Source organism: Manduca sexta, chromosome 9 (genome assembly GCF_014839805.1).
Source record: "Manduca sexta isolate Smith_Timp_Sample1 chromosome 9, JHU_Msex_v1.0, whole genome shotgun sequence".
Taxonomy (NCBI): domain Eukaryota; kingdom Metazoa; phylum Arthropoda; class Insecta; order Lepidoptera; family Sphingidae; genus Manduca; species Manduca sexta.
The window spans coordinates 5,653,230-5,778,721 of record NC_051123.1 but is presented as its reverse complement, the minus strand read 5'-3'; the positions used below and the strand labels follow the sequence as shown (position 1 = coordinate 5,778,721).

Here is a 125,492-nt window from a genome sequence, read left to right as displayed (position 1 = left end):
GATAAATTGAATCAAAGAAAAATGAAAACCCTACCTCTCGTTTGGATAGTGAAATGGAAAATATACTGAATAGTAAGATGGATGATCGAAAAAAAGTGTAAATTGTACTTACAAGTTTACAAAGATATCTTCATTTCATGGAAGAAGATCGTCGACCGATTGAACTTCCTATAATTACTTCAATGTTGATAGCAACGATCCCACCGAAAGTTGGAAAAAATTTAATATAACTAATGATATCAAGAATAAAGATCTAGTTGCCAGTCAGACATTGAGTGAAGAAGAGAAGCGACAAAGTTCTGCAATTGAAAAAAAATCTTCTTTCACACAAAAACATATTCTTAGTTTGATACAAAAACTTATGTAAAAGGGTGAGTTGTTATTGAATTCGGTGTCACTGCATAAAAACAAAATATTTTGGAATGACGATGGCACAGTCATTGTAGATAATGAAATAATTCCTGGTAGTAATATTATCGATTTAGTAAGCGACATACTGAGGCCATTAAAAACAACGACAATTGGTTGGAAAAATTTGCTGAAGCGTTAAAGGATTTAAAAATACCGTTAACTTATATAGGAAATCGAAAAGACGTGACTATATAACTCAACTTCAGAAGGACATCGAAGAACAGTTTCCAACGAAGCCAGAGGAATATTTTACACCAAAAAGTGAAGATAAACACACAAATAAAATTAAGAAAAAGATAGACTGGGAAAAATGGACCCCTTATTAAAATTAAATCAAATTTATTATGATGTATCACATCCAGCTGGATACAGTTGTATTGACAAATTATCAAGAGCCATGAAAGGTAAAATGAAAAGGACGACGTTAAAATTGGTTGCGAACCCAAGAAACATATACTCTCCACAAGCCTGTACATAGAAAATTCCCACGAAATAAATACATTTTATCTAACCTAAATGAACTATGGCAAGCTGACTTAAGTGATATGCGAACTTATTCTAAAGAAAATAAAGGTTATAACTACATTCTTTGTGTTATTGACGTTTTCAGCAAATATGCATATGCTAGGCCCTTGAAAATGAAAAATTCAGATACAATCAAAAAGTGTTTCGAAAGTATATTTGAAGAAGCTGACACAACACCTACTCACATACAATCTGACAAAGGCACTGAATTTGTTTCAAAAGATGTACAAAGATACTTCAAAACAAAAAATATTAATTATTATACAACAAACAATCCCGATATCAAAGCAAGTATTGTAGAAAGATTTCAAAGAACGCTTAAAATGAAGATGTGGCGTTATTTCACACATAAGAATACTCATAAATATATTGACATTTTGCAGGATTTGATACACTCCTACAATTACAGTTTTCATTCTAGTATCAAAATGTGTCCTTCAGATGTTAATTCTAATAATATAATGACAGTTTGGACTAATTTGTATGAAAAATCTGAAAAACCTGCTAAAATTATGTTACCTACGTTCAATGTGGGGGATCATGTAGAATAACGAAATATAAACATATATTTCAAAAGGTTATGAATCTAATTGGAGTGATGAAATATTTGTGATTTCTTCTATAATAGAACGAACTCCGTGGCCAGTTTATACTATTAAAGATTTAGATGGAGAAGAAATAGTAGGAACTTTTTATGACCGAGAATTACAAAAAGTTATTTATGACCCCACCATCGAACATAAGATAGATAAAATAATTCGCTCTCGCTATTCTGGCAACAGACAACAAGTGTTAGTTAAGTGGAAAGGTTATCCGAACAAATTTAATAGTTGGATTTTAGCGTCTAGTTTGAAACAAATATGAATAAAGATTTTTATTTAACTTTACTTAGCAATAGTTCCATGGAATATTTTCCTGAAAACAAAACATCAATTTTTTCAACAAAATTACCCAAACCTATAATATTGGAAGGAGAGTGGTGTGTAGGAATCGTTGAATTTCAATATCCGTGTACAATGTTTACTGTTCAAGACCATGAGAATATTGTTTACATTACCAAAGTAATGACAATGCCTAATGAAGACAAACCATCCACAGTATATTATAAAACTCACATACCTGCCACAAATTATGATAATATTAACCATATTTTATCAGCATTAAATAATATAAGAGAAAAAATCAAATTCCGCTATGATAATATTTCCAAATTTGTGTCTGTTACTGTATTAGATGAAATGATAAAGTCCGTAACATTATCTCCTAAATTGGGTTTACAGCTGGGATTTGAACCAAACAGAAACCTTGTTGAAAAGAATTTTGCTAAATGTCCAGCTAATTTACATTTAGGCTTACCATCTCAACTTTTCGTTTATTGTGATATAGTTGAACCTCAAATTGTGGGTGACGTAATGACTCCTCTTCTAAGAATCATACCATTAGATCCTTCAAAATACATCTATGGAGCCAATAAAATGCATGTATTTTCACCTCCGCATTATTTACCCGTCATGCGAAGGGAATTCGATACCATTGAAATAGATATAAGGTCAAGCACTGGACAAAAGATACCATTCAATTTGGAACAGTGTGTGTTAAACTACACTTCAAAAATTATAATGCATTCTGAATTCCACAATATGACATGCCCATATGAACGCTATTACTCTCATCAAGCTGGGTCAGGTATAGGAGTGGTATACAAAGGAGCATCATATCAAAAGGGACATGGAATCGGAAGTTTCCTTGGGGGTTTATTTAGGTCAGTTTTACCATTACTATCCAGTGGGGTTCGTGCTGTTGGTAAAGAGGCATTGAGTGCTGGTGTTGGCCTATTGACAGATATGGTTAGTGCGCGACCTATGGAGGATTCAATAAAAACACGTCTTAAAGAAGCTGGTTCAAACTTGAAACGAAAAGCAGACGAAAAATTGATAGAATTAATATGTCCGGATCGGGCTATATAACAAAACGAAAACGTCTACCAGGAGTCATTCCATCGTTGACTGCGAAAGTGAAAGCTCTAAAAAAATCGAAAATTACTTCAAAACAGATCAAAGATATATTTTCTAACAATTAATCATAATGTCTTTTTACACAGTCATTCCTGTGAATGCATTAAGTCTGAATTAGATTTGTTTGCATTACCATCTACACAAACTAGCATTGAAAGTGGGATTTGGATTCATTATAAGCCAATTTCGTCACTAGCGGACGATGGTCCAATAGAATTTCAAGTTCCCGGAGCAGGCGATGACTACATAGATCTTTCTCATACGTTAATTCACTTAAAAGCTAAAATATTGAATCAAGATAACACTAAACTAGTGACGTCTACAGTTGTTGCTCCTGTGAATAATTGGTTACACTCACTCTTCAGTCAACTTGATGTATACTTGAATCAAAACTTGTGTCGCCACCCAATAACACCTATGCTTATCGCGCTTATATAGAAAACTTGTTGAATTATGCTCCTGCGGCTAAAACTCTCACCTCACCTGTGGTTTATGGTACGAAGATACAGCTGGCAACATGGATTCCACGACTGATGGTAATAAAGGATTTATCAAAAGACAAGAGTTAGCCGGTGAAAGTAAAGAAATTGAAATGATTGGTCATTTACATGGTGATTTATTCAATCAAGAAAAATTTTTGATTAACGGTGTTGATATGTGTGTTAAGTTAGTTCGTTCTAGAGAAAATTTCAATCTTATGGCCTCTTCAGTTGACCTTAAATTGAAGGTATCCATTACGGATGCAACTTTAATTATTCGTAGAGCACGAATCAATCCAAGCGTGTTACTTGCACACCAGAAGGTTTTGGCATCTACCACAGCTAAATACCCTATCACTCGAGCTGAAGTTAAAGTTTTAACAATACCATCAGGTGTTCAAGGAAAAACTCTTGATAATATTTTCTTAGGACAAGTACCTAAAAGGTGTATAGTTGGATTTGTGAATAACGCTGCTTTTAATGGAAATCTCACTAAAACCCATTCAACTTTGAAAATTATGATATTAATACTTTTTGTTTATATATAGATGGTCAACAAATACCATCAAAAGCTTTACAACCCTCATTCGACAGCAATATTTATACTTCGGTATATCATACGTTGTTTTCCGGTACAGGTATACATTTTCTTAATGAAGGTAATGGAATATCTCGAGAACAATATGCCAAAGGGTATTGTATGTTAGCGTTTGATTTGACACCTGATTTATCAGCAAACTCTTCCAGTCACTGGAATCTTATAAAACATGGTAGTGTAAGATTGGAAGTTCGTTTTGAAACAGCTTTGACGCAAACTATTAACTGTATTGTTTATGCAGAGTTTGATAATGTTATTGAAATAGATAAAACCGTAATATTTCAGTAGATTATAGCAGTTAAGAAAATAAAAATTGTTTATAGATTAAGTATTTTAAATTGCTCAATAAAATGATTACATCATATAATATTTTATTTTTTGTAATTTAATCCTTGCAACCCCACAAAAAATATCTGTCTTTCAATAAAGAGAACCATAACAGGTTATTGTTAACCATATTGATGATATTACCACTTTGTCGTTCAACCTGATAAGATTGTGCAACAATTTAGTAAATAAAATGAATACAATAGAAATACAGAATTACTTGAAAAAAATTGATCCATGCATTGAATATAATGTGTATGCAGCCAATCGTTTACCGATATATGTTGTAACTCCTGCATACATAGTAAGTAACTTAGATCCTGATAATAAACCAGGTTCTCATTGGGTTGCCATACACATAGATAAGAATGGATTTGGACAATATTTTGACTCATATGGTCGACCACCTCAAGGATACCACCGAATGTTTTTAGCGAGAAATTCTAGAATGTGGAATTACAATACAGATCGAATTCAAAATGATTTTACTATTGTGTGTGGAGAGTACTGTATAATGTATTTGTATTATAAATACTATGGTAGGAGTCTCAAAGATTTTCAACAATTATTCGGTGCCAATACTATATATAATGATGTGTTATTAAATGGTTTATTTAATAATGTTTTAAATTAAATAAATAATATTGAAGACACAATGTTTTGTTATTTTTATTTATTCTATACTAATAAACTAATACAAAAATATAATTAGTTCCAAACATGTTTTAACGGTTCCCAATTACCTTACAATCGTAAGCTTGACTTGACTTGACAAATATTAAAAGAATCATAAGTATTTACAATAATTATACTTAGCACTAGCACAAAGAGTTCAAAATGCAAATAGATGAGTAACTTAAAACACTGTTTTTTACAATACAATCTAAATTATTAAAATATTTAAGTCTAGCAATCGCAAAAATACAATGATAGGTTTCTTAGAACAAAGTATAATATCTAAATGAAATCAATTATTTTTTTCACACGAAGAACATTTCAAAGTTATTAAGTTATAAAAAAGTTTATGCACTGGCACTACACACTGACACTTTTTCATTTGTCTGTATCTATTGTATATTTAACACAATCGTCCTTACTAGCCAACTGTTTAGTAATATTGTATATGGTGTCCTTTACGGTTTGCAGGTTCTTATCACAGTCACTTTCTGCGTAATATTTAAGTCGCACTTCAGCGTGTTTCCACTGTTCCATCGTTGCAATATTTTTTATTTTATTAACGTCGTAAATTTCAATTTTAATCAGGTGTGATGCATGTGTGCCGTCGTCGCTGTTAGATTTGATGTACGAAATGCCACCACCACTCGTCGATCGACCAACACTGGATGACTTTTTCGTATTCGTCTTTTTCTTCTTTGGTTTTCGAAAAAGTCATCGATGTTGTTAAATTCGTTCGATCTTTTATTGGCTATGATCGCCTTTTTGACTTTGGCTGCGAGGGTCCCTTCTTCGTCACTAGGTTCGTCGTTTTCATCAGCGTAATAATAACTCTTGAAAGTATTTTCAGAAAACTGTAATAAAAATTAATAAAAATGTTTTAGTTATCAGTTAAGTAAGTAGTATGTGATAAATACGTATAGGTATGCTAAGTATAAATGTACAAGTTAATAACAATGATAAATTAATAAGAGATCGAAGACAGCTAAAATGTATTAACCTCGTGGACAACACATATAATAAACAATTAATTAAACATCTAGTTGGTTATAACAACGTTAGGTCAAAGTATAAAAGGTACTTACATTCATTTTTATAACAGTTTCACTATTTTAACACTTCACTATTACACTTAACTGGAGATCTCGCTTGGAACAGAGCACAGAGTGGAATACGATACCATGTGATTTTGAGTCGGTCTTTTATATGGAGAGCGAGTATTGTTTCCTTACAGACAAGACTAAACATGTTTCCAACTTTCACCATAAATTTTATATTGAATAGGTATTATTCGGAAATGGGAATAATAGAGACGAGACCTATTGTTAAAAATAATAGAGAAGTAGTAAATCATTGATAAAATATAGTTACCACCCGTGGCAACAATGAGAGGATGCAAAGGTTTTGTACCTAGAATTTGGGTAATGTATTATGTATGACAAACAATTGATTGATTTATCTTTCACAAACAATGGCCATAATGTGTAAAGGGTCAGTATTGAGTAATTGTAAACGGTTATTAAGTAGAAATACGATACAAAGACCTTAGCGTTTTTCAATAAAAAGGATCGCTGATAGAAAGTAGAAAGACAAAAGCATAAGGAAACAAAGGGAACAGGTCCAAGCTTGAAAATGAGCCGTAGAGCATGAGTAAAGTTAATGCATCACTCCATTCGCGGGTGATATAAATGCAATCCGCGTACGTTGGTAATGAAATCCACGGTAAACTTCGACGTAACATGCGGGCGGTACAAGAGTAATCCGCGGACGGTATCATTGAAAGTCGCGGCCGATAACAATTATAATTCGCGGGCGGTATAATTTTAATTCGCGGGCGGTATAATTTTAATTCGCGGGCGCTATCATTTTAATTCGCGGTCGGTATTATTTTAATTCGCGGTTGATATCATTTTAATTCGCGGTCGGTATTATTTTAATTCGCGGTCGGTATTATTTTAATTCGCGGTTGATATCAATTTAATTCGCGGTTGATATCAATTTAATTCGCGGATAGTATGGTGGCCCGGCCCTGGAGCAGGCCGCGGACCCCCCGTGGCTGGGGGCGCGGGGTGGCTTCGCAGGTGCTCGGGTATCGGTGAATCCCTTACTACTATGGAATTTTTATATCAAGAACGGTAATTATTCCGGGCGGATCTGACAGTAAGCTAGTTAAGACTAAATTTGATAGTCAAAAGTAGGTAAATATTGCAAATATTAGAAGTTACTAAAACAGTTCGTCTAGTGCAAATATAAAGGAGGTAACAGATATTTTTAAAATGAAATTTAACATCATTGGGATTCAAGCAAAAGGGCCCACCTCCGGTTTCATCTTCAGAGAGCTTTTGACATTTCAAATGTACAGCCAACCACAAAAGTTTTGAAACAAAATCAAAATTTCAACAAGTATTCTATCGAAATATTATATTTCATCGAAAATAAAGTACACCCTTTGAAGTTTATTTTAGTGAAAAAAAATCAATTTTTGATAACAAAGTTGAAAAGTGATTTGTTATTAATTTCTTCATCTACGTTTGAGGCTGTACGTGCATACAAGAGTAATCAAGACTGGATGTAATAATTTATTGATCAATCAGTCACGCTATGCTGTCATTGATCAGTGCATAGCTTTTGGATTAGAGCCGAGTCAAAATGCCTTTCTACAAACGTTAATGCAAACATCAAGTTTAGGAATAACATATCCTAGCGATAGATTTATCGTTAGCATATGTCATTCTGATATATTTGGTATATTTTATATTAGCGTTAACGATCGTAAAGGCATTTTGGCTATGGCCTGTGATATTTTAACGAATATGAGTAATGGTTCTTTGTTCTTTGAATAAAAACATCTAAATAAATAAATACCCGAAGTTCGTTACATAATTTCGCACTTTTCTTTGTTTTGGAAGTTTTTAATTTTTATATACAAAAACATAACTACATATATAAAAAAAATCTGATAACGAGGTTGAAGACCTAAGCTATCAATATGGCTGTAGGTTGGCTCCTCTATTACGGCACGGAAAAATAATATCAGACATGTATTATATACTGCCCCAATGCTGGACAGGCCTGCTTTACTAAGAGGAATTAAGCCACCACGCTAGTCTTATGCGGATTGGATCGATACGGAATGCACTTGGCGAAATCTGGGTGCCCTGATTGCACCTCTGCCGAGGATAAAGGCTTGGTAGAAACTAAGAAGTACAATATTCAAAATACATAATATTAAACATTATCAATATTAAATAAATAATAAATTATAAATAATACGAACGAACACAAAATATCTTGGTTATGAAAAATGGAAACCGTAATTGTACCGTAACCGTACCCGAATTGGCCGCGATGTCCATCATAAAGTTTTTTCATTTAAAATTTTTGGCCGCGCAGCTTGTTCAACGGATATTATGCGCAAATTGGTGCTCTTTAGTTGATTATGTAGGTAACTCGAAGTAATACAAACCGAAGTTTGACCTAATTAATTTGGCAAATGAACGTCAATTTTTATTTAATAATAATATAATAATATCAGCCCTGTATTATATACTTGCCCACTGCTGAGCACGGGTCTCCTCTACTAATGAGAGGGATTAGGCCTTAGTCCACCACGCTGGCCTAGTGCGGACTGGTAGACTTCACACACCTTTGAAATTCCTATAGAGAACTTCTCAAATGTGCAGGTTTCCTCACGATGTTTTCCTTCGTCGTTAAAGCGAACGATAAATTCACAAAGAATACACACTTGATTTTTAGGAAGTCAGAGGTGTGTGCCCTTGGGATTAGAACCTGCGGACATTCATCTCGGCAGTCCGTTCCGCACCCACTAGGCTATCGCCGCTTTATTTATCCGAATTTTGATTTACATTTCTATAATTTACTATTAAAATGTCGGTTCGATCGCGTACTAACGTCCTATTCAAAAAAATTACAACGATTAATATAAATTTAGATTTTTTTAAATAATCCATTTATTCCAAAGAAAGCTTAAATACTTCCAGTACCAGTACAACTATTTCTAAACGTCTCTAAATATAAAGTTAAGTTAGATTCTCACTACAAAATAAACTGGTTGGTATTATTAAATCTTTTCCAAGATGTTGACTGGCTTCCGAAGCGGGGCTTACGAGACCTTATAAATTAAATGTCCGTTTTATTAAATTCGTATTGTACACTTGTGGGGCTACTAAAATTCAATCTTTGAGATATGCCTTGATTTTTAACACCTTTGTCGCGTTGTTGTGTTACGGTACGACTGCAGTGCTGAGGTCTTGGGTTCGACCCCGGGTCCAGTAAAGCGATATTGGGTTATTCTATTCACTATCAGCTCGCAGTTTGGAATTTGTAACCTATATTGCGTAGACTCCGCCCCATGTCACATCATGGGACGGAATACAAGCCACGGAAAGTGGTTGCACCAGTTGCGCCCCGTCCTTTGGGAGTAAAAGCCGTGAATGTGTATGTGAGAGAGATTTGAGTGAATATCGTGCTCTTTTGGCATGATTTTTCTATGTACCATTAAACCTCACTGTAAGGGTCAACGCACTAATACAAAAATAATTAGGCTTAGTTTCACAACTGGCCGTTACCTTGACTTCAATTTCTCAGGAAATTCCTCTTTTTTCAACATTAAATTATCTATCATCAGTATCATTATTAATTTCTTTAGTACATTTTCATGATATAAGTCAGTCAAAATATTTTTTCAGATCTTATATAATATTTTGCATAATTTCTTTATTCGCAAGGACATAATAAAATAAAATAATGGAAAGTTTTCAATTGGAATCCAACGGAAAGAATAAAATAAAACCAATTGCCAACCATTTATGAGATAGACAGAACACAATAGCGAAATTCCCCATCGGGGAATGTCTAAATGAAGCATTGGAATCTGTACAAGTGGATGTAAGCGAAAACATACGAGAACATATTTCGAAAACCGGGATTTGTTTTTTATATTTAAAGTTGAGTTTAATATAAAAATTACTATTGAATGATGATGATGATTTCTTCTTTCGACATGTTATTCAATATGTATCGTATGATTTTCTTATTTTATTGAGTAAAAATAAACAGTTGTACATTAAATATAATTAAATAAGCACATACATACATTTTTTATAAACATACAACCTACAACGTACTGACATAATATTTACTTTAGATTTTAGATTTCCAACTTGAAACATTGTATTCTTCAGTAATTCCTATTAGCTAGTTTGTTTTACATAGACATAATTCGAACTTGTTAGAATTAGTACCGAAGGACAAAAACGGAGTTACTACTACTACTTCTACTACTCAGAAGCCTACTCTACTCTCAGAAGCCCCCGCGCACCGAAGGACGCTGTCGGCGTCAACGGCAGCATGAGGTCTGCCTTCCACGCTGCCGTCCATCCCGGGTGACCCCCGAATGTGCAAAAGCGCACGATGTACGCTAAGGGCGGACAGCCCCCTGGTGCCCGCCGACGACCCCCCGATGGCCCCTATTAGTCGTCTCTTACGTCAGGCAGGGGATACCATGGTGGAATTCTCCAAACGCCCCCAATCGACAGGGCGGTCGCTCAAACCCTCATGAATTGCGTTATGTTCATTAGGTCTTAATATATCATAAGCATTATCCTAAAGTAAGTCTATTTGTTTATATATTAACAACTGCAGCGTCAACGCCTCAACTATCAGCCCGTATATGCTTCGAATCTATAGGATATCGTTAAAATATTTACGAAGTGAAGTGGGGCCGTGATGAATTCGTGAATTGATCGTGGATAGAGAGCCGTTTGCAAATCCTGTCTCGCTATACAAAATAGTATAGATGACAGACACTCAAACTTTGTATACTAACATGCTGGAAATAAATATGCGTCGAATGATAGGTATTGTCATCATAAATAATTTGTAAACAATGGCGTCAGAGTAATGGTAAATAAAGTTATATTTTTTGTTGTTATTTATATTGGAATGAGGATAATAATGATAAATCTATGAACTAGCTCTAAGAGTGAAGTATCATTGTGCCGATTTATTGAAGCCATTAGCTATTACCTTAAAGTTTTTTGACAATTGGCTAATAAGATTTTTCCCTTCTCTTCATTTTCTTCCTCTGTAGTTAAACGAGGCGTCAAGGTTAGACCAATCCTCCATTAATCAATCATTCATACTATCGCTGTCCTCTGCTGAATGTAGGCCTCTAAGTGCGCCAACCAAATATCCCATAAAGACAAAATTATGAACCACTAAAATAGATCATCGATGCCAACAAAAGGTAGTAAAAAACCAGTTACAAAATTATAGATTTTAGCAAAAGTTTCTTCATGGAACCTATCGATTGGGTGATTATTAATTCCAATAGCTCTCAAGTCTTCAGAATAAGTTGGCTGCAGCAATAAGGAAAGTTATTTAATTAGCCATTGGCTCCAAACGGTACCTTTGGGTGTTGCGTATTCATGGGCTGATAGGCAGGTGTTTGGAATTAAAATATTTATTACCAAAGGTCGGCGAGATTTTTATTACAAAATTTTAATTTGATTTTTGGCTTTTCCTTTCATTTATATCTTCTATAAATATAATAATGAATCCCTATTTCCCTTGGTGGCGCCATCACGTGTGAACGGCTGGACCGATTTCACTATTTTTTTTGTTGTGTTTGTTATTATCAGGAGAAGGATCTTATGAAAGAAAAAATTCAAAAAATTGCGCAGGAAATTAGAAAATTTAAGAAAACTTAACGACAATATTAATTTTACATAACTGTCAGTGGTTTGAAATAACTGTAAGCGATCGACAGAATGCGCGCGTGCATACATAGTTAAGATAGGACAACGTCTGTCGGGTCAGCTAGTATTATTATAATATGGCTCCTCCTAATTATACGAGCTTTTGCTCCAGGTTTCGTTCGCGTGGAAAGATTTTCTGGTTCCAAAGTCCTGGTATATTTTTTCTGGGATAAAAACAAAATATAACTTCTTCTTATTATACAAGCTTTTGCTCCAGCCTTTGTAGGACAAAAGTCCCGCTATATCATATTTTTCCGGCATAAAATGTAGGCTATGTCTGTTCCAAGGTCTTAAACTATCTCTATACCAAATATCATCGAAATCCGTTTGGTAGTCTTTATGTTTATCGCGTTCAAACAGACGCGGCGAGGGACAGAGTTTTATAATATCCAATGTAATTACAAATAGTACTTTAGATATTATGAGATTTAACAGATCTAAGTAATGTTTCAGTTGATGAAAGTAACATTTTGTAGGGAATCCTTATTATATAAATTAATTAAAAAAAATAATATAAGTTATTAAAAGTTCTTAGTGGACAGTACTTAACTCATACGTTTTTTTTTTACGAGCACTGCGTCAACGCACTGCTCCTGATGGTAAGTGGAGTGGGGTCCAATAGAATGTCGACTGACGAGAAATGATTATCCTCGACGGTCGACACAATTATGCCGGCTTGTTTGAACCGGATATACACAGGCTGATCCCGGAACGCAACACACTTACGTGGGCCACTATGGCGAGTTTTAACACTTTGTATACTGTGGCCGAATATAAAATAAATCCTACCACCTGCAAATTCTATTACTCGACGGGTAGTTGCCACTTACCACCAATATATCTATAGTTCGTACACAGCATAGTAGCAGCTAGTATTATAATGAAGATTTGAAAAAGAAGTACATTTAAAATTACCTGCTATATATAAAATTCCATGTTATTTAACTGACATCATTTACCGCGGCTTTAATTAAATTTTTGTGCAGGAAACATTATGGAATATCGCGCGCCCTTTAGCAATGATCATATATCAAGCCAGTTATGGTTTTTTCAAGGGAAATCTTAATAGGTTTCATAGTCACGACATTCGAAGAAGTTTTTCACACACGTAAAATATGGATGACATTTTAATATTCATATTCTAGTAAGAAAAGAAATTTATGAAATGAAACGTGTCAAGATTTTGAGTTTTGTGTTTCTAATATCGATAAAAATAATTAATTTTGTTTCCTGTAGCAAAATAAAGTCCTATATTTTTCTACTGACCGTACACAAGTTATTTTATCACTAGACGGTAAATTACTACCGCCCACAAACATCCTTACCTAATGTCAGACGAAGAGAGAAAAGAAATGGGAATTTTATTTGTTGGATCTCTGGTTGGTATTGACGGTAAGATAAATAAATAATTCTTTATTATTTCATCATCATCTAAAATGCTACTACTAAAGTATAAACATATATTAAAGAGAATAGCGCCTGATGTAGCCAAGGCTAGTGTTTCACGTCACCAAGTTTTCACATTTTGAAGTTACAAAAACATTAAACATTTGCACAAATTTTTGCATATAGTTTCATAACTTCTGTAATACTACTCGCCACAAAAATGTATAAGCCGACTTAATACATAGGTCACACCCTATACTCCCGAATTAAAATTTTATTTTAATAATTGAAATGTATCCGGATGTGATATTCTGAACTCGGCTGGATAATTTAGTCTAGTGCAAACGTCATCCTTACTCAGTGACTCGCCCAGGCATGCAAGTAAACCTGTTAAGTTCCGAAGTTACCAGTGCATGTTAAATGAGATCGGCCTTATGTAAATTGTGATACTTAACTTGGATTTTTTCGTTGCTTGAGATTTTATTTAAACTACACTGTAGTGTTAGATCCAGTATGTAATTTTATGGTACCATGACAAAAATCCCAAGTGAAAAAATATTCAACCGTTACGTGATAATTAAACATTATATTAGGCATCAGTTCACCCCATCAGCCAGGATAAAGAGTCGTATCATACTTCTTTTGTTCCTACTTCCTAACCCGTCAATCCTCAAATGACACATTCAGAGACATCAATACAATATACAAAACTGAAGGAAGATTGAACGTGTTTACTTTAACATAGAAGATAATATGAGTCGGTGTAAACATTGCACGAACACAGAAGTAAGCGCTGTAATAGTCGATCAGAAAATAGTAGAGTAGCTAAGTGGTGCTATAACAGTTTTATAGAGATTTCGCTTCGGCCCTCGAGGCTCGACCTAATTTCCCAATAAGACCAAAGCCTATTGTTTGGCGCAAGACTGTTGGATTTACAGGAGTGTTTGGGTTTTTAGTGTCATAAAACTTTAGTATAACTATTATGAGACTACCCTGCTTGCACTTCTGTAAACCAAGATCAACAGTAATTTTCATAATTCTCATTCATAATTCATTCATAATTCAGAAATATTAAAAATAAAAAGTTGGACTTTTTTTGGATAAAATGTAATTTTAATTTGATGCAATTAGAAAGAAGGGAACTTTTGAATACACTTAGACTCAAATCATTAGCAAGAAGATAATGGTGTAGGTATGTTTAGTCAAATAATTAATGGTATGTAGTAAATTTTTATATACCTTAAATTACATAAACCTTCATGGTCTTCTGCCTCTGTTCTAATGTAAATATGGGACATTTTTTTATGTCTTTTTGTCTTCAATTTTTTATTTACTGCAGCATGACATAGTAACTGCGCTGCACCTGATGGAAAGCACAATACTGTCCAGATAAAGTATCGAATGGCAAAAGACTGTTATTTGAAGTTAATGGCATGCATTTGACACAATCATGCAATCTTAATTAAGTGTTTCTTCACGCTACACCGGAATAACCAAGTATTAAAGAAAGAAGACAACAAGAGAAGTTTTAACAACTGTCTGCATAATTGACATTAATTTGATCTACATAGTATTGACAATTAATTAATAACTACGGCCTTCAAACTATCATGATAAGACAAATCGCTTCAGTCTATAACATGCGTTGGTACATCATAACTGAAGCCTGAAGGCAGGAGCCGTTATTGCCAATATCGGGTAGGTCATATCTGCAGATTATCTAGCTCGTGTACATCGTCTTAGAAAACAATGACGCAGGTGAATAGATATATTATGCTATGCATAATGGATGACTAGATACTATCGTCTAGCTAATTAATAGACATGGTTTCACAAGTTATCTATTAAACTGCTAATGTACAAAGTCTTCTTCTTGACCGTATTCTTCTTTACTGAAGATCGTGTCCGTCTTGAAAAGACTTGACGGAGTTGATGACGAGCTGTTTCTTTATCCTTCTGTCTTCGGCTTTCCTCAGGACAGTCCTGTTATACTTTTTATTTACTCAGACCAGCGGGTAGGTTATCCCACGTGGTCTTCTACCGTGCATTTTCCCTACAACCAGCAGTTTGTCGAAATTATCCAGCTGTCTTCGGGCGATGTGGCCTGAATAACGTAGGACTCGTTGGTAACATATTGTAGAGAGCCTAGATGTAATGTGTGTAATGTAGATAGTCCTTATTACCATTTATTCGGGAGCATAGGATGCGACTTTTGTATTTGGTCGGCTTATACAATTTTGTGGCGAGTAATATTACAGAAGTTATGAAACTATATGCAAAAATTTGTGCAAATGTTTAATACTTTTGTTAAAAATTAACATAAAACTCCAAATTGGATTAGAAAAATTTGTACACAAATGGTCGATTTTCTTCATTAATATAGTATACTTTATTTTTTATCGTGAAAAAGCATTCAAGTGGCCGGAATCGCGTGCAATTTTTAGTATATTATAACACCTACGAAATATTACACTCCTGAAAATAAATAAATACCGTTCCGTTTTATTTTAAAATTAATAGGCTTCAACGTACATCAATGACGCTGTATTTCATTAACAGAAATAAATTTCCAAATATTAATTTCGTTCTTCCATAATGACCTATTTTAATATTAATTATGCCTGCTGAATCCAGCTTATTTTTTAGCTTAATAATATTAACGAACAAACGGGAAATTAAAGTTAATTTTCATAGTCCAAGAGCCAGTTCATTTCGTATAGAAGGCTAAAGCATTCATTAAGCATTAAAAAATCTTAGAGCTTGTTAAGAATTCGTTTTGTGTCAGATATAAAACCTTAGTCATATTCTCACTTGAGATTTGAGCTAATTCCGTGACAAATTTCATCAAAATCAGTTCAGCGGTTTCGATTTGCGTAATAGAACCAGCAATGCAAGTTTAATTAGCCGTCCACAACCAGGGCCCTTATTCTGTATGATAGTGTAAACGCGTTACGCGGCCGTGTCATGTTATCTTCGAGAAATGTGCGTGGAATGGTATTCTGTAAGCCAAATTTCTATAGTCCTAAACATGACGCGTTGTGTTACGAGCTTGTTAGGCACTGTTAAAATAACGTGCGGGATAGAGAATAAGGCCCCAGGGCAACTAGATGAATTTGCGCCAAAGTTGTTTTTATACGTTGATAAATACGTTCGATTTTTGAATGACGTGATAATCAAAAATGACGAACGCGTCACTACGTTACCATAATCAACAGATTTTACGAGTTTACCTACAGTTTATCTGTGTTTAGACGCTGACCGTTAAACGGTTCTAAAGTTAAGTATTAAGCAAACATGGGTGTATGCCAACCAATCATTCAACTTTTTATTACGACAGATCAATATTAACATCTTAACTTCGTCCCTTAACATTGTGATGTCAATGCCAACGCATTTTAAATCTTAGTGTCATCGCACAGGATTAGAATTTCTTTACGGATCAAAGTATTTCGACCGAACAAATAAAAGTTACAAGCCTCGAGTTATGGACCATCGTCGAGAATGTCTTTGCTACTTCAAATAAGTTTTTGAGTTATGAAATGTTACGTTGTCAAAGGATGAAGGACAAAAATATTTTTTATTGCCAACTTCTTTTATGGCCCAAAACTTTTATTGGGTTGATGAAATTGTACTTTTAAGTAAGATTATATTATAAAAAAAATAGATTTATAGTTGTATGTAGTCTAAACCGAGCAAGCACTACTTAGAAGTTTTATTACAAATGCTTTAGCTCAAACTAGCTGTGTATAAAAATATTTTGAATGCAACTAAACCCGCTAAATGATGTACACTAGACCAGCAATAATTTATAATGTATTAGCATTGTATTAAAAACTGCGCATTGCTGAGTACGGGCCTCCTCTGCTAGGGTTTAGGCCTTAGTCCACCTCGCTTAGTAACTCTCTCAGTAGTTGAGAAGCCCCGTGCTAGTAACTACACGATAGCCCAGTTGGTAATGCAATTGGCGAGATGAAGCAATAACTTATTCATACTAAAATAATGATACTAAATAAAAATTTCTTCAAACCTTTCTTGTATTCTTCGGGACGCTGTTTTGCCAGGTTCAACTTTAAAGGAAAACGTGGACTAACAAACTTGCCATTTAAATTACAAATGCCTTGTTTCATTAAAACGTCCTCACGGAACACTTGCTCGTTAATTATTCAGTTTTTATTTATATCTTTTATGACATTTATTCATTGTTTTTAGGTTTTTTACACGTCCTTTCCAAATTTATCAGTTATTGTAATTGCGTATTTAATTATATGATATCTTTACACAACATTTCAGATAAGTTTTGAGTAATATTTTAAAAGTTGTAGTTAAAAATTTTTGTAGTAACATTTTTATATTTGTACGTTTGTTATCAATCGAACTGCTTTAAAAAATAGTGTGAATATATTTTTCAATAAACGAATTTGCTTCGATAATCAATTTTGTTTCGTTTCCAAGATCAAAGCCCTGAAGAATAAATTTGCATGCATAGTAAATCAGGGATACCTTTTGGGACTTGCCATGTTCAAATTCAATCAGAGTGTTTAGAAATAGATACATGATATTACGGTCGGCACAAAGGAATTTTATGTATAGACTTTTGTATTTTGTAATAATAGTGGAAAAATAAACATTACTTTTCTTGTTGTGTTTGTACCAAGGTTCAGGTTGTAGTTTATTCTTGTTCTTTTAATTCCTTATTCTAGTTGCTATTATTAACATTATGAATTGTTTATAAAATGTATTTACGGCCAATGATATATATATATATATATATTTAAGAATTAAGAATTATGATATATATATATATATATTCAATTAAGAATTACGTATGCTATTAGAACACGCAATCTAAAGACTCCAAATCGTCCTAATTGAGACGCTTTTAAATATTACTAGTAAATACAAATACTAGCTGTCTTTTTTGTTCGTTCTGCTTTTAATGATCAACGATTTCATTTGACTGGTCAATTCATACATATTGTGTGCGCACGGAACACTTCTTTCATTTGTTTTGTATGAATATGAGATCTGAACTTAATGCTTACAGTAGAACAACATAATGGACGAAAATAAAATTGATTCTTCAAATAAAGATATTTTAAGTCTATTTAAAAGTAAACAATTACAATTAATTACCCTGCGTTCGCGACCCTGCGAAGTAGCAAATATTATAACACTTAAATTCCTGATGAGATATAAAACCGCTCATAAAGATCGGCGTTAAGGGAATATTTCCTTTGGATACATCATAGATTAATAATTTTATAAAGAAGATATAAAGCTCCTGAACATGTCTCCGCTCGGGTAGATAATACTTTCACTCTAGATACTAGTCATTAATTCAAAATAAAATTGGGTTACTATAATCAAGTCTCGAATAATTTATAATCTAGTTTTTTTTGAGTCCTACGTTCAGAGGTAGAAGATGATAAATTGATTGATTAATTGAATTTTATAGGTTTTTCTTACAGAAAGCAATTTTTGCAATCAGTTCAATACTTTCAAAGATGACTACAAATACTCACAAATCCAATTTTAATTTTATTATCACTATTCTATCAACTATTACTATCTAGCGGCGATAGCCTAGTTCGGTGTGGAACAGACTGCCTAGATGAATGTCCGCAGGTTCAAATCTCAGGGGTACACCGCTGACTTTTCAAAAATTATGAGTGTATTCTCTATGAATGAATGAATGCCTTTAACGGTGAACGTAAATATCATGAAGAAATCTACATCGATACCTGAAAAGTTCTCTTTAGTAATATAGAGGGCGTGTTAAGTCTAACTATCCGCACTTAGCGTGATCGACTAAAGCCAAATCTCTCAGTAAAACAGGAGACCTGTGGCCAGCAGTGGAACAGTATATAATACAAAGCTGATATTATATATCACTATTAATTTAAACTCCAAAACCACATTCCATCTCTTCATAATTATATAATAGATGCCATCAATATCCTCTTAGAAGAGCCATTTGATGCAAAGCCGTTGCTAACCGTTCGGTTTCAATCCAATTAGAGCGCATCCACTCTAAAGCTAGGTGAGCTTGTTCCAAAATGCCTCGGAATCCGATGTCTGCCACAACGCTTTCAATTTCGACTAGTCATCTTGCTAGATGGACTTTGATCAAGCCTTTAGTTTAGAACTGATCGATAGAAACATCTCAATAGTTTACTAGAGATAGTTAATTGAAATCGATCTCAAAAGAAGTATTGCTAACGAGGTATTTAGTAACCTAATGTTTGTGAAAATAGAGGAGGGAGGTGATCATAATTCAACGATTCAGATTCAGATATTTTGTAGAAAAATCAAATTGATATTTGGATAGAACATAAAATGTTCGTGTTATTAAAAAATATTTTATTTTACGTTGAACGAAAATTTTGTACGGAATCGAGCATATCTGAAAATATCTCCAAGAATTTTGAGGTTATGTGAAGTCTGCCAATCCGCATTAGGCCAACGTGGAGAACTAAGACCTAACCTAAGCCTAGTCTATAGTAGGGAAGCCCATGCACAGCAGTGGGACTGTATATAATATAGGGCTGATATTATTATTTTATATTATAAAGTTACGTAAGGTTTATAAATGTTGTAGCTTTGGAAATGTTATTCAAAAGACTGTTCGGAAAAACAGCCAATTTCTTTGAAGGTGATGAAACAACTTTATAAAAATGTATCTACGCTGCAAATTCACTGTTTCAAAAACATGAAAATGTATAAATCATAACCAAGGTTAGTAAGACGAAGCCAATTACATAATCTCTAGTGAGGACCAAACTTTCACTTTGACAAGTGTTCAAGGCTGTCCAAGGTTTATAAATTATGTAAGCTGTCATAAATCTTTCTGTCAGTTATTCAAATTGACAAAAAAATATCGTGGATTATAATGAATGAAAGATACCGTATTCAAGGAGGAAAAGATAAAATAAAACCTTTATTATCTTCTCTTTAGTAATGTTGAATAAAATGATATTGATTGCGTTGTAAACATCAGACATTATTGTAAAACAGTCATAAATTTCCAAATACAATAGCCTAGTTGGGAGTATTCTTTGTGAATTATCGCTTGCTTTAACGGCGAAGGAAAATATCATGAGGAAACCTGAGATGTTCTTAATGAGAATTTAGAGGGTATGTAAATAGTGTAGTCTGCCAATAAAAACCAGACCAGCCTGGTGGACTAAGGGTTAATCTCGCAGTAGTAAAGGAGGCCCATGTCCAGTAGTGGGACACTGTCTAATGGATGGTTTGGGATCTACACAAGTACGAAAAAATATTTCAACGATGCGAGCTAAGCCTATGTTAGCTTATTTTTTGGTCCGCAACCCGTATTAAGTAAGTGCAAATAAAAGGGATGATATAAATCTCGATTCTACAGAGAAGTAATTCTTGTTCTGCCGAGTCCAGTATAAATTAGACCAGTAGCAATTTATTACTATCAGGAAATTCATATTACCTCATAACTTTGCAGAACCTAATAGATGGTGGATTTGGATCTAGTCCAATAACAGAAGTAATGACTCAATTCTGACTCGTCATAATTCTTGCTCATAACGGAACTTGGGAACAGCTCGGCATTTGTTAGGACTAGTGCTATTTCAATTTATTTATTGCTGTAGTCGAAGATTTCCATTTTAAATTTTGAAACGTACTAAAACCCTATTCCATTTTGATTTGTTTAGACTAAAAAACCAGGACGTTTTGAAGAAAGAGGAAAGAAATTTTGCTTTGGAGCTTCACAGAATACATTGGCTTTAACAAAAATAATAAAATTAAGCTTGGATTGCCGCCATTTTGAGTGGTCTGGTGCAACATATTTATAATGTTCGCGTGACGTTTAAATAGTTGAATAATCATCTATAGGAGGTTATTTATTATTATTAAAAAGAGATAAAGTCGGTAAATACGTTTGTAGGTGGTTAATTTGGAAACTAATGAATCCTTAATTTAACTTTTACAAATATTAACTACATTGCTCTTGAAAAAGGCTTGGCTATTTTTTTGAATTCTATATTATTATTCATCTTAGTCTTAAATGTATTAAAGACAGCGAAGGCGGTGGTAGTTAGTAATAGTCGCAGTGTTTTATCCTCAACCGGCTAAAATTACCCATTATTTATCAATAGCTTATGCCTGCGACTCCGCGTGAAAAAGTTTTTCAGAGATAAACAGTAGCACTCAGGAGTAATATAGCTTCCTATCAGTAAAAAACCGGTTCAATAGTTCCTGAGATTAGCGTGTTCAAACAAACTCTCCAGTTTTATTTATTAGTATACATTTTCAAAACACAAGAATACTGCCAACATCTCAAGTAAACTATCCAGAATTTGCAACCACCCAATCGCTAAACATTAATAATGAAAGCGCTCCCTTTCGTCTCGAGGGATGCATTAGTCTCGCCCACGTCTGACCATTGTTGGAGCTATTGTGAACGTGGCTTTACAAATGTTTGCGGAGTGGCCTGCACTGACTGGGACAAAGCGCTTCAAACACGTTCATTTGGTTAGGCATGTTTGTATTGTTCTTTTCTTTATTTTTATACAATGGGACAAATGTTTGTATTATCCATTTTGGGGTTTGTGGATATAGAACAATAGCATTTACATATCCCATGTGAGTTAGTTGTTCAGATAAACTACGGTGGAAGGTTGGTCTCTATTCAACTCTTGCAAAACAGGTAGTTATTAATTAATTCACTATTATGGTATTATATGTAAATAATCTATATATATAAAAAAGAATCCCTATTTTCCTTGGTCACGCCATCACGCGTGAACGGCTGGACCGATTTCACTTTTTTTTTTGTTGTGTTTGTTATTGTCAGGAGAAGGTTCTTATGAAAGAAAAAACGAAAACTTGCGCGGAAAATTAGAAAATTTAAGAAAACTTAACGAAAATATTAATTTTATACAACTGTGAATTGTTTGAAATAACTGTCAGCGATTGACAGAATGCGTGCTGCAAAATAGTTAAAACGGGACAACGTCTGTCGGGTCAACTAGTAAATAAATAAAATTGCTTTATTAATTTTTTAAACAATTCTGAATCTACATTAAGGGCCGTATATATAAATCAATTATTGCACCGTTGTGTAAAATTTCAAGTAGACATTAATAAATGTATGAATCCTGTTTATATTATTAAAACCCGTCATAGGGGCCCACGTAAGTGTGTCGCGTTTCGGTATCAGCCTGTGTATATCCGATTCCAACAGGCCGGCATAATTGTGTCGACTGCCGAGGTCGGTAAATAATATATATCATTAACACGATGAAAAATACACAATTTGTAGTGAGTAATGTGTTGTAAGCTATTTAAAGTATATTACCACTATGGACGCAGCATTCTGCGTGTCGCCCATTATGGCAGCTAGCCCTAACACTCTCAGCGTGCACCATCCAGGTACAATTGGTATATTTTATAGACGCTTCTTATGTTTGGTTTTTGTGCAAATAATTTATTTTTTATAATATTAGATGTATTAGCCAATCGATTAAGTTCCCAGATATCAGGCGTGATAATTTTTGTGAAACTAATGACGCGCGTGGCGTGAAAAATAAAATTTTTCCTGTCATGAATCAGCACTGTCGTTTGTCATTATAGTTAATGTTAGTGGACATTCTGTATGAACCCAACTTCGTTAACCATCAGGTACAGTGAGGTCACTTTGTCGTGCCCTAAAAAATAATGCGCTAGGTGCATCTCTCCTCACCTCTAAGATAAAGGCAAAAACGTGAAGTGAATAAATCACTTTCAGTAATACAGTCTGTAAAATAAAAGTAAAAACCTTTATCGCTACAAGGAACCACAGTCCCCCGCAGTTGTTAAGAGAATATAATAGTGTTAACAAACCAATTCCAAGTATAAATGAAGGCGTCTGAGACGGCGGGCGGTAACCGGATATTGCGTTGTTCTGCACAGGAAGTAAAGCCTCCTTTCATTGTGACTAGGAAACTTGTGCTGCGCAATGGCGTGACGGGATAAATTGTTTAGGAGAGTGTAGGCTGTTCTAGGACGTGATCAAAATTGATTGTTGTTTGCATTGGTGAAGTTTGTATGATGCGGTTATATTTAAATATGATTTGCATAGTTTTATATGGTTGGGGTTATAATCATACAATAAATAAATAATAAATAAGTTCGAGGGTTGGTTGGTTTGTTATAAGTTAAAGAATAAATCACTCAATTTATAGTGAATTTGGCATCTAAATATATCAATTCTATAACACAACAATAAAAAACATACACTTAAATTTTTACGTAGGCGGACCCACGTACAAAAGTTAATTATAAAAATCACAGTTAAAAGATTGCTGTTAATATAAATAAACACTTTTAGGGTCCTTCAATCGGAGCGTGAAGAAGCAATCTATATATCTTATAATATTGGTTATACAATAGAATAACACATAGGCTACAATTTATAATGATTTTGTGTAATTTGGTCATAATATAACGATACATAACAAGTAATTCGTAAAAAAAAAATTCCCGGAAAACTCCTTCACGCGGACGAAGCTGCGAGCAAAGCTAGTAATTAATAAATATTTAGATCTATTTATAAAAATAGAGAACAGAATAAAACAATAGCTCTATTTGAAAAAGGAACTCAAAATATGGCTTCTAAATTTCAATAGTGGACGCGCCAGTCATGGCTTCACTGGGAGTTACATAATGTTTGCAGAATTTTATTATTTCCTATGTGTAATTTATGAGAAAGAAGCTTGGTACACGCACCACTCCAGGCTTTTTATTTTCTCTGTGAAATGCTATTGTCTGCGCTGTGAAAAAGAGTTGGTTAAGTCAACTTTTCGCATATTTGAGTAGTTTTTGTTACGTATGAATGAAAAATGGTAAAACGGTGGGGTAAAATTATTTAACCGTTTCAAATACAATCCTGGCATGCAATTAATGTTAAATGCGGCTACAAATGTATTAACATTGTATGTTTAATAAAATTGGTAAATAAATTAGCAGAATTATGAAAAAAAATTCGGTGTATAAAAATGTGTAAATAAAACATATTGTTTGTATAAAATCGTTAACCGTAACCACAATCTTAGTTTTTATAATTACTTATATAAAAATAAGTTATTACATATTTCTTCCTATATAACACAAAGACAAATGCAAAAATATCTCTTAAAAGGATAATTGCTATTTTTAGACTTACCCATTTCAGGCAAGTGGCTTCTTTACATCAATAATTATTTGTGTCCGAAGGTTCGAAGGCGAGAGATCGTGGCCAATTTACGGGAATCTTACACAAAGGCTTTATGTTACATAAAATGGGATGAATTGGATGCATTATGAACGGAAATAATGTAGAGGTCGGAAAGTAGGAAAAAAGGGGAATAAAAGCTTCCTTTGTCTATGCTTAATGGAACGGTAAAGTCATTTGTAAAGAGCCATTAAAAACTATGTATGACCAGGCTCTATTGCAGCCTTTTAGAATGTAGCATTAAGTTGTTGAACAATGGAATCGCAGATAGTTGATGTTCATAACTTTAGTTTTACATTATAATAAATAAAAATAATAATAATAATAATAATATCAGCCCTGTATACACTATCCCACTGCAGAGCACGGACCTTCTCTACTACTGAGAGGCATTAGGCTTCAGTCAGTCACGCCAGCCTATTGCGGATTGAAAGACTTCACACTACTTCAAAATTCGTATAGAGAACTTCTCAGATTAGCAAGTTACCTCACGATATTTTTCCTTTACCGTTAAAGCAAGCGGTAATTCCTTCAGAATAGACATACAATTTTAGAAATATCAAAGGTATGTGCCCTTGGGATTTGAACCTACGGACATTCGTCTTGACAGTCCGTTCCACTACCAACTAAGCTATCACCGCTTTAAATAAATAATATATAAATATATCATGCAGAACTTTTTATTTTGCGCGCACACCCACGAATCTTTGTTTATTAAACACCATCTAAAATCTGGAATTACAAAGTATTGTTCGGTATTCCACTGCGCTCGCCATCCTGAGACATGAGATGTTAAGTCTTATTATGTCCAGTAGTTAAACTGGCTACGATGTCCTTCAAACCGGAACACAACTGTGACTACACACTGAGGCTTAGCGGCAGAAATAGACATTGCGGTGGTACCTGCCTACGCGGACTCTCACATATGAGAGACCTACCTACCTACCACCAGAATCTAACTACCATTTTATTTAAATAAAGAGCAATTCGGCAGTTCTTTGTCTCTGGGTATGTTTCTACATAGGATTGTTATAAAAGGTCGTTTTTAGGATAGCAAAACTGTCCTGAGTTATTTGAATTTTAAATAGATACAATGTGTGTATTTTTGTTTCAATTAAAGGGGTACGCTACCAGTACCAGTTGCGATTAATTCAGTGTTTATTTTAATTGTGCGAATGGTTGCGAACCTGAGACCTTTAGTAATTACAGATGAGAAACCTTAATTGTCTTCGACTACACTTACTTAGCTTAAAATATGTTTTTCTTTTCTCAGTTCTGCGTATAATTTAGAGCAATGTTCCACCGACTATCCTGGTTTAAGAGGATAAAGACTTACACTTAAGTAACTTCTTTCGCCTTCATCCCACTTCAATGTGGAGAAAAACAGTTTTCCAAGCAATGCAGAAACGATTTTTCTAAGTTTTATGACTAGCCGACTGCCAGACGTCGCTTGTCTATGTGATTGAAACCCAAATACACTTGTGATAAAAACAGTCAGGCAGGCAACCAAACCAAGAACATTGGCAATCAAGAGAAGAGCGTTAAATTTAGCAAAAGTAAAATCTTAAAGTTTAATCCAAAGTGATGGGTATAACCTACCGCGGGTTTTGGTTGAAAAAGCGAAAATATTATGTAGATAATTCCAATAATTTAGCTGAAGTAAGTACATATAAGAATATGTATTTATGTTGGATTACAATTTTGGATAAAAATCTTAAATTTTAATCCAAAAAGGTGGGGATGGGTGGTTATGGTTGTAAAAGCGAAAATATTATATAGATAATTCTAATAATTTAGCTGAAGTAAGTACATACAAGAATATGTATGAATGAAGTTCACCTCCTTTAGCCCATATCGTCACTGCTACTGGTCAAAGAGGTAACAATGTAAACATTGTTTACTGTTTTGAACAAACAAAAACAGTAAATATTGAATTCAAAAGCAGTCATATAATTATGCAAGCGTTATTGTTCTAATTCACAACGAACAACCATGCATAAACAAGGAAAACAAACTACATGAACTTGTCTGTTATTGTTCTGAAATTAATGCACATAATATTAATTACTGCTACGTGATATGCTCGTTATACCATAATTATATTACATTCGATAACCTCGGTGGCATAGTTGTAATTGTATACGGTACGTGTACGACTACCGCGTTGTGGTCCTGGGTTCGAATCCCGGGTTGGGCCAAAATAATGGTGATTGGGTTTTTCCATCTGAAAAAAACGACTCAGTCGCAGCTCGAAGTCAGGAATTTGGCGGTGTTATACGCCCATACTTCAGAAAATATGTAACCCAAAATCATTATGCCTCATTTAGACAATTGTCGAATATCTTGTCAAATAAATATGACTATTAAGTATAAGTAACGTATACACCCGAATAAGCTGTTTATTCACTCGTTTTCGCGACTTGTCCTCTGTATTCGGCTAGTATTTAAATCAAGAGTTACAAATTATAAAACCAACCCCCCCCCCCCCCCCTGTCCGTCTGTCCGAACGCAATAAACTCAAAAGTCCTTAACAGATTGATGGAATTAAATGTGGAGATAGTTTAAGTTCCTGGGAAGGACATAAGCGGCTTTTTTTGATATAGGGATTTTAGGCCCGGAAAAACTCGTCCACACAGACGAAACCGCGAGCAAAAACTTGTAAGATTATAAAAAAGAGCCCGAAGGTGGCAATAGTGTTATGATACTGTTACTTTGATTAAAATAAAAAGAAATATCACTGACTACAGAAACGCTTCCACAAATATTTCACCACCCAACCGTCAACGACCAATTACCTCGGTCTTTCAACGCTTAGTGTTCTTATAGAAAAAAGGTGTCACAAATACCCTCATAAAAATATTTTTATGCTAACAATAGTAGAAACTCGTCTCTCTATTCTGACTTTTCTACAATCATGTGTGTATTCTTTGTGAATTTATCGTTCGCTTTAACGGTGGAGGAAAACATCGTGAGGAAACCTGTACATTGCACATCTGAGAAGTTCTCTATAGGAATTTCGAAGGTGTGTGAAGTCTACCAATCCCCACTAGGCCAGCGTGATGGACTAAGGCCTAATCCCTCTCAGTAGTAGAGGAGGCCCGTGCTCAGCCGTGGGCAAGTATATAATACAGGGCTGATATTATTATTATTTATTATTATTAACAATAGTAGCGATCTCATCAGGAAAACCATAAACAGTTAGATTCAACGTTTACTTCCTTACAGATAAAATATTTAGAAATAACAAGACAGGAATATTCGTCACAACTTTTTATTGCACCGTGTAACATTTGTATAATCGTAAGTTAACTAGGTTTCAACCACGAAATGCAAACATTTGGCCACAATTTTGTATATCAAAATCTAGACACGTCAACACTCGATTTACAATTTGGTGTTCTAGAAAACGGAGGATTAACCGTAAATACAATAATAAATTAGTCATTCCTACGTTTTAACTAAAGACATTAAACAGTAAACTGACTTATAGACTGGACATTAGTACCAAAATATGCTCTAAAAGTTACCAATTGGTAATAAGTCGTCTTATTTGAAATATGTGACAAGATTTCACAGCGTTCTTATTAATACGAAAATAGCACATTTACAGAAAATATGCTTATAAGCGCATTAAAAACGTGCAAATCACCATAGACTAAACATGAAGTATTTTACATTGGTGTTTTGATATTAGACGGTAGAATGAGTAACCGTCGCATGAGCGCAAAATTTTTGTATGACAATCTTTCGAATGTCCGGTCTACATAATCTTAGAACTGGTTTTAACTCAAGTATAAAATAACTTCGCGCAACAAAGACGTTCTACGAAACAATAATCCAACAGAAAAATTCTATAAATAAATCAACTGGGAACCCCATTCTTATTTATATTCTAATACAAATGCAATTTCACGTATCGATAATCAAAGGATAGATACGGGCTCCAAGACGAACCCTGAAATGAATTGCTTAGCGAAAAATGGGGTTAAATTGTTAGGGATGCTGTCGATCATGTAAATAAAGCAGAAATGTAATGATGTATTGGATGTTTTGGCTGAAACAGATGATTAGAAATGTGTATTGTTCTATGTTTGGGAAAATTAGATTTTTTTTTCTGAAGAGTAAGACAGATCAAATGCGAATCCACAGTATTAAGGATGTACTGCGTCATTTAATTTGTCCAGTTTTTATATTCAGTAAATACAAATGTAATTTTAATAATTCTGTATGTGTGATAATAGAAAATAATGGACCATTAGGTATTTTATGTATTAAGCTTTCATATATATTAAACCAATGTCCTTCCAATGACTTAAATACCGATGTATAATTTAATAATTTTGTGGTAATTACGAAAGTTATTTTAATAAAAAAAAACATAATGATGTTAAAATAAGAAGTCGATAATTACAATAAAATTATTTTCACTACATTTGAACATTTATAGCATAAATAGAAAGTGGTGTAACTCTAAAGATATGACAATAAAAGGTAATAAGACATTGTTATTGCTTAATATTACATTTCCAATCAAAAACAATTCCAATAAACAGCACTATTTGTATTGGAGACAATTCAAACATCACATTATTTACATTTATACAAAGTTCATTATCCTACAAGGTGTTTCACATTATTGCAACAAAGTTTAACAATTAAGACAACAATAACATGCAAATTGTTCATAATGAAGGGTCATTCAAAATCATAATAAATTATAGTTAATTTATGCCAGTAATCCGTGCTGCAGATTAAAAATAAACCTGGCATGCCAAAGACACGATCGTTCAAATTAGATCTCTCACTTACTGTCTCGGATATTGGAAATTATGTTTTTTTAAAGATTCTTAGTTTTATGGAAGGCATCTCAATTTTCAGAATTAAAATAGTCTTTAATTTCTTACAATAAGTCAACATAGTATAATACATTATAATAAAGATGTCTCCCATACCGTTTTCGACTGCGGCGACTTAGGTTTTCTTCATAAATAAAAAGTACATAATCATAAAATTCTCTTCGATTTTGAGGAGTTCGTCCCTGTAAATTCGAAATCTAAAGTCTTATACCAATGATACTAAAACGGGATTATTTGCAAGCTATAATAAATCCACGCGAAGAGATTCATTTAAATGGTACCACGAGGTAAAAAATGATTGTCAAGCAATCATTAAAAAAATACAAGGAACAGATAACTTCTCTCCACCAGGTAAATGACAAGGTGAACTAGATATCACCAGATTTCTTAACACTATAATGAGAACATTTTTCATCCATCATTACGAACAATTTGGATAGGGTTACATCTAAATACTAGAAACAACATTGGAGGAAGCACACAGGTCAGAAAAGCACAACACAGAGTGGGTATCACAACACCGCTAATCGAAGAAGCTCATAGCATGAGGAAAATCCTCGGAGATCTAAATACCAGAGGTAAGCGTATACAAGGATCTACGGTCTATCTTAGCTTTACTACTTAAAAAACATATTTACATCTTAATTACCAGAAATTTCTATATTACCGGTTCACTAATTGTAAGTCTTAATTAATATATCGTCGGTTGAAAGGCTAATTGACTTATTAAAATCAGCACTTTTTTCTATATTTTTTTAACCAAGTAAATTTTTTTCGAAAACAAATGTCGCTTAGCCAATTAGCGTCTCAACCGTCCATATGTTGTTAGCTAAAATTGAATGAACTTGGATTATAAAACTTTCTATTGATTTACTCATTATTGATTTCTGTGTAAATTGGAATAAGTTTTATTTTTCTTTGACATTAAGTAGAGGTCATCATTTCAACACGCAAACACACATTATTTACAAATCTAATTTAAGAGAATAGAAAAGTGTAAAATTACCCTGGAAGAATTCCAAATGTAGAAAATTTATAGGGGAATTCAACAATGGATAAAATTTAAATCAATATTTGGACTATGTACTCGGAATTACATTTTATTATTTGACAATAAACCTTTGAGAAGTGGGACATCTCAATAACAAATGCAAAAGGTCATTAAAGCAATGACGTTAGTAGCGGAATAACAAAACTTTAACTGGTTTGTTTTTGACAATCAAATGCTGAAATGTGTCGTGAGTCTAGACTATAACAATAAAGTGAGTAATTTTGGCGTTTGGTGATAAAATATACTAGAACAGTCCTATAGTTATTTACTCCTTAAATATTTAACATAACAACAATAAGGTCAATTTATTCTTAATTATGATACGAAAACTACAACCTCTTGAAACACCTACATTTTACGCTAGTAAGTCGCTTACACACAGTTTAATTGCAAGAGTACACAAATACCCTACATTATCATGTACAGTTAGCCACAAAAATAGCTAAATAAATTCAAAACTTCAAATCGATTCTGCATATTACCTTCAATCGAATTATCTAAAATAAAGATTATTTTGGTAAAGACTAACCCCCTTATTCATAGACGTTATTTATCTAAAGACAAGAAGGCAATGCCGTCAGCACGAAGAAACAGACTTGTTATCACAGCAATACTCCGTCCTTAGATAAATAACTTCCATGAATAAGGGGGTAAAATGATTGTTCATAAGGAATAAAATAATTTCTTCTGCAATTTTGTGGCTGAATGTACCTACTACTTACTAGGCGACCGAAGCATGAACAAGCAATTCACTTTCCTTTTGCCTTATACATTATGCGTACACCGATACTCAAGTTAACTAGATTAAGTCTGTTTCAGCGTGTTACGCATCGTCATCCTACTGTGTCACTTTACAGATGTATGGCAGTAGATGTAAAAATAAAATATATAACATCAAAGCAAGGTCATTAGAGGTTTATACATGATTTGCAGTATACTTGCATTTTATCACTGTGTATAACCGCCTTTATTTCAAACATGGTAAAGACTTAGCTATTTTTAAAGGGTACATTTTAAAAACACACTTTTAATTTAAGTCAGTTCTTCTTTGTAGTTATCATGACGCTAAACACTGAAGTGCATGATAAGGTCTTTTAATTTTTCAGTCGCTATCACTTAAATTCATACTAGAGCGTCCAGAATTATCGCTTATATGTTCAAAATCCTCAATTATTTTAGAGTCCAAATATTGCTCAATTCCATCGGATTCTTTTCTGCGATTAAATTTATAGAACCAATGAACCAAATCTGCCCATAATTTGGACATCGTCTCTTTGATATTTTCAAAAAGACAAAGAAATCTACTGAGTCAGCAGTGCTAAGCAATTACACAACGCGTCTCATGCGAGCCGCCTCCGGCTCCCGTCGAGGAGTCTGGAGGCGGCTCCGCGCTCCTGCCCCCTCCACTCCACTCGAGAGCATCTATCATCTCCATCAATTCCTTGAACACTGCTATAACTCTCCAGTTATACTTGGCTGAACATTCGACGTAGCCGCATTTCCAGTGCTTTCTCACAAGGTTTACGATATTCCTTCGTTTCTCACGAGAGTCACCACAAGCGCTTTCAGCGATCGCTAGCTGTTGTAATCCGCTTGCAGCTGAAGGTGTGTTACTGCAGAGCAAATCTTGCTTATTACCAACCACTAATACTGGTACGTTTCTCATGTCACGACTTTCTACCATCTGATCTCTTAGAGTCCTGATGTATTGGAATGTTTCTACGTTAGATAAATCGAATACTAAGATGTATGCTGTAGCATTTCTGAGCCCGTAGAATCTGTAATGCGCCCACTCGTAGTAAGAGTTTATTGGGAAATAAGGTATTACTGGCACGTCAGTGATCTTCACTTCGTACAAATGTTCGTTGATGATCACCGACGGGTAGAACGTGTGTTTGCGGTCGGTGGGCACGTATTCTTCTGAAAAGTCGCTCCAGACGAATTGCTGTGAACAAAAAATCAGTTTAGTAAAGAATATTTAAATGCCATTTTTGGTAACTTTGCTGGCGTATTATTAACCGACTTCTAAAAAGAGGGAGGTTTAATTCGACGTGCATTTTTTACGTTTGTTACCTCAGAACTCAGTCATTTGTTGACCAATTTGGAAAATTCTTTTTTTGTTTTTAAAATACAAATGTCAATAAGTTTCAGCATCTCTGGCACTAAAAGTGTATTCGTTTCTATCAATTGCTAAACAGCATCAAAATAGACATGGGAATTACAAAAAAGATATATTATAAACCATTATGACTATATTGTGCATCAATTTTCTGAATAATAATGATAAGAAGCTTAATGTAAATAATGCACTTAAGTACATAAATAGTTTCAACACAACAACTAACTTCTGTCTAGAACCTTTTGATATAAATTATTTGTAGTATAAAATAATTTAATGTGCTGAAATGAAACTTAGAATTGGCAACGAGGGAGATAAACCTAGCCGCTCAGACGCGATGGAATTTAAATAACTAATTCAACATTTAGGAGGCTTATTCAATGAATCGCGGCCAAGAATTCTCCGATGTCTGAAGGTTACGCTTTGTTAGTTTATAATTAAATATTTGAAACAATTTAGTGCTGATTACTAATTTAATGGAATTCGAGACTATTCAGTTTTAGATTGTTGATGAACAGTAGAAAATTATAATAGTGGTTACAGGTTTGACATTTATTTGTTCTTTATGATATTAACTAACTTTTGCTCGCGGCTTCACCCGCGTGAACAAGTTTTCCGGGATAAGTTTTTTTGACTTACTTGATATGTTTCGGTATATTATGAATAAATTACACAAAATCATTATAAATTGTTGTCTATGTGTTATTCTGATGTATAACTTATATTACTGTAAAGTTTCATTCAAATCAGTTAAGTAGTTTTTTTCGTGAAAGAGGAACAAACATACATACATACATCCATCCATCCTCACAAACTTTCGCATTGATAATATTATTAGTATTGTTGATTATTATAACAGAAAGGTATAAAAAATTATAGTAGGGCCTGGTAGTCACTGGTTGCACATTTATGATTATGTTAAATTGTTGATTATAATTATAACAGAACGGTATACAAAAGATGGTAATTGTTAGACACTTCTTTGATCTTTATGGTTATACAAAATTTAAAGAAGAAAGAAAAATTAATTGAGAAATTTTAATTCCTGCTCTTTGGATCTATTGAAATTTCCAACGGTGCTAATCAGACTTTTTAGAGATCGTTTACGATGTAGCATATTTTTATACTATTCATAAATCTATAGAAAAGAATTTCTTCTTTTTAAGCAAATATACATCTCGAAGGACGTTTGCCGAATAACCATCTCAATAAAATTTGCACTCATGTTTTATGAACACAATATACTTTTGTAACGGTTCATAATATATTCTATGAATAATTTAGGTACACGATAAACGCGTCGCGTTTCGTACACCACATTACATTTGCCTTTAATTCTACTTCACTAGTCGCCTTGTCACGTGCCGGGGATGTTAAATTTATTGCGGTGCCAAACTCAGAGATTTACATGTCTACGTATTCCCGAATCTTGATTTAAGTGAATGGGGAAATTGCTTTTTTTATATTTACAAGTATTCATTTCTTGCATATTTTTTTTTTATTCAAGAACGCAAATCATTGGAAAAAAAATTATTATTCTGTAATGTATTGTATGTAAAACTAAGACAGAGATACTCTTTTTAGGTTTTTTAACAAGTTTTAATCAAGATTATTATTTAAGTAAGTTCATTGGATGGGTATATCTTTAAATTATCTGATGAGATAAATATCTAGATTTTGTTTTTTTTTTGAGATACCGCTTTTGCTCTTAGCACGGCAGTATAGGCATCGTAAACATGCCGTCTATTTTAAAACTATTGCAAAATGATCGACGCAACGCAAATGATTAAAGTGATTATAAAATTCGCAGACGACCTCCATTCGTATCTCTTGAAGTTCGCAGACCTATCCCATTACCTGAACCGGGACACAGCTGCGTCCACTTAAGTGATGAAATTGAACCTTCGTCTCATTATACGGATATTTTGTCTCATGAGGTTATAATATTCGTGAAAGAAATGTTGGGAGCGAATGTATTGCTATGGGGTAGGATATTAAAACCATAGAAAAAAAGCTATAAGAGAAATGAAGATATAAATCTAATAAGAAAACCATGGGGTGGAATATGAAAGATGTAGAAAAGGAAACGATACAACAAATATTATGGTTTAATAAGAAGAAAAGGGGTGGAAAACGGAATATAAAAAGGAAATGACGAAACAAATAATATTATGGTTTAAAAAGAAGACACGGCGCATTAAATTAATAAATTTAATTTAGACAAAATGTCATGCGCTGTGATCGAATGAATATAAATCACGTATTTTCATCATATCAACCTGAAATAAACCTAACTAAACTACTGGAAAGTACCAGGGACCCATAAATTAAATACAGCACTATCAATAAAATCTCGAGCGCCGTAGGTAGATAGTTGGTATAAGCTGTCGCGCGTTATGTGATCCGTGTAATACGCCGGTCCATTACGTGTGCACACCTGCGTTGGATTTACCGTACGCGATGGAAATTAATTTTTAATGCCATACGCATATATGTTCAGGACAATGATATTTTGGTATTAATATACACTTAATTCTAAACTGCCCTTTATAGATAGTTAAAGTACACTTTTGCTTGCGTCTATTTTAATGGGTATTCGCTGATTTTTATTAATAAAAGAAATCAATAAAAATGAAATTAAATATGTAAATCCGTACAATTTTCTATTAGTTAAAGAAGGCTTAACAATATGGTTTCATTGTTTAATGATTATAGTTGTTTATAACGTAGATACATTTAAGATATTACGATAACAACTTTAGCAAGATTCGTGACATCAAAATCATTGAATGTACGATACAAAATAACGAAGAAAAATTCAAATATGTTAAAATAAATGAAGCATATGTATATAAATTTAATAAAATAAATAAGAAAGAACTCACAAAGAAAAATTAAATGAATTACTTAAGATAATCTTCGTAACATAATTTTATTCAACGTTGGCTGTAAGTGAGATACCTTAGCCAGTAAAAAAAACAACATCGATACATCTTTCCAAGCAGGTTTTGCTAACATTTTACAGGAACGTGCAGCTTAAATACCTATATTTTTAAAGTTATTATAATCAAGATACTAGCTAAAACACGAAGGATCTGCTATAACCGAGGTAGGAAATTTATGGCTGATTAAATTTTCTAACGGAGCCCGTTCAGTAATCGTTGTGTCTTCCTAAAACCCAAGTTGAGGCCCTGTGTAATGATAATGGAGTATTGAAGTAGATATTGTAGTATCTTCATAATTTTAGGTTATATTATTGACAGTGTAGACCCTTTCTCCTTAATCTTATTAGGCCACAAATTAAGAGATAACAATTGAATATTCCATTATCCTCCGTTAGGTTAATGTTATTACATCATATTATATAAAAACTCGTTCAAATAAATACAAATATGTTAAAACAATACACAGGAAACAAGACTGTATACGTATTGATGTATTTTCCTTTTTTATGCTGGCCAGGCTAAGGGTGATGGGTGCATGCACGTATAAATAAAATTAACAAAATCATAACACAAAACTCCATTAAGGTTTATTTTAATTTAGGTTTAGGTATATTAATCGAACCTATTATGTTACAAATTTTCTAAATTAAATTTATTAAACACTTAACCCTTTATTCATATAGGTACGTTTTTTATCTAAGAACGGAGCATTGCTGTGATAACAAGTCTGTTTCTCAATGCTGACGGCATGGCAGCCTTCGCAGTGCGTAGACATAGGGCCGTTGTGAATGGCTAATATTAAGATACAACTTGAATCTAGTTGGCTGTCTGATAAACAAAGCTAAACAAACAACAAGCCGTCAGATAAACAAAGCTGAGAAACAGACTTGTTATCACAGTAATGCTCAATCCTTAGATAAATAACGTCTATGAATAAGAGGAAAATTATGTACATGAAATTTATTCCAGGTGCTACCTAAGCACGAGGGCTGTAATATAGGGGCCTGGCAGAATGGCAGATTAAATTTGCCAAGAGTCTCCTTCCACTAATAGTACTGCCCTAAACCCCTCAGTTGACGAGCCATGTAATGACAATGAGAGCGGGGTTATGAAATTAACTTGTTAAGTATATATTATATGCGAATATCTTCCAAGTGTGCTGGACAGCTGATTACTATCTACTATATCTACTGCAGAAAATTGAATGTATATAAGTAATTGTTTCCATTTTAAAATCACGAATTATTACTTACATGAATACTATTTTTATATCCTTTTCTGTCTGTTTCTTTAATGCGACCAACGTTGTTTGATCTATTCATTACTCTAAAGATTGACTATTAAATTAATAGGGAATGTGTAAAGCGTTGAGTTCGACCATTCTACTTTTATTGTATTAGAAAAATATGAAAAATTTAGTTTCTTCTTTGGTTCTGAAATATTAAGGCGATTATAATAATAAGGCATAACTCTAATAAATGTCTAACAACAATGAGAATTAACGTCAAAACGCAAAACTATTCCATAACTTATAGATGAAATCGATTTTTGTAAGTAAGCAGTAAACAAGAAGTCATTTGATTGCACGTTGCTCTATATTTAATAAAAGCTACAAAACCATAACCAACGGCATTAGAGCGAAATTTATTGTGTCTTTGATCTACAGCACCAAAAGAACTTCTACAGATTTTCATAGCATTTTTGTACAAAGAAATCCTTTTACCCCGCATTCTACGAACAAGCACTCCGATCCAAGTATAAAACCGCACGTAAAAAGGTGGGTAAACTTTTCCAAAAACTGTTTTGTGCTAAAATTGAAGCTAAGTGCGCTCAGCTGGAAGTGCGGGGTGAATGGCTGTGAATAAAATCTATTTAGGGTTTGCCCTTCCAAACTGGATTAGTTTAATATTAGAATGCGTTCCAATAAACACGTTTATGTACAAAGAAACCCATGTTTTTATATTTTCTCCCATAAAAATCGATTTAAAGTTTTTGCACTTAATGTAGCCACTCCATTTAGTACAAATTTCCAAAAGAATTTAAACTATTCCATTTCTCATTTACTGGTACATATTATACAATGCTACTTGTTCATTGAGATACTAAATGAAACGAATCTTTTTACCTCTGCTAATATAGTGCTAAAAATCATCCATGAATAACAAATATTTTCTGACATATCTTTATATACATATTTATTTTGTTAGAAACTTACTTATTGATTTTACATTTGTGGTTACAAAAACTTATGGTAAAGTAATGTTATCAAGAATACAAGTATATGGTTTTATTTTAGTAATGCTATGTCAAAAGCCATGTTCGCATCGATATATATGTACTACTATGTATGCCAATAAATCAAGTGTCATTTTCATGGCTGTTGTGATTATACTTAATAACAGTTATACCATTCGATTTACACAAAATACCAAATCATTGCCTACATTTGTAATAAAATACAAATAATGCAATTTCAATATCAATAATATTGTTGGGATAAAAACATGCTTGTGAGGATATTTGTACTTTTGCTATAAAAACACTGAGCGTTTGACAGACCGAAGCAGTTGGTCATGATAAATCGGTTGGTTTGTGAAATATTAATGAATCTATAGTAATAGTATAATGAAAGTATATCATTATATGCGACTAGACAAGCCACAAATCCTTGCCAAAGAACACGGATTTCTGCGTAGGATGATTAGCGAGGCTATTGAAATTAAAAAACATTCGAATTTCAATAGGGAAGATGGTTGGGAGCTTGCACAAGCCTGGGATCCAGTCCTACATTTAATTAAATCAGAATCCAAAAGACCGGCTGCCAGACTTTAAAACACTGTGAGCTCATTCTACGCAGATCGGACCACCAACAGCAAAAAATTTAAAAAGTTGTATAATTGTAATCCAGGTAGATATTGTAACTTTGACTTTGCGGGTGACCAACATCTCAGTCCCCCCATAACCACGAACGCTGCAGTCTTCGAAACATCGGGAGAAAATTAAAATATAAAAACCGCGATTAAATCCGAAAAATAGTTTAATTTTAATGTCTAACAATCGCGTAAACATAAGAAATCATTTTTAGTGAAAGTATTTCTGTAGTCCGTGATAATTCTTTTATTTTAATCAAAATCGCTACAGTTCCTAACAATATAGACACACCATGTTTGCAATGCAGTCTCTATCGATATCATAATCCTCATGCGGACGTATTTGCTGATTAAAACCGCATGCGGCAACCTGCCATCTATATTATAAATGAAATGTGGTAATGATATTACGTAACCATCACGCCATTTTTCCTTTTCCAGGACAGGTAGAGGAATATCACGCCCAATTCACTTATTGCTTTTGACTTGTTTAATCTCATATAAGATTTAAGCTTTGGTTAGTCAGTTAATCACATCCATATAGGTTTCTGTTTGAAATAATTATTTGTCAAACATGTCTTTTATCCCCAAAGGGGTACGCAGAGGCGTAATTGATGCAATCATTTTTAACCGCGTGTTTTTCGTTCCATGACGTGATACGGGGCGAGCCTATCGCCATATCGAGCTCAAATTCCAGTCGCCAGACGAACATTAAGCAGAAAACTCGATATCACATTGATCGCCCGGGTTTTGAACCGAAAACCTTAGCGCGATAATCGTACTGCGGAGGCAATACGCTACGTAATAATATTAACCAACTCATTTGCAGTGTACGTGTATTAAGTGTATTGTTATTATCATATATAACATTTATGACGTCTGGTTTACCTTTTTTGCATTACGTAGATTATTCAGGGTTGTAGCTTGAACGCGCCATTTTTACACACCTTTTATTATGAAAATGGAGGTGTGTTAGCATTTTTATTAACATGAGACGCAGTATACCGTGAGTAAAGGTCGTAGTAGGTAAGATTAATCTTAAGTAGACTTAGTGAGATGTTCATTTTCTTTGTAACAACTAGATGCCGAGAATGCAAACTGTTAAATTCTACATTTTTTATCTTAGGACCGTATTAAAGAGGCGACTCAGTTACGCTCTCAAGCGCGATATCAGTTGAGACGCTGGCAAATTAAGATCGCCAGCTTAAACCCCTTTAACAAACCCATATTAAGATCAGCTCAAATTATTATAAAGATTTAACAGCTGAGATTTGTTTATGTAAGCGCCGGCTGAACTAAGCACACGCTCTCAAATGACAGTTTGAGTTAATCTTTATTTATGAAGGAATTTAATACATTAAATATCTACTTGAGATCCTACTCAAAAGTAAGATTGATTTATAAATGCAGTCCTAAGTGTCCAATTTCAAATATTATTTGCCCACACCTAAGTATATGCTTGTAAATAAATTTTAACGTTCATTCATCATCATCACAGTCACATCACGATCATTTTTTCCACCGACGGCAACAACCAAACTTAGGATAAATTAAAAAAAAATTATGACGTTTGTGTTGTGTGCCAGCTCTTCTGGCTTTGACTTAACACAGTTTATTATTTTCCAATTCTTACCCTATACACTTTCTAATACTTTAACAGTGCATAAAGAAACTGCCTCTAAAATAAATTACAGTAAAAAATTCATAAACCACAAACATATTACAAAAGAGACCAATCCAACTTGGCAGTAGTTCATCAGTTTGACCACAGTAAACTTTCCTCCCTGGCACATGCATTCGCTCATAAAGTTTAAAGATTCACGGCGCAATTACCCGCTAACCGATTCAACATTACCGCCAGACAACTGAGACAAAATTTCGCTTTGTTACTTGCCTCTTCGAATTGATTACTTTATCTGTTGGTAATTATTTTGTCATATTATTAACGTTTTCGAGCATTTTCATATTGATTCTAGCTTTTGCTCGCAGCTCCGCCTGCGTGATAAAGTTTTTCCGGGATAAAAGTCCCGTTTTATATTTTTCCTGGATTAAAAGTAAGTAAGCTATTTCCGGAACTACTGAAAAGAGTTTGTAGAGGTTTGCACTAATAGGAAGCTACATTACTCCTGAATGCTATAGGCTACTTTTTATCCCGGGGAAATAATCCCGGAAAAGTATTTCAAGCGGACGCAGCCCGACAGCAAATTATTTGCATAGAAAATAAGAATTGTATAAAGTAGAAAAAATAATTGAATACTACAATATCAATTTATCAATTCAAACATAAACCTTTATGGATAAGATATACTGACTAACAGAAGCTAACAACCGATATGCATTTAATCATATGAAATACAAATACGTTGCCCTACTTAGATTGAGATCAGTAATTATTAGCCTACATCTTTCAGTAGCCTAGATTCGATGATTGCCAATACGTGTCTAGAAATAAATACTTGCTCTCCAACCTGATATCCCGCAGATTTATTATAGGATTACCAGTATAATATATAACAGTATAATATTATATAATAAGAAGCGGCTATAGCCTATTTGGGTGTCGAACGGTCTGCTGAGACGAATGTCCGCAGGTTCAAAACCCAAGGGCACGCACCTCTGACTTTTCTCAAGTGAGTATAATAATATTAATAATATCAGCTCTGTATTATATACTGTTCCATAGCTGGGCACGGTCCTGCTCTACTACTAAAAGAAATTAGGCCCTATTCCACCACGCTGGCCTAGTGCGTTGGTTGACTTCACACACCCTCAAAATTTCTATAGTGAATTTCTCAGGTATGCAGGTTTCCTCGCGATGTTTTCCATCACCGTTAAAGCAAGCGATAATTCACAAGGAATGCACAATTAATTGTTAGAAAAGTTAGATGTGTGTGCCTTTGGGATTCGAACCTGCGGACATCCGTCTCGGCAGTCCAGTCCACACCCAACTAGGCTATCGCCGCTATACTGTTAAGTGTGTATGCTTTGTGAATTATCGCTTTCTTTAACGGTGAATGAAAACATCAATTCTCTAAGAATTTTGAGGGTGTATGAAAGTTTGCCGACCGTCACCAAGCCAGCGTCGCCACGTTATTGAGAGGGTCTAGGTCTTAGTCCGCCAACTAGATAGAAGGACGTAGATTAGAAATCTGTTTCACTATATCAATCAAATTTAATTTTGTTTGTATTAAACAGGGTATGTGGATAGTATAAATTTTATTACCATTTATTTGGTGGCAAAGCTGATTAGAACCTAACTTTTGTATTATATTTTATTGGCTTATACATTTATGTGAGTATGTTCATTTTATCTCATTAAGATATTATTACGATTATCGATATATACATGTACTTCGTACTAGATTTGGCGTTTCGAACATTCACTGTGTTCAAACTGAATTGAACTGTAATCCATTCAAACTGATTTTAGTATGATGTCAATATTGATGCTTGTGGTTGTGCACGCAGTGGCGCTCATAATATAAAAACGCGAGTCTAAGTGCAAACCTGGATGTGAATAAAAAAGATTAGTCAAATAAGTAAAATAATTTGTTTTACAAGTGAATAAATAGGTTATAGCAGTGACGTTTTGGTTGCCATTTTAGTTCAGATTTTGAACAAATAGTTTATATAGACGCTTGTGTCTATAGAATATACGTAAAAGATTACGATTTTATCTATTTAAGCTCAGCTTGCATTTACTTTAATAGTTTATACCTGTATAATACTGGTCTTGCCCACAGCTGGGGCTCCCAGTAGCACCACTTTGACGAGGTCCAGGCTGTCCGGACTTGGCTCCACGCTGGGAGCCCCGCCCACTGTCAGAGTCCCACCACCTCCGCGTTCCAGGTAGTCCAGGTCCAATTCTGGAAGAAGGGTTTCAGTTATGAAAAATGCAATCAATTAAAATGTTGTCAAAAAACATCATTAATATCCCGACCATCAAAGAACGTTATATCTTCGTAGGTAGAAATTATTCTATTTCAATTACACTATATTTATAATTTATAATGTTCCTTCTGATGTAGTACAGTCATTTCGCCGTAACAAAAATAAACAATATTTTAAATATTATTGAAAATTATAGGATACCGTAAACCTAACTCAATATATGAATATTCCATTAGACTTTGTTTCTTTAAAATATACCATTCAAAAGCAATTACCATATCCACATTTAACTATATCAATTTATTCGTAAAAATAACAGCACTAAACTCATAATTCTTATAAAATCAATAATTATTGCGATGGCAAACACAAATAATCGTAAAACAGTGAATACGTCAATAAAACAGGAGAGCTTATATTGCTGAACGGTAAACTGCCGTATATTACGAGGTTATGACAACAGTAAAGTCGGCAATCCATGAAAAATAGCTTTCAGTGCTGTAGACGTTATGTCTTACTGTATTGAAGCTATGCGACGTTAAGAGATGCGATTTAATAATATTCTGAGTACATTTTTATTGTTATGGTTTTAAATGGATTAATTTTATATTAAAAATCCTTAATGTTATTTAATATCTCGAGAAAAAATGTTATGTGTAAATACGTATTGTTGTTATTCATATAGATATGAATCTCAAATTATATTTAAGCCTATTGGTTCAAAAATATTTTGAGATTATACTTGTAGAGGAACACTGTCACCCATAATACAGGTAAACCTTTTTTGAATTCCAGAAGACCAAAACCTTGTTATATAAAAATATTTTTTGGGAAATAAAAAAATGAATAAAAGTAGGCCACGTTCCAATAAGTTGAACAACTTTACAAAATATTATTAGACATATAAAAGCTTGTCTACTGCAATAACTTCCTTCGCCTTTAGGCATTTTTTAAACCTTAAAACTTATCCTAACGAATATAGATGCAACAAAAAATAATGGTTCGAAATGCATTCTTATTTTAAAATTACATCTCACCAGAGTGTGTTCCAAAATCAAAAAGATGTATATTTGAATTGATTTACCAGGGGCCTTATTCTCTATCCCGCACGTTATTTTGACAGTGTGTAACAAGCACGTAATACAACGCATCATGTTTAGGACTATAGAAATTTGGCTTACAGAATACCATTCCACGCACATTTCTCGAAGATAACATAATAATCATAATCATGTAAGATTATGATTATTATGTTATCTTCGAGAAATGTGCGTGGAATGGTATTCTGTAAGCCAATCAAATAAGAATAATCATGGATATTTCTGCCTTTAAAATTTCGTCATATTAAATTTTAAAGGCCGAAATATCCATGATTACTAATTATTTTTACGTTTTTCTTTCAACTGCGAGAACTAATCACTAACTAGACGTGAATTTAAATTCTTTACTTGCCAATACTTGTTTAGTTACCCAGATTAAAGCCGAAACAAAATGTATGAAAATGGACCTTGAGCTACCACCTTAACAACTTTTCTTTCCAGGATCTAATACAAACATTCCTCTAAGACACTGAATTTAGCTGGAAGTTTGAAGCTCGTCTGATCGCCACTTTAATAACTAGTCTTACTGACTTCTTCGAATTCCAATTCCAAGAAAGATATTTCCACACTTTTATTAGTATTATAATATCTTGAAGTATTGTAAGTTATTTTTCCTTAACAACGTTTCGTGGAAAAAATACATGAAGGAATATATTCTGTGAAGAATTTCTTGCTAAATTATAAATTAAATAGACATAAACTGCTCAGTATTAGCCCGGAGTCTGGAATGTGTGCCCTATATGGCGATAGGCTCGCTCCCTATCACATCAGGGGACGCAACGTACTTGGCGAAAAGTGGGTGCCCTGGTTGCGCCTCTGCATACCCCTTCGGGGATAAATGCGTGAAGTTGTGTGTGTGTGTGTGTGGAAGTGAAAGAATTTTCGTCATGGATATCAATAAAACTAAAGAGAGTTAGAGGAACTTTTTCAAACATAGTGTTCTATTTTTAATGTCCTAGTACAATAAAACATAGAATTCATCGCAGTCCATTATTCATCTAGCAGCATCAAAGAAGGAGAAAAAATTAAACGGATGGAAGAATTCCATTATGTTATCTGCCCTAGTTAATTTCTGACAGATGAAACACAAAGGACACTACGAACACTCTTTTTGTACTAAAAGCGGCCAATAAAGTAATGCAAATTTGAATCGCGAAGAGCCTTTGTTAAAGAGTTCAATTTCATTTTCATTTTAAATTATTTACATGATAACTTTTTTATTCTTTTATTGTGACATCTTTCACCGCATTGAGACCGATACGGTATTTTGTTATACGGATATAGGAAAGAGACTCCACTGTATGTGATGGTAAGTGAAGTGCGATCCAAGAAAATCTCGACGGCATTTTCATACGGCTATTGCTAAGTAACTACACTGCAATTCATGCTAAGTGAAGTGGGATCCAATAGATTGTCGACTGACGAGATATGATTACCCCTCGACAGTCGACAATTATAGCGGCTGTTGGAACCAGATATACACACGCTGATCCCGGAACGCGACACAATTACGTGGGCAACTATGGCGGATTTTAAACCTTGTGTACGGTCAACAGTGGTCGCATAGCGGGCGGATATAAAATATATTCTACCACCAGGTATTGATTGCGATCTCCAATAATTTTCAGAGTTAAATATTTACGACGGAGATGATATTGATTATATAATATTTTACCCATAGGTTTGTTCATAGAATCGAGATATTTGCTTCCTTTGAAAATACTTTCGTATGTCAATAAAGTTAAAGTACAAAATCGAAGAGATTTAATATTGCCACCATATAGCTAGCAAGTAATTATCAATGGATCCTACAGTCAAATCACTCGATTATTCAAAATCAAAACCATCACAAGCGATTCCAATCCCCAATCACTTAGGGCGATTAATGTAATCAATTTGGTCGATGTAATTAATTAGTATTCGTACAAACAGTCCAACTAATGCGTTACTAGTTAGCCATATAATAAAATACCTGACGAATATCATATTCGTGTTGTAATATAAATTGTTAAATAAAAGTTTATTATCAAATAAATTATTAACTGACTGAAAAAAGATGCCAAATAATTTAGCTATACGACTGCAATTTCTATTTTCCTTACTAATGATTAAAGCGTGAAATTTCAACAACAAAAAGATTACACATTTCTTAGTGAAAAAACACTTTAAAATTCCTACGTACTAATACATTCAACATGTTTATAACACGAGAATGTTTACATAAAAGGATTCCTAGTGGCCTACACCTTGCCTTAAATTTTTTTCAAATACACACATCACGCCTTTATCTCTAAAAGGGTAGGTTAGACTTTTTTTTCTCAAATACAGACCCCGCAGCACAACCGGGGCAAACAAGCAACGGTACACTACAAATCCCCCGGCTTAACAGCTGCAGGGCCCTGGAGGAAGAGAGGAAGAGGAGAAATAGGGGGGGAAGCGAAGGCGCAAAGGAAGGAAGGTGAAAATAATAGGATGGGCGAAGTGAAGTGGGAGAGGAAATGTTCATGGTCCGTTATAGGCCTCAATGTGTTATCCAACCAAGAGATATACACACTGCACTGTGTACCTAGGACCGCGACAAGTGTCCCCCCATGGATGGGCGTGCATTTGGTGTGAGAACCAAGCGCACAAGGTAGGTTGGAGTTGCAACAAGTGTATAGTCAGGGGGCATTATTCTGTCTCCGGGGGGGAAGCCCTTTTTGCAAATACGGCTGTTCTTATCGAAGGATAACTATATTAACCATATAGATAAATAGAGAATTTTTTGACTATATTACTTATACGGCTATCAAAGTTGTACTTTGTTTAGACCGCTCGTAATTGCAAAAAGAAGGATATGCTTTCGTAGACGGAATAGAGCTTCTTGACTGTACCCATTTTTCGCCATGTGCTTTCCGTCCTATGATATGATAGGGGCGAATGTATTATCATGTCCCTATTAACCGAGATAAGTCAAATAAGTACATAAGTACTACAGAATCCTATGCAATATTGAAAAATATATCAGCTTCCTTGTTCGTTTTTCACTCTGGTCCACAGACTATTTTGCGATACTTGCAATGCTTGGCTGAGCAGCGCCATACAATCAGAAATATTTACGACGTCCATCATGAAAAATTTTAGTGCTATACTAATGACAGTTAGGTGTTTTGATTCAATTTATAGGTCGTATAAAATCGTTGACATATATTCGATAGACACGAACGTCCACATAAACTATTTGTTCAAAATCTGAACTAAGATGGCAACTAAACTTTATAACCACACGCTGTCAATGTTGAAATCATATTAAAGACAAATGTACGGGTTGCAGTACAGTCGAATTAAACACAATGAGTGTACGGAACGCCAGATCTAAAATGTAGTACATATATATCGATGTATGAAATATTGCTGTCGCGTTGATTTTACGAGTTTTGATCATTTATTTTTTTAACTCCCGACGAAAAAACAAGGGTCAGAGGGAGGATACCTTTAAAGTATTTTCATACATATAAGTATTCTCTGGTCCGAGGTCCGGCCCCTCGACTCGACGACCCTTGGACTAAAATATTACTAAGTAATAATAAAGTTAAACAACATAAGAACACATTTACTTTTCTACTTATTAGGGGTTTTATGTTTAATAATATTTGACCGATCCACTGTTTTATTTCTACTATCTGTGTTAAAAAATATAGTAGAATAGTCCTTATTCCTTTTAATTTCGTCATATTTCGATATTTATTTTCGCTTCACAACATTTGTCTATCTAATTGCCTTCGATGTACGGTGAGCCCCAAAACAATGTAAACAGGAAGACGTTCTAAATGACTTTGTAATTCATATATTTGCTCTTTATCTGGTTATACATTCTGAAGCAGAGTGTACTAACTTATGCCAATTTGAGTACGGACTAGAATTTAAGCTCTTGAACGTGATCATTCTCTTTCTGATATTCCGACATTTAGTTCCTTTAATTAAAAACAAAAATCATTAAGATTTCCTTATGTTTACGCGCATATTAGAATTTTAAATTAATTTTTTTTTCCGATTTTGTCGCGGTTTCAATATTTTAGTTTTCTCCCGACGTTTCGAAGACTTTGCAGCCTTCATGGTCACGGGGGGGACTAACTTAAATATTAAAACCGTGACAAAATCCGAAATATAGTTTAATTTTAAAAATCATTAAATTATGTTTATTTTCGCCACTATAGCTTACGATGAGGTTCCCTATAAGCTTTGCAATATACTATAGAGTCACACTTTTGAAACTAGCCTTATTTATTAAGATAGAATTTAGAACTTAAGTTTAATTATATTAATTTAGTGAGACATATTTATATTATAGATAAAGGTAAAGAATGTTTTTTTCTCTTCATAAAATATTGTCAACATATACCGTATTTCAAGAAACAAATAGTAAGAAGAAGAGGAAAAAATTATGTTTGATCGGATCGGGAGTGTAAAACGCAACAGCAAAGATTTCATTTTCTGCGACACAGTAGTATCAAATACACTGGTATACTAATGTCAGTGTATTTGACACAGTAATACTATAGTCAAAACTGTCGTTATCTTGTGTTTCAACTTTATTTTTAATGCTTTGAACGACCAGACGAGTTTTCCGTTCGCCTAATGGTAAGCGATACGAACCATAAACAGTAAAAACACCATCCAACACTTGAATTACTAAGTATTGTTTGGTATTCCACTGCGCTCGCCATCCTGAGACATGAGATGCTAAGTCTTATTATGTCCAGTAGTTACACTGGTTACAATACTACAAGGCTAACTGCAACAGTAGTTATCATCCATCTACTTAGCATTTCTAACATATTTCATAACACATTCTCGCTTGACAACAAACATTCTGCCGACAAAGCAAAGTGCCCTCAATCCGGCAGTGCAATTCACAGAAGTTCATTCAATTAAATAGACTCTGTAGACAATTGTTAGGAAACATTATGGATAAATATCTTATTTTAGCTAATTTTACAATGCGATTCATGGCTTTACATAGACCCACACATTCGGATATCACGCCTTTATACTTGAAGGGATAGGTAGACGTGCAACTAGGCACCAGCCTTTTCCGGCTATGATGTGTTAGGGGGCGAGCCTATTGCCATATCACAAATTCTAGCCTCTGGGCTGATATTAAGTTTGCAAAACGACTACATCATCGAGTCAATCATTCTACTTAGGCCAATATTAGGAAATGTGTTGTTTGTCCGGGTTTTATTTTAGTGGAAGATAAGTTACAACAATAAATATCACGTATTGGTAAGTTGATACCGTTGCCCTGAACATCAGTACTAAGGAATTGGGGGTAAATTCCCAATCTTTAAGAGAAAGAAATGGTTTCAATTGATTAATGAAGAAACTAGCAAGACGCTTTATTGGTGGTAAGCGATATTAATGGTCTTTACCAGTAGGTTAGGCTTCTGACAATAATACTAGCCGTATCAAATGCATTGCTAAATCCGCCACTTCACCACATTTTCTACGATAATAGTACAGCGTCAGTGAAACAGTAAGTCATGCTGCAAACGAAAATACCGCGTACCCACCACATTAGCTGACATAGTTATGTAGACTGGCGGGCAATAATCATTTCTAGTCAGACACTCTATCCGACTTCTGGACTCCACTCCATTTACCATCAGATGCAACGGGGCTCATATGCTGTGACCGTACATTTAAAAAAAAAATCATAGTACGTCTTTGCGAAAACAGTAAAATTCATGTTGCATACAAAACTACCTCGTATAATGATTTCTTATGTTTACGCGAATGTTAGAAGAATATAAAAACGTTTTTATAAATATTCACACTCTAATTTAAATCTATATACTATTATATAAAGCTGAAGAGTTCGTTTGTTTGTTTGAACGCGCTAATCTCAGGAACTACCGGTCCAAACTGAAAAATTCTTTTTGCGTTGGATAGCCCTTTGTTCGTGGAGTGCTATAGGCTATATATCATCACTCTATACCTAATAGGAGCGGAGCAGTAATGGGTAATCTCAGGAATTAGCGGTCCAAACTGAAAAATTCTTTTTGCGCTGGATAGCCCTTTATTCGTGGAGTGCTATAGGCTATATATCATCACGCTATACCCAATAGGAGCAGAGCAGTAATGGCTAATCTCAGGAACTACCGGTCCAAACTGATTTTTTTTTTGGCGTTGGATAGCCCTTTGTTCGTGGAGTGCTATAGGCTATATATCATCACGCTATACCCAATGGGAGCGGAGCAGTAATGGCTAATCTCAGGAACTACCGATTCGAACTGAAAAAATATTTCTGTGTTGAATAGTCCTTTGTTTGTAGAGTGCTTCAAAGTTATATATCATCACGCTATGACCAATAGGAGCGGAGCAGTAATGGCTAATCTCAGGAACTACCGGTTTGAACTGAAAAAAATGTTTTGTGTTGGATAGCCCTTTATTTGTGGAGCACTATAGGCTATATATCATCACGCTATGACTAATAGGAGCGGAGCAGTAACGAAACATGTTTCAAAAACGGGGGAAAATTATTAGTTTTCAGAGCTTCCGTTGCGTGCGCTGCGTAAACGGTTAAAGTTATGCAACAATGACGTATGACGGGATTGTTCCTCTTAAAAAGTTCTAAAAAATATATTACAAAACAAAGTCCCCCGCTGCATCTGTCTGCCTGAACGAGTTAAACTCAAAAACTACCCAACGTATTAAGATGAAATTTGGTATGGAGACAGTTTGAGACCCTGGGAAGAACATAGGCTCCTGGGAAACTACTACTTTTATAACGGAAAACTTTAGCCTGAAAAACTTTATAACGCGGGCGGAGCCGCGGGCAAAAGCTAGTTATAATATAAAAACCACGATAAAATCCGTAAAATAAATTTATTTTAAAACTAGCTCTAGTTCAAGACGACTCACCAAGTATTTTGTTTTGCTTCGTACAGTTCCCTTTTTCGTTGTCATCGTCGTCTTTGTCTCGTTTCGAAGTATTGTCCAGTCTGTTCATTTCAGTGGAACTACCGCGCACGCTAACACATCATTATCGTTACGCATTATTTTTGGTTTTGTGTCTATTATTTGAAATTGTTTCCGAACGGAATATTTAATGTATACCGTGTTTATGTTTATTACATTATGCTAAGAAGTATACAGATTAATGTTTTGCTATAATCTATTAAATTGTACTAAACTTTACGTTTATGTTGAGAAAATATTTAGGATAAATTCTCAATCAATAATTTTTATTATTTTCCAATATTTTTTACTACACAAGCACTCAATATTACACCTTTTTGCTGTAATCATACAGAGCGTGTATTCCAAATTCGAAAGTTTCTTTTTATTATTTAAACTTAAATCTCCACGTTTAAAACACCAGTTTCCACAAATTCTTTTTTCAAAAATGTCCAACGGAATGTCGTCGTTCCGCAAAGTTTTGGCGGGTAAATTCGCAAAATGGCGACGCGTCTACCCGTCGGTTATGCCGGCAATTGACTGACGCGCTTGCCGACCCCCGTGAGGTTCGTAATCCGACAGATCTCGGTTATCTGCCCTTTGCTCTTAAAAATATCTTTTGTTGGAAGATATATTTTGCTGCGTTACGTTTATACTTAAAAGATGTAGTTATTTAAGTAAATTCTTAGTTCAATTTTACGAGATAGTATACCTACTTGTGTATTCTATTGTAATTTATAACAAAAGTACAATGACACCCAATATTGCGCCCAAGGACCTGAGTAGTAAGGCAGAAAATTCCAGACTTCTAATACCCACAATTCACAATTTCCCCATTGTGATAATATATTTCGTCCTCTAGAGACAAAAGCTAATCAGAAGCAGAATGCAGGTGTTCGATAAGAAATGATTTATATTATTACTAGCTTTTGCTCATGACTTCTCCCGCATGAAGGAGTTTTCCGGGATGAAAGCCCCACTTTATATTATTTTCCCGGGATGGAATGAAGCCTAAAACCTTCCCAGTGTTAATTATCTCCATACGAAAATACTTACTTAAAAATCCGTTCAGTCGATTTTGAGAAAATCATTATTTTGATCATAGTGGCTTCCAGATAAAAGGTAGGTATATACTGTCACGGACTTTTATTTAGAACTATTTAAAACAAAGTATCTTACGGTACGTCATCTTCAGTAGTTTTTTGTGAAAGAGGAACAAACGTACATACATACATACAAACATATATCTATCTATACATCCATACATCCATCCTCACAGACTTTCGCATTTATAATATTAGTAGGATTAAAATGCAACTCCTTGATAATAACTTTAGGCATGGTTTTCGTATCTATTATTAAATTGAGAATCTTCGCGCCCATTCATAACCGACTTAATTAAGATCTGTATCTTTCAGGGAAACTTGGTTAATTGAGTTCTGCATTTAAATGAATAGTAGGATCGGAATTTCTATCGATTTTATATCGATTATTTGGCAAAATGATGTCTATAAACACAATAAAGCTTTTATTCGACCACTTGACATATAAAGAAATTAATGTCGTAAAGAAATAGTAAGTTATAATAATAATTTATATTAAGACACCTCTAACCTTACGATAACTACAAGTAAATAAAATCAAAACGTCTTTTTCATTAACACGCGGAAATCTTTTAGAGTTATATTTTACACAAATAAATACTTATTCGGAAGTAAATCTAGTCCATAATACATTTGATAGGTATTTGCATAGTTTCTACGCAATGGGTTCATTATTCATGCATACCTAGTTAGGGAATTGCATCAGCTGTGTTCTGTACAAGATTTACAGTAATTGCGAACCGTAGGGCATTAGAGCGAATCAATAATAAATAGGGGATCATTGTCAATTTGTACTAACAAATCTTTTGGTGGGTCTCTAATGTGGTAGCAGTTCTTAAGCTGAAGTGATTTGGGTTCGAAATTTAAATATCCTGGTTAGGTCAGGCCCTATTCCGTCTACGGGAGCGAATCCCTCTTTTTGCAATTAAATTATCAAGTCACTGCTACAAACATTATTTATAAGTAGTCCGTGGATAGCGTTGTGGGTAGTACATTTAGCTATCACTCTATATATGTAAAAAACTGTAAAAGAATATAATGTACTATTGCTTATTATCCTTATAATTGAAAAAAAAAAAACTATGTTATAGACGAAGGATATATTTGATAGTAACGTAGCTTAATAGAGAAGATTTTGACACTTTAACTACACGATATCAAAGTTGTTATCTTATTAGAATGCTCGTAATAGCAAAAACACGGATATGCCCTCGTTGATGGAATAGGCTACCTGATTATATGTTACATTCTGTACAAAACTATCCCGAACTCCAACGTAACTCTTATAAGTCGAGATGATCAATAACAAAACGCATTTCAACACCGGGCAGCAAAGTTCACAGATATTTCGGGTACATGGTATATTTAAACCATTAAAGAAAAATACGGTTGGAAATACAAATTAATATTATTTTTTCATTCAGTGTTAATAGACGCAAGTCAAATCAGGAATGCTATTTCTTAACAATAATCCGTTATCAAATTTAGCATACCGCACGCATAATTACTTACAAGTTATTGTACTCTAATAGAGGTTGAACGCTTGCACGAATAATTGAAACATCTAAAACAGCAACGAAACGAGTTGTTACATTTCTGCTTCAGATTTACGATAATACACTTTATGGTCGAAAAAATAGTGCGTATTCTGCCTTACTACTAAACCCTGCAATCCTAACCCCACATTCTCTTCCTCGATTAAGTTCTGCAAACGAAGCATGAATAGTAACCACTGACTAAACCTTATCGCTGATCGTCAATTAGTTTGCGCTACACGGAATTTTATAAAAGCGTTGTAATCTATTTGATCTTGCGTCACTGCCTTTCCTTCAGGGTTGGGTGTGGGGTGCATATAGAATATTATTAAGGATGTCTTTTGACCTTTAAAAATGTGTTTTACGAACTGTAATATGTTTGGCATCCCCAAGAAAAGCAGAAACCTGGCCGCCCTAAGTAGACCTGGCGGCGGACCGTCATCGCAGAGGCAAAGAACATCGGGAAGACCTGGAGCGAAATAAAACGCGAAGCTCAAGACTGAGCGGGATGGCGGTGCACTTTGGATTCCCTCTGCCCCAAGTCAAGTCAATATGGTTGGATACGTCGAGTCGTAATAAAAGTATTGTATGGAACCTCTAGTAAGTTAGTTTTGTATGTGGTTTTTGACATTAAAGCCACTTACCGTTGACCTCTTTTCCATTTTCCCATAGCTCGTAAAACCGAAATCCACGGGTCGGCCCTAGAGTGCCATCGAGGCACGGATCCAATACCAAGCAAGCTCTCATAATATATGCAACAACACGCTGACTTCGCAAACAAAATTTTTAGAAGCTTATAGTAGCAGAATTTTATACATTGTAGAAATGGAAAATAGCTATTCACTTGTAATGTTGTGTGTTTTAAATAATGAGTTATGACGAGTCCAAAATATTTTTTACTAATCAGCCTGAAAGAGGCATCTGCAGAATTTTTAGGTAACGTACAGTTACTTTATAAACTGTTACAATAAAAGTTATAGTGAATGTATAGGCTATAAAAAATGTTACAACACAAACTTTGCTAAAGTCAAAACCACAAGAGTTTCCACAATACAAAATAGTTTTTTCATTGACTATTCATTTAAAATAGACCTACTTTTTGCCGACGATATTTCTAATTGTCCTTTTTAGATGTTGAAAACTTTATTAGTATTATGCATTAAGTTATTTGTATTATTTATGTATGTATTAAATACTGTTTGTTTCCTGTACTATGATAAAATAATATAAAACAAAAAGAATACGCGAACAATGTCTTCTCCTTAAGAGAGAAAGTAATAAATAACTGGACATATTTTTGTCAGTCTCATTAGAAGTTTAGGTTCAAAATAACATATTAGTCTTAAGGGTAGATTGTTATTAAAATTAATATTGCGTACAGTCGGTAAATTATAAAAAAAATGAAGTAGAAATAACAGCTAATAACCATGATGCAATACAAACATCATAATTTAGGTAAAAGAAATAACCGAGAACAAAGCAACGAAATAAACCACGAAAATGTCACAAGTTTCAAGCAAAGTACTGTCATTACTAATATTTTAAAGAAAATCATAAACACTAAACCACGAACGCCTCCAAAACGGCTCAAACGATTTACCGGAGTGTGGCCCAAAGTTATGGCCAACATTTACGGAATTTTATAGAGATTTTACGTCGTACCCGCGCCCGATACACTGAGGTCCAAAGATTTTTTACGACCCTACGCGCTAAGACTTTTAAGAATGCTTAGACCGTTTTATAGTTCGGTGAAACATAGCTTATAAGGCTGAGGAATTGTGAATTTGGAATAAAAGCGGTTGGATGTTGGCCATTGTATTGTATAACATCGCATGTTCTTTCTACATTAAATATCTATACATATTGTAAAATAAAGTCCCGTTTTCTATCTGTCTGTATGTTATCGATTTTCTCAACATCTACTTAACGTTTTTTTATGAAATTTACATTTGCATTTGATTGCGACAAAGAAATGGAACAACGATAATTTAATAAGAAGTAATACGATAACTAAGAAATTCTGATCTCAACAAAACAGTGTTATAATTAAAGTGAGGTCATCACCTTGTGGTACAGTCAGCCGAAATTTTTTTAGGGCTCGGTTTAGTGACCCACTGCATTGATGGTAAGTGGATTACGGTCCAGATTATCTAATAAGAAATGTTTCACCCCTCGAAATTCGACACAATTATGTGGGCCTTCTGTAAAATAAACAAACTAAAATTATCTTTACACGTTAATAATGGAAACAATTATTTTAGTCCAAAATGGAGATAACTCTTTATGATTCTTATTGGGAAAAAAATGCTTTGGACCCCAAATAATAAAGCTTTGAAGTTTTGACCCGTAACCATGAAGACTACAAAACCGTCGAAACGTCGGTAATTAAACAAAAAATATCGAAAAAATACAAGATTGTTTTATTTCGGTCTTCAATTCCTTCAGCTACTTTTGTTGCTGACTGTACAAGGGAAACCATTCCCGAAGAACAACATTCAAACACTATTTGGCAAAGTTCCAGTTTGCGGAGCGAAACGCAGATTTCTGTTAGGTAATGTCTATTGTATGTTGCCGTCATTTGTTATTTTAGCAATACATTTTATGTGACCGAACAATATAGAAAATATATAACAGCAGAATAATAACAACACTACCCTGTATTATATACTGGTCATTGCTGGGCACGGTCATCTTCTACTACTGAAAGGGTTTTGGCCTTAGTTCACCACGCTTGACTAGTGAAGATACCCAAGAAATTCTTATGAAAAATTTTCAGGTATGTAGGTTATATCAAATCAATCAGCTCAACGTCGGATATGGTAAGGCATGGTGACCCCAACATAACCGCCCAGTCGCCCCCCACGAAGGCTGGGCGGTAGTCATAAAGCACTTTCCCCATGAAACCAAAAAAACACTTTTTTCTTTCACCGTTAAAGCGAACGATAATTATTAATAAACAATATACTTGTATATTTGACAAGTTAGAGAAGGTGAAACAGGTTTTTGGTATAAATATTTTCCCGGGATAACGAGTACCCTCAATAACCTCTGTCCACACCTATGGGATATGAGCGTGATATGTAACTGGTTTACTTTAAGATTTTCTACCAAACTAATTTCTAAAAGGTACTGAACTGACTTCATCATTTGTCACTGAACTGTATAAATATAAAAAAAGAAAGTGAAAAACCAGAAATATCGATACCTCAAACATTCATTGATCTTTGTTAATAAATTTTCATACTACTTAATTAAAGGATTTTTATATAAAACCTTATGCCCACTTCAATAATCAATGTGCAGTTGGATATTTGGCTTTGATAGATTCATGACGATTCAAGAGTTTGTTAAAGACTATTTGAATAAAGATAATTATGAGTTTGAGTTGAGTTTTTCTATCAAAGAAAACTGTCGTATTCAGTTATAACAGAATGTGAAACGAGTTTTACATCTTATCTTTGTGGTCACTATACAGATATGAAAATCATAGTACCAGCATATTACATTCATGCCGATTTAAACTTGATTGCGTTTAGACAGAGTTTGCATAAAGCGGATTAAAATAGACAAAATCGTAGGTTGCACACGCGAAAGAACATTAAAATCTAACAAGTGTGATATTATTATAATTGCTGTAATAGGGTAATTGACTCATTTTTTCTTTAAGTGTATATATATTTACCTCATATAAATTCTAACACAGAAAGTTTGATTAAAATCCGGTGAAAAATCAACAGTTATAATGTATTTAGGGTAGAACGGAAAAGTGTAGTGTGGTGTGTGTGTGTGTGTGAGAGAAAAGATACGAAATACGCGCACGTGACGTCATCGGGAATTTAATGCGTGCCAAAGAATGAGATGGAGCGATATCCCCACTACTACACATTACAATATTTTAAATATTAATGGATCCCTCGGTACTTTACCTATTTCAATACAGTTTTTAAACAAGGGCTTATTTTAATACTATTTGCTATTACATAAGTATAGGATTATGTACAAAATCAGGCTTAGGCACCCTTACATACGAACTGAGAACAGCTTTACGTCCAAACTAAGTTATTAATTGTTTCCAGGGTTACCTTTGAAGATAAATTCGATCTGTCTTACGTAGTATGAACACGCCGAGAACTAATTTTAATAGTTTAGGCACCTAAGAAATACTAATCACTAACTGAGTGTATGTCATGCGAATTGGTCTAAGTTGGATCCAAACTTTCACTAGCTTATCAAAAAGAAGTCAAAAATACAAAAAAAAAAAACATTATGTAATGTCGAGAAAGTCATTGAGGATTAGCAACTGTTAAAAAATTAACTACTCAAATAACTAGTCACTAAACATATATAATATTGACCAACAAGAAATAGTTCATCTCACGAGGGTATATGTTATATTTAAATATAGTAATAAAGCCTTTATTCAATGACCAAGTATAATACAATTTAATCTATGATATTTAAATCAAATTAGACAAGAAATAATTCATTCAAAAATATTTAAATTTACATAGACATTACTTGAAACCGGAATATCTAAGATTACATGCAGTAGTACGATTTACCAATTGTAAACATTCCGCAATAAATCGCAAATTCTATAATTAAGTACGTCAATTACTTCGTACCGTGCGAGCAATCAAGCGCGTCTGACCGGTGACAATTTAAATATTGCATTTTCCAACTGAATTACTGAACCGTAATAATAAAGGAACATGGAGCAGTGTAACGTGTTAATTAAAGAGTAAAAGTTTAATTTTTGCACGCGACTCGTTAAAATTGGCTACATTAATTACAGCTTACTCTAAAGTTTAAACGTACTGAGATGTGACATGAGATGGAAATGTTAATATTTCGTGTAACTTTAGTCTTTATTTCAGAAAACTTCCTTTTATCGTGGCAGTAAGTTTAATCCCTTACATATATGCAACATATATAATAATAATAATATCAGCACTGTATTATACTTGCCCACTGCTGAGCACGGGCCTCCTCTACTACTGAGAGGGATTAGGCCTTAGTCCACCACCCTGGCCTAGTGCGGATTGGTAGACTTCACACACCTTCGAAATTCCTATAGAGAACTTCTCAGATGTGCAGGTTTCCTCACGATGTTTTCCTTCACCGTTAAAGCGAACGATAAATTCACAAAAAATACACATATGATTTTTTAGAAAAGTCAAAGGTGTGTGCCCTTGGGATTTGAACCTGCGGACATTCGACTCGCAGTCCGTTCCACTCCCAACTAGGCTATCGCCGCTTATATACTACATAATAAGGTTATTTTTCCGTGACACGCGTAATGTCTTGTAACTGTCATGTAGCTGTCATGTTTGCCAGCAAACATTCCGCTAGTAAATGGGTTAAACAAAAAGATCAACAATCGCAAATACGACTAGTTAATAATAGCTTTCATACAAACAGACGTTTCCGTGTAGTAAAGCTAGACCGAAGGCGTACCCCCAATGGCTCTTGAATTTTTAATCATGCTACAAATTAAATCTTACGCTGCACCAATTCCACTATGTGGAGTTGCGTATTATTTATTGCGCATATTCGTGTTTAATGCGGTGCTAGAATAATGAGTTACCATTCTTGTTGTTCATCACAGGCCCTGTATGTTCTCACTTGTATAGCAAACTCGAAGCAAAGCACAGCAGCAAACACCTAGCGTGTTAAAAAAAAGTGCAATGAATCTCCGGCTACACGGAACTTTGCGTAATTATGTATTTTTCGCACGGCCAAATAAATTATTTTAACACGTAAGGTGTATGCTTACACATGCCAATTTTTATAATATGCCTTTTTCGCGTGGTATTTAAAGCGTAACATATACTACGGGGAGAGATAGATTAAAGACCACGTATAATGTATTATGAAGTTGCGTGATCAGCTAGTTTTTATTAAATATAATATTTAAACTGTGAGTATTTCAGATTCTCTGCAATACCTAGTATAGCTCGTAAATATTAAATTGAAATAAGTCACGTTTTCCCAAACGAAATTGCTTCAATTATTTTGTACCGTGCAAGCAATGAAGAACATCTGACCGACAACAATTTAAATATTGCATTATCCAGAGTCTCTGAACCGAGAAAATGAATTAACGTAAACTAGTGTAACGTGTTAATTAAAGAGTTAAAGTTTCATTCCTGCAAGCGACTCGTTCAAATTGGCCACATTAATTACATCTTACTTTAAATCTATTGGAATGTGTCATGAATTGAAAATGTTACAAATTTTTGTAATTTTATTATTATTATAATTATTTTTCACACTGCGAGTCAGGGATGCACGACTGCCCGAGATGAAACATTCTTTCATGGGGACATATAGATATTCTACGCGGGTCGAGTTGCGGTAACTACTAATGGATGTACAAAATATTGTTATCTACGAGGAAAATTGAACTATTGGTTTAATCGGGTCATTTGAGAGCGTTCAATCAGGGTAAATTAATTGGGTCCTCTACACGATCGGCCACGATAAAAATGCAGTATCGGCCAAGGTTGCCACCATTTTGGTTCTTTGTAGGTAGTGTGGCGGTACAATTAGCGCATACATCGCCATCTTGTCAACATACCGGAACTGCAAGATAATGATACTTGATACACCGCTGTCTCTTCACTATTGTGTTTTCCATGCGATCGGTGATTTTACATTTATTACTTGACGACAAATCGGAGATGGACATCGAAATGGGTTCTAGCCGCTGCCGATATTTATTCCATTTATTATTCCTTTAGTACATCATAACTCAACTTCAACTCTAGCATTGTAGTTACGTAAAAAATATGTTATAAAACAACACACACCCTCACTATTCCGATTAACACATGGAAAACCATGTGCGCACGCGCAGAATCATGGCTGAACTTGTGCTGGATGTTTGTCCGTAACACCGAACGGTAGTCACGCTGTATTTTCACCAAATCAGGGGAAATACAGACTATTTTGTCCTCCATACTGCCTCGTGGCGTAGTTCCATTATGTTACAATTGCAGTGCTGGGGCCGTAGTCTAAATGCCTTGTTACAATCTTTAACGCTAATGTTTCGTATGTGAATAACAAATTCTAGCGATAGACTTATCGACAGGATATGTTATTCTTGTCCATTTTTTCAGTTTCATATTAACGTTAACGGTCCAGCATTACCGATTACTGTATAGAGGTTATGTTAATTAGGTCTGTTGATAACATTCACTGATTGAATTAATTATTATTCATTATAATATATAAAAAGCACAGTTCTAATATCATAATCATTAGTAAAAATGGCTGTTAATGTAGTGCTAATTGTTGTTTTCGCGGGATTAATAACCATCGCCCTCGGTCTGGGTAAGAGCATTAAAATTTATTTATTGAGAAAAGCGCTTAACACTTTTTAATATTGTTGTTGGAATTATAAATTACTCATCATAAATACTATAATATAAAATATTTTATGTAATATGTATTGATATTTTGTTGATAAAGGACCGGTTTACTATAAACTACAATATGAATAAGTTATGATAAACACTTATTTAAATGTATACATATTATAAAATAAAATCCCCGAAAGCTGTCTGTATGTGATCGATCTTCTCAAAATCTACTGAACGGATTATTGTACGGCTTATACTAAAAGATAGTGCTAAGTCCCTAAAAACTATCTGTTTGTATGTGATCAATTTTCGCAAAATCTACTGAACGGATTGTTGTACGATTTTTACTAAAAGATAGTGCTATTCTAGAGAAAGATTTAGGTAAATACGGTTTTATGTAAATTGACTGAAATATAAAGATTAATGTTGAAAAGGTCACATGGTTGTAAAAAATCTCATTGGTCGTGATTTACGCGGGAAAAACTTTGTGACGCTCTGATTTCAACTCGACTGAAACAGCGAGCACACCTAGTAATACTATAAAAACAAAATAAATATCGAAAGCATTATTTGGGTAATTCATAATATTTTATTGGAACAGATGCAGCCTCCGTTAATAATGTAGGAATCTATGGAGGCCATGATATCTCCATTGAACAAGCTCCGTTCATGGCCTCGCTGCGGCTTAATGGAACTGATCACTACTGCGGGGCCTCAGTCATTCATGAGAGATTTATATTAACAGCCGCTCATTGCATTCTACCGTGAGTACCTTACTTTCAACACATACACGCGTGTTACAGTTGTATACAATAGTTGTTGTCACTAGGGGAGGGTAGGTAAAAATGAGTAAAGACATTTTTCCATTTCAGGGCTCGACAGTAAAATTTATTGTACCCACATAATGTGCTATATAATATACTTATTGTATAATAGGCAGTAAATATTATGTATTTTTATATAGTAATTTTAAAAGAATCTAATATTTCTAATTTTAATGACCTCATTAGAAAAACGATGAAGTATCAATTGCTTCTGTTTACAAGTTTTGTGGGCCTGAGGTTTTAGATGCACTGTTTTAATGTCCTATTACAGGATTCCCTTTATGTTGAAGTAAATTAGGTTTAAACGGCAAAAAATACAAATCAGACGACTTTGTACCCTATTGGAAGGAAAAAATGAATTATGACAATACAGTTATATTTCCAGTGATAGAAAATATACGGTGCAAGTTGGCACAACCTATGCGAATGACGGAGGACAGGTCTACGACGTGGAGAAGATAATGAAACACGAAATGTACAACTACACGACTCACGACTACGACATCTGCCTGATAAAACTAAAAACCAATTTGACATTCTCAGCTAAAGTGAATAAGATTGATTTGGCGGACCGTAGTGTTAGGTTGAAACAGAACATCCAGGTCGAAGTCACTGGATGGGGTGCTACTTCAGTAAGTTAATTGGCTAAAGTCAAATCAGAAATATAGATAATTTCATTCAAGAGGAGGCGCCCTACTACCTTCCTTAAACGATTACAGTGTGCATGAGCAGCATAAGGGTACACGCACACTATGATGGATAGCGTCGGTGAAAGTGCTCGAATCAGTCCCCTTACCCCACGACATTTTACACCACCTTCAGTCAAAAGATGGTGAGGCGCGTCTTCGTGGATGATATGACTTATATGTTACCAATGACATCTTATGTTTATACGAATGACATCGATATAAAACAAGTTTTCGGATTTTGAATCTTCATGGTCTCTGAACAGATCGTTGATGAGGCTGCAAGTCTTCAAAATGTTGGGAGAAAAAAAAATACAAAACCTCGATAAAATCTGATAATTTTTCCAATTTGCCTAATGCTGCTTTCTAACTTCGTAGCATTTCGCAGAACCGAACCTTAATCATGGCGTAATCGTAGAGACAACGGTTACGGGTGTAACGTGTTTAAAACAAAAACTGAAATAATTTAACGTGTAGGTCAAACTCTAAACTTCTATGCAGACAATAAATTAAATTTTTAAAACGACAAAACGAGCGAAACGATATATTTCATGTCTCTTTCTTATTTACTTCAATAGTAAATAACACCGATTTCAGTAAACTTGTTCTTTACAAAGAGATAATAAATCAAAACACGCACACTCATGTCGTTCCGTGTGATAATAGCGAGTATATCACTATATCAAGCACACGGTCCCAGAATCTAGACCGATACTTAGATGAAAAATACAATATAATTTTGCCAGACCCGGAATTAACATCCAAGACCACAGCAGTATAACAACGCCACCGAGACAAACAACTTTAACTGGTTTAAACGGTTTTAGGCAGACGGAGACATTTCCAATAATCTTCAGCAAGTGACCATACCGATAATATCGACATTCAGTTGTTGTTTAAAATACCTCAAAGTACGACATGCCATTACCAGCAGAATGTTTTGCGCTGGAGAACAAGGAAAAGACAGTTGCCAGGTACGATATTTTATTAGTTTTTTTTTTGTTATTGCCTTAGTAGGCAAGTGAGCGAGCGGTCCGTCTGATGTTAAGCAGCATCCACCGCCCTTGGACTAAAGCAATGCCAGAGGCACAGCCAAGCCGTTGCCTACCGGGCATTTTATAGAATTTAATGAAGAGACAAAGCATTCATGAGATGTTAAGTCCTGAATCCTGTGGTGAGTGATACAACTGCTCAAAAATTGAAGTGTCAACTTTCAACCTTTCACAAAGGTTTTTAATTCTTCTGGCTAGACACGAATACTAATTAGAATTAGTATTCGTATCCAGAATAATACTCCATATGGTATTATACATAAAGCTTAAACTGTTTCATCTTCTTTAATAATTGCTTCACTGTTTTATCATTGATTCAGTAGATGTTAAAAGTTATTAAGTATTAGTTCTAAACTAAACGTTTCTAAACCTTCGCAGGGCGACAGTGGGGGGCCTCTTACTCTGAACAATGTTCAAGTGGGTGTAACGTCATTCGGCTCAGGTTGTGGAAAATTGCCGGGAGTTTACACCAAAATATCTGCAATGCTGCCTTGGATTAACGATAATATTAAGAAGAACCTATAAACCCGCTGAATACTCAACATAACTTGACTAACTACCGTTGGTAGTGCTGAGGCCACCAACAACTTCATTTTATAGAACTATAGGTAATTTGTGTAGAAATCGAAGAAATGTGGAAATAATATTCTGAGTTTGTTCACTTGAATCCATTTATTTACAAACTGACATCTCACTAAAAAACAAAACATTACCTAAAGAAAAACTTACCAGCCAGTACTACTACGATTTGCTTATGGTTAAACTCGCATAAAACTATTTTTTTTAATTACTTAAATTAACTAAAAAACATTTTTTTTTTGTGTTTAAAATGTAATATTACTAAACTAATTACTTTATTTTGTGAACCATGCAAATAAATTATATACAAAAGAATCATGGCTGCTCTTGCGAGCTGCCATTAAGGTAAAGGAATAAGGGTTTAAAGGGAAGGAGTGCTTTTATGCTTCTCATGACCTTAACATACGAGAGCGAGCTGACTCATAACGGCACTCCCCCGAGGCAACTTTTGTGCGCTCGTACACCACACCGAATGCACGTCCATGCACAGGGGTACATTTGTCGCGGACCAAGCACGTAATTAAGTATGTGTACCTCATGGTTGCCAAATTCACATTGAGGCCTATGAGGGCTCGCGAACATTTCCTGGCCTTTCGTCCCATCCTAAGAGGGTTCCTTCTCTTTCTCCCATACTTCCTTCCTCAGATATCCCTTCCCGACTTTCCTTCAGAGCCAGTGGCGGTTCTAAACGACGCGACGCCCCAGGCGAAAGCAAAAAGAAACAGACGCGAGGCTCCGGGCAGAGTAAAAACGTTCCCCTGTTTTAACAGTTTCGTCGATAAGAACGTAAAAAAGGTCCTGCGAGGCACCGCGCGAGGCCTCTGTAAACGCGAGGCCCCGGGCGGTTGCTCGCTTCGCCTCACCCAAAGGCCGCCTCTGTCCAGATGCTCGCAGTCTCTAAGCCGGATTCCAGTATCGCATTCGCAGGTTACCCAGGGGTTGAATGCGGGGCCACCAACTAAAAAAAGAACTCATAACGTATGTAAGTCTTCTATTATCTCCACCGTGGTTACCTTGTTCAAGGCGGCTACTCATGGTGTAAAAATATACGTGGCTCCACAGTTTTAAAATGTTGGTAATATCAGGAGCATAATGTATTCAATATAAATTTTGGTTGTAATTTCGTCGTAAGAGCCAAGACGGGATAAAATCCAGAGGGAAATTTGATTAAATTTTGCTCCATACAAAGTGGGACATAAAGTAACTTTTAACATAAACGATAAATTATCTTTGAGTTTTCTTTGTATCAGTTCTTCGACCTTTGTTGTCGCTTTCAGCCAGTGGAATTAGTGCACATAATGAGATAATTAATAATAATAGCTGGTGGTTGTCGAGTGGTCAATTTTGACTATCGAATCTATACCTATGTATAAGCTGAAGAGTTTGTTTGAATTCGCTAATCTCAGAAATTTCTTAAACGATTTTGAGTTATTTTTCACTAAAAGGAAGCTACATTTCTCCTAAGTGCTATAAGCTACTTTTTATCACTGATATATTTATCACGGAAAATTTATTTCATGGAGGCGCAACCGCAGGAAATAGCTAGTTTAAAATAAGTGTGACATTCTTCTTTTGGAAAGTTTCTCTTATTATTCCATTACTGCTATAGATTATTTTTATTCCGGACCGTAGTGGAGCTATAAATAGAACCCAAAATCAAATAATTGCAGTCACTCTTGGTGGTATCAAAATAACATCAATTTCCTAATAAGATGATTATTTGCTTGGTACCTGTGCCCTAATTTACCTAGAATTTTTTATATTTTTTTTTATTTTTTATATTTTTTTTCCAATAATCGCCAATGACGGTGAATCGTCTATAATGGGACTTTCAATCTAACTGGCATTATAGATAATTTGAGTATAACTTTTCATTCCGAGAATAATTGGGAAAACAAATAATATTTTTTGACTATAATAATAAAAATACAACATTTAACTAAGAATTAAAAAGGAAGCATCCAAAACGTTAATTTAAGCTAGCAAAGTAATGCCAACTCGTAACAAATGCCTACTATTTATTACCCTTTTTAACGCATGCTGTTTTTGGTATCGTCAAAATTTATGGCGAACGAGATATACTGGACGGCCAGCTTTACTCTCTTTTCTACAAAAATATATAACATCACGCCTTTTCCACTTTCAGGGGTAGGCAGAGGTGCAACCAATATATTTTGCTACCTATGTAATATCCCGTATAAAAGGGCATCAGTATATTGTCATTTTCCGGACACAATTCCGGACTCCAAGTTAATATTGTGTTAAAAAAAATATAATTATTCGATTTCAGATTTCAGTATCAAACAACAGTACAAAACTTCAGCATGGCAGGTGTACCGCAGTACCTACACCTATGCCACCAAGGCAAACAAAAAGAGAGAAAACACTTCCAAAGTTGTTGTTGTTTTTCCTATAAAATTGTTTATGTTTATCAACAAAAGACACATCCCATTTATATTACATAAACAGTCAGTTTTTACGGTCAAAGTTTGTTCTACTGAACAGGTTTTTGCCTTAGGCTCCAATTTAAACGATGACCCACATTAAAGCACCGCGCAGACGTCTAGGGATACATACAAAGTTTTCGTAAGGACACAGAAACTTACAACAACTGTGCCTGATAGAAAATGTAGTAACTTCCAGTTACAGTATCGATTGCCGAAAAATAATTATCCCTCGTTTATCCATAAAATTTTACCGGCCTGTTCAAAGTATAGACTATATTGCTTGTGTTTTTTGCTTCTGGCTTTTCGGTAAGTTGGTCGAATTTTACCTGGATTTTACTCTCTTTAATTTGGTGAAGAAACCTTTTAAAAACATCAGTCGTAGGGAAATCAGTTTGTACACCAAATATTTTATACTCAGAACCTAATAATCAAACTTTATACATAAAGTTGTTTAGTAAACACGGTTCACCTAATCCCAACTTTTCTATAGAAGCCAAGGAAAATCACGCTCCATTCGCCGAAAAAATTCGCTCGCTCACATAAAAACAATTTCGGACCCCAAAGTTTCGGGCCTCGGTAAGCAAAATATGACAAAAAAAGAAATTTGTCGTGGGTCTAACGAGAAATAACTTTTTTGCAATAAATCTACAAGAAACAAATTGGCAGTCTGTTACACGCCCCTATTCTCGTGTTTCTCTAGAAATTCATGATTACGTGAAATTTGCTAGAATATGAGGCGCATTACATGATTAGGCAATCATTTTATTAACCCAATCAATCTTTATATAATGATATTAGTAAGGGAATTGGTTTTCGATTTGACGATAAAGATTATGAAGTAACTAGGTGATGTTTGCAGCTCTGCCCGCGTAAACCTTTCTGGAATAAAACAAACAAAGAGTGTCCTATATATTAAATCGATTATACGGCCTATCAGTGAGCTAAATTTTATCAAAATTCATTCAGCGGCTGCTGCGTTTACTTCGAACAAACATCCTTACATTCTACATAAATAGCATTACAAATATATTATATACCTATAATATATTTTTTATACGGTACGGCTAAATGAAACCACAGTACCTGATGGTAAATAGAGTAGGATCCTATAGAATGTCGATGGACGAGAGAGGATTAGGCAGGCTAGCATAATCATGTCTACTGTCAAGGGACATTAGACATGATTATGCTAGCCTGTTGGAACTAGATATACATAGCCTGAATCCTGATCCCGGAACACGAAATACTTACATGGGCCACTATGGATGGTTTTAACAATTTGTGTACGGTGTTCGCTATCCGTCCGGATAAAAAATAAATTAACATTTTTTATTTATTATTTATTTATTTTATAGCTTTATTGTACACCATATATAAAAAAAAACACTGCTTATATTAAAACAAGAAAAGTGAAAGGAGGTACAATTGGCGGTCTTATCGCTCGAGGCAATCTCTTACAGACAACCATTGGATGGAATAAGAAAGAAAGATGAAAAGGGGTAGTCTAGGGCTAAGATAAGTTACAGACAAGCATCGATATTCAAATACGAAATTTTTCAATATAGTGACTTTCGAATCCTACCCTTCTCGTCGTTGGGTAAAAAAATAAAAAGGAAGCGACTTCAGTAGCGACGTCATTCTGTCGCCCTTAATGTCTTTTATTTTTCGAAGTCAACTTGAATACATTGCCATCTTAGCCGTGAAAACTTCGGGGGAGGTTTTCTTAATTTAGATAATAAACCCGATGTGGGAAGGAGAGATTTATCTTTGGCATTTATAAGGAAAATGCTCTTAATGTCTCTTGTATATACGAGTATAATTTATATGTTTGCTTGACTACATAATTTGTAGCTTTAGTGTAATTAACGACTTATTTAGATCAGACCATTATGTACCATATGGAAATAATGCCAACTCTGTATTATATACTGCTCACTGCAAAGCACGGGAATTCTTTCCTGCTGATATGCCTTAAGGATTAAATTGAGATTTAGGCCTTAAGATCTTCGCTAGGGCAAATAGCCTTGAGTATTCGTTCCATACATTTACGGCGCACGAGTCAGGGATGGCAACAGGCACAGATGTAGCATCTGAAGTCAGTTAAAAATCATAATGTTTTAGTATCTATATATCTAGCCTTATCCTTTAACTATAAAACATTTATTTTTACATACTGTACATAATTGTATTGGTGTGAATACTATCGTAGTACGTACACCAACCGCTTTAGTTAATTGACTTTTTGTAGGATAACTCTACCTGAGTAGACAATCGTTAATAATCATCCTGTCTTCTCTATTCCTCGGAATAAAAGACGGTATTTAAGTAGCTTCATGTCTAGGTGATGGACAAAAAAGTGACTAGAGAAAGGAGATGGATAGCTATAATTTATTTCACGCAGTCAAATAATACCGCCCCTTCACGCTTACAATGCTGCCTGTTGCTATCGCGTGACAGTTCGTAAGTAACGCTCTTTGTGTTTGTGTAGCACTTTATTCAATAAAAGAGGTCGGCGCAGTCGTGGCTCGTGGCTCACAAAAAGTCTACGTGACCAGCGTGCTAATGACGGTGGCGTGACATCCGGAACTTTTAGGCAATTTCAGCGTGTTACGCTTTATTATTTTTCTAATTGTCCCAGGTAGCTTTATTATGTCTAATCTTAATATAAATGAATTTTGAATTTTTGCAGATTTTGATTATCTGAGCTGAGAAATCAAAGGCAACACTGAGGCAAATATAGATTTAAATGTTTAGTAAAGTCAAAACACACCAATATTACACACAATAATTATGATTATTTTTTATTTCTCGATAATGAACAAGTTTAATAATGAACAAAACGCCAAAAATTAAGCTCTACAGAATCACCAATAATATTTAAAACATTTTAGTATTCTTCACCAACAATACAGCCTCGAAAATCTCACAACACAAACGTGACAACGCAAACTCCTAAACACGTTTTATTTCAAACACGCTCACAGCCGTGAAGTAATGTTTTTCAATTAATTGCCAACAGTATCAAATGGTAATGAAAGCGATTGCCGATGTAATAGTTCGCAAAGAGCGTACGTGCCCCGCCTGCTGATTCTGACGTGACATCTGGTGCGGGTGACATTTTTTTTCAAAGCACTTTTGCGTGACGATCGTGATATTTTTTCTATTTGCCATACAATTTTCCGGGTGAGTTTATGTATTATATCATAGATATTGTACTTTGCTACATAGTATTACGTCATTTTATTTACCAGCATTTAAAACAGTTGTAAGATTTCTAGTATAGATTTAATTAATATTAAATCAAAGCTGGAAGGCAAATGTTAGTCTATTTATGTCTCTAAATTGACGAAATAAGCGATAATATTGTGATCAAATTATTCATTTCGTTCACAATATTTAAAGGAGTAGGTTAAGTATTTATTCTTTGGTGCACTAAAGAATAATTAAATCTTTATTATAATATAGACCAACATAACTTCTTTTTAAAAAGATTTAAAGCATAAAATTATTTCAAATATATATTCTTTTTTAATACAAAATTATTAATTAAAATTCGTTCGTCACTTCTAAAAAAAGTTAATCAGTTTTTAATATATTTGTGTAAAATTATTTATAAACATTCGACATTTTTAAGATAATTTAATCAGTAAAAATGGCGGTTCAAAATTCTCACGACGCTCACGCGTTTTAAAAATCGTAACATACTAACGTCACTATTAAACACTTTAAAAAAAATGCTAATATTTTGCGCATTTGAACAAGTGGATTGAAACCTGTGCTTCTTTTGACTTCGATTTAACGCATGCTTCCATTTGGCAGCAGCTGCACTAGTGCTTTTGAAGCCACAGACCAAGAGTTAATCCACTGAATGGGGTCGTTTTCTGTCTGAAGTTTGAATCCTTGTCAATGATCGCCTTTTTGTTCACATATTTCTAATTAAATGAGAATATATTCTATTACAAGTATGCGGTTTGACGAAATAATATAATTATGACATCCTTGTATTATCTTCATGCTGGGCGCGGGCCTTCCCTATTACTCGAACGTTTAGGTCTTAATCCACCGTATTGACCTAGAGAGGGTTGGCAGACTTTAACCTACGTAATATCTTTGTAATTCTTATGGTGATTTCTTAAATATTGTTAACAAAATATTATAAAAAAAAGTGAATAATCCTCGTGAATCACGTCGCCCAATTCAAAACAATATTTCTGTTTTTAAATGAACAAATGAAATAGCGATATCTATCTTTATAATATTTTGACTAGGTTTAACTTTATCGAATTATTGATGTTAACTTTATGCTCTTTCACAGCCTGAAGCCGCAGCTCAGGTTGAAAAGACTACGAATGAATGAACAAACTGACGAATGAAACGAAAACTATTTTTATTTGATTTACACACGCGTTAGTGTAAAATTTGCATCGCGAATAAAATTCGGAAGTAACTAACATGTATTTGCTATGGAAGCCCTGATAAATATTTTAATGCGAGTGAATGAGTAGACGAGTTAGTCACTCGCATTTGCTATGGAAGCGTCTATAAAGATTTTAATGCGAGTGAAAGACTAGACGAGCTAATTACTCGCCTATTAGTATGCGCAACTTTCCGCTTCGAGGTATTAGACGTTAAGTAGTACTCAATAAATTAAACCAACAATATCATTCCAACCGGGAATCGCGGCAAAAAAAAATACTCTTAAAATATGTTCTCTCAAGTTGAAACTTCTTGAATTTGTAATAATTGTAAGAATGTGGGTATTTGTAAATATTTTAGATTTACCAAAATCTGATATAACGATCAGAATGGTTAAAATTTACATTTCTCTCAGGCTGGATCATGATTGATATATTAAAATTATATCATAAACTTTTCATCTACTGTCACGTATACATTGTTATCAGCATCGTTTTTAAATTATATTATATTAGCTTACGGGAGTGACATTGGCAAATATGACAAAACTCCCTTTAACTCATAGAGAGAAAAAAAGACTCAACTGTAATAAAATGCTACAACTAAAATTTAAGGCAGTCGTTACTTCCTGTCTAAACGATTTTATGATTCAACGTATGACAGTAAAATTATTCCAAGAACAGCTATTTGTGAATGAATAGTTAGTTTGAACCTATATACTTTATGTACTATATTATATATAAATAAATAAAGCTGCTGATTGGTTATTCGTTGTTTAACGATGTAAGAATGTTGTTGGAATTCGGACGTATGAAGTCGATAACATGTGTACCAATTAACAATAAAAATATACAGAAGAGGTTCACTATTTTGCAATATAAACATTCCACGTGTAGGTATACAAAGTTAGAAAATCGTTGAGACAAAAAACAGCTAAAACAAAACATGCCAAAAATGTTTAACACACCCGAATGCAAGCCAAAACGACCGTTTCGAAATTCATTAAACTAAAAGCAAACTTGTTTCATTTAATTAAGAGGAAACACACGAAAATGTTCCATGAGGCTTTCGTACACAATCCTATTACTATATCAAGAGATACAGAGACTGTTCTCGTTTAACAAAACAAATTGTTAGGATCTAGGATTTCACCACAATGTTCATAGAATACTTCAGTCCTTTGGAAATATCTTTTCAGAAATTCATCGTGAACAATTAAACTAAAACTAACAAATAGTATCTCATCTGAAAAAATATATTATATTTGTTTAATAGAAACTTGTTAAATTTAATCAATCAATTTATCGAAAACGACAACCACGCAACTATTCAAGTTGAACTGCTAAATCATGCTTCATGCTCATAAATACTAATCCATATAATCTTATCTAGAAACGGGGGGAAAGGAGGCGTTATCACCCAGTCACGTATTATGACCCCCACGTCAGCGTCTAATTAATGAGACTATTACGCCGTGGGAGCGATACCCCCCGGGGCTCTGAGGAAATCTTTGAGAAACACTGGATAGATTGTGATTACTCTCACGTACCACGATACGTGAAAAAGAAATGTAATATTTTATTCTGAGAGATACGGATTTTGGGTAAATGTACAAAGGGTCCTGTTTGTGAGAAGCTGACCACTCGTGCCCTTGGCAAATATGCGGCTTTTATTAAATTTTGGATAAATATATTGCTAAGTTATTTTATGGGTACAATAGAAGAGTACTATTTCTATGGGTGAATATCTTAAGAACATAGGTACATAATTTATCTATACACATTATAAAACGAAGTCCCATTTCTGTCTGTCTGTATGTTATCGATTTTTTCAAAATCTACTGTACGGATCTTTATGAAATTTGGTATGGAGATAGTTTAAGATTCTGGGAAGGTTATAGGCTTTCTATCTCGAAAAAAATTAAAGCGGGACTTTTATCCCGGAAAACTCCACCACGCGGGCGAAGCCGCGAGCAAAAGCTAGTTAGTCATAAAATCATCTCGTTCTGGTGTAGACTTATTTATATATTATGAATAAAAACTAGTGTCAAATAAATAGTGTATCACGACAAATCAATAATTTCTCTAAAGAGTTTGATATTCGCTTAATAAAGGACTAGAACTCCCTGATTTAGAGAAATATTCCTCTTACATTAATATCGATTAGTGAGGAATCATAGTATTAATATTAGTACTGTATAGTTGAGAAGATGATAAGATAAACTTGTCTAGAACTTTCATCAGTTGTCCACAAAATCTGCAGGAAAGAAAAAATATGTGTAAGAAGGTCAAATATAAACAATGCATATACCTCAATCCTCAAAGGAAATACGCAAAGAATTTACCTATCGTCCTCTGCGGCACAAGATTAGAAACTGCTATTGTGCTTTCTTCATCACTGATGACGATACATATAATGGAACAAATATTAATTTTCTATACTGGTGATCAAACCAAAGATCTTACACGTTTTACAATCCAACTAGTATGCTGTTACTTGAATCTCTTTTTACAGCGAATAGTTTTCACACCTTTTTAAAATCTTTACTCAAATCATTTTAAATCATTGCCAGTCCACAAAGGAAAGTACGCAATATTTTTAAACGTAAAAGCTTTACAGAATGTTGAAAATGTACAATAAAAATGCTGAGCCAACATAATTACACCACAGCTGCCTCTGAGAGACAATTAAATGTTCATCTTGCATGCCTGGAGCGTGCACGGACAAAATATAAATATGTAGCCACTTTGTAGTGCTTTCATTAAAATGTTGGGAACCGCTGGGCCGCGCGGGCTTATATGAAAACCATTTATGAAATAAGTTATTGTTTCGGAGAGCAGATAATGTAGTCTCGACAATGCACGCGCATGTCATGTCACCAGCAGTGTGAGACATTATTCACGTGAATAAACCTGTTTAACAAATAAATAACGAATTCATTTACGTCTTTAGCTTACGTGACGAAGTACACGTTTGACAAAATTTGTGTTGATAGCATTACTAGTGTTAGGTCTCTCATATGTGAGAGTCCGCCTGGGTAGTTACCACCGTAATGTCCATTTCTGCCGCCAAGCAGTGTGTCACTGTTGTGTTCCAATTTGAAAAACATTGTAGCCACTAGCCAGTGTAACTACTGAACATGTTTAATGGTGCTTCTATTGCTTACGGGCAGTCGTATCGCTTACCATCAGGCGAACGGCAAGCTCGTCTCGTTATTTGAAGCAAAAAAATATTGCGTCAACGGTTTTTCTCTAAAGATGGTCACTTCTACGATATTATGATGTCGTAATGAAGCTATGAACCGTAAAGTTATGGGTTTGTTTTCCAAATAGGGCAATAAAAAATGGGTCTTTCTTAAATCCCTATATAATTTTCGCAATATAAGATAAGAATCTGTGCCCCTTATGGCGATACCTTACACGCACATACCTCTTTGGTGAAACAAAACCTCAATGAGCAACTCGAAAAATTGGCCTAGCAAAATTTATTGAACTTTACAGAAGCTAATTAAACAATTACTCCAAAGTTAACATTCAGAGGTTTGTTACCTCAAACATAAATTACAATTGTTAATTTGTTTGTAATGCTTTATAGCGTTGATTTAATGTTTGAAATATTTTGTTCTTGCCATCGCAATTAGACCCTTAGTAACTTAGTGAAATGAAAAGTGAGTTTTCAGCGAAATATGATAAAATAGGTGTTACCAGCCGTGGTGTACTAAGGCATAATCCCTCTCAGTAGTACAAAAGCCCAACAGTGAGACAGTATATAATACATACTGATATTATTGTTTTTACTAATATTATAAATGCGAAAGTTAGTGAACATATTTGGATATTTGTAAGAAGTACCTAAACAGCTACTTTTAATCCCGGGAAAATGTATAGTGGGACTTTTATCCCGGAAAACTTCCACAAGGAGCCGCGAGTATAGAGTAGTATAGTATAGCGATAATTTGCCACCCCGGGAACCACATCCGACAAACGCAATTTTGTATCCGACAGAAAAATAATTTAAACATATATTTTGCTACGAAGCGAAGCCGGGACGTGTTGCTAGTTTATTATAATTGTATGTTCTTCATATAGAATCCAATTTTCATAAGTATGGAATTGTTATCTAAAAAGTTACATTTAATCTTGCAATTCGTATTACTTACAATATTTCCTTTCCATATTGGATATTCCAAACGTTACCATATTCTCGTATAGAGTTAGGTAGAAAGTTCCCGTGAGACGAGATAAGGCTATATCTTAAGTACCTTCTATCGACACCTAAATCTTTGTTCTAGTCTTTATTACCTTCTGAGTTGAACTTGGGTTTTGCGATAAGAGAAAAGATCAGGCATATTTAAAGCACTTTCTACGCGAAACCAAAAAAATATATATTTCAACATGCAACTATGTTATATAAAAAAAAATTACACTAATAGATTATTCCTATGGATTTGTGGACTGAATTATATTTTTATATTCATCTTCCCCTTGCTGTCTTACTTTTATATTTTTTTGCGGGGAAATGTTTCCTTTCAATAGACGAATGGATAGAGAATGGCCATTTTATACTTTTTGCCGGAATGCTTCCTTCAACACACGAAGGGGGGAGAATGGCCGGTGATTATAAGTATCGGATTCCTCTAACTAACTAACTAACTCTAAAAATTCTTAATAAGTGTAGCAAATCATCGCTTATTTATAGAATCCCAGCTTCATTTATACTTACTTATTTTTTCAAATAATTCTTTACATACATACATACAAAATATAGATATATCGTTGATGTAGCTTCGAATATTAGGTGCCAAGACAAACTCTTTTAGGTTTACTGGTAGCGGTGAAATGAAATCCATTTGTGATTTATACTGTAAGTGATTTAATAAATAAAAAAAAATCTGAAATTATGCCCGTTTTTCTCACAACTTTAAATTAAATAATAAATATTACACATCTCATGTTCTTCAGATAACAAAAATTTTGCGCCAAATATTATAAATTACTTTACGGTACATCAAAATAAAGAACAATTCATAAATTGACCCCAGTTTCGTCTGCGTTATTTTTTAGTAAACTTCTAAGAAACGGCCGGGAACAAAAGATATCTGGTATTTTTTAAATGAATTCTTTATGCAAAGTACTCCAGGGAAACTCATCAGAAGTTTAGTCAATTCATCAAAGTCTTTGATAAAATATTTTACGTACTATATTTTTACTGCTAAACAAAATGTAAATTAAATTTAAGAAGAGAATACAGTACTAGCATCTTGTAAAAACTGAGTTATAGCTATTTTATGCAGACACGCCAATATGACCCTTTTGTACCTGATGGTGAGCGGAGTGCGATCTACATAGAGATGACTGTCGAGAGATGATCCCTCGTCAGTCAACCCTGGTGGTAGGTCTTTCGTATCTATAGTCTGGTAAATACTATCTCAATGTCTATTACATCAATGTGATTGCGCTGTTGGGTTCCGATTTGAAGGATATTATAGCCAAAGTAAGGGCATGATGAGGCTTAACATCTTATGTGTATCATTTGCTGGTGGTAGGATATATTTTATATTCGCCAGGATAGCTACCACCGTACACAAGATGTTAAAACCCGTCATAGTGGCTAAGTAAGTGTGTCGCTCTCCGGGATCAGTCTGTATATATCCGGTCCCAACAGACCGGCATAATTGTGTCGACTGCCGAGGGGTAATCATCTTTTGTCAGTCGACATTCTACCCCACTCCATTTACCATCAGATGTAGTGGGGTCATTGTGCCGAGGAGGTAAAAAGAAAACAATTCATTATTTTACTATAATAATAAACACAAATATACCGGCCTGTTTAAAACCGGATATCCAAAGGTTGATCTACCTGAATGCGACCAATTTACGTGAGCCATCCTTACGTACGGTGGTCGTTATCCGGGCAGATATTAATATCTTATCACAAACACTATTAGCTACTAGACTTTGAGATTGTACATTTAATGACTTAGAATGATAAAAGAGGATCGGCGCAACACTGAGCATTGTGGTTGCGATGCTTACCATCATGGAAGCCTTTCTAGTCTTATGCTTCAGTTATATTACTTAGTGTTATTATGTTATCTAACTCTAAAGAACATTATAAATACAAAAGTTTGTTAATTTGTTTAGATGTTTGTATATTTGTTAGTGTTATATTTGTATTATGCGGGTGGTTGCATCCAAATAAACTTGGTACGATTTCAGCAATCTGTCGTTTCACTTTAGTCCTTGCACGTATACATATGAGTTAGTAAACTCAGATCCAACTGAACAGATTTGGATGAAATTTAGCAAAATTTACTTGAAAGCTTTGGTTAGAATTTTTCTACACGAACAGAGATCTATACGAGTGGAGTAGCGGGAAGAAAAACTAATTTATTAAATAAATAGGATACAATATTCCTAACCGATGCAAAGCTTTCAAGTCATATAATAAGAATTTAACTATATATAAAGGCTTCCATCTTTTAAAGTATATTAAGTATTTAATTATTTATTAAAATATTATTCCATTTTAAAGAGTAAGTATTCATTTAAATGCGTCTGCTTTAAATGTTTTGAACAAGAGAACATAAATACAGTGTCCACGGCATCTAATTAGTCCGGACATTGTTATAACAGGAATAAACTCTCCAGTTTTACTACATTTTAATTCGTTTATAGTTTTAATTACTCAGCAGCGAGACAGCGACGTGAAAGTAGTGTTAATTTATTAAAATAACTTAATATTAAGATTTTTCGAAACAGATATACTTATAGATCAATTTCTCTGTTAAGTATAAATTAATTTAATGTAGATATTCTTAGGTATTAAATTAATAAAAAAATCATTTATTCAATTTCCTGAACAACCCTTCATTGTTCATTTATCTCTTTTTTTTAATTTATAGCTGGTAGAGCATCTATCCTTGTATTCTTTGTTTTTATACTCCATGACAAAATTACCACATAAACAGATTTGTATATCGAATACTAAGAACGCCTTTCATTGCTCCGTGAAAACGAGTTAAAAACTGTCGCCAGCCCAACTCCGCCTCACTTCTAAGTTCCGAACACCGAGGTCTTGGCAAGAAATTTCAATTTGTTGCGTCGGAAAGTTGGGTTGGGATTGCGCTCTCGATGCAATGGTCTACGTTTTGGGGTTCTGCAAATATGCTAAAGAGTAAAGATTTTGCCTACCTAAACATTCTACTAGAAATAACAAATTATATGCACTAACATTTACTATTTAATTTGTGGAGTTTAGGAACCTGAGGATGCTAATAAACCTATTAATTGCTTTTTTTATACAGGTACAGGAGTTACCCCACCAATAATAATAATAATGCGCTGCATTAAACACTTTATACGCGATTAGTATTATATTTCGGTTTTCCGTTAGTTTTTAATAATAATATTAGTATTTTTATTCACTTTTTTTCATTCATTTACATGAACAGATTTAATCTCTATGGAACTACCAAAGTTATGATGACGTGTACATCAATAGCATATTTAAAATTCTAAGTACTCTCAACTACGTTTATGGCCTTGATATGTACCTAAAAACGAGGCCTATTCTTTAACTACCCACACTTTTACTACTTTCTGTCTGAACTTCCATCTCTCGTAAAATAAATTGGTCTATTTTCTTTCAATTTTGCTAATGGATTTTATTCATAACCATTACTAACCAATTTCTACGCAAAAAATACAAATACAATTTACATTATGTACAAATTACGCCTAATACAGTGCGCACGCATCACTCCGATTTTTCGATGTTGTGTGTGTATACTTTATGAATTGTCGTTTACTTTAACTGTAAATAAAAACATTGTGAGGAAACCTACATACTAAAATTATCCAAAAAGTTTTTTTATATAAAGTCTCTCGCACTAGGCCAAAAAAGTGGACTAATAATAATAAAACTTTATTTCAGATATAACATTTATACATTACAAGAACAGAAATATAATAAGCAATATAACTACCCCCCCCCCCCCCAGGCAATTCTTGTGCGCTCGGTCTTCACACCGAATGCACGCCCATGCACGGGAGAACATTATGCCGCGACTTTAGGCACATAGTGTAATTTGTATACCTTTTGGTTGCCAAATACACATTGAGGCCTATAAGGGTTCGCGAACATCTCCCCTCCCTCTCCCTTCCAATCATCCTAACAAAGCTCCTCCTCCTTCCTCTTCTCTTCCTACCTTCTATCCCCTCCCTTCTTCCTCCCGGGCTCTGTGAGCGAATAGCTGCGGGTTGCCAGCGTACCGTCCGCTGGCACCCTCAGTGATAGCGGTAGGACCCATCAAATCTTCATTGGGATTGCCATGGTTGCTAATCCGAGGATCGCTTGTACACCGTTAGCAGGGTACCCCCGGTGATAACCGCAGCAGTTCCCAAAAAAAATATATAACTAACCTACTTACATAAAATGCCTTAAAGTAAAAAGAAACTATATGAAAAACAGACTGAATAATACAAATAATAATCTAAAGCAGTAACACTATTGCAGGTATATGAATGCCGGAACCGTCACAGTAGTAAAACAGGCCAGTGCTCAATGGGCAGTATATAATACGGGACTCCTATTATTATTCTATTAATATCTAAAATATTTCCCAATATTTCACGTTACCTAGATCAGTTTTGTTATAATAACGTGCAAATTGGACGGAACCGTCTATTCATACTTAATTGAACCAGCTTGCGGTATACTAACGAAATATTTCATAAAATTCTTTCAACGTTAAAGTTGTTCAGTTTTAGAGATCTTTAGTCAAATTAGAACCTTTATTTTTTATCCTTTGTTGTAAAAACTAGTTTCTTAGCAATAAATTACAATTTAGTCTATAAGACTAATGAACAATATTATTCTAACGTCATTTTCTAGGTTTTAAATTTACTATCACAAAGAATAATGTTCTAATATTCTAGGCACTTTCTTAGGGTCCGATAACATAGAAAGACTTTATTCTTATGTTATACATAAACTTATATAATATGATAAAGCGGAACAGTTTTACGATATTTTGTTTGAATTCTATTATATTTTATTATTGACAAAACGGTCTAGAATTGCATGAGATAATACCTCCAAAAACTCTTATTTTCTCCTTTGTATAATTAAGTTTAAACCTACTATATTTTAAAGTACTAATTAAAATAACTCTGTCAATTCCATCGTACATATACAGAGCCCTAATTACAACGACAAAACGCACTTGACCATTTCCAACCATTTCCCAATCGAGGTAAATTGGAAAGAGAGGAATCGACGTGTTTTTTTCCCAACGTTATAAATTGTACAGAAAATGTACATCGTATTTTAACCAGAGAGACGGGCGTACGGCCCGTACGCAGCGTTTCATTTCACACGTATTTACGTTCTGACGTTTTTTACCTTTTTTATTCGTACGTGTCCTCTGTTGATCGTAATGTATTAGTTTGTCGAACGCATGAATGTTATACCGCCGCAGTCAAAGACTAATGATCTTAAGTAATATTAGCTTTAGGAATGAGTTTTCCGGGATAAAAGACCCGCTATATATTTTCCCGAGATATAAAGGAGCCTATACCCTTTTCAGGGTCTTAAACTATCTCCGTACCAAATTTCATAAAAATCCGTTAAGTAGATTTTGAGGAAATCGGTCACATATAGACAGACAGAAAAGGGGACTTTATTTATAATATGTGTAGACACATTTTCTAATCCGGTTATTTTCACATCTAGAGCGAATAAACGCGTGTAATAAGGGTCTTATTGATAAATAAATATCACTTTTGAGTAAAATCTCAAGTAGACATTTTGTATTCATCTATTTAGTTAACCAATTTTAAGCTGTAACTTAAGAGCTTGTTCTCCGGTGAATCGGGGCTCTTAAATAAATGAAACTCAGCTGTTAAAATCCGACATATAGCAACACCTAAACCTTTACTCCTTATTCATAGACGTTAAGTATTTATCTAAGCCCTAACTTTGCTGTGATAACAAGTCTGTTTCTCAGTGCTGACGGCATGGCAGCCTTCGCAGTACGTAGACATAGGGCTGTTGTGATTGGCTAATATTGAGATGCAACTTAAATCTAGTTGGCTGTTAGATAAACAAACCTGAACAAACAGCAAGCTCTCAGATAAACAAAGCCGAGAAACAGACTTGTTATCACAGCAATGGTCCGTCCTCAGATAAATAACGGCTATGAATAAGGGGGTTAGATATTGCAATTTTGGTAATTACACGAAAATCGATGTTGCATTCGATAGCTTATCACTTTTCAAATGTTGTGGATTAAAGTTAATTTAACGGTTTTTTGAACTTGTGTCATTATAATTCTTAAGGTGCGACATACTGTGACTTAATATATCATTGAACTGATGTTATATAGATTTTGTATGTAGCGACTATCTTAAGATACAGACCTTAATTTTAGAGCGTCTCATGTAATATCGCACTTAAAAGTGAAACTGAGTTATATCTATTTAAACGGCCCGTGCTAACTAAAGAAAAAAATAATTAGAAAGATGGTTAATAATTTCTTATGTTTGCACGAATGTTAAACATTAAAATAAAAGTAGTTTGCGGATTCCCTTCTTAGTTCGCCCTATGACTAATAAGGCAACAAAGTCTTCGAAACGTCGGGAAAAAAATAAAATACAAATACCGCAATAAAATCCGAAAACAATTTTATTTCGAAGGCTTTTGAAAAAAAATTATTACATTAAAATAAAATATGGTTAACGATTATTCAAATTTAGTGAAGTCTCTACAGCTGGAATACCTTTGTTTTATCTAGACGTAATGTTGAAATTAAAATAGGTTTTTTATTGTATAATCTATTATAAATAGATCTTATTATATTTAATTAAATATTATGTAACGAGAATTAGTGGGTGTTATAAGGTTCTAACTTCAAATAGACTTGATAATGTAGTATAACTAATACCATATATACTTTTTTAGTTTAATTGCATTTCCTTTGATATTTGTCTGAAATATTTTTAATGTGCATTAAATATTCATAAAATAAAGTATAGACTCATGAGAGCATGATAAGGGATTTCAAAAGTGCGAAAAATATCCAACCAAGCTTCACACAAGGTAAACATTAACAATAAACATTCTCGATTAAACACTACTTTTATCGAAACCCATACAATACTCAAGAGAAGGAAACACAAATACGCTATATTGGAATAACTCCAAAATATTATTCAAATAGTGCGATATTTTTGATACAGCCCCAAAATATTATTTCGGCTGAATATTCTTACGTTCCTTTCCTTTTATGTAAAAGAAACAATGTTCAACTCACCGTACAAAACCTTTTACCGCCAATACGATTCTATACAAAACTATTTACATACTTGTTCCTAAAGTGTTTAGGAAAAACGAAAGCTATTTATCGTTCCCATGTTTTCACTAAGAAAGTATTTTTTTAATACAATTGGGATAGGGGCCGTTCAAGTATTACGTAACGCCATTTTTCTTGTAAAAAGTTACGATACGTTACAAGGGCGGAAGGGGGAATTCGTACAAAGCGTTATTCAACATTGGTTTTTTATTTTAAAACAATAACAAAGGTATTTTAGATATTTTTCGATATTTTGCGTAAAATAATTGTGAATATTAGAAAAAAAATTAACTTTAGAGTTACATAACTTTTGGAGGGGCGGGGGCGTACAGGAAAACATTACGGCGTGTTACATAGAGCAGTGGGGGGGTCAAAAATCTTCAAAATTTGCGTTATGTAATACTTGAACGGCCCCATAGATGATTTAAGTATAGAATATCTACTTAAACTTCGGGATAATGGTGTTTGCTACGACTACGCGCATCCACAATCGTTAATGTTTCAACCTCTCCCTGTGGCCGTCCTGAGCCGAGGTTCGTAACCCGTTAGTGGGATGTCCTTAGCATGGTCGCTTAATTTTCAAGGGTTGCGCCTAAAGCGCTCACCCAAAATTCTGGTGTGTTTGTATAAGCTGGCCCTTGTCAGGCTAACAGACCTATGGTCATGTAAAAATAAAATTAGATCCCACTCAAAGTTGAGAGTTTTTTTAATACGGCCCTGTACAACTAGGACTTTATTGTACAAAAAGTGGGGTAAATTGGGAAAATACTGGATCACGACCAAATTCTATTTTTTTAAAATGACTGCTAAACCAAATTACATTTCCTACTACGAACAACCTATACTTAAATACCATTTTATTATCAACTATAATATTAATTCAATCTGTATTACTTTTAGTTACAGTTTATGAGTAATCTGACCCCAACTCACCCTACAGATGGATAGGCTAGCCTTAAAAATGACGTCCACTCGCGTCAAACTAACAAAACAAAAACTATCAGGCACCGACTCCAAAATTGGTAACCAGTATAAGGTTAAATTATTTTTTTGGTTTTTAGAGTTTTGTGAGGGAGGTATAATTATTTTATTTTTTGTGTTAGTAAAAATCAGTATACATTGACGACGCCATAGCTGATGATATCATTTAAACAGTTTTTCGATGTATCTTCTAAGTCCCGGATCCAACAAAAAGAAAGTACCCGCTTTGAAATAAAAAAAGAATCATCATAATCAGTTCACCCAGTCAAAAGTTCTAAGGTAACAAACATAAAAAAATACAGTCGAATTGAGAAACTCCTCCTTTTTTTGAGGTCGGTTAAAGAGACCAAAACATTAGACCCAACAAAGAAACTCATTAAACAAGTCTATATATACGCCTCTAATTAAAACTTATCCGGTGACGCAATAACTAACATTTGTTTTGCGTGACGGTACAGTTAAACACGCTGAGTTGAGATAACTTTCTTGAACGGGCGTGCGTGACGCGTGATTTGAGTACGCAAGTAGGCTGGAGCGACTGTCTAACAAGGCGTGTTGTGTTTAGAATAATATATATTTCAGTATGTTGTAAAGTAATCTAATATTGTTATTATTAGTGGCAGGTCTCTCGTATGCAAAGGCCGTCTTGATACCACCGTAATATCTATTTCTATCGTAAAGCACCAATGTGCATGCACTATTAAGTTCCGGTTTAAAGGACACTGTAGCCAGCATAATTACTGGGCATTATGAGACTTAGCATCTTATGTCTAGTTACGAACGTAGGGGACTCCCACGGAGAATTTAGTAATTTAAAGTTCTGTGTGGTGCTATTGCTGTTTGTGGGCAGCCGTATCACTTACAATCAGACGAGCGGCATGCTCGTCTCGTCAATCAATAAATAAATATTAGTCCTATAAATCCTATTAGTCTTACTAATATTATAAACGATTAAATTTGCGACGTTTGTTGATAATCTATGTAATTATTGCTGTGCTAATATGGGCGTATTTTTATCTTGAAAAAGTAGAAATAATAATCGACGAGTGCCGTTCGCTCGGGTGAAGTCGCGACCAAGAACTATCTTAACATATAGCAATAAACAAAATACAATCCTAGTGATAATATACCGCGCTACAAATTAAGCAATCGTTGATCTATTTAAAAAAAAAAATATATTCTAGAAGACCAAATTATTCCAAGTTCGGCCAACGTATCAATAGTGTGGCCTTGTCCTTTGCCGGCTAAAAATACATAACATTCAACATTATAAACACAAAATTCTAAGGTGACTCTCATAACTCACACCACAATAAAACACAGGAGAAATAAATACTATTCTGAGTTCGAAAATTACCAAAATGATTTCTTGCGAATGTAAGACATTGGAATAAAACTATTTTTTTCAAATTTTACAAATATGTAGGCAGATATTGTAACTTTGACTTTTCAGTTCACCTTAGTCCCTCCCGTGACTATGAAGGCTGCAAAACTTCGAAAAGTCAGGTCAAAATTATAATATAAAAACCGCGATAGAATCTGAAAAAATAGGTTTATTTCAATGAAAACAACCAAATTAAAAATTCAAATTATTAAGTTTATTCCAGTATTCTTGATACATAAACCCGTCACGAAAACTTTATTAAGTTCCGTCGGTGACAAACTTGGATAATTGGGAGTGAAAGTGAATGGAACAAAGGCAATGGTGCCAAGTCTTATAGCAATTTTCCATTGTTACATTCATAGAATGAGATGGGTAAAATTGGTTGAAGTTTGAATTTTCTTTAATAACTATATTAAGATAAGGTTATGGACACTGGTTTGATTTAGGAAATAGTATATACACGAGACGTTACAGTTTTGCGATTTTATACTCATTGTATTTTATTTTGTTTAGATGAAAAATTTTAAATTTCTAATCGCCTTTAAACTTTTGGCTTCGTATCAACATAGTACGTTTATTCTCCATGAACATAAACTTCAAACGGTTAGCTTTATTAAAGATAAATTAAAATAATATTTCGACTGACATTAATATGATTAACCGTTTTTAACCGACTTCAAAAAAAGGAGGAGGTTATCAATTCGACGTGATTTTTTTTTTTATTATTTTTTTTAAGTTTTAAATTTGTTCAGCTACTTTTGCGGCTGACTGCAACATCAAACTCTGTGACAATGAGTTTAAATTTCTTTCTTTCTAACTATAATACTCAAATAAAAGAACCAGCCAATAACCTCAAACAAACAACTAAATATACAAAAACTTCCCTTTAACATAAAAATAAAACCTAACAATAGAATCCGGTGCCATTGTCCGCAAAAAAGGCTGGCGTAAATACAAAGGACCAAACTTGAACGGATCTGGGGAAAGTTGGAGTTCGGTCCATGAATGTTGCCGAGGCGTTTCAAGAAAGCAAACTTGTGTAAGTTTGAGAGAGTGCAAAATAAAATACGAAACTCCGTCTGCCGAACTTTGTTATGATAGCTTGTGGCATTGATTCGTTTGACAAGTTTGCTATTGTTTTAGCCAAAGAGTTTCGCTCAATGATTGCGACTCGTCCAAGTGTGAAGCTAATGTCATATTCTTGATTCCGTTGTATATTCTGCGAAAATTGGGACCTTGCTGCATGTTTTTGCAAGAACACATGCATAGATTGCAAAGTAGGCTCATTTTCTCAGCGCCTATTTGATCGATGAATACTTACTCGAACCGTAAATGTAAAATAATAAAGTTCGAGTTCCGAACAAATTAAATATCCATGAAAAGTAATTTGTTGTGCAAGCCTTAATACCACTACTATTCTTGTAAGAAAATTCGTCGCAGCGGTAATATCTCACTTTCGGTCAGATATATACTCACGCACACGCTATATTTACACTAAACTTCAAAATAATCAAACAATCACAAATTGAATACCGGGAATATTCGTTATTCAGGCATATTTTTATGTAAGAGGTAACAGAGAAGTTTATTAAGTAATGCAATGTCGAGATTATCCTGTATAGAATAAACCTTAAGTGACGTCACGTTTTGTAAAGCTTATCTCTTGCTTTATCAAAGTTAACAAGAATTTGTAGATCATTTGATAGCGAGCAATTTTCGTCGCTACTTCTATGAAATGACGTCGATCTCATCCGGGATTTAGAAGATCCCCGATCGCGATAAAATACCATGGCCTTTGTGCTTTAGTTAACGTGTGGCTGTCATTTAATTTGCATTTAATGCGTAGGGTTATGCTATAGTCCTGTAGACATATATATCTACATTATAGTATATAATATCAGCCCTGTATTACACATTGTCCCGCTGCTGAGCACGTGAGACAAGCACGCCTCTACTTCTGAGAGGGTTTAGGCCTTAATCCACCACGCTGGCCAAGTGCGAATTGGCAGACTTCATATACCCTTCGAATTCTTACATAGAACTTCTTAAGTATGCAGATTACTTCATGATGTTTTCCTTTACATCATCATCATCATCATGTTGGCATATTGAAGTCAGTTGCAAACACTCAAAACCTTTAATACCCAAAGAGGTAAGCAGAGGCATAAATGGCGTATCCACTTTCCGCGGTGAGTGTTCCGTCCCACTATATGGAAGAGGGCGCGCCTATCGCCATATCGGGCACAAATTCCAGACTCCGAGCTGATACTGAATAAAAAAAATATGATTCCTCCCTTTTCAAGGCTAATCTTCTTCGTGAATTATCGCTTGTTTTAACGGCAAAGGAATATATCTTGACAAAACCTGCATACCTGACAAGTTCTCTATAAGAATATTGAGGGTGTGTGAAGTCTACTAATCGGCACTAGGCCAGCGTGATGGACTAAGTCCTAATCCCTCTCAGCAGTAGAGAAGGCCTATACCCTGAAGTGTGACAGTATATAAATACAGGGCTAATATTATTATAAGTCTAATCTTATAACTCAACTAAACTTACAACGCCTTACAGACCTACCTAATCATTCCCAGATTAGTGAGTAACCTGCCCGCATTATCAACAATCTAAAACCCATTACCGGTTGAAAGAGGTTTTATTTGCTGTTAAATTGCTCGCATTTTAATGGCAAGTCGCCAGTATTCCAGTGGAAGGAAACTTGAGGAAATTGTTAGTGATGAAAAAATTATTATCACTTACTCATATAATTCAGTCTTTAGCTTTAACACAATAAAATGAATTAGTAATTGCAGACATACGTATAATCACATTTTTTCCCTTTTGTGTAACATACACACATTTCGCAAGCTTTTAATTCTTACTCAATAAGTGGTAGGCCTATTGCCTATTACAATTCCAGGCTCCAATAGGAAGACAGAGATAGAGGGGAGATCGTAAAGGTTGGACCTCCACCGGGCCTTTAGTGAGAATTTAGGGGCGGGTGAAAAGGGCAACCACACAGGGCCTCGGGCTTCGAGGGGCCTCGCGCTTCCAATAGGCGTATATGAAGAAACATTATTATCCTTTGGCAATAGGGTAGAAGGCCTTGCCAAGATCTGCCGCCCAGACGTGCCCGGTATTCGTTAAGGCTTGCTTATATAACACAATAGTAATATCAGCCCTGTATTTTATACTGTCACATTGCTGGGCACGGACCTCCTCTTCTACTGAGAGATTATCCCTTAGTCAACCACCTAGTGCGGATTGGCAGGTTTCACATACCCATAAAATTTCTATGAGCTTTTATCTGGTTTCTTCACAATGGTTTCCTTCACCGTTAAAGCGAGCGATAATTCACAAAGAATACACACATAACTTTAGAAAAGTCAGACGTGCGTGCCCTTGTGTTTTGAACCTGCAGACATTTGTCTCGGCTGTCGATTCCACCCACCAACAAGGCTATCACCACATATTACCATTAAAAAGTTTAGTAAATAGCCAATTTCAATTATAAAATGAATATTCATTTCGGAAACAAAATATTTTTATTGAACTCCATAATAAAACATTTCATTTCACTTCATAATTGATGAAACTGCATTCGATGCCTCCAAAAGCCGCGATTGCAAATTAAATGGTATTCAATAATTAAAGCGCGGAGTTCATTTTTAATTTAAAATATATCGCTCAGTTATTAAACTTGTATTGTTATGATAATAATGACTGGGAAATTACAGTCATGTATTTATTCATAGACACAATAGGAGTATTTGGTATTGTATTTTTAAAAATTGATTTATTGAAAAAATAAATCCGTGTTTATAACCTGTATATTATACTAGCTTTTGCCTGCGACTCCGCCCCTGTAGCTTCCTATCAATGAAAGGATTTTAAAAATCGATTTAGTAGTTCCTGAGACTAGGAGACGTCGGTCAAACAAACAAATACTTCAGCTTTATAATAGTATAGATTATGTATTAATATAATATTAATGAATAATTTAAAAAATAAAGAGATATTTTGTATTTTAGTTATTTTTATGAGCTCTGAATAGGTAAATCCATAAGTTATCAGTGGTTATAATCAAGAGATCTTCCTTTTTAGGGTTCCATACCTCAAAAGGAAAAACGGAACCCTTATAGGATCACTACGTTGTCCGTCCGTTTGTCCGTCCATTCGCCCGTCCGTCCGTCAAAACCCTTTTTCTCAGGAACGCGTGGAGGTATTAAGCTGAAATTTATATCAAATACTCAGGTCGACTGTCCCTTGGAGCTGTGAAAAAATCAAACTGCTAAGCCAACGCAATCAAAAGATACGACCGTTTATGCCGCAAATTTTCGAAACTCGCAAGGGAATCAAAACCAACAAGGTACTTCCCGTGAACTCAGAATCTTGAAATTTGGTACGAAGCAACGTCGTATAGTATAGATAAAGAAAAACTTGCGAAAACTGTAAATTTTTTGTTACATCATATAATAAAAATATTTTTAATAATTTTAAAGTTACCACCCTTTTCCTCATGAACGCCTATTAAATTAAAATTCATATCAAATACTCGGGTCAAACAAAATCAAACCTCTATGTCAACGCAATCAAAAGAAACAGCAATTTAAGCCGCATATTTTCGAACTCGCAACTACTCGCAAGGAAATCAAAACCTATAGGGTACTTCCAGTCGACCTAGAATCTTGAAATTTGGCATGAAGCTACGTCTTATAGCACGTATAAAGGAAAAAAATCCGAAAACCTTGCATTTTTAGACCTTTGTCTTTTATTTATGCTCCTCCAGCTTTCTATATTGTAGTGTTATGGATTTCATTTTGCAACAAAAATACCATAACTATGACTCGATTGTCACGCTGAGTGAACTTTTACTTATCTACAGGTTTGTACGGAACCCTCGGTGCGCGAGTCCGACTCGCACTTGGCCGGTTTTTTTACATATGTTACGTTTGTTAGCCTGCCAATAGCCGCCTAATACAAACACACTGGATTTTGGGTGGTCGCGTTATGCGCTCGCAACCCTTGAAAATTAAGCGACCATGAAGGCAATCCACTAACGGGCTACGAACCTCGGCTCAGGACGGCCACTGGGAGAGGACGAGATACCAACGATTAGGAAGAGATCTTCCGTTTGGTATTTTTTATGGCCATTCGAAAACCATAAATAATAATAATATCAGCCCTGTATTATATACTGTCCCACTGTTGGGCACGGGCCTCCTCTACTACTGAGAGGGATAGGGCATTAGTACACCATGCTGGCCTAGTGCGGATTGGTAGACTTCACACACCCTCGAAAATTCCTATACAGAATTTCTCAGGTATGCAGGTTTCCTCATATTTTCCTTCGCCGTTATCGAAAACCATATAGCCTATATACAATTAAATAACACACACTTTGTACGCAAAGACAATTAAGGACGCCAAAATAAAAAAAACAATTTCATTGTATGTGTCCATCCAATAACAAACGTTTAATCAATGCTTTGGTAGGTGAAAATATTGTGTTTTTTTTTTCAATGTTCAACTTTGTGAACGGCTAAATGAAAAAAAATGTTTTATGTAGAAATGTAAATACTTTCAATTTCGATAACAATATAAATTAAACTAATCTTTATTTTAAACACAAAGAATAATTTAGACTTCTCTATGTTTATAGGAGTGAATACTTCAATAATGAGCTATGCTTCGGTGACGTAGATGTATGTGGTCGTGCAAAATAATATATGGTTTTTCTACATAGTATCTGCCTGGGGTCTGGAATTTGTTCCCAATATGGCGATAGGCTCGTCCCATGTCATATCATGGGACAGATTAAGGTGGTAGCTCAAGGTCCATTTTCATACATTTTGTTTAAAATTTAATATGACGAAATTTTAAAGGCAGAAATATCCATGATTATTAATTATTTTTACATTTTTCTTTCAACTGCGAGAACTAATCACTAACTAGACGTGAATTTAAATTCTTTACTTGCCAATACTTGTTTAGTTACCCAGATTAAAGCCGAAACAAAATGTATGAAAATGGACCTTGAGCTACCACCTTAACACAAAGCAGAAAGTGATTGCAACAGTGCGCTTCTGCTATGCCTTCGGAGATAAAAGACGTCAGTGTGGGAGTTTGTGTATCAATGAATAACATTTATAACTGAACAGACATCTTAAACTTATATAATAACTTCACCTGAAATTGAAACAGAAACATTATTCCCCCACAATTAAGGCTTATCTGTAAAAGCGCCTACTTATACGATCTTTAACAACATTGCTAGTACTATACCTCCAGGCGCCACACTGACTGGAACGTTCTGGCGGTCTTCCAATAACCGTATTATGTAGAAATACCCTCAATTACCGTATACGGACGATTTGCCGAAAATGAATTCGTGAATGTGGCTGTTAAACTCAAATGGGTGCTTAATAACGGCTGTGCAAAACGCATTGTGGCAAAGTAGTGCCCATTTGGCGTATCGATAAATTATTACTTATCTCATTTAATAGCACGGAAAACGGGTTGGGATAAGAAATATTTTATGTTATAAAATGAAGTTTTGGAAAGAAAAATGCTGTAGGTAAACAAGTTTCTTTCTATAATAATAATAAAGCTGTTGTACTTAACCTATTAAACAAAATTTTTAAACTGCAAGGGCGCTTAGTGTTTATAATATAATAATAGGCATCTGTCAAAAATCTTGAATATATTGGTATTCTGAGTTGATACTAGGTATCAACTCAGGTAACTTGTTCCACGCTTCAACCACCCTAATACTTAGAAAGTGTGTACCAAAAAAATGTTTTAGTATTTCCATTGTTAGCGTACAAAGAATATTAAAGAGCATTCACCTTTGAAAATAGCGTGCACAAAGAGAGGATAAAGTCGTGACAACCGTTTATTGTAAGTATATTTTAAAATGACGTGCTAATTTCTATTATGACGTATAAATACGTCAATATTTGCGGATAAATCATTATAATCGTTGGTCAATACTTTCGACTTTCGGAGTAATAAACTGCAAACAACGAGTGAAACCTAAAAGTAAAAATAAAAAAATTTAAGAATGTAGAATTGTAAAAATATGTTGTTAGATATTGTAATTTTGATTTTTCGAATGATCAACACCTCAGTCCGTCCCGTGACCAGAAAGACCTGTAAAGTATTCGAAACGTCTGGAGAAAATTAGTAGTTACATGGTGTTTGTATTGTCTATGGGCGGTCGTATCGTTTACCATCAGGCGAACGGCAAGCGCATCTCATCATTCAAAGCAAAGAAAAAAAAAACAAAAATATAAAAAAAATACTTTTCATTCAGATTTAGGTTTAGGTTGATTCATAAATTTCTGCAACAATTCAAAACCTACACAACTAAACCGCGATACCACTGCAGTTCACATAATAGAAGCCCGCAGACCACACAAGGTGTTGTGAAGTTGAGATAAGTACTGAAATGGTTGCGGCTGACATTCGCCAAGTCGTTTGGACTGTGTCCAGGGAAGCAGGAATCAAGAACTGTGGCTATAAAGCTGCGAGACATAACTGTAAATAATTATTCCACTCTACACAAAAAGGTTTTATAATAAAAAAGAAGACAAATTGGAACAGTTATTCAAAGATCAAAAAAGTACAGTCAGTGAAGGAAAAATATATCTTTAATAAAACTGTAGCAACACATGTATTGATAATTGAATAGTTGCATTTTATATGCATGTTTGTTTAGCGCTGTTAAGAAGTCCAATTACGCCCGGCATAATGTACAGTCGTTTGGTAATAAATGCTGTATTATTGATGGTTTAATTTAATGTAAATAAATAATAAATAAATAAATAAAATGCTTTATTCGTCACGTAGGCGAACATAGTTGCACTTATGATAAGTCAAGGTACATGAGAATATTTAATTATTACTTAATTAAATTAGGTTATATAAACAAAGACAATAATGTAATACTAATGGGAGATATTCTATGAACACTATACATAAGTGTCAGTAGATATAAGTATATATGTATAACAACTCCAAAAAAAACAGACAGAACTACGTCTTTCTTAGTCAAAAGTTAGACGAACAATCAAGGCACCCACTTTTCACCTGTGTTTTCCGTCTCATAATGTGACAGAGTAGATTCTATAGCCATATCAGGCAAAAATTCCAAATTCCAGGCTATATATAGCTCAGAAAAAACCCAATGTGACGTCGCTCGACCCAATACTCGAAGGTAGTCTTGCAAATAAAAGGGAATTATTAGAGACTTTCCTTTTGCATCTTCATGCCCCATCCCACTCTAATGGGATTGGCGCGACACACATTTACAAGCAGGTTGTGTAAACAATTTAAATTACTTTTTACGACCGCCCGTTTTTCGAACATTAATTTCTTCTAAGTTCTTATGAATCCCTCCCAGTGGAAATTGTATTATATAGTTACCGATCTAAATATTGAACCTAAGACCTCCCGGTAGCTTCAAAAATAAAAAATTATATTTATTGTAATTGCCAGACAACTTGTGAATTTTTAAAATACGTCCAACTGTTATAAATCTATAATAATATCAGCCCTGTATTATATACTTGCCCACTGCTGAGCACGGGCCTCCTCCACTACTGAGAGGGATTAGGCCTTAGTCCACCACGCTGGCCTAGTGCGGATTGGTAGACTTCACACACCTTCGAAATTCCTATAGAGAACTTCTCAGATGTGCAGGTTTCCTCACGATGTTTTCCTTCACCGTTAAAGCGAACGATAAATTCACAAAGAATACACACATGATTTTTTAGAAAAGTCAGAGGTGTGTGCCCTTTGGATTTGAACCTGCTGACATTCGTCTCGGCAGACCGTTCCATACCCAACTAGGTTATCGTCGCTGTTATAAATCTGAATCTATTAAAACTCCAATATATAATACTAGGTCGTGTTCGTGGCTATATCCGCTTGGAAAAATTTTCCCGCTACGAGAGACCCTAAATCGCTATAGCAATCCTAGCACCATATGTACTATGCCAATAATATTTATTTCAGAAAATTGGTTAAGAATTTCATCATTTTTCTATGGTAATAAATAGACGGGATAAAAGTAGGCTAGTAGCTGTACAGTGTACTTAGAGCTAAACAAATTCGAAATTTTGATACGCTTCTAATTTTAGGCAACAAAACAAAATTTTAGGCAATTTTAATTTTTTTATTTCTTCTATCTACTTTGTAGATTGGACTGTACATATTATATGCTTTATCATATTATTCTAGTTGAAGCGTATTAAAGCCGACGAAAGGCTTACATAAATCCAAATTAAATTAATCACTAATAGTAATATAGTAAATAGTTTCAGTACGTTGATACTCAAATGGATATTCGATTTTCTCGTTTGATGTGGTTACTACGTGCGCAAAGTTGTATTCACCACATTAAACCAGCCATTTAACCAGTGGGTTAGAGCCAAAATGCATAGTTGATTTTTTTATTTAGGTACGGCGAAGTAATTCCATTACACTTGATGGTAAGTGATATCTAGATAGCGTCGAGTCAGAGTGTCTTGCCAGTCGCGCAATAATAATGCCTCTTTGAACCGAGGAGGTGATTTAAGTGGGTCACTATGACGGGTTCCAACCTTAACGTAGGTCTGCTTGTTTGCCGAAAAAACACTGGCACACACTTTACTGGTGGTAGGTCTTTCATATGTGAGAGTTCACGTGGGTTGATACCACCACGATGTCTATTTCTGCCGCCAAGCGGAAGTGTGTAGTCACTGTTGTGTTCCCGTTTGAAGGACATTGTAGCCAGTGTAACGACTGGATATAATGAGATTAAACATCAGGCGAACAGCAAGCTCGTCTCGTCATTCAAAGCAATAAAAAACAAACTTACTGAGTACAGAATCAGGGACGTAACTCGGTAGCTATAAGCCGTACCTATGATACGAAGCCCTTGAGCTTTAGGAGCTCCTCTTAGACCATAAATCCGTTAAAACTAAAGCGAGCACTCAAAAGTGCACACAAATCTCTAACCTGAAGGGCCCCTAAAAAATTTTGATACCTATAAGGCACCTCTGCGGCAAGCTACGCCCCTATACATAATATAATATTATTTGAAGTGAAACTTCTTTAGAATCGTTTTCATTTGAAACTCGATGAAACGAAAATGCGTCACAATATTTGAAAAAGGAACAGCGTTCAACCAGCCTGCATGCTACCTTTTTCTTTCATTTACAATCTTACTTATAAAAATTTCACAAAGCTATGCTTAGTTAAGGCGATACCTCAAGGTCCATTTTCATACATTTTGTTTCACCTTTAATCTGGGTAACTAAACAAGTATTGGCAAGTAAAGAATTTAAATTCACGTCTAGTTAGTGATTAGTTCTCGCAGTTGAAAGAAAAACGTAAAAATAATTGATAATCATGGATATTTCGGCCTTTAAAATTTAATATGACGAAATTATTTTTACGTTTTTCTTTCAACTGCGAGAACTAATCACTAACTAGACGTGAATTTAAATTCTTTACTTGCCAATACTTGTTTAGTTACCCAGATTAAAGGTGAAACAAAATGTATGAAAATGGACTTTGAGGTATCGCCTTAAAACACAAATTTACTCAATCAGCTGTAAGTCACAACCCGCCATCTTGCCTCTTAGTAAAACTAGGAAACCGGTGATTTTTGACAGCTATTTAAACAATTATTAACCACCTCTTAACTCTAAAACATGTTTATAAGTAAGACTGTATATCTTTTGCTATTATGAGTTTAAAACATGTGTTTTTGCGCCTGCATATTACAAAGCTCTAGTACAATGTCAGCGTTTTGTATTATTTGTGTATTTACGTGAATATTTTAATCTCACTAATAAATTAATTTTGCAAGTACGTTTTATTTTTTAATCAGTTTGTTTCAATTTTCATTCAATCTTAATTAGTAAAACAATATCTATAGGCGCAATATTAATCCGAATAGAAAGCTGTTCAATGCAACGTGTCAATTAATTTGAATGGTATCGAATATTACCATTTTGGGTTTACATGATCGACGCACATTCAATTCACTCTTACAATACAATTTTGTTTTAGATTCAATTATTTCTGTTCGTTTGCGCTTTTGTTGTAGCTTATGATATATTTTATAAAAATAATGACATCAGCTCTGTGTTATATACTGTCCCACTGCTGGGCACGGGCATCCTCTACTACTGAGAAAGATTAGGAGTTAGTCCACCACGTTGGTATAGTGCGGGTAGGCAGATATCAAATACTATCAAAATCTTATAGAGCACCTCTCAAGTATGCTGGTTTCCACGCGATCTTTTCCTTCACCGTTAAAGCAAGTAATAATTCTCTCACAACCTTAGAAAAGTTAGAGGTATATATCCTTGGGTTATGAATATGCATTTGTCTCGGCTGTTAGTACATAAAATATATACCATCAAAACCACTGCAACGATGAAAAGATGGTGTTTCACTGGAAATTTATTATTACTTAAAAATCTTAACAATATAACTGTGGCGTCCATACAATCAGACTCCTATCGGCTTCCCTTTTAGGTTCATTAACGATTGTCGTAGTTTTTTTTTTTCTGTTAAATTAGCCCTCATATGTTAACTAAGGCATTTTTTTGCCTCGGGTTATTTATCAAAAAATTCTCCTTCGCCACTATAATATAAACTACATTGCAATTTATATTTCTCGTGTCGTAAACTATGGAGTTTATGGACTTATTAACTATGGACTTATGGAAGTGTGTAAGCACCTTAACAATATCAACCGTCGTTCATACATTCTCTTTAAATGTAGAAGGGGAGAAATCTCGCGTGTACAAGCGTTTGTGCACAATGTAATGTTTCGAAATGGGACCGAGTGTACGTAACACGTGATACGTTTTTATCACGCTATGAAACTATATTGAGTATGTTTGCAACATTGAATTAAGCATTAATGTCTTTGTAGCTTGTGTGACTAGATTTAATGTTTAGAGCCTTGTTCGGACTATATATCCAAAAACAAACACGCCACAACTTTGTCCACGAAAGGGTAGGCAGAGTTGCCTAGGTCACACACTTTTTGGAAGTATGTTCCGACCCATACTGTAATAGGGGGCAGACTTCAAATTCATTCTAAAAATTAATAAATTTGTAGTATGTCAACCCGCACTAGCCCAGCCTGGGGGGCTAAGGACTAAACTCTCATTTGTAGAGAATGATCATGCCCAGCAGTGGGACAGTTTATAATGCACGGCTGGCCAATATTATTATTAAATAAAACAACCTCTAAAGATGATAATTGGTTAAACAATACCTACAGTAATAAACTGATGCATCAAAATAAAAATCATATCAACGATCACATTCCAAAAACCTATATTATAAACTCCAAAATAGTATACCTCCTCACATTTTTACCTCAAAGGCAAAGATAAAATAAGGTAAAGATGAGCTTACAGACTTGAAAGAAAAAGGTACAAAGTACTCACGGATTGTATATTTCTTATCTGAGTGTCGAGTGGTCCTCGTGGCCTGCGATGTTCGCCTCTTGTAGCGCATTATGAATTCTGTAACAGAAAAGATGTTTACAACATCTGCATTGTTGCATCAGATATTTTCTGTTTGGCAAAGTCTCAAGATTTTAGATAATATATCATGCTAGGTAGCAGTATAGAATAAAAACTTTTTGCCATCAAAACTATACTACGACAAAATTTTAAATATAAAAGTCGCAGTAACGTTAACTGTAGCACCACAATTTATTAGTTCTAACCTCTCAAAAAATCTTAAAAATTCCTTTCTTTAAACTACATATTATAAAGCGTGCCATAATAATACATATACTTAAACTCGAAAAACATTCACAATCTAATATAAATTCAGGTAAAAAGTGAGTAAGAAACGACTGCCTCGATGGGGTTATTATGTTACAGTACGATGACACTGCTGAGGTCTTAGGTTCAATTCCCGGATCGTGCCAGTGATTTTTTTTCTTACTTAATATCAGCCCGTTTCTAAAATTTGTGCCCGATATATCATTAATGCTTGACGAAAGGCTCGCGCTTTATCACATCATAGGACGGAATACGCACGGCGACACATGATACACTAGCTGGGCCTCTGTTTATCCCTCCTAGAATAAAAGGTGTGAGGGTGTATGTAAAAAGTAAGTTTAAATTAAAACCTTATTGAAGCTAAGAAAACTGGTGAACAAAGAGAACATAAAAAGAGTGTAAACAAATATACGTATTTCATTGCCGCTTCTGTATACATCCAAAACAATTTCACTCAAAATCGAGAAACTGCGAGCAATGCACTCAACTTTTTATTTACCCTTGCAGAATATTGCAAATATTCGTTTATTTGTTTCATAAACGTCAGCGTGTAAGTGTATTGAATTTGCGTCTTTGAAATATTGGATAGCATGAGATATTTATGCATGCTGCTTTCTATATTGGTCCTGCGAGCCGGATTTTTTTACAAAACTAAAAATATCATAAATTCAATTTTAAATTCTTATATCTACGAAAGCTTATCTTTTCATAATATGTAATAACTAAGAAAAGCACACTTTGTTTATGATTTCAATATGAGCATATTGATATATTCTACTGCAGCATCGTCTGGATAAAATTCTTAGAATATTCAATAGCTTTTCTATGAGAGTTCATTTTCTATAAAAATTCACAGTCACTTCTAACACTCCTGAAGCGGATGTTTTAATAAATTGTCGTTCCAAGTCTTCATCTCCAAATATCATTACGAGATTCCAGGACGGTTTGTTTTTGTTACGGGCAAAATGCACGCAAACAAATTATAAGATAATACGCAAAGATTTAGTGTTGTCGCACCTATCGTCTCCACTGTCAAAACTACCTTCATTTTAATATTGTACCACCTTTTCCCCTCTCCACGTGAACTGTCAAACAACATTATAAAAGAGGCAGCATTGGACGAAGAGAAAAAGTTGTTCTTTAACCGTCGTAGAGTGCGGATGTCTCAGTAAAATAGTGAATTAGTGTGATAAGTGTCTGATTATATTAAATCATATATACTACTGTGTTGGCGTATTACTACACTTCACTCATATCAGAAGTGGGATACGCAATGCCACGCTCACCGAATAGTTCGTCTATATCGCGTAGTCGCAAAAGAAGATTAAGAACAGTATCTTCAACTAGCTCGAGCTCGTCTTCTTCCAACTCGAGTAGTAGCTGTGACCAACAGCGACGAAAAAGTAAGCGCCGCCGACGCAAGGGTTCACAAACCGTGAGTCAAAACGTTTTGTTAGCGTCAGTTATTCCCGAATTTGACCCGCTTGTAGATAATATAGATATGTGGCTCAATGTAGTAGAAGCCAATTCTCGCGCATTCGGGTGGTCTGACAATATGACCAAATACCAAGCCCTTCAAAAATTGCGTAACACTGCGAAAACTTGGCTAGATTCTTTGCAAAAAAATGAAACTAAATGGACCACTTGGAAATGGAGGCACTGGCGAGGTGTATTGTCCGATACTTTTCAAGTAAAACGTAATATGTTTAGAGCACTCAAAGAACTAATTGATGCAAAACCATTGGCTAATCAGTCGTTGTACGAATTCTTTTTCAACAAAAATCAAGAATAGATCGTTTACAGTTAAAATTCCGGGAACAAGACATTGTATCTGTAATAGTTGGAACAATTGGCGATACTAATATAGGTATGGCCTCAGAAGCTGGTAATTTTAAGTATTGCGATGATTTAGCGTCTTTTTTACACGGGAAAAACTACTCGCTTCCTGAAAAGGAACCTACTCAAAAGAACTCAATTCTTTTCAAAGGTTATCGATTGCCTCAAACCGGGCCTCAGAATCCGATAGCTAGTAAATCTGAGAGTAAATCCGAACCATCTCCTTCCACTAGTGGTCTTCCTCATACAAGCAGTATATGTTATCGCTGTGGAGAAGTGGGTCATAGGAGAAACAACTGTACAGTTAAAGATACTGTCAGATGTTCATCATGCAAAAAAATAGGTCACCTAGAAGAAGCTTGTAAGTCAAAAGCAAAACTAAAACGGAAAAGGGTTTAGAAGTTAAAATGATATCAGAGATCAAATCCAAGCAAAAGTTTTACAAATCTGTCTTATTAAATGATGTTTTATGTAATGCCTTCTTTGACATGGGTAGCGATTGTTCGTTAATAACGAGCATATTAGCAACTCAGCTTAACTTGCAACCCTTTAATTTAAATAAATCTGTTAGTTTAGTAGGGTTCACAAAGGATTTATCTGCTCAAGTAACAAAAGCAGTCGCAGCGACTCTTAAAGTCGATTCTGTTGAATCAGTCATTATTTTATACGTTTTCGATATGCTATCTGATTGCGATATTTTGATTGGCCGGAATTTTACGGAAGACAGCAGTATAATGTATGTTCGTGTAGGCAATACTTTAACCTTTAAACCGGTGCCAACTATGAATGTTTGTACCCTTAACGTAGAAAGAAATGTGTTTCGTGAGCATGAAGTAACATTGAGAAAAATTCTTGCAAAATACCCTCAATGTTTTTCTGACGATTTATCTTGTCTAGGCAAAACCTCGTGTGTAGAATTAGAAATACAATTGACATCCAGTAAACCCATTTGTCAGGGCCCATATAGAATGTCTGAGTCAGAAAGAGCAATCATGCGGGGAATAGTAGATGATCTTTTGAAGAATGGAATTATACAGAACAGTAACTCGCCTTACGCAAGCCCCGCTTTATTAGTAAATAAAGCTTGTGGTACCAAAAGATTATGTGTTGACTACAGGCAATTAAATAAAATCACGGTAAAAGAGAAATATCCTATGCCTATAATAGAAGATCTTATTGATAGATTACAGGGCTGTCGATTTTATACCTCTTTAGACCTCAAAAGTGGATACCACCAGAATTTGCATCAAAAGCCGAAGATGTGCACAAAACTGCGTTCATAACAAATGATGGTCATTTTGAATATTTGAGAATGCCATTTGGAGTATGTAATGGCCCGGCAGTATTCCAAAGATTAATGAACACGGTTTTGGGTAATCTTCGCTTTGGAAGAGTAATATGCTATATGGACGATTTACTTATAGCCACCAAGAGCATTGAGGAAAATATAGCTTGCTTGGAAACGGTATTAGATATATTTGTGAAAAATGGGCTTACTATAAATTTAGACAAATGTTTCTTTTTCAAAATCGAGTAACGTTTTTAGGCTATGATATTTCCGAACAAGGCGTTCGTCCAAATTCTCGTAAGCTCGACGCTATTTCTCACTACCCAAGTCCAAAAACGGTCCACCAATTAAGACAATTTTTAGGTTTAATTAACTATTTTAGAAAATTTATAAAAAACTGCGCTCTGCTTTGTAAACCATTAACTAGTCTGCTAAAAAAGGGAGCAATGTGGCAGTGGGGCTCTCAACAGGACCAGGCTGTCATTGATCTTAAGAATGCGTTAATTAACAGCACTGTGCTGAATGTCTTTGACCCAAAATTACCCATCAACTTATATACTGATGCAAGTCGTGATGGTATAGGATGCATTTTAATCCAATCAGTAGATGGTGTGGAAAAGCCAGTACATTTTTACAGTCGTCAAACCAACACTGACGAAAAAATATCACTCCTTCGAGCTAGAGCTTTTAGCGATCGTTGCAGGATTAGAAAAATTTCGACATTATTTAATAGGCACGAATTTTAAAATTATTACTGACTGCAATGCTGTACGGCACGCACTAAGCAAAAAAGAAATTATTCCACGAATTAGTAGGTGGGTATTATATACGCAAGACTTTACATTTGAAATAGTCCACAGAGCCGGGTCACAAATGCAGCATGTCGATGCGTTAAGTAGAAACCCCGTCGTTTTTGATGACGCTCCGATAACAGAAAACGTTAACACTATAACGGAAGGCGATTGGTTATTATCAGTCCAGTTACAAGACCCTGATATCTGTAGTATCAGGGACATATTACAATCAGGTGAGGCCGAGGCAAATAAACAAATATTCAATGAGTATGAATTGTTAGGAAACAAAGTTTATCGAAGAACTGAGTTTGGGCGACGTTGGCTAGTACCCAAGCAATGTATCTGGTTCGTGATTCGAGCCAATCATGACGAGGTAGGACATTTTGCTGTTGACAAAACTGTCGAAAGAATTAAGGCAAAGTATTGGTTTCCCCGTTTAAAAAAGACTGTATCTAAATATATAAGAAATTGTCTCAATTGTATTTATTACAAGAATATTCATGGGAGAAAGCCAGGAAAACTATATCCAATTCCAAAATATGCCAGACCTTTCCATACACTCCATATTGATCATCTTGGTCCATTCGTTACAACTACTCGTCAAAATAAATATTTGTTAGTATTAGTCGATTCGTTTACGAAATTCGTTTTTATTTCGGCCGTAAAAAACACCAAAAGTAAAATTGTAATCAATGAGTTGAATAAAATATTTAAAGTATTCGGAAATCCAAAGCGTTTAATATGTGACGCTGGTAGTGCCTTCACGTCCAGATTGTTTACTGGTTATTGCAAAGATCGAGAATATAAGAGCCCACGTAATCGCTACGGCGATACCGCGGTCAAACGGACAAGTGGAGCGTTACAACCAAACAATCTTAGAAGCATTACGCAGTATGGGTGCTGACAACGAAAACAATAAATGGGACCAACTTATTACGAATATTCAGCAAGGAATAAACAGCACTATTAATAAAACCACGTCTGCCGTACCAAGCGAGGTGTTCTTCGGATATAGGATTCGAATGGATAACGATGCGCTAATTGAAGATGACAACATGGAATGTCCTGTAAACGTCACCGAATTGAGGAATGCAGTAGACACGAATATAAAGAAAAGCGCTGAAAGACAGAAGACAACTTTCGATGTTAAAAGAAAAGATGCTCCCAGTTATAAGATCGGAGACTTGATCGTGCTTAAGATTCCGAGCCACTCAAATGATGGTGAAAGCACTAAACTGATGCCCCTCTATAAAGGTCCATTCCAAGTAACGGAAGTCTTGGGCCACGATAGATATCGAGTAGTGGACATGAGAGGTGCAGAAAGATCTTCCAAAAGGTATGATGGAATTACATGCGTAGAGAATATGAAGCCATGGATCCATATTGCCTAAAACCGGATGTTGTCGAAAGGTAATCAATTTTAATCGTTATGAATTCAGTGTAACCCTTTTAAATATTTAGACTGTTACAGTACAACAAACCTATGATTAAAAGGTTTAATATATCCGCTTCAAACATAATGAGGCCATGTATAGTTGTTTGGTTAGACACCCTGCAACAGGCATCCGTTGTGAACGCTGTTGTAGTACAGGCGGTGATATACAACTAGAACGATCCTGAATGAACATCGTCTAGTTAAAACCGCAGGTGATGAGTGTGTTGGCCGACGATGGGATAACACACTTTACTAACCTCAAGCACACTACATGTGGCACGATATAACTGTTTAAATAATATATAATATTATATAGATAACTAATTCATGCATCATTACGTTTTCAGCTTCTATATTACACCAAAACGCTGTTCGGGGACGAACGCGTAAGCAGGACGGCCGGATGTTGTCGCACCTATCGTCTCCACTGTCAAAACTACCTTCATTTTAATATTGTACCACCTTTTCCCTCTCCACGTGAACTGTCAAACAACATTATAAAAGAGGCAGCATTGGACGAAGAGAAAAGTTGTTCTTTAACCGTCGTAGAGTGCGGATGTCTCAGTAAAATAGTGAATTAGTGTGATAAGTGTCTGATTATATTAAATCATATATACTACTGTGTTGGCGTATTACTACACTTCACTCATATTAGGCACAAAAACATAATTACGGTGTAGAAGAGAAGGCAATTAATCATAAGTTTTTGTAGAAACATGTCTAGGCTAATATATGGTATTATAGTTATAATATCGCTCACTATTATCACTATTACCACCTTATTCTGTGGTATAATTTTTGCACAAACTGTATTATATATGTATATTATCGAATAAATTCTACGTCAGAAAATTCAATAACCTGAAAGATAAAAAAGTGGGAACCATGACTTATTGTCTTTTCTAATTTTTATTAAGTAATATAATAATTTAAAATCTAATAGTTGGAATATAAGTAAAAATTAACGTAGAACCTTGTCATAGTGAGCGATATATCTGATAGTTAAAATTATTATTTATCAGGGTACTTGCTTTGTCGTTTCTATAGAAAAATATTAGTGAAACCTCTCGTCTGTATAGACGTCTGTATAGTATAATATACCTTATTGTATTATGTGCGCGGTAAAACTACCGCTCTTCGGTCCTAGGTTCTAATGATTCTGGGTCGGGTGTTATTGGGTTTTTCTTCTCAATAGCACTCGGAGTTTGGAATTTGTGCCCGATATGTCGATAGGCTCACCCTTTATCACACCATGGGAGCACATAGCAAAAAATATGGCCCTAGTTGCAACTCTGCCTAGCCTTTTGGAGATTAGGGTGTGATGTGTGTGGAGAAAAGTCTCGTCCCTATGGAAGCTTTGATAAAAAATTTAATACTTTGTAATCAATATACACTCTGAAGATATCCATTCACCTTTTACTTTCGACGATAAATATGGTTTATTCAAAATTTATGCACATTAATTCCTTTTGAAACTATATTATAAAAACAGTCTAGCGAAATGTATTTATAACCAATAAATTGTTGCAAGTAAGAAATCAAGTTAAGATATTTATCAAATTATCATAATATTCCTTAAATGGTAGAAATAGGATGTAGTCTATAAGATGAAACATGCTTCTAAATATGATGAAGGAATGACGTGGGTAGCAAGGCGTGGTAATATGTGGGTATTATTATCAATTGTCGTTGGTATTGTCTATCAACCTACTGCTCCGAACAAAATGCCACGAGATCACGCTTTGCGAATACCAATAACTTTTGCAACCTGCTTTAGTATGCTTTACATCTGAACGTTTGTATTTATAGCTAGTTTTGATAATTTTATAGCAGGATTTAGATATTGATTAATATAAGAATGATTACATATGTTTTCGCGAATGTTAGATATCGAAATAAATCTGGTTTTCTCAGGCAGTCCGCCCTTTGACCATAAAATCTTCGAAACATCGGGAGAAAATTAAATAATAAAAATCCGCGTTAAAATCCAAAAACTAATTTTATTTTGATAATTATATAACTAGCTTTTGCTCACGGCTTCGCCCACGTGAAACAATTTTTCCGAGATTAAAGTCTCGCCATATATTTTCCCGGGATAAAATGTAGCCTATATTCTTTTCAAAGTCTCAAACTATATTCTTTTCAAATTTCATCGAAATCCGTTCGGTAGTTTTTGAGTTTATCGCGTTCAGACAGATAAGACGCTGTAGGGGACTTTTCTTTAATACATAAAAAAAGATAGGCTGGATCAACCCAAAAAGATTCGAAGGAAGTAAATTTTGTCCTAATTCGTGCTTACATGTATATTAAAACGAAGCTGTCAGTAGCTGCACTTACGAATCGATTTACAAGTATTGATAAATCGTACAGAATATTAATTATTCTAGCGCCGTAAGTGTAATTAATACTAATAACTATCATTGAAGTATCCTAAGATGCAATTTTCCTTATTAAACTGTATGACAATGTCAACTTTATTCTAAACAAACATAAAAGGAGGGGAATGATGGCGCTTTTAAGTTTAATAATAAACAAGCATTTCCTAGGCTTTGTTTTCTCGAAGACTTAGAAATAAAGGTTTAAAAGAGACGAGATTTTTCCTACATATTATTTTTAGCCTACGTCCGATGCAAGAAACCATATAGATGTATTGCAGATGAAATCAAATAAACTAACTAAAAAACTCAGTTTCTGATTTATAATACATAATTTGTACAACAGTCTTAAGGTGTAACAGCTAAAAATTATTACCAAATTGGACTATTTTCAAGAAATTTCGTAAGACAAAAAATTTTTGGAATGTTAACAAGGCGTAACGGGGCTGATGTTGTCACTACGAGAAACTTTGGTAATTAGAGAGTTACCGAGATTTATACATCTTAACATTTGTAGGTTTGAACAAAGAGTTCTATGATTATAAAGAGCGAGCATTGGAAAGATTGTCATACAAAAATTTTGTGCTTATGTGATGGCTACTCAATCTACCGCGAAATAGCAAAACATCAATGTAAAATATTTCATATTTTTTCCATATGATTTGCATGTTTTATTGCGAATTAGCATATTTTCTGAAAATATATTATTTTTGTATTCATATTTAAGGACGCTGTGACATCTTATCATACGGATATTTCAAATAAGACGGCAACTTATGAATTACTAATAACTTTTGGAGCAAAATTTGGTTCTGATGTCCGGTCTATAACTAAATATACGTTTAATGTCTTTGGGCTTGAAACATAAAATCCTATACAACTTACAGAAGGTTTTACAGTTATACTTAGTTAATTTATTAGGAAAGTCTTTATAGTATGCAACAGTAAAGCATCTACGGCGACCGGTATAATACAGAAGACTAACATAATTCAATTATTATTAATTCATAGGTCTTTTGGTTTTTTTTACTCATTTTATATTTCATTAATCCTCATGACTGACTCTGTTAGTTGCTCAGAATTTAAACATCAAACCGAGGTATATTCTAAGCTATACTATCATTTTGCTACAGGGTAGTTTTATCTACAGGCATAAGTAAAATTATAATTTCAGTTGTGGCAACTCTTTTGTCTTTTACTTTAGCGGCGTTTCTGTTGTGGTAACTTTTATGGCTTTTGTCTTAGTGACGTATGTTGTGTCAACTCTTACGGCTTTCACTTTAGCTATTACTTTAACAGTCATGAATCAGATGACTGTAAGAGTAAAACTAATAATTTCTCAAAAAAAAAAAATACAATACAAAAAACTGTCAGACCAACTTTGTTTTATTTTGATTGATATAAATGACTGAAGTGATAATTGGTAACCTCAACTAGATGGCTGTAACTTCAGAGTGGTGTCGAAAGACACAATGTAACAATAAAAAAAAATGCTAGTAGCCTCATTAGTTTAGTGATTACAAGGTTATGGCCTGAAATGTCTTGACTTCAAACACGAGATCGAAAATATAATAGCGAGTTATTAAATAGCCTTCACAGAGGCCCATGTAAGTGTGTGGTGTTCCGGGATCAGCCTGTATATATCCGGTTCGACAGGCCGGCATAATTGTGTCGACTGTCGAGGGGTAATCATCTCTTGTCAGTCGATATTCTATTTGACCCCACTTCATTTACCATCAGATGCAGTAGGCTCGCTTTCACTTGCCCGTATTAAAACATCAGACACATAAGTTGCTTATGCTTAAAATCTATGCGCGGACAAATTGCTTCTCTTGGAATAAGTTTCCGCGCCAACGTTATTAATTTGTTGCACCAGACATATAACATAAAATAAAATGGCGGCAACGAACGTCTTTATTTTGGCTTCATCGTTGCAAAACTGAGAGTTGCTTTTACAAAATTTACTACTGTAACAAATGCTGTGAAATATCTTCTATCGTACATTCCATTGAAATGTCTCGAAGATTCCGACGGTTTCAATATTGTTGTGACATAGCGAGTAGTTTGATGCTATTTTGTTCAAAAAAAGCCATGTGAAGACCAAGTGATTGTAACTTACTTTTCATACAGTTTAATTTGATGAAATAGAAAAAGCTAAAAAGGAAAATTTCGATTTGCTACAAAATTTTGTTATAATTTAACAACGTTGTTTTTATGCTCCGATATTGACCCTTTATGGTAAAAGTTTCCATTAATTTATTATGAATAAATGATTATACAAATTATACCGCCCACAAGTAATTGTACTTAACAACAAATTCTTAATTCCTTCCCATAGCAACGATGGAAAATCATTCTTATGGCTTTATGATAAAAACCCTTAACTTCTTTCTATGTATATCGAATCTCTAGTGTGGATGTCGACGCTGATCACTTACCATCTTCCTCACGTAAAATAAAAAAATACAGGTCAATTGAGCCACGGTTTAATTTGACGTATCCAAATGTAGGTCACAGCTTGGATGATTCTCTGATTGCAACGATCGATTTATTGTTTTCTAACTGTCTCGATAATTGTTATATTAGGTATGTTAGAGGCTATATTACCACACAGTACACACATATATTCACGCCTTTTACGCCCGAAGGGGTAGGCAGAGGCGCAACTAGTATAGCTTTTCGCCATGTGTATTGAGTATTCCATGATGTGATAGAGCTTAGCTTCTCGGGATATCGGGCACAAATTTTAGACTCCAGTCCGACACAGAGACTAAATGATGTTATATATATACCTAAGTACTAAGTTATGCCTATATAGTACATATTTTTGGTAACCGGAATTCGACTAAAGCCTAAGTCTTTAAAATCTATACAACATATAGAATGATTGGAATAAACAGTATACGAATCTATTGTATAACTATTGAGAGTACGATAAAGTAATGCAAAATAATATTGATATCAGAAGTGCAATAACACTAACATAATATTCACTAAATAATGAAACAGACAGACTCTACATAATATAGTTATAGAAATTATTTATAAAATGGGTCAGAATGGTTTAGCAAGCAAGAAGTTTTTAATAAGGGCGTAAAGTATCTACATAACTACGAATGTAACCTTACCTTTCACAGCTAATGTTATTTCTTCTATGATAAACACAACCTTATCACAACTCACACAAACTAGATATGTAAACGGAAGACCAAACACCATTAATACTAAATATCAACAAAAGTCATATAACCAACACTTACATGTCTAATGTTTTAATCTGCACCCCGATTTTTACGAAATATTATCGAAACTGTCCAATATTCTTTATAACATTGTTTTTAATTAATTAAACACACGTTTTCATTCATAATTATTTGATTTTATTTGTTGAATTTATCGTAAATTTCGCTCCACATTTCTCAGTTTTGACGTTAGTTATTATGTTGCCATATTAGGATTTTTATTCCCGGAATTTAATGGATAAAGAATATCATATTTTATGATCGAAGTAGAGTATTAAAGATAAACGTAATGTAGCTATTAATCAGATGGGAATCAATTTAAATAATCGTCAAGACATATTATGTTTAGATTACTAAAATTATAGATAGCAATAATCAAACCAAAATATGATTGAATAACATATGTGTGCATTTAATCTATTATTGCAAAAGGACTCATTACAGCACACATTACACTGAAACAGATATAAACAATATATATATAAGAATCAAGGAACACATATAATTTTAAAAACAATTTAAAATAAGAGAAGAATTTACTTCAATACATTTATTTGTGCAAAACATGTCAAAACAGACTTAACTGCGATTTCCCAGAAAGAATTGCAAAGAAAACGTTATTTCTATGGCAACACTGATAACGCATGCGCAATGGGCACTCTCCCTTCGCACCAGATGTTAGGCTGAGTTTTGGCAGTTTTATTGATCTGCCGTGCCGGTAATGTGAGATTCATTACCTATGATAGATGCTCTCTAGACCTAGCCTTTATTTATATCGGGTCAACGACCTGCGGCCAAGACAATGAGAAGTACTTTACATATATTGTGAATTAACAGATTTTTTATTTTTAGCGTTAATTCGGTTTAAACAAAGAATTTAATAACAGGTTCATTTTGAGATTGCGTTTATAAATGAAACCATAATATAGTTGTCCTTTTGAAGGCAACACTTAACCATTAGTAATGGTAACCATAGATAAATAAAAAAGTTTAAATTTCAGCTAAATAAATATTAATACAAAGACACAATTTTTACATGCCCTAAGGCCACTAATATTACACAAAGAAGAAATTGGAGCGGCATCATATTTTCAAAAAATCTCTTACACACTATATTCGGACAAAACTGCAAAATGATTGAAAAATCAGAAAAATAAATCCTAGATTTTTGGCCAAAATATTTGTTGTTTGTAGACACGCTATGAAAAAATTACCCTGTAAAGAATAAATTATAAAAATAATTATCATCACCATCATCTCAGCCACAGAAAGTCCACTGCTGAACATAGGCCTCCCCCAAGGATCTCCACGTCGACCTGTTGGAAGCGGTCTGCATCCAGCAACTTCCTAGGACCTTAGCCAGGTCGTCCGTCCACCTTGTAGGCAAAAATAATTAACTTACAAATTAAACCATACTAAAACCTTCAAATAGGGTCTAATACAAATAATTCACCCTTAACAGATTTCTAGTTTGAGAATTTCTAAGTTCAAATCATCTTTTTTTCATACGAACACAGCAACGCGACCCCACTGCACCTGATGGTGATGTCGATTGACGAGAGATGATAATCCCTCGACAGTCGTCACAATATTGCCGGCCTGTTGGAACAGAATATACACAAGCTGATCCCGGAACGCGACACACTTACGTGGACCACTATAGCGGGTTTTAACACCTTGTGTACGGTGGACGCTATCCAGGCCTATCCAAAATATACCAGCAGACCTTGAAAATAACCTTTGAATAATATTAGTCACTACACGTCTCATAATTATTAATTGAATTAGTAATTAATCATATTTTCAGTTCTTTAAATGCATAATTCAGTTCAAACTAGACGTCTTTCTTTATTTAAAATTATGCCTAGTCATGATCGAGGCCGTAATGAGTTTCTTGACATCTCAACGGATCATTAGACACAGACTTTAATGAATCAGCTATAAAACCCATATTAATATCTGCGTTTATCTCTATGTCAAATTTAATACCCTTTATATAATTAATAAAATATATAATAATAATATCTTCTCTGTAAATAATAAAAAATTATAACATAACTATTGGGCATGCCTCCTCTACTACTGAGAGGGATTAGGCCTTAGTCCACCACGCTGGCGTAGTGCGGATTGGACTTCACACAGCCTCACATGTGGGTTTCCTCATGATATTTTCCTTCACCGTTAAAGCAAGCGATAATTCACAAGGAATTCACACATCATTTTAAAAAAGTCAGAGGTGTGTGCCCTCGGGTTTTGAACCTGCTGACATTCGTCTCTATGACGAAACATAGACAAAATTATAGAATAGAAAGAGAGATTCTCACTTTCGACGACCGCCCAATTCACTGCCTTCTATATTGTTTGCAAATCTTTTTTTTTCGTTTCCCACTAATCGTCTTTTTGAGTTAGGTCACCTTAGTTCTAAGAGTTCTAACATGTAGCGAGGCATTCATAATAGAAAGATTCCATTCAGAAAACCAAAGGCATTTCCTTACACGTAATAAAGTTATTTATGTTTCTACAACATAATTAAAGTCTTCTAGATTGATGGCGAAATAAATGGAGATAAATTAAGGAAAAGGTCTAACAATTATTATAATTATGGACCAAATTACTTTTTGGATTCAATAATAATATTAAATCTGGTAAATGAGACACGCTATAGACAAGTCTATCTTTGTCACGAATGGAATTCCTCCGATAACGATCGGTTCCAACAGGCCGGCATAATACAATTATGTAGTCACAAGACTAGCGAGGGGTATCATCTCTCGTCAGTCGACATTCTATTGGACCCCACTCCACTTACCATCAGCTGTAGTGGGTCACTTTGTCCTGACCGCATAAGACAACAATAAAATCACTTAATAGTAATTAATTTTGCTGTTATGTTTCGGTAAAATTGTCGGACTCTTAAAAATATACTCTCCGTCTAAAATCCGATTTCTTCTGAATGATTGGCATTTATCTAAAGTTCCTCAGGCGGAGTGGACGTTTGTAGGCAATCGCAACTCCACCTATTCAATTTATCACTCTCAAGGATTTGATTGATTTCTATACAGAACTTTGCTTTGAGGTGGACCTCCAATGATGTCATTAAAATGCCTGCTTATTGTTATTGGCTTACAGGAGCAGAGACAGGAATGTTCGGGATAGTCTTCAACAAACAACACAACATCACGCATTTATCCCCGAAGAGGTATGCAGAGGTGCAACCAGGGCACCCACTTTTCGCCAAGTGTGTGTGTCCCATGATGGGATAGGGGGCGAGTCTATCGCCATGTCGCACAAATTTCAGACTCTGGGCTGTTACTGAGCAGAAAAACCCAAATATCAATTTGCCTGACCTGGGATTCGAACCCAAGACCTCACAGCGCTATCGTACCGCGCATGCAGTACAACTACGCTACCCAGGAAGTTGCAGGCAGGATAATCTTACATACATAAAATCCAAGAATCCAAATAAATTCCATATTAAACTGGTTTAACTAGTAACATATACTTTCAAATGCTTCTGAAAAAATCCGTTCAACATACATTTCCTGATCACGATCTGAATAATGGCTTCTCAAATTAAACATTTATTATATGCAATATCACGATTTTGTTCTGGCATAGACGAAGCTACCTTACCACCCGCCCTGTTTGCTGATTTTATGTGGGAAGGAAACCTTGACGTGTAATTCCTTTCCATTCTTCATCCATCCTACAGCCAGTATGTTTTTCTTACCGTTGTTTTTAATGAACAATTCTAATCGCTTCTTTCGACCCATCCTGAAAATTTAGCAATCAAAACAAATTTATTTTTGACATGCTTCTTCTTCTTCAGTCTATTTATCCCAATTTGAGTGTAGGCTTTTTGCAATGCACGCCATTGATATGCTTACAAATTATATAAGTTGATAGGTTGATTTTGAAGAGCGGGTTGTAGATTAAAATTAGAATCGTTTATTGAAAACAGTATCAGTGCAGTGTGTTTTTGATTCACAATATTTTTTTCTTCTGTTATTTCCAAACTGTTACTATTTAGATAGCCTTTTCTTCAAATACGGGCAATGAGAAATCTCGATGTTTAAAATTTAAAATTATGTGTATTTACATGCAACTATTGTGATATACCGTCAGGGGATTAATTTTTGCCGGTTTGTTAGATATAAAGTATTTAAAAAAAATTATAACGCTTCTTACGCTCTATACGGCAACATTCTTTTATATTTTTTTTTATTGCGCGAATGTTAAACATTAAAATAAAACTAGTTTTCAAAACGTCGGTCGAAAATCAAAATATAAAAAACCATGATAAAATCCGAAAACTAGTTTCATTTCAAACATTTTTAACTTTTTTTATGCAATATGGGCCATGGACCATAACATATTGCAGCACGCTTCTGTTGCGTCACGGAAATTACGTTACAAATTGATGAGCTAAAATGGGTATTAAGTCGTAACTGGATACATTAAGGTTAAATTTACCATATTGTGTGCATCAGAAGAAGGAAGCAGTAACAAACTGCGCATATTATGTTCTTTTGTTAGAAATAAAAATTGATTGCAATTACATGATTATAGCTGCTATTTTTAATACGTTATCTATTGTTAACGGATTAAATAAGACAGAAGCATTTATATTTTTTTTAATATTTGGCCCAATTCTCTCTTTATACAACCTCCTGACTGGGAACCACAAGTGTAATGATTATGTAATATTTTTTTTTGTTTAAAAATATGTTTACTGGCTCCGTCTATTCATTTCTTTAATCAGTACCAAATATCAAGGAATTTATCAGTAGACTTGACTAACACAATGAGGCCAATCCATTTTGTTTTTTTATAAAAAAAAATCAATTTTTTCTTCAAATTAGATCCTCTTATAGTATATTGATTCTAAAAATATCTAAAATTCGGACATTCGTGATATATTTGAAATAATGACGGCATAAAAAAAAACACTTTTTTTCTAATCCGCATACAATAAAAAGCTCGGTATTACCAATGACACGCGATAAACATTCGAACGTAGGGTCAAGGCGACGGGGAACACAATTCGACGTTACTCACTGACTCAGTACAGTGCGAGCGCACGGCTAAAAGGACGTTGCGTGGACTCGGTATGTTTTTGTTTTTTTCGCCGCCATTTTTATTTTCGATTGTAACTTTTTTCTTTTGTGTGACAGTTTTTTTGTGTTTTATTTATTTGTATTTATTGTTTTGGTTTTTATATTTGTTTATAAAAAAAAATATATTTTTTAAGTTTTTGAGAATGTAACAAAAGAACAAGATTAAGATATAAGTTAAAACATACAAAACGAATTTTATATGACAACTGATTCTGTTGTTATTGTACGAAAGATTTTATCATTTTAGGAACCTTCATAGTATTTTGTAATATCTTGTACTATAATACTTGTATCACAACATCCTCACGAGTTCTAACACTAAATGGGTCAAGACTCAAGACATTATTATATTATCAATGTGATGAGATCGGTTTCGGGATCAACCAGGATAAATCCGGATAAATACGTAAACGAGCAACTGACAAGGACAACGTAATTCTGCCCATACTAAACGTCGAACGATTCAAATAAACGAGCAATTGACAATTGCAATTTTGCCTATAATAATCGACAATCCAAATTTGCCGACGGTAAACACATTTCAAATTTTTGATACGTAGTTTCACGCAGCAATGTCTAATAATAGTCATTCCAAAATTTCCGTAATATTAACGCTTTCCTAATTGGGTGCCAAACTCATAATTATCGTAACAGTGGTATAACTGATAACAGATATCACACCATGATTGATCAAAACAAGAAAAGAAAACTATGTTTTATTTTGACCATTCCGAATTTGTTAACATTGATTTAATGATTTCTTGTGTTTACGCGAATGTTAGACATTGAATTAAAACTATTTTGCAGATTTTATCATGGTTGTTATATTATAATTTTCTCCTGATGTTTCGAAGACTGCAGACTTCATGGTCACGGGGGGAACAGGCTCCCCCGCGATAAAGTCCAAAACATAGTTTTATTTTAATAACATTGACTTATCAAGATTTCTTGATGCATTGCCATACATATGTTTAGGTAGTTGCAACTTAATTTAAACTTTCTGGGAAAAAGACACAAAGTTTATGTTGTATATAGCATGCAACAAACGTCATCGTCAGTGATATAAGTTCACTCTAGATCAACCGAATAATAACTTAATAATATCGCAACAATGATCAGGCGAAGTTGTATCATTTATTCCACAACAAAAGATGAAATTAACAAAGGATATCTTTAGTAACCGCCTCAAACTATTTGCTTCTCATTTGTGTCTTTTCTGTGTCAATGTTTGGGTATAAAATCAATAAGACTATAAGGGTCAACTTAGTGACTATTTTTAATTGTAAATAGCTTCTATTGCGTTCGCGGAGAAAGTGCATTATCAATATTCAGCTTCGAGTGGCCGGGGTGGTATGTTGTCACGTTAACCAGATAAACATTAATATGAGCGATTCCGTACCTTTTTGATATGTTAAACATGAGCCCCTTTTTGAAATTTTAAACATAATACAAAGCATACAAATCGCCTGATTGTATACCACTAGTATGTCGTATGAAGTCCTGGATTGAATAGTTCTGGGAATAGAATCAAGTAATCATCCTTTAGGTAGAAGTATAAATGTGAAAGTACCTTAGTCTGGCTGTTACACTTTCACATTTAGACTAATAAACCGATTTCGATTAAATTAAATACGGAATACACTTAAACATCAAAACACCCACACAATATGTATTAATATATGCCAGTACCAAATTCAAAGCAGAGAACGCGTGTGCAAAACCCTTGCATTTTATTACCAATTATAATTCAAAAGGTCTCATGGTGTTTCTGTTTTTTCTTTTTTTTTATCGATCGTACAGCAAACTTGCTTCTCTACACCTGATTTTAATTGTTAGGTGAGGTTTACCTACCCCCAAATTTAAAGTCAGTCAAAAAAGTAGCTCAACAAAGTGGAAACCGTCGACAAAGAAATCATGTCGCATATTAGCTGTAACTAATTCACGTTCAATATTTCTTTGAGAGAAAAATGCTTTCACACACCAGCATAATAAATCCGAAATAAATATTACTGTATTTTGTCTACAAATATTACAAATCTATTAAAAATAATCAATTCTCTACTCTACTATATCGTAAAGAAATCTTAGGCCATTCGACGATTGCGAAGTATCTCCGAAAACGTAACTAAAATTTAATTTTTATTAACACGCTATGAAATCAATAATTGTTCATTCAGCTTGGGAAACGTCGTGACCGAGGGTGACAATAAATAGAAAAGTGGTCACTTGACCATTCTTGACGCATTCTTTTGTAGGCCTCTTTTCAAAAGAAACTCTTTTTGTTGGTGGTAGGATATATTTTATATCCGCCCGGACAGCGTCCACCTTACACAAGGTGTCAAAACCCGCCATAGTGGCTTATGTAAGTGTCGCGTTCCGGGATCAACCTGTGTAAATCCGGCTCCAACAGGCCGACATAATGGTGACAACTGCCGAGGGGTAATCATCTCTCGCCAGTCGACATTCTAATCGACTCCATCACATGCAATGGGGTCACTTTGTCATGCCGGAACAAAAAAATAAATAAATAGATACTTCGTCTCATTGAATAAAAATATGTTTGCTAATTCTAATAAGTTAAAATTCAAAAGTTAATGGAATTGAAATGTTAAAAATTATGCTCACACGTTTTCGAGGCAAAATAATATTTTATTTAAATTTGGTGATCTCAAATATTTTACGGATATATTCATCCTACTGCTTATTAAATTAATGGTTTAGTTATAATAAACAAACCAATCAAAATAATATTATTTATTTCTCGTCACTAATTACGTTTGTGACACACCTTCAAAATCTGAGTTCAAATACAAAATACTTAAATGGCACATGAGCAATAAAAATATAATTAATACTACCTCCTTTATCTATCTTTTTTACGAGTCGTAATCTTAAAATCTATTTAACATATTATCCCGAAAATATGTCTACATGTCCATTTCTCTGTGAAGTTATAAAGTAAGCTACATAAGCCTCCGGTCCATAAAATAGTTATCTCTATGCAAATGTGGTAACTATATTGTGCAATTGCATATTGCACAAATTTATTTATTTATTTACAGTATTATTATATACTTACAATATTTGCTAGTGGCACCTAAAGTAAGCAATGATCAAATTGTCTCCTTTAAACAGTATATATCTTTATCCGTTTATCGTAAGCTGGCATTTGTTTTATTTGTCTCGTCAGTCCACACTATCTGGACCCCATTCCGCTGACCATTAGGTACAAAGGGGTCATTTTAACGCTCAAGTTTAAAAAAACTGCCAAACAAAAATAAATCTAAGCATCTCACAATGTGTCGAAGCATTTCGTCCTTCAATACGTTAGGCATTATAATTTTAATTCCACTTTATAACCATTCGCATCACATACAAGGAAAAGGCTACTTATGTCGAATTAAAGGAATTTTAGCAAAGATAAATGGTTTGATAGAGCAACGTGCTGGTTACTGATGTGATTTCAAAATTGGTTGGAAAATAAACCGTGGTTTGATTGTTAGAAAGGTTCTTTTTCCTTAATGTATCTAATAATTTATTGATACTAAAAATATTTGTGAGAAAAAATTTTAGGTACTTTAAAAAGATAGAATAAAATAGTATAATTATACTTAAATTGTAACATACATTTGCCGTGTTCACGTGAGTAAAAACCTATTAAACCGCTCTGTAGAATAATTTGTCATATTTGCAAAAAGCGATTTGACAATAACATCAAAAACTTAACACTTATTTTGTTGTACTGCCATTGTATTTTAATTGCTTAGATTTGAGAAAATGGACAACTTTACTTCTTTAAAGTTAAACAATGTTAATTTTGTAGTGACATAATAAACTCAAAAAAGAAACAATCGAGTAGCTGAATGCGTTGAAAATAAACTGTTGGCCATTCTTATATGTCAGCCGTTTGTCATTGTTACTCGGGATGCGACAATTGAAATATATATGAATGTAAACTTATAGGTACCTTTGTTAGTCAATTTACCCAAGGAAAAATCATTCTTGAGCAAAAGTGTCACGGTTTGACTTTCCGGGATAAAAATATGATATATTCCGGACGTTTTTATTCATTCAAATTCATTCATCGGTTTATGCGTACTTATTCGAAGAATATTCTAGTCAGTGAAATTAAAATACTAATAGTAATACTAATTGTAGTCAGTGAAATCAAATCTCTGAGTGTCAAGCGCAGTGCAGTACCCATTCAGCAATACTTTGTGATTCGGAACTCGGATATTACGTTTGCTATCCACCGACTTAATTGTCGCAATAAATTAATAAAATAGTAGTACCTAAGGGACCTTTGATATCACATGTTTTAAGATCATATTTTATCACGTCTATACTGCCAGTCTAAGCTCAAAGCGGTATCTCAAAAAAAATCAACATCTTGATTTTTATAGCTTAGAGGAATACCCATCCAATGAAATTACCTAAATAACGGTATCTTGTTTAGAACATGTTAAATTAACCTTAAAAGAGTTCCTCTATCTCAATATTAAATACAAAACTATAAAACTATATTTACAAAACTTCGATTATCTCGAAATAAGGTTTCCATGAAATACCGCTTTTGCGCTTAGCACGGCAGTATACAAGTCCTACAATCGTCTCACATTCCTTTGTCGACATCGATCGCTCACTTTCGGTGTAGGAAGTCACCTCGCTGGCGAGCGGTGACCTTCCATCACTTTACAAGTCGCACTTGAAGATAGGGTTGGGTACAGCGCAAGATATTCAATCTTTGCTAATTGCCACATTGTTCCACCCATACACTGCATGAGTCTTTGTATATTATGCATGTGTATACGGCCTTATTCATTTACAAGATTTATCTGTAGTGTGCTACATGCGTTTGCATTTTGTGCTGAATTATTAAAATAATATTCTGCTTAGGTTTAATAGTTTAATATTGGATTGTTAATGGTAAACGTTGACTGCAAAATGAATCGTATCGTCAATGTTATTAAAACATTATTTTAATTATCAATTTATTAATTAGAGAGTTCTTTTATCCTCCGCTCCTTTTTCAAAATAGTAACTTAATCATAAAGGATAGATTGTTTTACCGCCATATTTCTCTTTATATAAACTATTGATTCTACAAGCTCTATTAACATATGGCAAACAGCGTCCGATCAATTTTTGTGTGGTTAAAACTAATCAAGTTTGGCTTCCTTGTCTTCTACAGTTCGCAATCGCGCAGCTTCTTCTTGTACAGCTTATAAATAGTAGCATAATATTTCGCTAATGGTTTCTATTTACATATGTCAAACATTAGAAGCCGATCAAATTTTTTTGTGTAGTTAAAACTAATCAACTCTATCTTCCTTGTCTTTCGCAGTTCGTAATCGCACAACGTCTACAGCTAATATATAGAAGCATAATCTTTGCTAATGGTTTACAAGCCTTACATCATCATGATTTTATTTATAGCTCAGGTTTAGCATAAGTATCTATTGGACTTACTACGACGCATGCGCATAGATTAGCAAACAAACTCTCTTCCTGATAAGCTGTTATATAAGATCACTTAAACCATGTTTTTACCTTTGTTGATAACTATAATTGCCAACTTGTAAAGATTGTTTTGATCGATAATTAAAACTGATGCTAGGTGAAATGACCTCTAGAATGCTTCGTGGAAGTATATTAAGTAAAATTACGTGTACCAAACAATACTTTGTAATTCAAAAGTGTTGGATAGTGTTTCTATTGTTTATTAGACGTGTCACTTACAATCAGACGAACGGCAAGCTCGTCTCGTCATTCAAAGCAAAAAAAAGACGTTTTTATTAAATTAAATTCTTTTACAATATAAACTAGACATTCTATAAAAATATTACTCATTTTTAAATCTTAAATTATATTCTAAATTATGTCTGGGCATCTACCTTATCTGATCCCACTCCAATTGGATCCCAACAAAAACAGTTTTTCATTTTGCAGGGACGATTAATAATGACGAACCGCCTGCCATCAACAAGCTCTGGGGGAATCCCAATATAATGTGAACTAGATTTTCGTAAACAAATATTTTGCACCGGGGGGAATGAATTATGTATCAAATAGCAGAACCTTATCCACCCACCCTCACCCTATGTGACGCACAATTGTAAATAACATTTAGAGCATAATTAAATCAATATGAATCGAGTTATTAGGAAAAAAATATATTTTGCACATAATTACTCTGGTTTAATTTACGATCTATACAATTACCTTCTGATCTACTAATGAGGGTAAATTCAAAATTACCGGTTGGAACTCTCCGTATTTACCAGGTCATTTTTCGGTCGTCAATAATTTCCTTTCCATAGAATTTCAATGAATAGGATGTATCAAGATTTGCTTTAAAATTGATTATACTTTTATTGTCATCTTGTCAAATTGACGGTAATATGTATAAAGTATGACTTAGAAACATAAATATTTTGTTTTTAGGTACTATACTAATACATTCAGAGAATGCAAGTCTTTATATATGAAAGGAATTTTAAGTTATACTCTTACTAATTTCTGTAAAACATATTTACGACCTAAGTAAAGAACAAATAAGCATTGCAGCATAAATATACATAATTAAAATCTTTATACAAGATATAACCGATAAAAAATACGAAACAATGTATAATCTGTCAAACACAGACGATAAAAACAAACTATATACATCAATATAGATTTCAACATGACATGCCTGCTGCCTAGTTCATTACAAATTCAAATATCAAGGAAGTTTGTCATGCAAAAATTCTGACATCATTTATTATAGCACTTCCCTTGTGATTCGTTCGTCAAAATTGTTTGCTCCATTTTTATTACGATAAAAAAATATGCTAAAGATATTTTTTATAACAATTTAACAACAACCTGTTGCCCAGCTGGTGGGTCAGTGAATCTCACGCTGTAATGTTTTGTCTTGTTATTGAGTTTTGTTTTATGTGTAACTGTACGTACTAACACTTAATATAATTATTGTAATTTACTAACACGATGGATGTATACTAACTATCCTGAAATAAATGTATTGAATTGAATTGAATAAAACTTTTATTCGTTCAATTGAAATTTACATTGACAACGTCGCTTACGATAAGCCAAAAATAGTAATAAAAATATCTGTAAACTATAATGACTCAATCATCATTATCATCATCCGCAGGATGTCCACTGCTGAACAAGGGCCTCCCCTAACGATTTCCAGATTGGAAGCAATAGGTCGATTAATGATTAACAATATTAACTAATTACAGTAACTAATGATTTAGAATGATATGCATCATCTTGTATAACCTTTAATAATTACCTAAAGCCTTCTGATAATAAATAAATCTGTTACACAACATTTGAAACACGAATCGAAAATACATTATTTCGTGCAAATCAGCCAATGACGCGAACGTCTAGCAGCACGAATTGGTAATTTCTATCAAATTCAATTTATATCAATCATTGGTGCCATTCAGAATCAACACGAATACAATTAGGTGTTTTTGTGTGAACTTTTACCACAATGGAACTGCGTAAGTTGAGTTAAGGTTGTTGACAAGGTAACAGACGTAAAACATAAAAATGTTGGTGTGAATGTCCATGACTTTTCCAAATTTGTCGTACAAGGTATATTTACCATAAAAGGAGAATTGACTATGAATTTTGAAGTAGATGTAGTTATTTTAAATGTGACCTTACTTATTATTAGGTTATTAAACGTATTTTATGATGGAAGTTTGATTAAAAAGACGAAGTATAAAGAAGAAAGAGATAATAAATACACTAATTGATCTCCGCGGCCCTTGGACACACACAATAACAGAAGAATTATTAATGCATTATCAATACAAACGAAAAGAATAAGAAAATAGAAGCGGGCCTTAAGAAAACTAAATATTTTATTTAAGTCTGAGCACGGTCAAACAATTGAAATAAAACCACAGGTATGAAAATGTAATAATATATTTAAATTAATTTAAAATTACACACATTTTCTCACAGGTAACGGGTTGTAACACATTCTGTTACACTGAATGTGCGAGACATTGAAATATGGTCAACGAACTATGAATCATGGATTGTCAACTGTTTATTTATCTAATAACCGTGGAGTTTCGGTAATGCATTCTTTGCAGTTAGACCAGTTTGCGTATGTTACCGGGTTATCGTATTTACCGTGTTTATTTCTTTGAAATTGTAGTTCGTGAGTTTCCATGGAAGACTGTGATAGTGTCTAGTTAGAACGGTGATTCATTTATGTTGGTATTTCTTAAAATTTTCAAATTTGTGAAATTGTTATGTTTTTCTTTCCACGCACTCATTGGCATGGCTTATTATATTGCATTTTTTTGTAATTCATATAATTGCGCAATTGTTATAGCGTTTATTTATTTATTACGCACAAAACAGATTATAATCGGGAACACATTTGCATAATCATAAGCTTTTTAAAACAGGTAATGTGGAGCGAATAAACACCATAGTTCTCTCAATTAATATTCTTTAATAAAAACAAAACAAGTAATAATAAACAATGTCTCGCTTACAATGATTGTATTTATATTATTAGTCGTTAATATCATCGTATTGACTAATTTTGCGACCAATCTATCTATGAAACAAATTTCAATATAACACTGTATTTAATTTATGATTTTATACCACTTATAATAGTTTTACGACACAAATATTTTCACTTAAACAAAAAATTCATAACGTTTAAACTGTTACAATTGACCTAATCGACTCTCGTTTCCAAAACCAATTTAATTTACCAAATAAATTGTACAAACAATTGCCAAATAGTTTTGTAATTCGAAGATTTGTCGTTCCATTATTTTTTATTGGAAGTTACGTATTTTTTGACGATTAAAATGTATATCCAAATCCGCAGTTGCATTTTGATAGTCCATACTTTTACTTTTGTAAAAGGTTATAATTTTTACTAACGGTGAAGAGCATTGCATGTTTTAACACTCATTTTTTATTTCTGTATCTTAGAGATAATAGATTTCACGCGACACGGTACAAGTATTATTTTGCAGACATTTTAAGTCTGAAGTGACCTGATGGTAAGTAATCCTCGGTCTCTATTTATACACAAATCATGAATGTATTACTTTACTCTGAGAGTGGATATGGGTCTCTAGTAACTTCAGTGACTGCGAATTGTAACAACTACTTAATCTTCACATTATTTTTATCCGAAATAAAAAAGGAAATGTACTTATACACGTCAAATTGATATTTGACATGTATATATATATTTTATTACCTCAGATCTCAGTCATTTAATTTGTAATTTTGCTGCTCCAATAGTACAAACTTTCATACACTCCTAACGACTATAAGGTACTGCAAGATTACTTTAAAAATACAAATATTGTGATTCCATTAGTAAAGATGAAAATATAGGTAATAGATAAAATTTTAGTGTTTCTTGCGACAAACGAACATACGTTTTACTTGATTGTAAGTGATAAACGCAGCCCGTAAACATATAAAAATAATAAGTAAACACGACACGCATTGTGAGATGATTCCTTACTTTGAATCCCTGACCGTGGTTTGGGTCTTGAAGCTCGCCATCGGAAGTGAATCTTTTCTAAATATTTTTATGTAATAATTTATTTAATCAGGCCTGTATTATATACCGTCCCACTGCTGGCCACGGGCCTTTTCTATTACTGGTAGACTTCATACACCCTCAAAATTCCTAAAGAGAACTTTCAGGTATGCAGATTTCCTCACGATGTTTTCCTTCGCTATTAAAGCAAGCAATATTTCACAAACAATACACACATCATTTTAGAAAATATAATAATAATGATAATATTTTTATATGCATTTATATTTTTAGATACATATAAGAATGCAAAATAACTCGAGATAAGATAAAAGAACTAATAGCTTGTTATTTACAATATAAATATTAAATATTCGGAACCCTAGTAGGATTAACCCATTCAAGTGCGAACAATAGTCAAAAATACCAGTGTATCCTATCACGCAGACCCTTGACATTACACGACCGAGCCGATCCGGGTTTCACAAGAGAAAAGGTCACATTAGTCAACCAAAATATCATTAGAAACGGATATCTTCAGATCCGAATAGAGATGTTTCCGATGTGACGGGGTTGTTGGTTTCTGTTGAACATTTTTCGTCAATTTGACAATAATTTTGAATAATTATTAATTTGCGACAGTTTTATTATAACCTCTTAAAATATCTAAAAACAAACTTTCAATAGGGTAGTTGACGACTTTTTTTTATATACATTTATTAAAAATATAATCACCGAAAATCTATCGGAAAAAGATTTTTCAAAATCCACGCAATAATAAATAAGTTATAAAGCTTTGAAATTTGGTTGAAAGGGCAGCTGTCAAAGTACCTACAGTAATATTGAAATGTGACGTCACCCAGTGCCACTGGCCATGATGCTGCGTGAGTGAGAAAAGGACAGTTCGATAACCCCACCATACTTTTGCTCACAACAATATTCAAATATGAATAACCGCTTTACTTTCCGACCATCTTGATGCTGATTTCACAGAAGAAATTCTTTTTCATATTATTATCTATTACATATAAAATAATAAACAAAGTCAAAAATAGGAAACTACCCTATTGACATTTACCGTACTCTTTTCCTGATGTATAAATGCACTAAAAATACTTTTTTAAATCCATTCAAATTATCTCCTTTTTGACGTCACACTGCAGGCACGCAAACAAAACTACTGCTTTTTAATTTACGTGTCTTTGGAATTATCATGAACAGTATTTTACAATTTAAAATTTAGTGGTGGATCTAGAGCCCGAAGTATATATGAGTACACTAAGCCTATCGTATAATATCACAGATTTATGATTTCAAAACAACGATTTTATCATAATAATACTTAGCTCAGTAGATTTTTTTATCGAACGCAAGGCGAACTGGCTTCAAGGCACCTGGTGTAAGGTGAATTGAAGTCTACTACAATGTACAGTTCAAAACAGTCAATCAATGTGCAGTTCGAGTTTGTTTGTTTGTTTTAAGGTTTGTAAGTGCTCATCTCTGGAATTAGTAAAACGATTTTGAAAATTCTTTTACTGATAGGAAGCTACATTATTTCTGAGTGCTATAAGCTACTTTTTATCCCGGAAAAACTTTGTCACACGGCCGGAACCACGGACAAAAGCTAGTTTAATATAAACAGAATAATGACATCTAACTGCAAAATATTTTTATTTACTTTTGTTATTTACTGTCGGTATACAAATATAAGTAACGCCGAAGTCTCGTCAACTGAACTTCTCATGGCGACCAATGTAACACTTTCATTGGACAATCAGATCTGTTATCACTAAGCAAATGTTGCTGTGGACAATCCTGGCTTAGACTAATGCGGGTCGGATTAGTAACTAGTTCAAGGTTGTCCCTGTGTTGTCCGACAATGATTGACGTGGTTAACCTGATGTTAAGCAAGGAAATCTTAGCAGATCTTGGCATTGTAAATAATGACGTAAGATAGATAAGTTACAAGATTAAAGCTTATAGTAGGTAATAATGTGGTTAACTCAGTTATATATTGTGTTTAGCCGTTTATATTCACAGTATTGACACCTTTGGTCACTATAATGTTACTTGCTATTAATATGAACTCTATTCCAACGTCCTTACGTTTTGGATTAGTACCGAAACCAAACTGTATCATTTAAGTTTACTTCAAATTCTGAATTGAGACGATCAAAGTTTGTGCTAGTTCTCTGATTCAAACTGCCCGTTGAATTCTGTGCCTGACAGGCATTGCTGACAAATAAGCTCCGAGAACCGTATACATTCAATAGTTGTTCCTCTACCTTCGAGAATACAAGCGTAAACTTCAAACATAATTTTATCTGACTTGGAAGATTTTGAAGATTAAAACGAAGCACGTATTTCAAAAGTAGTCATAATGCAAATTCCAGATAACGAAAGAAAGTTTAAAAAGAAAGTGGAGCTACAACATGAAATGTTAGCATGTGCAATATAAATGTTAATAAAGAGAATGCACGATTGATGCGTTTTTTAAATTATCATGCTCACGAGTGTATGTACTATTTGTAATAATATGATGGACTAACTAACTGTCTTGTTGGCGTAGTTTTATGGTATGACGGGAGCGCCGAAGTCTTGAGTTCGATTACCGGGTTGGGCAAAGTGGTATTGGATTATTCTTCTTAATATCAGGCCGGAGTCTGGCATTTATTCCTGTAATATTGCTAGGCTCGCCCCATCACATCATGGCATAAAATATACACGGCATAAAGCGGGTGTACCAGTTTAACCTCTGCCGACCTCTTTGGGGATAAAAGGCGTGAGTATGTGTTTATTCAGTAGTAGCAGATGTTGTTCTCCATCATTGACTATACACTCCTTATAAAAAAACTAACCTTACCTAATAAATGTAACCTCTTCCTAATAAATGTGGAAGGTTAAAGTGCACAAAAAAATATAAAAACATAAGTTCTTGAAGCATATGTATATTAGCATGATAATACAAAAGACAGAAAATTTTAAATAACTTTCAACACAATATTTTGTATGATTACTATCCTTGAATGTGACGCATACTGGGTTTTCTAAATTATATATCTTTATTGTGCAGGAAAATGAGACAAAAGTCGCGTATACGCGAATATTTTAGCGTGATTAAATTTCATTGTTAACTA

General features: G+C 34.2%; 3 protein-coding genes across 4 annotated transcripts in view; 2 read left to right on the top strand and 1 right to left on the bottom strand.

Annotated features, from left to right (window-relative positions):
• Positions 1-27,674: 27,674 nt before the first annotated feature.
• LOC115443286 (ras-like protein family member 10B) lies at positions 27,675-96,437 on the bottom strand. 2 transcript variants are annotated; one of them, XM_030168640.1, is made up of 3 exons: positions 96,368-96,437; positions 41,978-42,126; positions 27,675-32,271 (listed from the first exon to the last, which is right to left on the bottom strand). In XM_030168640.1, the coding sequence occupies exons 1-3, from the start codon at positions 96,435-96,437 to the stop codon at positions 31,645-31,647; spliced, it is 846 nt and encodes a 281-aa protein (XP_030024500.1). In that variant the 3' UTR covers positions 27,675-31,644. The 2 variants fall into 2 exon arrangements, with proteins under 2 accessions (XP_030024500.1, XP_030024498.1); XM_030168638.2 differs by lacking the exon at positions 96,368-96,437 and adding an exon at positions 50,155-50,756.
• LOC115443287 (trypsin 5G1) lies at positions 60,058-63,648 on the top strand. The gene is made up of 5 exons (XM_030168641.2): positions 60,058-60,163; positions 60,794-60,956; positions 61,402-61,648; positions 62,530-62,676; positions 63,133-63,648. The coding sequence occupies exons 1-5, from the start codon at positions 60,100-60,102 to the stop codon at positions 63,277-63,279; spliced, it is 768 nt and encodes a 255-aa protein (XP_030024501.1). The 5' UTR covers positions 60,058-60,099; the 3' UTR covers positions 63,280-63,648.
• A 16,267-nt stretch (positions 96,438-112,704) lies between the features above and the next one.
• Positions 112,705-125,492, top strand: part of LOC115443299 (alpha-tocopherol transfer protein) — a 17,353-nt gene continuing 4,565 nt past the window's right edge. The window contains exon 1 of the mRNA XM_030168655.2: positions 112,705-112,790. The gene's annotated coding sequence lies outside the window, so the exon portion shown is untranslated. The remainder of the gene's footprint in view (positions 112,791-125,492) is intronic.

What these genes read in the sequence shown, in the direction of transcription:
- LOC115443286 (XM_030168638.2), bottom strand. Translation starts at nt 50,242, where the DNA reads ATGAACAGACTGGACAATACTTCGAAACGAGACAAAGACGACGATGAC. An exon ending in GAAGCAAAACAAAATACTTG is followed by an intron (nt 42,127 to 50,154) that starts GTGAGTCGTCTT and finishes CCCTTCTTCCAG; the next exon opens with AATTGGACCTGGACTACCTG. An exon ending in GCAAGACCAGTATTATACAG is followed by an intron (nt 32,272 to 41,977) that starts GTATAAACTATT and finishes TTTTGTTCACAG; the next exon opens with CAATTCGTCTGGAGCGACTT.
- LOC115443287 (XM_030168641.2), top strand. Translation starts at nt 60,100, where the DNA reads ATGGCTGTTAATGTAGTGCTAATTGTTGTTTTCGCGGGATTAATAACC. An exon ending in AACCATCGCCCTCGGTCTGG is followed by an intron (nt 60,164 to 60,793) that starts GTAAGAGCATTA and finishes TTATTGGAACAG; the next exon opens with ATGCAGCCTCCGTTAATAAT. An exon ending in AAGGAAAAGACAGTTGCCAG is followed by an intron (nt 62,677 to 63,132) that starts GTACGATATTTT and finishes AAACCTTCGCAG; the next exon opens with GGCGACAGTGGGGGGCCTCT.